The sequence below is a fragment of the Condylura cristata genome, unplaced genomic scaffold (genome assembly GCF_000260355.1).
Source record: "Condylura cristata isolate star-nosed mole 26May11 unplaced genomic scaffold, ConCri1.0 scaffold00022, whole genome shotgun sequence".
In the NCBI taxonomy this organism is placed as follows: domain Eukaryota; kingdom Metazoa; phylum Chordata; class Mammalia; order Eulipotyphla; family Talpidae; genus Condylura; species Condylura cristata.
This window is the reverse complement of record NW_004567123.1, coordinates 18,485,908-18,615,281: the sequence shown is the minus strand read 5'-3', so window position 1 is coordinate 18,615,281 and position 129,374 is coordinate 18,485,908. Positions and strand designations below refer to the sequence as shown.

The window sequence follows — 129,374 nt, the reverse complement described above, 5'->3', positions numbered from 1 at the left end:
GAGAGAGAGAGAGAGAGAGAGAGAGAGAGAGAGAGAGAGAGAGAGAGAGAGAGAGAGAGAGAGAGAAGAGAGAAGAGAGAGAGTCTATATATTACCGTGAGAATAGGTTTTGGGGGTAAGGAACAAACAAGCAAACTAGTAAGGCAGCACTGACAATAGTCATGAAAATTGGTCAAATTTTGAAATATATTGAAGATTGAGTCAATAGATTTTGCTAATGAACTTGATGTGGAATATATGGAATCAAAGTGTTTTTCTTTTTGTCTGAGCAACTGGAAAAGTAGAATTTCAATTAGTTGACATGATGAAGCAGAGTAGAAGCTTTGGGGAAGGATCAGGAATTTGTGTTTCGTACACAGAGTTATAAAATTGTTACTATGACCAGTTTTAGGGAATCAATGAAAAGTTGCAATAAAGATATAACATATCAGAGTTACATTCTGAAAAGGTCACCTTCTTGATTATGTACATATGAAGATAAACAAAAAACCTAGCCAGAAACTCTCCTGGCAGAAGTTCTAACTATTGCTTTGTAAATTTTGGCAAATGATAACACCTTTTTGAGCCTCAGTTTCCTAACTCAAATGGGACTAGCAAGTTTTGTCCTGCCTATCTCAAAAGATTGCACAAGGATTGGCTGAGATGAAAGATGAAAACACACAAAAAAGATCTGTTGCTATGAGGTTGTGCTAATACCCATATGCATCATAAATGTCCACAGACATTGTTAAGCAGACTGGTAGTCTCATGTGACTTTTCTGTCATTCCAAAACATTCTTCTTTCCTTTGATAAACACTAAACCTCTTTTCAAACTTGGCTCAAAGGCCCCCATTCCTAAGAAGTGTCTCATGATTGACGATATTTAATGTTATTTCTTTTTTCGTTCTTCTGGTGATTTTCTACTCATGCATTTTCTTATTCTCCTTGTTCACTATTTCCCAGGATCAGTGTTAGGTAGTGGATAGTTTAGTTTACTCTAATGAAATATTTTCAGTTTATGAAAGTAAGAACTAGCCTTTTGCTCACTTTTGTGATTTGTAAGCAGTTGGCACCAATTGTCAGGTGGTAACTCTGGTAAAGATTGTACATTTCCATAACTCCATAGTTGAGAATTTAGTATACAAGAAGTTTTGAACTGAACTTAGTTTAGGAGCTCTCTTGCCATTTTTTAATCAACAGAGTAAAATTTAAGCACTTGGGACTGTAGTTATGAGTCCTCCCTGGTCTGTGTTATTGTTAAATTTAAAGTCTTAAAACACTCTTAAGTTTATAGAAAAGCTTCAAGTTCAGCTCTTTATCAGTTATTAGGACCTGCTTTTAGGGGCAGACCAGCAAGAGTAGCCAACATGTTTGTGGCTTGGAATTTTAAAAATTGTCATAAAATGTATGTGACCCTGGGAAGACCCCTTAAGAAATTCTACCTCAAAAGCTGAAGGTCAAATATGGACTTGGAAAAAACAAGAGGTCTGGTGGGCAAATTTACTCTCACCAAGATTCTTAAGTATCTTCGTAGATACTGTGATGCATACCTCTGTTTCAAGGCCACATATTGCTGCAGTAACACATCTGCATGCAGGTGTTGATAAGGGCAAGATAAAACTGGATTACATCACGGGCCTGAAGATCGAAGGTTTTTGGAGAAATCATCAAGCTTGGTTTGATCTAGGCCAACAAGCGCCTGAGTGCTAAACTCCAGGTTTCATACCAGGTCTACAAGAGGACAATGGACCTCTCACCCTTTATTGTCTACCAGGACTCTGAGAAGTACATTTAACATCTCCCTCTGCTCTCCATACAAAGAAGCCTGGTGAAGATAAAGCACAAGGACAGCCAGGGTGGGATTAAAACTGGCAATGAAAGGAGGATTAAGCCTACTCAGCCCCTCTTGAACTGGTGAATGGTCTAATTTTCCAGTCAGATAATACAATTGTATTAAACCTTAAAAAAAGACGGAAAAAAAAGGCAAGTTGCAAATACCATTTTTCCCTCTGAACCATTTAATGACGGTTCAGCTACTATGTGACAGACTCCTGAATAGTGTGGTGTGCATTTTCAATAAATAAGCACTTTCTCCTAGATAACCACAAGTATCAAAATTAGTTAATCGGTATTGATCACCATTACCATCTAATCTTCAAACTTCATAGTTTTGCTAATTGTCCCAATAGTGTCCAGTTCAAAATCATGTGACATGTAGTTGTCATGTCTTTTTAGTCTCCTTCAGTGTAGAATAGCACCCCAGTTCTTATTTGACTTTCATGTCCTTGACATTATCCCTTTTCTTAAAACCAATACAATTCATCTTAAAGTATACACTGACTTGGTTGTTATTTTATTCTATACCATCATTGAGATTTTTAAAAATTTTATGTACAGCAGGAGCCTTCAAATAGTTGCTAGTGAAAATTTTCATAAAGTAAGGATATTTTTAAAACTGTGGATATCAATTTATATCATTGACACTCAATTGGAAAAAAAAAGATAAGAATGGGAGAGACATAGCAATACAAAGTATAGTCTTTTATATCAAATAACCTTTGCTTTATGGAAAACATCACTGAGAGATGAACATGTTATTCAGGATTGGCATTGGGCTGTTGACTAGTCTGTGTTTTTCTGCTTCTACATTTAAGTTAACATTTCTTTTTCTCTCTGAATTGGTCTATTCTTTTTCCTTATCTTGGCCAATCTTAAATTCTGCTCCTTCTTTAAGAAGCAGAAATGCCATCTTCTTTGTGAAACTTATCTTGATTCTCACTTAGCAATCTTTTTCCTTGATTCATCCAGAATGAAAAATGAAAGACCTAGAAAGCACACTTAATGATATATTCCCTTCATTTAGAGTTAATGCAATTGAAGTACAGAGAAGTGAAATTATTTATAAAAGGTCAAATTGTGAGAATTAGAAAGGTTTGACCTAAAATTTCGTTTTCCTGATTTCCAATCCAGAGTTCTTTTTATGTCCATTCTTTTCCCTGTTACCACAGCATTCCTGCCCGTGGACTGAAAGAGCTTTAGCTGGAAGTGAAGGTGGGCCTGGAAGAACAGCATAGCTGAGGCTGATCAGTTAAGGTGGGACCAGACCCTGGAAGAAACCAGCACACAGGGCCAATAGTATTGACTTTAGGCACTAGGCATTTTGAAACAGAGACAGGACAAGAGAATTTGTACAGAACCTTAGACATAGGCCAGCTTCATTATTATCTTTTTGTGATGTAGCTTTCATCTAGGGTTCTAAGATCTGGTTTGTTTATTAAAAGCCTTGTGGTTTTACTAGCTGGGATATCATTGTTTTATTTAAATAAAAGAAATAAGACCCTGAAGCTGTTCACCCAAGAACACATAATCTAGGGTTGTCCTTGTAGGAAACATTTCTATAAACATATCAACATCTGCATTTCTGTGGGGTTTTGACTAGAGGCCCATTTTGGAAACCAGTAGTTGTTCTTTTGACCATGCTATTTAAATATATGAAAATCTACCAAAATGAACCATCATACAAGCCTCTCTTATTGAATTTTAGTTTCTGATACTCTTGAGAATGACCTTCTCCCTTATTTTAGGTATTCTAAACTACCATATATACACATATTTTAAAATGTATTTTTATTTATTTACACATAGAAGAACTAGAGTGTTGATCAGAGGTGCAGAGATGGTGGTGGTGGTGAAAGGATTCACCAGAGACAGAGTTGTGAGCAGAACAGGTGGATCTTCTGAAATACACTGCTGAGGGGAGCAATGGGTGAGACAGGAGAGGTCTGCTATGCCATGTGGGTCAGCTCCCTGTCCAGGGATTGAACTCATGCCACAGTGGCTGGCCATTGCTGGATAGTGCTGAGACTGTGCCACCAGGAAGTCCCCTAAACCTCCATATATTTAAGTTAGAGAATCCTAAGTGTGGCATCTCAAACTGACAGAAACTTTATTTTATTTGTGTGGCGTGCCAAGTTCTTGAGACAATCTACCAGCTTCTAGCAGCAGCCTATAAAAAATTTTTTAAGGATATTTATATTTACCAGTCTTCTAAGACAGTCTTCTAAGATGTAACAATATATAAGATATAAAAATATTAAATAAAATATAACAATAAACAAGAGAAATCTGATCCTTTCCTCATAGAGTTCACAATCTAATGGGGGGCAAGGTTTTTGCTTGTGACCCGGAATTTTATTTAGGAAGGAAATGTTGGGGACAATATATTTTTGTTATTTCTGGGGAGGGGGGAATTGAGAAGATGGAGGGAGAGGGAGCAGGACCCATGTCTGTAGGAACAAATAGATCTAAAGTTGTTCCTGTGATACTTGAGCACTGCCAAGTACTTTAAAGGTAGATGTGTGGGTTTCTCTTGCCTGAGGCTTTGGATCTTTCAAGAAGTCTGAGGATAGTGAAGAGATCCTGGTAGGAATGACCGTGACACAGTTTAAAGCTCTAAGTGGAAGGGAACTTTCTCCTCTGCTTCTCACTGTGTTCCTGGAGATTCTTGGGAAAGAGGCTTTTTCATGTTCATGTAGGTTTACTCCAAAGTGGTGGTGGAACAAACCCTAGCCTGAAAGTCAGAAGCCTGAGACCTAGCTACAGATTTGTTTGAATTATGTTTTCAGTTCTCATGGAGGACTACACATATTCTAAAATCAATCCTTCGTGAATTTCAACTCCAGAGTTCTCAGGGCTCCTGCTCTTCACCTGGATTTTCTTCCTTTTGCTAATTTTGGCTTTGGAAACAATAGCCCCTCTTTTGTTGGAGGCTGTGTCATTAGAAGAAGAGAACCCTGAACTAGAGACGTCTAAATTCTAGCACTGACTATATGAGACTGTCAATATTTAAAATTTAATAAAATTCAAAGTTTAGTTCCTCAGCCACATTTCAGGTGTTCAATAGCTTTATGTGGCTAACAGCTACCATACAGGACAACACTACTTTGGAATAATATGCTGTGGAACCTCAAGGGTGTAGTGTTCCATCTCTGTGCATTAGGGTGGTAATAAGGGTGGTAAACACCAAAAGCCCTATCCTTTGCTGACACTGTAGGTGATTTGTGATTCAGTCTTCGGGGTGTGCCTCCTTCCAACTCCTTCAGCCCTTCTCATTGTTACCAGGGTAGGAGTACCCAAAGGTAACATTAGGCTGCTAATTGGTCAAGTTATTTGTTTTGGTCAAGTTAATTGCTCCCACTCCCTGCTCCCTAGTGAAAGGGAAAGTGACTTGAGGGTATATTTACATCTCAGTGCCTCAGATTTGTGCAGTGCTTTATGGATCATAAAACTCTTTGACATTGTTTTTTTCATTTTACAGAGTCAAAGTAACTTGAAGTTGTGAGGGCCTTCAAGGCCACCTCAAACTTCAGTCAATATGAATCACATGGTGTGATATTGATTTATAATAAGATATGTGTATGTGTATCAGTTTTTCAATGATTTGACTTAAGTATTTATTGTGCCATCCATGCTTGGAGGAGATAGAGAAGATATGATCCCAGCCCTGTGAGAGACTTGGGTATGCCAGGAAAGTGAGCTAAAAGCTTGGGCATGGGGAGAGCAGAGCAGTAAGGAAGGGCAGAGCAGTAAGGAAAGAACTTTCAGCTTTAGGTTGGGGATTGAGAAAGAGAAGGTAAGAAACTTTGGGAATGTGTTAATTTTGAGTTCAGCACAGTTGGGGTTCACAAGGAGTAGGCTCTAATAGTGGATAGTCAAGGCTGACCTGAGAACCAGGAATTTTAGCGGGAATTCAGAGCAAGATAAAAAGTGATGCAGGTATTTGGAGGAAAAATACTCCAAGTTGAGGTCAAAAGTTCTGAAGTGCACTTGATGTTTTTATCAAACAGGAATACATGTAACCGAAGCTGAGTGAGGAAGAGAGAACAGGTGTATGTTGAGGAAAGAATGGAAATGAGGGACTAAATCATACAGTAGGCCATTGTAAGGACATTGGCATTCACTCAAAATGGTAAGGGAAAATCTGAGAGCATTTTGAGGAGTGATATAATCTGATGGGAATTTTGGATTAAGAGAGTAGAAGTAGATGTAAAGAGAAGTAGTCTACTTTTAATTATATTTTCAGTCAGTAATGAGTTACAGTGAACTTGGGGGATGTAAGATGTGGTAGTTTGAGAAGGCTCTGGAGGAAGAAATGAGATCAGACCTAGTCACTAATTACCTTGTGTTGTCACATAATCAATCATGCAGCCTTTCGGGTGAAAGGGAAGAAGTTTGGTCTTTAGCAAAGATTCCTAATTGGTATTTCACCAGCCAACTCTCTCAATAGTTTTGTTTGACTGCAGCATTTAAAACATTTTTTATTCTTTTTCTTAACTTTGCAGCAGGTTTTTATTTTTGCTTCATTATTATTGTGCAAATTTTTAAGAACGATACTTTCTTTTTAAATTTGGATAGCATATTAAAAAATCATTTGTCTGGACTCAACACACTTAATCCCATGGTTTCTTGGCCCATGTCTGTTCTGAATCATCAAACTTTGTCTAACCAGGCGTCCTGAGAATGTGAAAAATAGTCAAAGTTTAGAGTTTTGGGGAAAATAAAAGCAAATGAATTTGAAAAGAAATACCAGTCAGGAAAAATATTCAATTCACTTTCCTAGGGTCTATTTTGGCTTCTTTAGTAGTTCAATTAAAGGCAGTTCCTATAAAAGCAATACCTAACTCCAGGGCCACAGGGTTCTCATAGAGGCCAATTCCTTCAGGACATTCTTTGAGTTAGAGGTTTCCAGCCAGTTTTAGTCTCTAAGTTTTGACTTCCTTCACTGACCCTACCCCTAGCAGGGCAAGGTAGAGTTTTATCTCCCTAAGCTGAGGGGCTAAAAATCTAATTTACACAGGGGAGCAGGGCTAGTATTTAGCAGAGGTGATCAGATATATGCTAATGTGGACATCAGCAGTCAGTTTAAGAGAACCCCGGAAGTATCAAGTTAGGCTCAAGCCGACAGAAGATTTGTATAGTACGGTTATACAACGTTCTTGGGGCAAAACTTGACACTTCCTCTTCTAACTCTCACAGAGTTTTGGTTCTACACACAGCACAGCCCTGATACAGAATGCCCTCACAAAGGAAAAATAACAGCTTTAATTCAGACTTGGTTGGTATTGACCTCAAATTCTTCCTTTGCTCCAGTCTTGGGGGTGGAGCTTGACACTGGAACAATCATTTATGAAGGCCTTAGTCAAACAGCAGCTAGTGTTTATCACATGGATGCCCACAGGGCCAAATTCTTAACTTGCTGCTTAACAATAGAACCCAAAAGATAAAACACAGAAAAAATACAGGACAAGATTGATCTGGAATGTGCAATCTTAAAAGACTGTGGAAGAGGCCCTCCCTGGTGGCGCAGTGGGTTAAAGCACAGCACTGAGAATCTAAAGCCACTTCCGCATGAGTTCGATTCCTGCCTGCCCCGGAGGTGACCACATGGCGTGGCAGACCTCTCCTGACCCGCCTGCTGCTCCCCTCAGCGGTGTACTTCGTTGATCTGCCTGTTCTGCCCCACCCACCCCCACACCCCCCACCACACGCTCATGGTGAAGCCTCTCACCGCCCCTGAGCCTCTGGCCTGTACCCCAGTTCTATATGCACAAATCTTTAAAAAAAAAAAAAAAAAAAAAAAGACTGTGGAAGAAACCTATTCTGAGCAATTTCTCAGTCTGTTGAGCTTGGCTATGAGCATTTTTTATAAATAAATAAAACCTTAAAACAATTACTTGTCAACACTTAAAAATTCACAAACTTTGACAAAAGCAGACTCCTGTCTTCTTTTAAAGAACTGAAAAAATTGTATATATTGAACCCTTATTTTCAGAGGGCAAAGTTGACAAGGAGTTAAGTTTAAATGCTACCTGCCTCCTTATGTCTGAGCATGATTTCTCCTGTTTTCTAGTCCTTTCACTTTCCTATTCCCCTCCCCCCCAACTAAGCCTGCCATTGAACTTGTGCTACAGTTTTCTTATAGAAATGTTAGGAGGGAAGTGAACTATTTCTTGTCTCTATATAATTTTTCTTTCATATGGTTTGCTTTACTCATTGACATCACCTGCATGGACCCTATTGATTTTTGAGGTATAACATCAAATGTAGAGAAGAGAAGCCTAGACCCAGCGTTGTGGTTCTTTTTCTGCCACAACCTACATGTGACCTTGAGCTCAGCAGATGCCCTTTTTGGATCTCTTTGGAGTTAGGGGACTAAATTAGTTGTTCTTTGAAAAATTCTAACATCCTAGAGGGTTTGGGATTGTGCCTTAGGCTGGCATTCTGTCCTTCTCTCCCAACCAGTCAGGGGCTCCAATCTGGTATGTATGTCAGAGAAAGATGACACTGAAAGAAGTAAGTGCCTGCATAAATAGTGTATGATGTAAGCCTAGAGGGAGGGAGAGGAATGTACACTCTGGGGTGTGTGTGTGTTTTGGGTATAACTGCAAGTGACTCAGGCTGTTCTTGTATAGTTTGTATTTATCTGTTCCTGTGCATTTTCTATGTCCACAAAAAGGCTCCATTCTAGTTGTTAGGGATGTTAACAATAGACAAGACAGATAAGGTCTCTGATAATATGGAACAGTGAGACACCATAATATACAAATAAATAAAATACATGAGATAATTTAAACTAATGGGAGGTTCCAAAAAGAATAGGGTGATTTGAGTGAGTGCAGAGGCAAGCGGTGCACACAGGCGGCTACATCAATACAGTGCATGCGTTTGCAAATGGGCCGTGTTTGAGTCCTGTTCCATATAAGTGATGCTTATTTGTGCCTATGTGTGCAAATAAGCAGCTTGTATGCTTATAGTGTTTGTAAATCCATATATGTGCAGCTGAGGGCATACAGGTGAGCTGGTATGTGATACACAGTGGGGACATAGGTGCATGGTATATGTCAGCATTTAGCCTTTACTGGAGATGTTTTGAAGTTTCTGTGGCTCTCACGAGCCAGTTACAGAAATGGCTTTTCTGTCTCTATTTGCTAACTTCTTCTCTTTTGTTTCCTTTTCACTTTAGAGAGCTCTCTGTGCTTGGCTCGTCTCAACCCTAAGAAAGCTAAGCCAAGGCCAGGATAGTAACTGACACACTGAGCCAGGAAATGGAAAGAGGTTGATAATCTTTTGTGTAACCTCCCTGCTAGTCCCTGTCCTTCACATTAGGAGGGGAAGGAGTCCCGACTTGAAATCAGAAGACCTGAGGATTTGTTCTTGGCTTCGCCACTCATTATTATGTGATCTTGGCCGAACTACATCATTCTGAGTTTCAGTTTCCTCCTTCTCTAAGTGATCTGGGTAGTCAGGAAGGAGAAGAAACACAGCAACCATTAGTACTTAGGGAAGGTTCCACGGTGCTGGTGCCTGGAGGAGGAGAGAAGGCATTCTTAGCTGGGGCAATAGCATGATCAAAAGTTTGGAGGAGGATCTGAGCTTTATGTGTAGGGGAAGCAAGAACCCACTTAGAATAAAATTCAGACTTCTTACCATTTCCTAGCGGGTCCTGCGTGCTCTGGCTGCTGTGTACCCTCACTCTAGCCCTCCTTCTTGCTCACTATGCTCCAGTTCTTTAAATAGGTCAAACTCTCTACTGCCCAGTGCTTTCCAAATTTCAGTATTCTTTCTGACCAAGATATTCTACACAAGAATTAATATAGTTGCCTACTTCTTACTACTCAGGTCTTAGCTGTCCCCAGGGAGAGGCCTCTGACATTTAAAGAGTTGTTCTCTAGCATTTATTAATATTTAAAATGTACACATCCTTTGACCCAACAATGTCACTTCTAATAATTCATTCTATAGATATACTTGCAAGTAAATAAAATGACACAAATAGAGATGTTCATTGAAGCATTTATTTATGAAATAAATTATGGCACAATAGAGGGACATTATAGAGATGATCAAGAAAATGAAACAGCACTATAGGTCCTGGTGAAGAATATCAAGGTATATTGTTAAATTTTTTAAAAAGCAAGATGACTGAGTTCTATACTTAAGATTTGTACAGATTATTGAATATTGTTATACTCAGTAAAAAAAAACATAAAATATAGACTTAAATCTAATATACTGAGTACATGTGTTGTTTTAATGAAGCATACTTGAAACTAATGAAATGTTACAATGCAATATTACTTCAACAAAAAAGCAATTTTCAGTGGAATTAAGAAATATATATATATCTGTGTATATGGGTATCTAATAGGCCTGTCTTGTGGTTAAATCAGTTCTTTCCCACCTCTGCCACCCTGTGCTTTGTTAGAGACTGGTAAGGTGCTTATCTCTCTCTGAACAGAATTAAAATTCAATACATTTAATTCAGGGCCTCCTGGTGGTGCAGGGGTTAAAGTCTCAGTGCTAGCAAGTTATTGGCTTGAGTTCTATCTGCCAGGGAGCTAACCCACATGGTGTAGCAGACCTCCTCTCCTGTCTCACCTGCTGCTCCCCTCAGCAGTGCATTTCAGTGAGTCTGCCTGTTCTGCTCCCTGCTCTGTCTCTGGTGAATCCTCTCACTCCACACTCACACCTCTGGACTGTATCCCAGTTCTACACACACACAAAATCAGGTATCTTGCTTATCTTGTTCATTAGTGTCTTAATTCTATATATGTATACAACACATAGTAGTTGTTGAATAAGTAAATAAACAAAAAGGAATGACTGAAGGAAATTTGGTTGAAGTCTAAGGAAGAGTGGGAGATAAGGCTGAAGAGGCAGACAGAAATCAGCAGAGAAAGGATTGTGATTTTCAAATTTTAAACAGATGTGAGAGTCACCTATTGATTATTCACACAAGCTTGTAGTAAAGAAGCATATTTTTGGACCCTGTAGTTATGATTTACTAAGTCTGAGCTAGGTCCAGATATCTACTTTTTTTTTTTTTAAGATTTATTTATTTGCGCATACAGAACTGGGTTACAGGCCAGAGGCTCAGGGGTGGTGAGAGGCTTCACCAGAGAGAGAGCGTGGAGCAGAACAGGCAGATCTACGAAGTGCACTGCTGAGGGGAGCAGCGGGCAGGTCAGGAGAGGTCTGCCACGCCATGTGGTCACCTCCGGGGCAGGCGGGAATCGAACTCATGCGGGAAGTGGCTTTAGTTTCTCAGTGATGTGCTTTAATCCGCTGCGCCACCAGGGAGGGCCCCCAGATATCTACTTTTTAATAAGTTTCTAAGGTGACTTGGGTGCAAGTGATGTGGAGATCCCACCAAAGCTATCTTGACATTATGTTCAGGAAGAATCACCTTTGTGATATAATTTTTCCTTACTATATCCCTGGCATGGAAGAAAGGAACCATCATTCCATTTTATCATTTATCATGAATGAGGATCAGAGATGGACAGTATATTTTCCAATGGCACATGGCTTGTGATTAAAGTATACTTGAGAGGTCAAAGATCTAACAGCTCAAGGTGTAATAGCAGATGGCTCATCCTTACAGGACATTCCCAGGCTCTGATGTTACTAAATGGATTTTATGACTGTTCCTATTTTTTGTTTTTGCTTGCTTCTTTCTGATGTATGGCAGGGAAGGCAATGAACCAGAGGAGACTGCCAAGATCACATACCAGGAGCTTCTGACCCAAGTCTGTCGGTTCAGCAATGTTCTCCGAAAACAGGGTGAGTGTGAGAGAACAGGAAGAGGACTGGGGGTTCCAGCCTGGGGGTATCTGAGAGCTGGTTTGAATTAGACAATGAATAAAGGGAACAGAAAAATTCAATTGGATGGGAGGTAGCTGAATAGGAGGGAGCAAGTGGCAGCAGGAAAGGTCCATGAACCATGGTCTGTGTTCTTTACTTGCAGGAATTCGGAAGGGTGACCGAGTTGCCATCTACATGCCCATGATCCCAGAGCTTGTGGTGGCCATGCTGGCATGTGCCCGCATTGGGGCACTGCACTCCATCGTGGTAGGAATTTGGGTTTAATAAAAGGGGTGAGGGTATGGCTCTAGAGAAGTAGGTTGAGTCTGGATGATGGAGAATCTTAAGACTCAGACTAAGGAGTTTGAAATGTTTGTGTCATAGATACATATCACATATCTAGTTTCTTCTAGATTCCTGGTTTAGAGACCCTGAAAGTTTTATGAGTGATGCCTTTCCTTGTTCACTCAATCCCTAGGTGTCCTCTTTCTGTCTTAGTATTTCTTCCCTTCCATAGTTTGCAGGCTTCTCTGCAGAGTCTCTGTGTGAACGGATCCTGGATTCCAGCTGCAGCCTTCTTATTACTACAGGTGACTAATTCTCTTATCCTTTCTCCAGAAACCCCACACCTCAAGACTTGGTCTCCAATCAATTATTTGGTATTTAGGGCTATTCAGCATAGAGGGTAGGAATGCCTTCCCTTAATCTCTTAGTTCCACCTTAGCTGATTCTCTGTTAGTTCAAATCAGCTAGAAGAATCCGAATTAAGAATCCCACTCAGGAAGGACTCTGAACATTTTGCTCATTAGGGATTAAGTGACTAGGAATGTCTTGCCTTTCTAATGCCTGAAATGTCTGTTGTTCTCCAAAGATGCCTTCTACAGGGGTGAAAAGCTTGTGAACCTGAAGGAGCTGGTCGATGAGGCCCTGGAAAAGTGTCAGGAAAAGTAAGTATGTTTGGCCAGTGGGTTTTGCTCTGAGAGCCAGGCTCTCTTTGTTTTTCCTAAATGAGATGGGTGAGTATGTTCTGCTACATTCTTTGGAGCCATTCAGTCCAACACTGCATGCTTTTCTTTCCTCCAGGAATTTCCCAGTGAGACGGTGCATTGTGGTTAAGCACCTTGGGCGTGCTGAGCTGGGCACAGGTGACCCTCCCAGTCAGTCCCCCCCAGTTAAGAGGCCATGCCCAGATGTGCAGGTTAGTGTATTACTATTATGCCCTCTTTGGGCTTAAAATCTCTCTCTTCCTGCCCCTGAACCTCCTGATGTCTTTGTTTCTTATCATAATGCTGACATTCTGGGAACAATCCTAGGACTCTCTCCTTTGGCAGGGCTGTTGGGAGTTGGGGGACTTTGACCTTGAATACAAGTAGGGAGTTCCTTGTGCTTTGAGAATTTAGTATGACAGATTGTGAGGGGGACTGTCGTCCTGATGGGCACAAAGGACCCACAAGACTTGGGTAGCTTGGAAATGGGCTGACTTGGGTGACTTTTTGTAGACATCTTGATTACTAACCTGTGGCTTACTTGTGTGGACTACTTGTGTCGTCCCATCATGGAAGGACCAGGTTCTGGCCCTCAATCCATGGCCATTGTTAACTCTGCACTCCTTGTACCTTGTGGAAAAGCCCATTGGTGGCCTCTGGGTCTACAGGGCATGAAGGATGAAAGCTCTAGGGTTGATGAGAAAGTATATTCCTAAGATTCCATGACTTGAGGGGCCCTGAGTGCTCTTAGGGCTACAGTGGTTGTAGACTAGTGCATTTGGGGTTCTGAGTGTATAGGGACTGGCTGAAATGGGATTAAGACAATGGAGGTTGGGAGGACCAGTGAGAGGGGAACCTGAGGGAAAGGCGGCAACCAAAGGTTTGGGGGATACTGACCTTTCCTTCCCACTTCCCTACTTGGACCATGCTTACCACCCTTTTCATGGGCTCTTAACAGGGTAAGCCGAAAGAGAAATCCAAGTACATCCGACCCCAGGTATTCACCTCTGCACTGCCTTGGGCACTGCTTCCCTGTGCGCTTGTCTGTATGTCCTGCTCTTTGCCTGTTTCACACATAGAGGCGGCTGGCAGACCTAATCCCTTTCCCCTTTACATTCTAAGTCACTATAAGACCAAATGCCTACTGCTACCTCTCTGAACTATATAGAGTATGGCTCTCAGAGAGGCTGCAACAGACATCCCATATCTCCCCTGATGCTCAGGACCTTCGTGCAAAAGGCAACCAAGCCATCTCTCAGAAAATCTCTACTATACACATAGCTGAGGCAGAGCCAGGAAAGGTAGGAGGAAGGGTAGACAGAGATGGTACAGATCTTGACTTTGGAAGTTCACCATCAAGTCTGGGAGTTAGATGTGTATTATAAATGAAAACCTAGGCTTTAGTAGACAGGAGAGAAGCTTCCTAAATACATTTCTAGACAACTTTAGGATTTACAATCTGCACATAAACTCTAACATAATTAAGCGCTACACAGAACAAAAATCACATTGTAGATGGTTCTGAGACTGGAGATACCTAAGTGGGACTAAAAACAGATTAGCATAGAGGGGAGATAGAGCCTGGAGTCCAGGGATCAATTGTTAGTTGTATGATTTTGAATAAGTCACCTTTCCTCTCTGAGCTTTAGTTTTTTATCAGTAATGGAGAGGTGATAACATGTTTTAAAAGGAAACTACTTCCTTTACTAAAATAACATAAAATCTACTACTCTGAGATTTACCATCTTCATAGAGGTATGCTATAATATAGTCTGCTACAAGTCACCTCTTAGGCTAATGGTAAATTAAATCTCCTTTTTCTCATTCTCACTACACAGCAGAGACAGATCTGATTCCCAGGGGACACTGCTTTCTTTTTAAAACTGAGGCAGGGACCTAAACCTCTTCTCATCAAAGAAATAACAGACTACTTTGAGTTCAGATCCTGTCTGTGTAACCAGCTACTATGTGAGCTTGGGCAAGTAACTTATTAAGTTACAAATGTATTGCTTCCATTTCCCCCATCTGTAAAATAAGGATAATAACTTATCTACCTGATAGGTTTTGTCAATATATTTAAGGTGTTTGGCATATAGTAACTACTACATAAATATTAGCTTTTATTGCTTTTAACAGTAAACAGGTTGTTACTTCTACAGGGAGACAAGGAGAGAAATAAACTATTATAATTTTTTTTTGTAAAGACACACTTATTTGGCATCATGGTCAGACTACTACATTTAGCAATGAACAGCATGGCTATAAAAATAACATCTACATTAAAACTTTTGTAGAATGCTTTACATTTTCCACAGAAGGAAGTGAAATAACCTGTTACACAATTAGTCACACATACAGCCCTTGAATTTTTGCCCATACACTTGAGTATCATCTAAAACATGTCTTCTTCATAGAAGCAAGACCTGCCACTACTGTACTTAGCTGAGTTCACAAATCTTTTGTAACCTGTAGCTTCCCTATCATTTCTTTGGCTCTCCTCTCCTGCTAAGCTTTATATCCTGGCAGTTAATTAAAACCTGACACTCTCATGGCCACTACTGCTGTTGGAACCAACACAGCTGGGTTTCCTGGTTTGGCAAAGTGTTGGCCTCTACCACCGTAAGGAAAAGAGCTTCTGCCTCAAGATTTCTTTCTTTTATGGCTTCGAAATTTGATTGATTGATTGATTATTGTAATTGCCAAAATCATTGTAGCTTCCACCTCTAGAATTGTTTCCATCATTACCAAATCCACTATAGCCATCCCTACTGCCACCATATCACCACCACAACAGTTGCCCCCAAAGCCACCTTTACCTCCACAACTCAAGTTGTTATTCCCACCAAAACCACCCCCACAACTACCATCAAAGTTTCCGGAACCACCTTGACCTCTTTGGCTGGATGAAGCACTGGCCATAGGGCTTTCCTTACCTCACAGTTGTGACTATTCACAGTGTGGTATTTCTGAATGACAGTCCTGTCTACTGAATCATGATCATCAGAGGTCACAAAAGCAAATCCTCTCTTCTTGCCCTTGCCTCAAGCAGTCATGATTTCAGTCACTTCAATTTTCTCATACAGTTCAAAATAACCTCTTAGGTGATGTTCTTCAGTGTCTTCTTTAATGCCATCAACAAAAAACTTTTTCACAGTTAAACAGGCACCAGGTCTTTGAGAATTTTTCTCTCTGGTTCCACAACTCTTCCACCTACCTTATGTAGCCTTGCGTCTATGGCTGCATCTACCTCCTCCACTGTGGCATGACAAACCCAAAGCCTCTGATCGCTGGGTGTTTGAGTCTGTCATCACCACAGTCTGTGAGTGTTCTCATTACTCAAAATGATTTTACAGACTCTTGACAGTTATTTCCGAGTTTAAACCTTCAAGGAAGAGCTTCAGTAGCAGTTCCTGCTCCTTGGGAGCCTCTGACTCAGATATGATGGCAGAGGAAAGGGAGACTTTTATGATGCTTATTCAGTGGCATCCACATGCAGAAAGTAACTATTTTAATTCTTAATACCTGAGACCCTTAGGTTATAGACTCCTGTTTTTTGTTTCTTGGAGATAAAAGCAATTTGTTACCAAAAAAGCAAACAGCAGAAAAATGATTTATGAAGTCCATGTATATTGTTTTGAAAGTGGCAGTCAAAGCAACAGAAATTTGGCAGGGTTTCAAACCCCATCAGCAGTCTTCAAAGCAAAGCTGGGCAGTTTGCAGGTGCCCTCCTCAACTATATGGCCTAGGTGCTTCCTCATGTTCCTCTCTCAAAACTGGCAGCCTCCCTTCCTGAGACTGTCCTGGCTTGAGATCAAAAGCCAATTCCTGCATTTTTGTTTCAGAAAATTCAAACATTTTCCTTGTTCACAGCTCTGGATCCTCATAGGTACACACCTAATTCACAATCAATGTTTGCACTTCTAAGTGAGCTCACCCTATTTCCTGGTGCTGGTTATAAGCTCCACACCTATAGTCTTCCCTCCCCCAACCTCCTTCTTACCACATACCCACAAAGGAAACAGTTTTATAAGATTAGAGCCCCTCACTGCAGGGCCTCAGGGTCTTTGCCTTTACAAGTACCTAATAATCCCTTTTCTATGACCATTCACACCAGTAGAGTAGACCAGCAACATTTACTCAAAGCAGTATTGACACAGTTCTGCTTAAATTCATTAGTGCCTGTACCTTAAAATAATCATTCAGCAAGAAAAAAAAATCCATGTGATATTGCATTTATAGACCTTTATGGTTATACACAAAAGCAAAAATTAAGTGTTTTTGTATTTTCTATCTTGTGGTACCTTTTCTCTCTTTTTTCTTCTTTTTATTTTTAATGGCACCACCCTTGGCCTGGGCTTGTCATTCTTTTGATGCTTGCATGCCAGAAACCTCAAATTCTCCAGAGTAAAAAAGAATAAAGTGGCTATAGGTAATTTTATAATTTATCAAAGTATGTATCTAATATACTGGGATTTTATAACCAAATATACATCAATAAATTAGTATACAGTCGTATAATGGAAGTAGGGTGTTCTCTTACACTAGCGTGTCTACCTGCTAGCCAGGGCCATTGAACACACAAGAATGAATATGAAAGGGCTTTCTCAGCTAAAGCAAAGCCCAAACAGTTCCTATTGTTATAACCTTAAATTAATCTCCAGGACATTCACCAGTCTTCTCCACAACCTCCCCTGCTCCCCCAAAGACAATTCAATTAGGAGGTAATACCTTTCTCCAAGGCCTGGAGACCATTAGTGCAATGGTTATTATCCTTATTTTTAAAAAGGGTGATGAGGTAAAATGACTTGCTCAAGGTCACATTTAGCTAGGAAGTGACAGAACTGGTATTAAAATCCAGTGTAATTTTTGGGCAATTTCAGGGACTCTAACTTTACTTAGCAAAAAAAAAAAAAAAAGACTTGGAAAACTGGTTGTTTACATAGGTGATACAGACAGATTAAAGAAACTTCAGGGTGAAAGATCCAGAAGTACTAATTGAAAGTACTTTAATATAGGGGACATCCCTTTGCTGGGAGAATTTGTTTACTTGAACTTTCTCCATCAACTTAAAGCAGTTTCTTGATGAGAGGGACCTCAAGCAACTGTCTTTGGGAAATGTCTGTAATACCAGTGGTATAAAGGCAGGTAAGTTAGGATAGGAAGGGTCTGGACATGCAAGAAAATGTGCTTGGACCAAGAGCTGTTGATTTCTTTTGCTACTAACAGGGTCAGGTGCTTTCCTCAACTACAGGCTCTGACTACTAATTTTGCATTTCTGAATTGTGTGGTGTTTGTGTCCCTGCTAAGGAGCTACAAGTTCCATAAGTACGCATGTGTGTGTGCAGGCCTGTGTGTGCATATTTATCCGACAAAAACTTACTGAGTGCATTTTGAGTGCTAGGTTTTTGATAGGGGTTGGGGATAGAAGGTACAGAATGACAGACATAGCACTGCCCTCATAGTAGCCACTAGCTAGTTGGGGAGGCGGTAATCAAACAACTAAATAAAATTGCTGGAAGTATGTGGTGTGTGGGGAAAAAATATGCTGTGATCACAAATAATAGCAGGGGTGTGTGTGGGGGTGGGGGTGGGAATCTACCAAATACTGTTCAGGGAAGGCCTTTCTAGGAAGGTGACATTTAAGATAAGAACTGAAGTATGAGAAAGGGCTAATCTGATCAGATTACAATATGTTCAAATATTGCATCACTATTTTGCACACCTGAAACTGTATGTGACAATATAATATTATTTGTCAATTATATCTCAACTAAGAAAAAAAAAAAGGGACCAACTAAGGGACCTTCCTCAGCTTGAGACAAGGTGAGGTGTCAGGTCTCTGGGGTAGAGCTGGGGGAGGATGGCAGAGTGCTGGGAGAACCCAGGAGGTCTGCTGTTTTGTTTTTGTTTGCTCTGCCCATTTCATTCTTGCAGGACCCCTCTTTCCTCCCAGCATCCCCAGATACTGATAGGGAAAACTGCTCCTAGTTTTCCCTCACCTATTGCTATTTTCTCCTCCCCGCAGATCTCCTGGAACAAGGGGGTTGACCTGTGGTGGCATGAACTCATGCGAGAGGCAGGGGCTGAGTGTGAGCCCGAGTGGTGTGATGCTGAGGACCCACTCTTCATTCTGTACACTAGTGGCTCTACAGGGAAACCCAAGGCAAGTTGTGTGTGTGTTGTGTGTGTGTGTTTGCACATACGCTTGTATGCTATGAAGGGATGGGAAGTGGTTTCTGAGGAAACATTTAGTAACATGAATTTTCATCCACAATTCTGAGTTTTGGAAATGTCATAATAACTTTTGGTAAGTCACATGAATACATAGATCCTCAATCACTAGGTAGTGAGGAACAGGGTGAAATAATTCATATAGGGACTTTCATGGTGTTCCCCAAAAGAAGAAAAGAATCAGTCTTGTGGCTGACATTGATGTTCCTTCCAATGTTCATATGATCTAGTTGAAGAGCTGTCCTGTCAACTTAAGGCCTAGGGTAGGCACCAAGGTTCCTTTTAGGCTCTTTGATTTATATGTGACACTATTAACATCTAGAATCTCCCAGGGCAGTGTGGGAGCCAGGATACTTAAGAAAACTCTGATTCTTTGATTTACTTGAAAGATATGTCACTACCTTCCACTCACTCTGTCCCTAAATTCTCTTCACATGCTTTGGAATATCCCTTACTTGGCCTTTGGAAACAGTTTGGCCTCTCTTTTCCTAGGGATGGGGTATTGAGGGAGTCAGCAAAGAAGATTATCTTTTTCCCCACTCTCACTCTTTCAACATGTAGTCATGCGTGCATAAAGGCACTGTTAGATATGAGCCTACTAGAAGTGCTAACATATGTGAAGGCAATATGGGTGACTCAGAAATACCATCCGAAGGCGTGGGTATGAGTGATGGACTGACTAATATACATGTGCGGTATAAGGTGGGGATGTGGGGAAAAGGGGATGAAACAGAGATGGATGTTATGAAAAAGGTGCCAGCAGGGCCACACTCCCTGAAGAGCATCTTCCTCCAACTCCACCCAGTACAAGATCCCAGTCTGAGGCCCCATTTCTCTTCTAGGGTGTGGTACACACAGTTGGGGGCTACATGCTCTATGTGGCCACAACCTTTAAGTATGTGTTTGATTTCCATGCGGAGGATGTGTTCTGGTGCACAGCAGATATTGGATGGATCACTGGGCATTCCTACGTCACCTATGGACCAATGGCCAATGGTGCCACAAGTGTTTTGGTAAGAAAGGAACTGGGACCCATGGCCAACTGGCCTACCTAAGAGAGGGACAATATGACCCTGAGTGGCCTCTCAAGGCCACTTGGTCTAGAAGCAAGGGGACTTACATAATGTTCTGTTTCCTGGAGAAAGAGTTCTAAGGGGGCTGTATATTCTGACTGCAAAGGCTTCTTGACTTTTCTGGTAATGGAGTAGAGAAACTGCTTGGTCAGAGAGGGCAAAATAGGGGGTTACAGTAGGGGGTTGGAGGGACTATTGGGAAGACCAGAAATGACTGGTTACACTGGAATCAGTTTGAGGGTATCCCCACATACCCAGACGTGAGTCGCCTGTGGAACATCGTGGACAAGTACAAGGTGACCAAGTTCTACACGGCACCCACAGCTATCCGCATGCTCATGAAGTTTGGAGACGAGCCTGTCACCAAGTAAGGCCCCTAGGTGCTGCCCAATGGGTGTCCCTCAGCTGGGTGCTGCCTTTGTGCACAGTCTTTTCCAGTCCATTGTTCTACCTCTCTGACTTGGGACAGGGTAGGGGATAGAAGAGCTTGAGCATGTCTTCCTGCTCTCAGCAGTGCTCAGTCTTCCTTTCCCTCCATTTCCCTGCTCAAGGCATAGCCGGGCATCCTTACAGGTGCTAGGCACGGTGGGTGAACCCATCAACCCTGAGGCTTGGCTGTGGTACCACCGGGTGGTAGGGGCCCAGCGCTGCCCCATCGTGGACACCTTCTGGCAGACAGAAACAGTAAGTCAGGGGCTCAGAAGGTTGGGGCTCAGGGACAATTTGGGAACACTGACTCAAGTCCCTGCTCTCTGATTTCCACAGGGTGGCCATATGCTAACTCCTCTCCCGGGTGCCATTCCCATGAAGCCTGGTTCTGCTGTGAGTAAGACTCCTTGCCTGGGCCTGGGCTAGGTCAGAGTAAGGTCTTGGGGAATTTGCCCTAACTAGTAGGTGAGAGACTGAATTGATGTGAGGAATTTGGGGCTCCAGGGCATCTGGATAGAAGTAGAGTTGGGTCAGAGTTGCCTCACTCCTCTCCTTGGCTCTCATTTGTTTCTAGACCTTCCCATTCTTTGGTGTAGCTCCTGCAATCCTGAATGAATCTGGGGAAGAGCTGGAAGGTGAAGCTGAAGGTTATCTGGTAAGGCCCTGGCTTTAGGGTCTTTGAGGAGGGGGAGAAGAGGAGCCACTAAGGAGTACTTATTTTGCTTCAGAGATTAGAACCTGGTCTCCTGATAGCTGCTTGTGGCTAAAGCTCCATGGTTGAGAGTTTATCCTCTGCTGAGAAACCTTGGGCGTGTCCTTCTGTATATGTGGCCTGCATCACTAACTTTTGCCCCACAAAGATCCTAAGAGCCCTTTAGATTCTGCTCAAAGATTTTTGATGGTACTTTTTTGGGTCTAGACTTTGTCCCAACTCTTCCTTTAACAAACATTCTAGTGAGAAAGGAGGCTTCTTAACAGTAAAATTTCATGTAGGCACTGTAGTCAGCTTACCAGGGTTCAAATCCTACCTCTTCTGTGACCTCTGATTAAGTGACCTAAACCCTTTGAACCTAAACAGGCTTTTATTAGTATCTTTATCTCCTATGGTTGCTGGATTGATTAAATAATATATGTGAAGAGTTTAATGTAGAACTTAACAGTGTATGATAAATGTCAGCTATTGTAGCGATTGTTTTATTAGTTACTGTTGGGAGACCACCAACCCCTCCTCTCCACCCAACTTCACAGTTTTACTAACAAGTTGGACAAAAGGGCAGGGCAGGACTTGAGTCGGGGGCGGGGGACCCTTTTGACTCTTAGCCTAGAGTTCTGTCCATTCTATCATTCTGCTGCTACAGTATGTTATTAATTGGTTCAATAATTATTTGTGTGGATCCCACTTTTTTTATATAACTGTTTTCATTTTATCAAACTGGGCCTGCTTTTTTGAGGGATTACCAAAAAGGAGACTCAAATTTACCAAGTGATTATCACTGTGCTAGACTATGTCTACACACCACTAATACAATATTCACAGTAACTTTCAGAGGTAGAAGACTTCTTTTTATATATAGTTGAGGATCCTGAAGCTCAGAGGGGTAAAGTTCTATACCCAAGATCACACAGCTAGTAAACGGCAGAGTCGGGATTCTGCATTGTGCTATTCTCAGGAATGGCATTCAGATATTTTCTCCTCAGAGAAAAAAGCTGTGACAATCTTTAAGTAAGACTGCAAAACAGATAACACCACTGTGCCTTCCCTTCTCTCTAGGTGTTCAAGCAACCCTGGCCAGGAATCATGCGCACAGTCTATAGGAACCATGAACGCTTTGAAACCACTTACTTTAAGAAGTTCCCCGGGTACTATGTGACAGGAGATGGTGAGCCTTGTCTAGTCTCATCCCACACCTCCCTCCAAGCTTCCTCTTCTATTTTCTGGAAGAGATGGTTAAGGAAGAAGAAAAACAGAAGTGAATGTATTCTACATGTCAATGTCTAGTGTCTTGGCAGAAGTACAGAGAAAGTCTATATATAAGAGCAGCAATGAGTATTATAGGAAGGGTCGTAGTATGTATGGTGCCAGCTGACATATCTGATATATGAAATGAAACTGATCCCACTGTTCCTGTGCTAAAGACATGTGGCAGTGTGTATTACATGGGTCGTGTGTACTCTACTAGGTACTGGGTACCCTACTAGGTACTAGGTACTAGGTAGTTTGAATGAAGCCTGTCCATCAGCCAATTCATTCATCCATAAATATTTGTTGAGCACCTACTATGTCTATGTACTGATCTAAGCACAGAGGATATTTCCATGTGTAAGGTAAGCAAGTTTTGCTAACTATTGTATACTGACAATGAGGACTACACAAGGGTAACCAGGAGGTGTGGCTACCTTTGAGCCCGGCAGCCCTGAGAGCAAGAGTAGAAGACTTGTTACAAGGCGTAGTGGGTGTGGCAGTTGGTAGTGTGGGTCATGATCTTGCCGTGGGGGGTTACGTTGTAATGTCTTCTCTTCCCAGGCTGCCGGCGGGACCAGGATGGCTACTACTGGATCACTGGCAGGATTGATGACATGCTGAATGTATCTGGTGAGGACCAAAGTCACTTTCTCTTCATTTAGTCCCACTGTCTAGCACCTCCCAACCCCAGCCTTCCAAGAGACCAGACTGCCTTTGTTTAGACCATGCTTGCAGTGCAACCTTCAGCTCTGGGCCCAGGATTTATAGCAATAACACTGGAATGTACCTAGCAGAGGGATCTGGGTCGTGACACTGCTGGAAGCATGTTACGTGAGGAAAGAATGGCCTGCCCCATTTGACCAGATCAGGACTGTGTGGACAAAGAAGGAGCAGGGGCTGGGCAGAGGCTGCAACCTTGCTTATGGCACTTCTTTTCACTTCTCAGGGCACCTGCTGAGCACAGCCGAAGTGGAGTCAGCTCTTGTGGAACATGAGGCTGTTGCTGAAGCAGCCGTGGTCGGCCACCCTCATCCTGTAAAGGGAGAATGTCTCTACTGCTTTGTCACCCTGTGTGATGGTCACATCTTCAACACCACTCTCACTGAGGAGCTAAGGAAGCAGAGTGAGGAGCTGCCCTAGGCAGGGACGGCAGGGTCTGTCCTGATAGCCTAGCTACCATAGTAGTTGTTAGGAAGGAGCTAGAGTGAGCTTGCTCCCCAAACCACAAACAGATTCTAGGGGGTATTAGGGGCCCTACTGCCCTCTTCCCACAGTCTCCACTAATCTCTCCTCTAGGATAATAATAGCTGACATTTATAGAATTCTTTCTCTGTGACACCACTGAGCTCAATACTTTAAATGAATTAATCCATTTAATCCCTATAATCACCCTCATGAAATAGATCCTATTGTTACCCTTATTCTAAAATGAAGAAAGTTAAAGCACCTGTCAAAGCTACACTGCTAGTAAAGTAGTATTTCAATGCTAGCAGGTTATTTCTGGAACTTGAGTTTCCTAAAGATAGATTAAGGTAAAATGAGATGGTAAAGGAACAGACAGGCAGTAAGCCTAAGAATGACAATGGGCAAGACCTTGAATTGAAAATAGATTGGGAATAAAAGCATCCCTACCTCGTTTTTGGGGAATCTGACTAAAAGTACTGAATAAATGTTTAATGATTTTTCTGTTATAGTTAGAGAAAAGATTGGCCCCATCGCCACACCAGATTATATCCAGAATGCACCTGGCTTGCCTAAAACACGCTCAGGTATGTTCAGGGGTCTCAAGGGATTGGGACCAGGATGGTCTAAGGACCAGTGGTGTTGGGGTGGGTTTGAATAGATGCCTTGGGCACCCAGAGTGGGCCAGTGCTGTTACTTGGTAACCAGAGGCCTGTGGTTTCTCAGGGAAAATCATGAGGAGGGTGCTTCGGAAGATCGCGCAGAATGACCACAACCTGGGGGACACGTCTACTGTGGCTGACCCATCTGTCATCAGCCAGCTTTTCAGCCACCGTTGCCTGACCATCCAGTGAACAAGACCCTGCCTTCTACCCACTATTCCCCCACATGGCTCCAAATTTAACCCACTCTCCCTGCCCCCACCCCAGAGTGCTGACGGCCATTGCTGACCTATATCACCTCCCTGGACCAGATGACTAAGACCTAGGACCAGCTTTGCCCCTGGTGGAGACAGATGGGACAGGGCTCCAGTCAGGTTAGGTTGCTGTGCCCCCAGATGCAAGGAGCCCTCGGAGTTCAGAACAGGGACCTGAAGGTCACATCCCCAGCCTCAGATGAAGGTTCAGCGGGCAAGTGAGGGCCGAGCTTTGAAGACGGAAGTAGTTCTAATCCTACATCAGCTTTCTCAGGAAGCACTAGTACTTATCTTGGGCATGCACTTTCTCTTAGAAATGCCTGTTTATGAGTCCTGGAATAATAATTTTTTTAAACACTTTGCTGCTTTTGTTCTGCGTCTGGATTCTCCTTTGTGCCAGATGGCAGTGCTGTCTGCCCATTTGCTCTAGGGGCGGTGTGGGCAGGCTCATTTTCCAGAGGGTTTTCAGATCATCTGCTTCTTTGCAGTAGACGTGTTTTGTTGCTAAGACCAGAGGAGCTTATTTTCCTTGTCCTCCAAACCCAGCCTCCCTTTAATGGAGCCCTGCCCATGAGAGACTCTCTCAGATGATACTCTCTTTTCTTGTCCTGGTCATGTTCAAAGCCTGTGTTGTAGGAATAAAGTCTGTTACTCCAAAAAGGTGATGACTTATTCTTGCTAACTGCTTTCATTTGTGTGTGAGGTGGGAAGGGGAGTGGTTTGCTTCAGAAGTACCCCAAAATCTTACTTTCAAAACTTTTGGTTTAGGGAGAGCTGGGCAGGGCTTTCCTAGGGGCCCTTTGACAAGCCCTGGAGCAATAGTGAAGCCAGCTCACAAATGTCATGTCCCGTTATGTTGGTTCCCTCTTTGGGCTCTTGTTGGGCCTCTGTCCTCCCTATGATCCTATGAGAGAATCTGAGTACCTAGGGTCCTAGCTACATACAGTCTGGGGCAAGGAAGACCCTAATTACAGTGCAGTCAGCTCTCTGCTTCACAATACAACTTACATGGTGCACCCATATGATAGTTCTTCCTTCCCCTAAATCATAAACCAAGGACTCACATCAGCAATGTAGTTTTATTTAAGGAAGAGGTGGGGGAAGGCTATGTACCTCTTCTTAGTCCTATCGTAAGTCAGACATGGGAAGCTGTTTAAAAGGCTGACACAGGGCTGAGAGGAGGATGACAGGGCAATGGACCCTAACCTCAGAGTGTTTCCCTTTACTGTACCTACACCCTGAGGACTTAGGAGGCTTTAGATCTCTCTGAAGGGAAACAGCTTTTCTGGTCATCAGATGGGAGAGCTGATGGCACCCAGCATTTACATGTCTGTGAAGACCCTGAAGTATCAAGAAGAGATCAGCCCCCCAAGGTGGAAGGGCTAGAAGAGGAATAGAAGGTCTCTTGAATGAAGGTGGGCCAGCCTGACCGCTCTCACATGGGGTACGGGTTGTCCAGTACTGCCACGCCGGCCGCCACACCTCCGTCCGCGTGCTCAATGGCTTTAGTGCGCAGCAAGTGCCCCACATGCTTGTTCATCACATGTGTCTTTCCCTGCCTAGAGAAGCAGGAGGACACACAGTCTGTCAGATGGCTTCAGCCCTCAAACCCCAGCTGAGCAGTATTTGGGTAACTTACTACACCTGAGAAAGCACTGGGATTTTAAAGTCAGATTTGGATCCTAGCTCAGAGATTACTACCTCTGTATCTTTAAGCAAGTTACTTAGCCTTTCTAAATATCAGTTTCCTCAATTTAAAAAAGGGATAATCCCTCTCATTTTGCAAGATGGCCATAAGGATTAAACAAAGCAGGAAAAGCTCTTAGCACATGCCAGGCTCACATTTCATGTTTTGTAGCTGTAAATTTCCATCTCTATGTCTCTTTCAAGAAGGTTGTGGTGGGAAGTTGGGTGGAGATGCTGTGAGTGGTTAGAGGAGATTATAGAGAGAGCAGGCTTTGATGGGAGCAGAGTAGAACCTGGTATCTCTTCCTTGCTCTAACCTTGGAATGAGTAATTGCCGGAAGTGGTATGATGGACCAGGAACTATTCCTTGCAAATTCCCAAGTTTTCCTCTCCTTTTTTTCATTCTCAAGTGCTCAAATCCAAATTCAGGGGCCACTCAGCTTTTCAAAGTCACCAAATATCCTCTAGCTGGCCCACTGCACCTTTCCTCAGGCTCCCCACAGCTTCAGAGATGGGCATTTCTTCCTCCCTGTGGTCTCCTGATCCAATGCTGTCATACCTTATTTCTCCTCCATATTGATACTACTTGGAATTTCTTTAATAGATGCAAAACACTTCTCATCTGGGTTTCCCTGCGAGGTAGGCAGGTCTGGGCCCTGGGTCTCATTTCCTAGCTAAGGAAGCAGATAGCCCAGCCACGGACTGGTGAGAGTTGCAACTGAAGCCCAGGGTTCCTGTTCCTGTCCAGTTTCCCTTAGGCTTGCTTGGTTGGCTCTCTGACAGAAGGAGCCCCTTCTACCTGGCTTACCTGACATAGACCCCGAAGATACCCAGTTCTGAGATGCACTGGACCACCCGAGCAGGGCTGCCAGGCCGCAGCAGGCAATTCCTAAAAGGCTCAGGTTGTATCTTCTCCATGAGGATGTAGGAGGCCCTCTCCTCGTTGTCCTTCAGCTGCTCCAGGGCTTGCACCATCTCTTCCCCATAAAGATTGTTACCTAAAATTTCATTGGTCAGTCACCTTGGCACCTTGCCCACTGCACTACTTATTGCCCCCACTTCTGTGACCATGTAGACAAGTCAGCAGCCTCAGTTCTTGATGCCAGGACAGAGCTGACTCCTGGGGAGGGAACATCACCTCAACAGGGGAGCCCTACTCCCAAGCGAACACCCCATCCACACCATCCTGCCCTGGCTCTCCACGTATCTGTCTATGGCTGTCCTTCTCAGGCTCCCTGAGGGACTCCTGCCCCTCTCAAGTGTGGGATCCCCCAGGAATTGGACCTCACTTTGTTGGCGCCTCCAGATACACACATTTTCCCCAGGGAGATCTCTTCTAAGGCTCCATCTCTATCTTATAAATTGTTAACTTCTAAATCTTTAACTCAATTCCTTGCTCTAGACACCACATGTATATCCCATGGATCTCATGTCCAAGCAGAATATATCAACTTGTCAAAACAGAGCTCATTTCTTCTGCCTGAACATCAACTGGATCTTCCCACTCACAATCAGATGAAAGGCATTCCTGAGTCTTAACTCCTCAGGTAACTCTGTCACCAACTTTGACCTAATCTGCATTCCACACTGTGATAGTCTGAGTCCAACTTTCTTCACTGCTCTTCTGGAAACTGCCTCCTCTACGGCCTCTCTGCCATCCATGTTTCCCCTTATTCTGGAACATGCTCTACCATGGATCCAGGATCAATCATGTGTCCTTTCCCTCTCTAAAACTCACAAATGGCTTCCTACCACCTTGTGTTAAGACCATATTTCTGACATATATGCAAGAACACCCTTCATCGTCAGGTCCCAAACCATCTTTTCCAGCCCAAATCCTTGCCATTTCTCATTTCCCACATTGCATTCCGATCTCACCAGTTACTCATTAACTCCAGATATACCGTCCTTTCATGGACTGGTATTTTTGCTTGAAGTTGTTCCTTCTGTAAGGGATGTTCTTCCTCCCCTTTTCACTCCTATCTATCCTTAAGACCAAATCAAAAATCACGTTCTCTGTCTGTGAGGCAGATATGCTCCCTGCCCTCAAGAAGTTCAAACTAGGCAGGAAGACATTCAAACTCCAGATATATCAGCACCCCAGGCACCTCTGTCCAACACTCCAATGCTGTTTAGTGAAATCCCCCTGCACCCCATAGAACTTGGTCACAGGGTCTCCTGGGACACCTATGGGACCCTGGGACTTGGTCACAGGGTCTCCCAGGCCAGGCCTATGTCAGTTCCTCTTGTATCTCCCAAAGCCTAGGATGGTGTCCATAGTGAATGTTGCTTAGCACTGGTGATAGCCTGCTAATCCCACTTCAAGAGCAGCCCTGCAAATGGGGAGCCAGGGGGCCACTTACCTCCACCCTCTCTCTGGGGCTTTAGCACAAAGCGGCTAGGGGCAGCAAGGGCCTCAGTGATGGCTTGGTCACCTTCTTCACCCTGAAAGAGGCAAGAAAGCAGTTATCGGCAGGCTTAGGCCAAAGAGGCAAAAGCTGAGTTCCTGGTTGTACAAAACAGCCTCAGAGGGAGAACAGGGGAGGGAAAAGCCATAAACGCTGACAAACCCCTTGCGGCCACAGCACAATGAGAACAAGCTTTCTCTGGCCAAGTGCAGGGATATGCAGCAGGTGGCCTGGAAAGCAGATACATTCCCAATTTTTACTATCTGCCTCAATCCCTTCCCATTGTTTCCATCCCCATCTCCACCTTTGCCGAGAAAGCTTACAATGGATTCCAGCTCCTACCCCACCTCCCCAGGTTCTTGGGGTTCTAACCCCACCTCCCCAGGTTCTTGGGGTTCTAACAGACCCCAACAGTGCCCACTCCAGCTTCCCCAACACACTGGGTTCCGGGTCCCTGCTACCAAGGGCGGTGATAGGAGAAATGGGCTGCCCACGCACCATGTCCAGGGAGTAGAGGCCAGCAAAGGTGGCACGAAGGCGGGCCACAGCCTCAGGCTGGTCAGGGAGCAACGCCTCCAGCATGCCCCCCCTGCTCAGCTCCTGCTGCACCTTCTTGGTCCCAGCCAGCTGGGTGGCAATATCGGGGCACTTGACAGCACATGACCTTTCGAGCAGGAGGCGTGCTTGCCAGTTCTGCGGAGTGGAGGAAACAAAGAATCCTGCTTTACTTCATTTTGGCTGACCTTCAGTCTTGGCTCAAAGTTTCGTTCTCTGAGCACCATCAGGTGTCTCGTATTTCATTTTCTAGCCTCACATCATTATCTCCGTGAAGCAGGTGTGGCCCTTTTCAATCTGCAGGGTTATCTCCATCAGGGAGTTCACCTTCTAGCACCATACCTGACTATCATTATGCCAAAATATGCAAGGGTGTGTGTGTGGGGGGGAATACTTGTTTATGAGCCTAGCTTCCCATTGTACTCCAAATAAAATCCAAACTCCTGTCCACAGCCCACATTCCCACAGGATCAGGCTCCTGGCTCCTTTCAACCTCATTCTGCTATCCTCTCCCTTACCCCCACATTCCCACCATACAGGCCTGCCAATCCTCAAAACACAGACATCATTCTCACCTCAGGACTTTGCGCTTGCTGCTCTTCCCTCTGCCTATAGTTCTTTCCCTTTCGGCTTTCCCAGTGAATGGTTAGATGCTTCTTATTCTTGTTTCTGTTCAAAGAAACCTTCCCTGACCACTTTTCAATTACGAGGTTTCCTCATAATTTTACTCATTTTTATCACTTTTTTTTTTTACTGGCACAGCCTTCTGTTTATTCATATTATTAAAATTGCAGTAGTAGAAATGAAAGCAAATTTAATGAAACTCAGGGGTGAGGTCATTAAATAGAGCTAAATGCATCTTAAATATAAATATCGTGTGTTTCCTGACTAGTATAAAGTACCTAATCCACCCAGAATTCTATGTCAGAGAAAAAGATCAGAGACATCGCCAAGTAGGTGCTTCATGTTACGGGGTCCGTTTCATAGCAGTGTGATCCTTTGGGAACACCAACAGATTTCTGCTTGTCCTTTAGTTGGTAATCCATTTATGTCTGCACTCATATAGTCTCCTGACCTGTTATCATCATCAGATTCCTGTAAGATTTTTGGGGCCACATACAACCAAAAAATGGGGATACCAGAGGGTAGGTATACAGCTCCATGTGTAGAGCCAGAGCAGAACTGGGCTGATATGCAGGGACCATGCACCACTGTCCCAGTCTTGAGCTCCTCAACCTGACACCATGTCCAAGTGGAAATGTCGCCCTTCCAGAGCAAGGGGTATGCAGCCTAATTCCCTATTTTCCCACACTGTTATTTCAAAGAATTTTCCCCAACTGAGAAAAAAAAGGCTTCTTTTGTTTCCTTTCTGATAGTGATCTCCCCGAACACACTGTGAACTATGTAAGTACCAGACCCTGGCTGTCCTGGCTTTTTGTTGTATCTCCAGTGTCTAACACAGTGAATGGCTCTCTGTAGATGGTCAGTAATTGTTGTTTAATGAGGTGAAATCTGAGCTGCAGTCGTAAGACAGGAAGTCTGACATGTGACTCAACACAGAAAAGGTACTTGTGTTAACAAAACATATGAACAAAGGCCTGCAGTATAAAGTACCTAATGAATGAATGGTCTGGAATGCCAGGTGTGTAGGTTGTAAGAGTGGGAGAAATACCAAAAAGTTCTGTCCCCCAGCTCTAGTCCTCCCTCTCAGGAACTGAAAGGACAGGCTGTCCTTGACTCCAGACCAATGCAAATTGCCCAAGTAGAATCAAGCCTATGTACCCTTTCTCCACTCTTCCACCCTCATTGTGCTGTCCTTTAATGATATGATCAGCACCTTTGGTCTTCAACAATAATTCCACTCATTTAATTACTAGGTTGGTGTTCCAGGCAGTTACACTGTTTTATGCCTTGATATGACAGAGAAACCTAAAGATGTGTCATTATGTTAGAAGCAGGGAAAGCAAAACTCAGAAATGCGCAGGGGTTTTCCCAGGGTCATCAAGCAAATCACAAAACCTTGCAGATTTATCTCCATGTTCTAAACCTGGTTTGAGCTTTTCAGTTCCCTAAAACTGTCCTCTTTATGCATGAATTTCCTTCCTAGTTAGTTCAAACTCTTCTCTTTTTAAAAAGTTTTCTCTGGTCCTTTCTTTCAGATCCCTTGTCCTACACCATGCATCCATTTTCCCAATGTACAGTTTTTCTCTGTTCCAGTCAGCAAGTTCCCATCACACTAACACTGTCTAGAAAAAAAGGATCTTCTACAGAGCTGTTATCTCTGTGGACTTGCTCCCTATACAGCTGGGCTTTAGGAATATTCCTATGCTCAACGGATTATTAATCTGGAAGAAGTGCCCTAAATTTTCCAGTGCAGTCTCCTCAATTTACAGAAACCAGGCCCAGAAGAGGGCAGGAATAGTCTCATGGTTATACAGGTAGAACCAAAGGATGATGAACCCTAACCTACCACTCATGGTATTTCCTAACTTTACTTTCATCCAGCTGAAACCATGGCTTCTTAGCCTCTCCATGCTGTCCATTTAGGGCCAAGGGAAAAGAATTACATACCGCAAATACCACTGGACTGAAAGCCAGAAAGCCTAGAAATTCATTATGGGATTCAGACAAGCGCCTGCAGCCCTCCAAGCCCTGTTTCTCCATCTGTATAATGGGGATAATAATATGCCTCATAAAGTGGTTTTAAGGATTAAATGAAATAATGGACATGGAAAATAATTTTGAAACTACAAGGTAGAAGAGCAAGATCAAGTGATAGCATCATTTCTGTGATTAACATGAATGGACAGGTGATAAAAACCTCTGACACAGATAAGAGAGGTAAGACTTGGAAGGCACCATTGTCAGTAGTGTGCCAGCACTGATTTGCATCAGCTCTCAAGAGCTGACAGGGGCCCATCTCTTCCCAACTCTGGGTTCAAAGATGTCAAATCAAGGTCTCCATGGTGGCCTAGGTTTGAGGCTCAGCGCTATCACCTCTACAACCTGAGTCCAGGCAGAAAGCTGACCCACATGGCACAGCAGACCTCTCCTGTCTTGCCTGCTGTTCCTCTTAAACAGTATATTTCAGTAAATCTGCCAGTTCTGTTCCCCACTCTATCTCTGGTGAATTCTCTCACTCCTCACCTCCCTGCTCTTCTGGCTGACACCCCAGTTCCTCTATACAAAAATTAAAAAAAAAAGTAAAATTGGTAGCCTAAAATTGGCCATGATGGGCTATTTACACCATAGAAATCCACAAACGGGGCTCTCCCTGGGGTGCAATGGGTTAAAGCACCACATTATGAAGCTCTACGAAGCCACTGCAGCATGAGTTCAATCCCAGGTCAGGGAGCTGACTCACATGGCACAGCCGACCTCTTCTGACCTGCCCACTGCTACCCTCAGCAGTGTATTTAGCATTCTGCCTGTTTTGTTCTCCCCTCTGTCTCAGTAAATCCTCTCACCCATCACACCTCTGGCCTGTACCCCAGTTCTGTAAACTTAAATAAATTACTTTTTTTTAAAAAAAGTAATCCACAAATGACACAAATGGGCCACGCCCACCCCAGAAAGATATTTGTTAAACATTTATCAGGACAAGTCTAGAAACAGTGTGAATGGCTGAATCATCATGACTGAAGACATTGTGCTTGTTTGTAAAGAATGAGAAGCATGGAGTTCCCTGAGGAAGAACTAAAGCCAGGCTCAGGGGCAAACCCAGGTTGTTGTGATGTCTGAAGTTGGTCTCTAAGGAGTGATGGTGGGTCCCAGGAGGCAATCAATGATTGAATAGAAAATACAAACCTGTAGACTGTACTGAGTGGGCATGTAGCCATCCCGGAAGTAAACCACAGCAATTTCCTGGCCATCCCTGGAACACAGGATGGAGAAGCTGCTGTGTTAATTTAAAACTGGTGTGTTCAGTGGTTCAATCCATTTCAAAGTGTATCAAAATGAATTTGGCTTCTGTGAAATTCAATCCACAGGGGCAGTCTAAAGAGAGGGTTCATGGGAACCAATAAAGGAGATACCCACATTGCCACTGCCTCTACTAAAAACACAGGGGTTACAATAAAAAGTGTTTTACAATATTCCAGATCTAGAATCATGGGAAGCAACCAGAATGAAATCATGTAAATTTTTTAAAATGGGGGCTCAAGCAGCAGAATCACATTGCCAAATTTAGCAAAACACACTTTAGCAAAAGCTGAAACCAGAAATTTTTTTATTTAAACTATGGGAGGTCTGAGGTGGGAATATGCAAAATTATGAGTCCAATTATGACACAGATTGTCTTTTGAACTTCTCTCCTTTTTCTTTGATTTATTTGATACTGTCTGGTTTATTTAGAAAGTAAGTTAACAACTTAGTTTTCTTGTGATAAAAACATTTTTGAAAATACTTTAGTGGTACTGAGAAATTTCATGAAGTTTCTTAATTTTAAGCATCACAAGAACCAGATCTAAGGTGTGAGTGCCACAAGGAATGCCACCCAAAAATGAGGTACTGAAGCCACCTGGTGGTGGCCCCTGGAAAGAAGCACAAAACCTACAACTCTAGGCCCTTTTATCTTGCCCAGAGGGCAGAGCCCAGATCAATCATGGAATGAGCCAGCTGCTCCCTTCCAACCCCTTGGTGGTGCAATGGGTTAAAATGCAGCACTATGAAGCTAGCCACAGCCACTTCAACACAAGTTCTATCCCTGGCCAGGGAGCTGACCCACATGGTGCAGCAGACCGCTCCTTTCTCACCTGCTGCTCCCCTCAGCAGTGTATTTCAGTCGACCTGCCTATTCTGCTCTCCACTCTCCTTCTGGTGACTCCTCTAACATCCCTGCACCTCTGGCCAGTTCTACCCCAGTTCTGTATGCATAAATAAATCTTTAAAAAAAATTTTTTAAAATTTGCTAGGATGATGGGATAATTCAGAATTCTCTCCTAAAATTCAGACAGGAGGGAGCAAACCATCACATCTCCCAGAAGAAATGATTAAGGGGAGTGCGTGGCAGAATTTCCCTAAGCCAGTCTTCTGTTGACTCCTTGGGAAAGGCACCCTGAAACTTACATAAACAGCTTCCGGTCTTGGTCTAGAGACGCTTTTACAGAGACATCTTCAAACCTTCGCCGGATTACATGGATGTTTCTGGAAAAGAGGGATAAGGATCAGAGGGAATGAATCCCTGTTCTGAGTGACTCTTCCCAATCCTGGAGCCACTTCTGGAGGTCTTCCCTCCTTTACTTACCTGGCCAGCAGTTCATTCTCTATGGCACGCTGGTCAAATATGTTCCTTTCCTTTTCTTGAGCAATCAGGAGCACCAGAGCACTGTGGAAAGAGCACAGATGCCCACGGTAGCTGCATAGCTTGTCCTAACTCCAGCCTATCTCTTTAGGGAGTGAGGACACTGATTCCTAGAAAGCCCTATGTTCTCTCAACTCAGGACTGCCTCAAGCACAGACATCTGAAACTATATAATACATTATTTTCTTAACAGAGGAAACTTGGAAAAAGGGGAGATATCTCTGCTTTTCAGAGGGAGGTGACAGTCATGTTAGTTTTCTGTATAAATTAAAATTTAGATTTAAGGTCATCTCAAAAACCCAAGAGGGCTTTATCTTTCAACTTAACATAAGGGGGCCCTCCCTTGTGGCTTGGTGGATTTGAGCACAGCAATGCGAAGCTGGCCAAGAACTTAGTATAAGGATTCAAAAATCTTTCTGTAAGAATAAATAGATGAGAATAGTGAATATTTTATTTAAAAAACAAGGCTGAGGCCTGGAGGCTAGTGACCCTATGATTAGACTGCACAGACTCTTGCATGAAACATTTAAATAACTCAGTGGAACCCTACAGAAACCCTATAGAGTCAGTTATAAATAAGGCATCATCTCTCACCATTTGTGATGGACACAGGGCCCCCTTTAGTCCTATAGTATTTTTTTTATAAGTTCTTTAAAAAATTTTTTTTTGACCTATTCATATAGAACTGGGGTACAGGCCAGTGGTGTACAGGCAGTGAGAGAATTCACCAGAGATGGAGTGGGCAGCAGTGCAGGCATAATGACTGAAATATACCACTGAGGGGAACAGCAGGAGAGACAGGAGAGGTCTGCCACATGGGTCACCTCCCTGACTGGGGCTCGAACTTGTGCTGAAGCAGCTGCTTCTAGCTTTGTGTGCTGTGCTTTAACCCATTGCACCACCAGGGAGGGCCCGCTCATTGAATTTTTTAAAGCACTTTTTTTACAGCCATGACTTCATTTACTTTTCACCACCACCTTTTAGGTATTATTCTGACCTCCATTTAACAAATGTCAGGAAAGTGTCACTCAGAGAAAAGAAGGTCATGTGCGGGGCCAGGCTTAGCTCAGGCACCCAGAGCGCCCAGCCCCTGGAGCCTGTCTGCATATCTGAGCCTCCTCGCCATGTTACTCACCCCCTGGCGGAAGTCTGTCTGCAGCACCTGTCCATCAGCAGCTCCCCAGCTGCCCTATCACTTGGCTTGACGCTCTTAAAATACAGCCTAGCCAAGAGTTCTACTTGACAGAATATTTCACCAATGAGGATGCAGTGAGTCTAAGGATTTTTGAGTCTTAATAAGGCTTAGCAGCTTCAGAGAGGCTCTTTTAGAGGCAGTAAAGGGACTAAAAATGCAGGTTCTGGAGGGAGTGGACCCTGGGCTCTACCAACTCACCACTTGCCCTACAGTAATTCACTTTATTTCTCTGAACCTTAGTTTCCACACCCATAAAATGTTTGTGGGACAGTATCTCCCTAACAAGATTTAATATGAGGAAGCAATGAGGCCCTGTATATAAAGCACTTAGCACAAAATGGGGCACTTGAAGTGCTCATTAAGGTTAACTATGAGTAGTCTGTTAACAATGCAATAACTGTTAGTGTAGGACCTCTTTTTTATCCAGAAATCACTAACCCAGTATCTTCACACATATAGAACACAGCTGAGAAATAGGAAGAAAGCAAAAAGTGCCTCTAAGCAATTAAAATAGACCCCATAAATTCCCTAGATCAAAGTTTATGCATTCACTCATCAAAGAGGCCCTCATAGTCTTTGGACAGAATCATAACAAGCCAGATCATTTGCGTTCCCAAAACACAGCACATTGGAAAGGAGGCATGGGGACAGGGGTGGCGAATTCCGAATTCAAGTACACTGACATCAGTAAGAAGAGAACAGCGAACAGGGGAACAGGGAAACTGACAAGAACTGTGAGGAAAAGGGCAACAACTTAAAGCCCAACATTTTGGGCCATTAGTACAGGCAAACAGCTGCCCATGCCTCTCTAGTAACTTCTCTGCATTACATCAAAATGCATCACTGACAATCGAAACACTATCTCCAGCCAATAAAAAGGTTATAGTCATATCATATTAAGAAATAAGTCCAGGGTCCTCCCTGGTGGCACAGCGGGTTAGGACCCAGCACAGCAAGCTGGCCACAACCACTTCAGCATGAGTTTGATCCCCGCCCCGGAAGTGACCCATATGGCATGGCAGACGTCTCTTGACCTGCCCACTACTCCCCTCAGCAGTGTACTTCGTCGATCTGCCTGTTCTGCTCCACACTCTCTCTGGTGAATCCTCTCACTGCCCTTGCACCTCTGGCCTGTACCTCAGTTCTGTATGCATAAATAAATAAATCTTAAAAAAAAAAAGAAGAAGAAGAAAGAAGTCCAAAGCTTCATTAATAATTTTGGCACTTAAAGCTTCTATTCTAGAAAAATTCCCTCAATTCCTAATGATGTTAGGCAGTGATCAGGTAAAGAAATTGCTGCACCCCAGAATGCTGAATCTAAAGCAGGGTTCTGCTGCCACTTTGTCACCCACTTACTTGGCTGAGCCGTAGAGCTCCCAGGCTTTGGCAATCCCCAGGGCCAGTCCCTTGCTGGGATTATTGGGAAGGATTTTGGCAGCTTCCTTGGTCTTATTCAGGACACCAAGAACATGTCTGTTGGAAGAGAGATGTTTGTAACTGGACAGACTTAGAAGAACCCTCTGACCGTGACCTCACAAACATACAGCAACATCATTTTGAGATTCAGCTGAGCATCGAAATGCATCTTAGCATTATGTTCCTGAAGAATCCACTTTAGGCTGTAATATGCTGGGGTGCCCTAACCCTGCCCCTGGTGAACACACCCAGAGGAACCCTGAGGTCTGTGTGTCCTTGCAAGCCTCCCAGTGAGCTGAAACCCTTTCCCTAAGGCCAGATGCTGCTGGGATGCTGCTATAGGCCATCTGCAACCACAGCAACCTGCAGTGTCGCAGGAAGCCCTGCAGCCATCTCTGCTTGAATTCTGACCTCTTTCAGACCTTCCAGCATGTCAAATTCCTTCTCTCCTCAGGACCCTTGTAAATACTGTCCCCTTTGCCCAGGGACTCAATTTATAAAATGACGGAGAAGGACCAGATGAACTGTCATCCCTCCTGTCTCTGACATGCCAAGACCTACTTACAAGTTGAAACTACTCTGTGGTGTGCGGGGTTAGGCATGCAAGACCCAGGGCCTAGAAGGGCACGGTCAGAATTGAAGGTCCCCACCCCTCCCTTACCACCGTGACTATAGATTCATTAGGGTGTCACTTCACTGGTATGCCCAGGGCTGCCCAAGAGACCCACCGATGTACAGCTGGGGTCCGGGAGGCCAGGCCCCCAAAGCTGGCAGAGATAGTGTTGATTTCAATCTGTTTCAGGGCTGGGGTACCATCAGCGTTGCACTGGAACATGTAGTCTGAGCGATTCAGACCCAGGAACACAGTCTGTGGAGAAAAATGAAGGCTGAGGACACTTGCCCAGAAGCTGGCTCTGCGGGCCTAGCCACGGAGCAAGACAGAGTGGAATCATCCTTTCGGTAACCTCCGGGTGGGCTGCTGACATGCACACTCGGAGGGGAGCAATGAGAGGCAGATTCCCACACATTCAGGGCTGTTTATCGGAACTTCTGACAAACCACAAACCTGGAAGGGACAGGTCCCAGACTGGGTGGCAGGGGAATGGCTACCTGAGCAATGCCCTCTTTCAGAACTTGCTTGTGGATGTCAAAGAGACGAGCGGTAAAGTCATCCCTTTTGATGGTGCTGGAGGGAAAACAAAACATTTTCTTGGTTAAGTGAGACCTTAAAGGTCAAAGTTTCACTCCTCTCCATTGATGATTGTTAAATCCTTTCTGACCCTACTGGATGGAACTTGAATACACACACCAAGCCGGTAAAAAATGGTGGCTGAGAATGCAAGCTCTGGAGCTAGTGACCTGGCTCACTACTAGGCAACCCCAGTCATTTCACCTCAGTGTGCTTCAGCTTGCTCTTTTTAAACTGAAGAGAAGAGGCCCTCCCTGGTGGTGGTGCAGCAGGTTAAAGCACAGCACTAAGAAGCTTAAACCACTTCCGCATGAGTTTGATTCCCGCCTGCCCGGGCGGTGACCACATGGCGCGGCAGACCTCTCCTGACCCGCCCGCTGCTCCCCTCAGCAGTGTACTTCGTCGCTCTGCCTGTTCTGCTCCCCACTCTGTCTCTGGTGAATCCTCTCACCTTCCACATCTCTGGCCTGTACCTAAGTTCTGTATGAATAAATAAATAAATCTTTAAAAAAAAAAATGAAGAGAAGAATAATTATACTAAGTTGCGTTGAGAAGTAAACGAAGCAATACATATACGGAACTGAAAATAGTATTGGTCCCAGGAAGAACTCAAAAATGACATGTGATGTAACCCTTCTATATTTGAGTAGTGCTGATGGTGGCAAGGCTTCCCGAGTCCCCAGCATTCACTCCCATAGCTCTCCCACACACTGGGACCTCTTCTCCATATTTTCCATGCCAGCCCTCAGAGGTTAAAAGACAGTAGTTATGCCCTGTGTCTCAGTAAGCCTTTTCTGACTCAGGATAGCTATTTGATTATTTTTTCAACCAGGCCTCAAAGGACATGATTTCCTCAGGGAGACCCTGGATCAGATCCCCTTGCACTGTGATCCTCTGCTTTACAGCAGTGATTGCAGGACCTTTCCTTTCCCCCTACCCATTCCCCATTCCCTTGTGTGATTATCAAGTGTTGGCTCTTGGCTCTTCTATTTGATTATGAACTGCATGATGATGGGGACCATGTCTACGCTGGCTCATCATGATGGCCCAGCATGCTGCTGTGAGAGGTGACATGGCTTCAGGAACCCCAGGAACAGCACCCATGGGTGAGTCAAGCCACACTATTGCCTTTCAAGATTTTAGGGCGGTCTCTGTGTGCCTCTTCATATCTGACTAGTGGGCTCACCTTGTTACAGGACCACTGAGTCCAAGTAGTTCAGACCTGCTCCCAAATTCCTGTTTTCCAGCCAAATGCTCTTGTTGGGTTTCCCAGTCCTTGGCAAAGAAGAAAGTCCCCAGAAGGGGTTCAACCCCCAGGAAAGTTGTGACACATTTCCCTTCTTCTGAAGAGGTACTTCACTGTTATTCTAGCATATGTGCTCATGGGGTGCTTCTCTCCTACCAGAATTTGTGTGTATGTTAGAATAGAAGAGAACAGGGAAGGTTGTAGAAATGACCCAAGAAGGTTTCTCACACAATTGTGTTTTTAAGTTAGGCTGCTCCTATTTCCCATAATCTGAATCCCAGTTACAAAAGCCAGGCACACCCCTGGAAAGATCTGGGAAGAAGGTGGCAGTAGTGCTCGTACATTCATGACTCACTGGGCTTTTAGCTCCATGTCAATGGTTTCCAACTTACTATTATGATCCCTTCTCATATCTACCCTCCACTCATGTGAACTTTAAAAAGAGATTTTGTCCATAAGAGATTGTTTTCTTTTGGGGCAAAAAAAAAAAAAATCAAGCATGCATTTATATATGTCCAATCTCTTTCTCACATACATGTGGACACATGTAATTATTTGACTCTAGTATAAAATTTTTTTTCTAGTTTTCCTCACTTTATTTTTTTTATTACAAAAATTTATTTTTACATCATTTTGCACATTTTTTTTTCCATCTCGATTGTAATCCCTGCGGGTTTCCCATCACCAAATCACCCGTGTGCCACCACCATAATCCCTTGCATTTTTCACCCCCCCCCATTTTTGATCCCATTCCCCACTCCACCCCCACAGAATGTCTCTGGTATATGGTTGTTCATTATTTTTGTTATTTTCTCGCCTGGTCCATTATTCTAGTATAAAATTTTAACTCTAAAATAAAGCAAAAAAATTAAAATTAAAGTAAGAAATAAAGTAAAGAAACTTCCCATGTCCCAGGAGCTTCGGGGAAGAAAGATCAAGGGAGAACAGACAGTGTGGTGGTAGCAGTCATTCAGGGACTCTGTTCTCATGCCATGTGGCCCACCACATCCCACCAGGCCAGGGAGGTCTGAGGTGACAAGAAAGGGTTTTTGCTTAAGAAACAGGAAACCTGATTTTAAATCCAGTTAACTTCCATGCCCTCTATTTTCTCTAAAACTAGTTTGACCTTCCCTAACTCCAGAGGGAAATTTCAGTGTTCAAAGGGAATTACTGATGGAGGAAGCTATTTGCACATACATTCAACAAGTGGTTAATTTCCCAAAGATATGAAGAACCCATACAGCTCATACAAATCAACACAAAAACAACCCACTCAAAAAAAATGGGCAAAAGAACTGAATAGATACTTCTCCAAAGAAGACATATAGATGGTTGACAGGCACATGGCACATGAAAAAAATCACTTACTGTTAGTGAAATGCAAATCAAAATCACAATGAGGTAACACCTCACATCTGTGAGAACAGCTTAGACCAAAAAATACTGGAAAGGACAAGTGAGGGCATGGAGAGGGCATGGAGGAAAAGGAACTCTCAATAACTGTTGGTGGAACTGCAAATTAATGTAGTCTTATAGAAAATGGTATGGAGAGTATTTTAAAAATTGAAAACAGAAATATGCTGAGGATACCACTCTTATGTATTTATCTGAAGAATACAAAAACACTAATTTTAAGATACGTGCACTTCTGTGTCACAGCACCATTATTCACAATAGCCAAGACATGGAATCAGTCTAAACATCTACTGACTGAGGACTAGATAAGGAATTAATGACTGAACAAGAAGCCCAGCTATTAAAAAAAAGATTAAAAAAAGATAAAATCTTGCCTTTGGCTACAACATGAATGGAATTTGAGGTGATCATATTAAGTGAAATAAGTCAGAACGCAAATGTAGCCTGTAAATAAACAAGTAAATTATGAGATATGACAAAAAAAAAACTCTTAGATGGTGAAAAATATGGTGGTTATCAGAAGGAAAGGGGAAAGGAGATGTTACAATGGGCAGAGGGGTCAGTTCGATAGCGGCATGGCCCTAGAACTTCAGTGGTAGATAAGGGAAGCTTATACTTATATTGAAGGTGTGACACTTCACTAGAATGATATAGCTTTGTAAATGAACAGTAAATTAGTAAAATTTGATTTAAAGAACCAAACAAAACAAAGCAGTGGTCACAGATCACAGAATCTGGAGTGCCTGCACTAGAGACATTAGATTTAGGCCAATCTCCCCATTTCACAGATGAAGATATTAAGGCTCAGAAAAAAGAAAAGAAACTTGTATTTGAGGTCATATAAGTAAATGGTAGAGCAAAGATTAGAAGCCAGCTCTCCTAACTTCTATTCTAGTACTTATTTTCCCTGAAGAGCAGTCCCTGTTTCCCCCATCAACTCAAATGCCAGACCAACTACTCATGGTTCTCCATTCTTTTACTCTCTTGGTTCTAACAGCTCCTGGTCCCCTCCCCCACATAGCCCTGTAGCATAGTACCTGGAGAGAGTTTGCTCCAGAAAGGCAGAATTCTGACTGACAGCATCCACTAGCAAGTTGAAATCCATCTGCACAGCATAGGCCTGCTCCAGCAGGGCACTGGGGACCAGTGAGGGGAAGAGCGTGAATGGGGCATAGCTCACCACCTGATGAGGAGAGGGGCAAGGATAAGCACCTGGTATGGGTTGTTTTCCTGCAATGTATTATCATGGGCAATGTGGGCCATATTTACTGAGAACATAGCAACTGGAGCCTCGTGGTTAGCTCTGGAATGGGAGCGAGAACAGGATGAGGAAGGCATAACAAGAAAAGTTCTAGATTCTAAAGTTTTGTCTCCTTCCATTAAAGACAAAAAGATCAAATTGAAAAAAATAATAAAATTTAAAAATTACTTGCTGGTTCAAGTTTTGTTTTTTTTTTTTTAAACTTTTATTTATTTGTGCATACAGAACTGGGATACAGGCCAGAGGCTCAGGGGCGGTGAGAGGCTTCACCATAGACAGAGCGGGGAGCAGAACAGACAGATAGAGGAAGTACATTGTTGAGGGGTTCAGCGGGCGGGTCAGGAGAGGTCTGCCGGGCCATGTGGTCACCTCCGGGGGCAGGCAGGAATCGAACTCATGCAAAAGTGGCTTTAGCTTCTTAGTGCAGTGCTTTAATCCGCTGCGCCACCAGGGAGGGCCCGCTGGTTCAAATTTTTAAAAATTAAAGTTATAAACAGAACCCCCCCAAAACATGGAGCACTTACTATGCACAAGGCATTGCTTTAAATACCTTGCAAGAATTGATTATGCCAAGGAAGAAACTATTATTATTTATAATTAATAACGGAGTCTTCGAGGAGTGAAATAACATGTCTAAAATTATACAAAGCTGTCAAGTGGGATTTGAACCAGATGGTTATTTAACAATACTCACACATATACACAGAGCTGCTAGCCAGTAGGTATCTATGCCTAGATCCCTCCCCATTCCAGGCACTTACACCCCTCAGTATCTCTGCCTTTTTCCTGGGGAAGTGTAAACTCTGGCCCCCAGAGTGGAAGTAAGGAGTATTTTTCCCTCGGGGTTGGAGATGGTGAGCCAGGTTGCCATGCCTGGAGTTCAGCTGTATTCTGATTTCTTTGTATTTGGAGAGAACCTGGAAAACTGTTCCTAGAAAACTGCTTCTAGAATTGTTTATCGATTTTAGATTTTAAGATTCCCAACAAGTGAACTAGAACTTGGGTAAAAGAGGATAAGATCTGGCCCTCCCTGGTGGCACAGTGGGTTAAAGCACAGCACTAAGAAGCTTAAGCCACTTTTGCATGAATTCAATTCCCGCCTGCACTGTAAGAGATCCACATGGCGCGGCAGACCTCTCCTGGCCCGCCCGCTGCTCCCCTTAGCAATGTACTTTATTGATCTGCCTGTTCTGCTGCCCACTCTGTCTCTGGTGAATCCTCTCACCCTCCACATCTCTGGCATGTACCCCAGTTCTATATGAATAAATAAATAAACTTTTAAATTTAAAAAAAAAAAAGAGGATAAGATGATCACTTAACTTGTTTTAGGAAGTGTTCCTGAGTTCAACCTCTGAGTTAATACCAGTTTGTCATTATGGTAGTACAAGTTTGGTGTTAAAAGTTGGCACTTACAGATTTACTTTTAAAAATAAATAAAAATTTGAAAATAAATACAATTTGAACAGATGTACCATAAAAACATGTGATACAAAAGGCAAAAGTGATAGAAGTATACATAGTGAAAAGTATGTCTCATCAACTATCCTTGCCCCAATGACCCAGTTACGCCTACCTAAAGGCAAGTGGTGTACTGGTGCCTCAAATAATCTTTTAGACATCTTTATACTGATGTAAATATGTACATATTTTCTTATACACATAGAATCATACTATGCACACATTGTTCTATCCTTTGCTTTTTAAAAAATATTTCAGAGTTATGTCCATGTGTGTTCAAATTTAGCACCCTTCCTTTTTATGGCTCTATAGTATTCTGCTCTTTGAATATACCAAATTTTTTTAATTGAGGCTTATATTGTGAATATTTAGGGGTTTCTTTCTGTCCCTCAGTTACTGTCAATATACATACCAGGTGTTTGGAATTTGTGAAGTCATAAATTACAAATTTCTAATAGTGAAAGTAAGGTAATTATGGTAAATCCATTTAAATTTTGATAGGTAATTCCCAAATTGCCCTCCTCTGCATCTCTTTTAAGACAGAGCTGAGGAAGGGCATTTGCAGGGGTAAGGATCATCCCCTCACCACCCCATTATCTCCTCCCAGGCTGAAGCCTTTATGAGTTAGCTGGGATTTATTGCAAGATTATGTAAGGAATGTTCTCATATTGAGTTCATGTTTGATGACTACAGGGGCGTTTCCTTGGCTATAAAACTCAGAATGCTGCTTCTTCCAGCAAGTCTTATCTGGTCTGAAAATGCACAAAGAATTTTTCTGTTAAGTCTTCCTACTGCCTCAGTCCTCAGGACATGTAATCCATTTCTATCTGGGATTGATCATACAAGAGGCTCCAGACTGTCCCTACACTACTGGCTGAAATACATAGTCTTCACTTTTGATTAAGACACAGACATAGAGTAATATTCTTCAACTATAAGAAAAATGATAGCATATGCTTCACAATCAGAGAAATGAAAAGCTCATCAGAATGAGGAGGAGAACATAACTCCTGAATACAGAAGAGGCAGAACTGTTCCAGCTGCTGCCACATACAAAACCACTTTCCTAGCTGCTAGTTGATGTGATGGGTACCTATATTTTTTTTAAATTTCATGATTACAAAAAGTTGGTTTTGACTTTTTAAAGACATTCTGGTGAAAAAGCTGTAAAAATGTTTGCCTTAGGGGGTAGAACAGAGAAAGGAGATTTAGTTTATACTGGATACCCTTTTGAATTCTGAATCCTGTTCCTGTATTTTAAAAAATAAATTAACTCCCTAAACACTGCAGAAGCCCTCTCTTCAGTCTGTACAGGCTAGTTTGCAGGCACAACCCACAGGATCAAGTTCATGCTCTTCTTCCGCCCTGTAGCCAAAGCCTCTGCCTGAGTCTTCTCTCCCATTATATGCCCTGAGTTCAGATATGTTCTTTTGAACGGTCCTTGCATTTTCTTACTTTGGGGCTTCTGCTATGCTGGTCCTTTCTGTTATTTGCCTTTTTAAGATTTAATTCAAATACCACTAATGAATTACATCCAGATGTCCTATGCAGCATCCTGGGAGATGCAGTAAAGCACGAAGTCTAGAGCACCACCCAGGAGGCAAACTTGGATTTGAATTCTACCTTTGTCGATTACACCACCATTTACATTATCTCAAGCAAGTTACTTAATGTCTCTCAACTTTGGTTTCCTCCTCTCTGTAGTGGTAAGGCTATTTGTAGTCTAAAAACATCAGAAATCACCAAAATAGCAACTATTTTGTAACAACACCTGGATACTATGCATCAGAATTAAGTTGACCCTAATAAGGGAGCTGAAAAGAGCTCTAAAACAGACGACAGACGGCAAACAAAAAAACCCACAAGTTAACATGTGTGATTCAGTTTGTTTTTTAAACAACTATGTATTTCTTTATAGGCATGTATATAGCATATGTAAATGCACACAGAAAGACCTAGAAGGATACACAACAACCAATTTCAGAAAAGGTAGTGTGATTAGGGAAGTCTTAAAAAGTAACAGCTCACAGCCCTCCCTGGTGGTGCAATGGGTTAGGACGCAGCACTGCAAGCTAGCCACAGCCACTTCCACGCGAGTTCGATCCTTCCACATGGCATGGCAGACCTCTCCTGATCTGCCTGCTGCTCCCCTCAGCAGTGTACTTCATCAGTCGGCCTGTTCTGCTCCCCACTGTCTCTGGTGAATCTTCTCACCGCCCCTCCACCTCTGGCCTGTACCCCAGTTCTGTATGCACAAATAAATCTTATAAAAAAAAAAAAATAACAGTTCACTAGGCAAAGTGCTTCATGTGAATTATCTTCTCATTTTCTTACCAATTCGACGTTAAGTCCTTATCCTTTTATATTTGAAGAAAATGCAGTTGAGAGATGTTAAGTAATTTGCTTAAATCACAATTCAAATCTCAGATTTAAATTTGACTACTCTAATGTGTTCAGTTTTTACATTGTTGAGAAAAAAATAAAGTAAAAGAGAAGAGGTCTCTGATCCAAAAGAACTGCCTCAAGCCTGGCAGGGGCAGGTAATTTCAGCAGGACTCTGAGCAGTGGAGTCACGGTTGTGTGTAGCAGGGACAGGAGCTTACATCTGAGGAGTTGGGCTCCTGGGAGGTTCTCAGCAATACGCCCTCAGCCAAGGCTCGGTCCACGGCCTGCCGTGCCAGCTCCTCCAGCTGTTGTTCATCCTGTAACACGTTCTCCCAGCCAGTGGCCATCCCAACCTGCAAAAGAAGAGGGGAGGACTTGATGACAGATGGCCTGGGGCTCTAACCTGTTTAAGAAGGAACAGTGGGATGCAGGGGGGTGAATGCTAACTAGTACCATCTCTTAACAATTTTCACTTACACAAAACAGCAAGCTTGACAAAGCATTTCCATTGCCACACTCTCTTTTGATTTCTAATTTTTATATTATTCTTATAATAAGGAGGTGGAGGCTCAGGTAAAATGACTCACCCAGGGCCCTCCCTGGTGGCGCAGCGGGTTAAAGCACTGCACTAAGAAGCTAAAGCCACTTCTGCATGAGTTCATTTGGTTTGAAGAATGGAACAAGACTACCCAGCTCAGTTGTCTCCAGGAAGAAATAACCTCCATTACATTCAGCGCCATCCTCCTCTCCCCTAATAGAAGTAATGCAAGAATAATTATGGAAATCTGTGGGCCTCATCACAATGCTTTCAAAGAATGAAGATGTGATGGAAAGAAAGTCCTCACAACATTCCCTGCTGGGTGATAAATAAGGATAGTGATAGTAGAGGACACAGCTCTGGAACCATTCAGACTGGAATTTGAGCCAATTAGATTACTTATTTTACAAGTAATGCAGTGTGAATTAAATGAGAAAAATCTGTGTGAAGTTGCTTAGCCATGTGGAGGTCTACACTTAGGAGCTTCTTTTTTGGCTGTACCCACTTCACAACAGCAGACGTCTTGAGGTCATGGAGCAGCCGGGTGGCAGAACCAGGATTAGAGCCTATGACTCTGGCTAAGCCTCCATCTCCCCACACCCCTGAGATTCCAAACATCTGTTATCGGGCTTATTTATTTATTCAGGTAAACACTGATTGGCACTTAATGCCAGGCCCTTGACAATGTAAGGGGTACAAAAAGACATAAAAATAACCACTATAGGGTCCTCCCTGGTGGCCCAAAGGCTTATAACAAAGCACTGTGAAGTTATCCATAGTCACTGCAGAATGAATTCAATCCCTGGCTAAGGAGGTGATCCACATGGCACAGCAGATCTCTCTTGTCTCACCCACCTGCTTCCCTCAGCAGTATATTTCTCTTCATTTGCCTGTTCTGCTCCCCATGCTATCTCTGGTGAATTCTCTTAGCACCCCCCCGCACCCCCCCCCCACATCTCTGGCCTATACCCCAGTTCTTGTATGCACAAATAAATAATTCTTTTTAAAAAATCACTATGAAAAATGTTAAATACACTTTGTTTCGCTCATTCTACAGCCTCAACCCTTCATAGGGCTTTAGTTCTATTTTGCTGATGACACTCAAATCTAGACCTTCACAATAGTGCATTCCTGACCCTCATTCTAGAATATCCAACTGCTTACTGGGATCTCCACACAATCACTATTTGCTGTTGCCATCCCCACAAATCTGCTCCTTTTCTGATGAACCCCCCACCCCAGGGATCTAAGCTTTGCATGTACTTCTCTACACTCAATTCTCCCCACATCCTGTGGATTCTATCTAAATATACAGTACAGTACCTTGAATTCCTTGATTTTTCTCCATCTCACTGTCAGGAGCCTCACTCTCCCCACCCTCCCTCCCTGGGCACCACACAGGCTCAGAGTGCGGTCTCTTCGGAGACCAAGATACATCAGCCCCTCTTCCTGTTATGGGCTTTGGCACCAGCTCAGAAAATCCCACTACCCCCGACCCGGGCTTTCAGAAACCGTCCCTGTTCTCCACCCGGAGCTTCTACAGCCCATTTTTCTACCCTCCACCAGGATCAGTGCCTGTCTCTATTGCTTCTCTACCTCCAGCTCCTGCTACTAAATGTTAAATGAATGATGAGTGAATGAATGACCCGGGCCAGAGTTTCAAAAGCCTTAAAACGCCCACAAGGAAATCGGTCGGACTTTATCCATGGGCGAGGTCAGTGCAAATGTGGGCCCGGTCTCCTGTGCGCGCTGCCTTAGCGAGCCCGCTCGCTCCCACCCTGGACAAAGTTTGGTCCTAACTGCTCCCCTCTTTTATTTTTTTTAACTGTAGTTTCATTGGCACGGTGTTCCCGACACCGGTCCGATCTTAAGTCAGGGGATCCAGGAAATCTAGCAGCCACGCGTATTCTCCCCAACCCCCCCCCACCCCCCCAACCCCCATTTCCTGGTCTCTGCCGCAGATATAAGCTGCAACATCTCCCAGCCTCCGGGATTCCAAGACTCCGCTAGACCCCCTCCCTTCCTCACACCCTTCCTTCCGAGGAAACGTGACCCTTACCGGCCGCCGTTGCCGCGCCTCAACGTACTGGTTTGTCCTACGGTCGCGCAGTTATACTTAAGCCCCTTGAGGGCGGGGCCTCTATGCGGCGCAGGGCGCTTGCGCGGACCTCCCCTGAGGCACTTAAAGAGCGGGGCGGGGGCGGTAACCAGCGTCTGCGGAGCTGGACGGCGGCCGGGAGGGCGCAGTCGGTGTGAGAGCAACTTTGGCTTTAGGACTGTGCGGGCAGGACTTTGAGAAGGAGGGGAGGAGTCAAACTGGGTTGGCGGGGAGCTATGGAGTTGTTTAGAAAGCGCCAGAGCTGGTGACGTGCAGTGTAAGACGGGGAAACTGATGCCCAGAGTGGGACAGTCGTACCTTGAGGACACACACTTGGTAGGGGTAGGTGTGGTAATAGAGGCTCTGAGAGGGCTGGAGACCACCGCGGGGTCCCATGGCACGTTAAGGGCCGAGCCACTGTTGGAACCCTGGCTTCAGTGTCCCCTCAGCTGGGTCGCAGAAAACTCACCTGATTTCCCTTCACCCGGGACAGCTGCGGGAGAAGCCTTGGCGGCAAAAGGAAAGCGTTTCATTTTTTGAGAAGTTTTAAGTTAGGAACGTTTGGAGGATCCAGGTTTTCCCAAAAATGTCCAATAACACTTGCATGAGGATCTGAGGCAGTTTTTAAAAAATATGTCGGTCTCCCACCTCCTCCCTTGGCGCACCCTCCCCCTTCAGTTCGCAATCTGAAGCACCTGATATTTATTAGTTGAGGCTTTGAGGAGTTAACTAGGGATAAGACACAGCCCCTGCTTTCATTTCTGATTAAGAAGGTAGACAGGTAAACCTTTTCTGGAGAGTTAGGGAAGGTTGGGGGAAATGTAGGTAGTGAAGGAAGTGGGGGTGGAGGTGAGAGGCAGAAATAGGGGTAGCAGGAAAAGAAACAGCAGAGGGACGACAAATAGATTGTGGCTGGAATTGTTTAGAGACAGGAGTTTGGTGTACTACTACTGGGTATGACCTGGGAATTCCAGCAGGCTGTTCAGTCTTGGGGAGGGAACCTTAGGCACCAGGTTAAGCAGTTTGGCATTTGCCCAGTGAGTGGTGGGGAGATGCGATTTAAGCAGTGAAGAGGCCTGGTTTGCTTTTGTGTATTAGGTGGTGGTTACAGTGTTGAAAATTATTTAAAAGTGAGGGAACAGTCCTGAGAAACAAGTTGGAGGGAGTTAAAGTGTGAGATGATTGGGCAGTGACTGGGGAGAATGGGGAGAAAGGAACAGATTAGAGGAGGAGCTGTGACTGGTTATAAACCTAGGGGCCAGGAGAGTTTCAACTTCTTCAACAGTCTGTCTACAGGACAGCCAGGAGGGCTTTCTGTCTTGTCGAGGGAAAGGAATGGATAAAGGCCTGATTATTTATGTAGTATTGTTCCTTTGTCTGGTTTTGTACCTGAGGTGGACTCTGAAGCAACAGTTACTATAATAGATCCCAGGTGGCAGGGGAAATTCCACCATGTTAATCAGGAACAAAGGAAGCTAGTTTTCTGTGCAGGTTCCCCTCTCCAAGATGAGTGCTAAATGATGTCTGTAAGGTGTTCACTGGTGAGATACTGGGAGCATCCCAGACCATAATGGCCCTTTGTTTGAGTTCCCTCACATGTGGCAGGTAAGGTGTCTTTATTCCCATTTTGTACATGTGGCAGCTAAATCTCATAAGTTATGTAATTCATTCAAGGGAACCCCCTTTATGGTGGGACTGGGAGTGAGGGACTCTTGATCAAGGTGGTTTTTTTTTTTTCTTGAGAGACTTTGTCCTTCCTGCTCCCTTTGTCAGGATGCTTTGGTTTTCTTTTTCATTAAAATTTAAAAAAAATTTTTTTAAACCTTTTAAAAGGACAGGCTTATTAGAAGGAGAAAAAGAGAAGCACCTGCTTAGTCATGGTGGCCAGGAGGGCTGCCACTATGCTTTGGTTTTAAATCTTAATATGACTGATTACCCCTTGTCCTTCAGATATTTCCTCCTCACATATTATCCCTACCCTATCAGTCTGTATCACATGTATTCTGAGTATTTTATTCACACCTGAAATTATTAACTTTATTTCCTTCCACTAGCTTCAAGAAAACAATTATTTGCTCCCCAGTTTATCCCCAGCCTCTGGGATGAGTCCTGTCACATAGTAGATGCTCAATATTTGCTGAATGATGGAAATAGGCTGGGAAGGGAAGAGGGTAAACCAGCATTAGGGGAAAGCGTGTTTCAGTACTTCTCATAAATTATCTCATTCACTCCCCTCATGGCCTTTCAGGATAGGTACTACATCTTCGTTGGGTAGGTAAGAAAACATGCTTAGTGAGGTCATGTCAGTGGCTTGTTGCTTTTGAAGCTACAGACTCCTTTGAGACGTCATTGGACACAACTTTTCACATACTGCATAGAGGAATTCAATGACCTCCTTGGATCTAATCAGGGCTCAATTCCTAAACCCAACTTTAGGGAACTTGCCAAAGGTCTGTCTGGCCCCATGCCCTTGTTGGTTCCTCATTCTGGCAAAGATAGAGTATATTTAGTGGAATAAGGGAGACTGCTGAAGATTCTGGAACAGAGAAGTTATGATTCACTGAGTCTTTGATGTCTCTGACTTGGGTTCAAAGCCTGATTCAACAAACTAGCAATAGGACTATGGGTAGATCTTTTGATCTCTTTGAATGCCACCTCTCTTTAAAAATGGAACCTATTTTTTCCACTAACAATAGCTAATCTTTATTGATCTGCCAACTAAGTACCAAAAAGCTAATGCTTTTACAGTTGTTATCTCACTTTACGCCACATTATCTGTGAGCTTAGTACTGTTAGTATCTTTGTTTTACAGCTAGGGACTTGGAAGTTTGAAAAGGTATTCCTGCTTGCCAACGACCATGGCAGCTTTATACTGTTAACTGATGTGCTGCACACATTCACCATGGGATGTGCAATGAGCTCAGACTTCCTGAAGCAGACTTTCGAATCCATTGCAATCTGTTTGTGGGTTTTGTGGGAACATTTTGAGTTTGAATTAGATGAGAAAAGGTAAGAAAGGCTGCATTACAGTGTGAATAGAGGTCAGTCCCTTAATTTTGTGCCTTGCCGGTCACCCTTTGAGGACCTCTGTTAAGCCAGGACTAGGTCTCTTGATTGGACGTATTTTGGTGGTAGGGTCTGCTTACACGGTCTGCATTTATGTACATGGCTGCTGTCTGTTTTTAGTAATGTCATCACTCTGCTTGGTATTCTTATCTACGAGGCTTTCTCCCATCTGGCTTGGGGCCACTGGTTGGCCATTGAGAATGGAATTCCTGTGTCTTCCAGTCCCTGCACTGGACCCTGCATTGGTGTTCCGGAAATGCCTGTGGAATCAGAGTGGGGACTTTCCCATGTGTTGGGGATTTACTGTTTGCCAGGCCTACCCCTGACACTTTATATGTGTTTTCTTATTTACACCCCCAAGATAATCCTGGGAGAAGTTACTATCCCTATTTTACTGAAAATAAATAGACTGTTAGGGTTTACCATAGGCTTTGCTTGTGAGGATAGAGGACACCAGGACTGACTGCAGTGTCTCTGCTCTCATTGCACATCATGGACTCTTGGGCTTTTTGAAGGGACATATTCCTTGGCCCCTAGGATCCTCAAAGGTCTTCCACAAGCAGGCTTCTAGTCCAACTCTCATTTTATGCATGAGCAGACAGAAGCCCAGAAAAGAGAAATGACTTATTTACATGACCACATACTTTTAGGGAGGGTAAGATCTGATTTTACTCACAGTCATACCATTCAGGCTGACATGCAGTACAAACTTTATATTTTATTTGTTATGGAAACATTGAGAATAGTATAAAGATTAGGATAACATACACCCATATATCTACCATTCTGTTATAGATCTTAGGCCTCTCCACCACTGTACTCCCCCAGAGGTAAAGACTCTCGTGAATTTGTAGTTTTCCTATACAGTTTTTGTATTTAGATTATAAGACATATACCATACAATTTAATCTTTTTTAAGTGTATGATTCTGTATTTTTAGTGTAACACAAAAAGGGCCACCACCAGCACAGTCTAATTCCAGAGCATTTCCTCACCCCCAAAAGAATACCCATTAGCAATCAATCATTGCCTCTCTCCAGGCCCCCCCCCCAACTAATCTGTTTTTTGTCACTGTGCATTTGCCTCTTGTAGACTTCATATAAATGGACTCGTGTATTTGGCTTTTTCTTTTACTTAGCACAGTGTTTTTGAGGTCACTCATGTTGTAGTGTGCACCAGTATCCCAATTCTTAGTATTCCATTGTGGGAATATACCACATTTTGTTCACCAATCAGCTGATAGTGAATTGAGTAGTTTCAACCTTTACTATTATGAGTAAATTTATTGCCATGGGCATTCACATGCAAGTGTTTATGTGGACTTGCAGGGTCACATGATATAACCTTATATTTAACTTCTTAGAAACTGCCAGACTATTTTCCAAAGTGGCTGTATTGTTTCACATTATCAATATCAATGTATGTGGCTTCTTGTTTTGTTTTTTTTTTACAACACTATCTGTTGCTTTTTTTTTTTTTTAATTTATGCATACACGAACTGGAGTGTAGGTCAAAAAGTCTCGGGGTGGGGGGTGAGAGGACTCACCAGAGACAGAATGGGGAGCAGAACAGGCAGATATACTGAAATAGACTGCTGAGGGAAGTGGTTGAGACAGGAAAAGTCTGCTGCACCTTGTGGGTTAGCTTCCTTGCTGGGGATCGAACTCATGTCAAATGGCTAGCGATAGCTTGATAACACTGAGAATTTAACCCTTGTGCCATGAGGAAGGCTGAACACTTGTCTTATTATGATCATACTAGTGGGTATGAAGTGATATCACATTGTGGTTTTAATCATTTACCTAATGATATTGAATGCATTTTCATGAATTTACTGGCTATTGGAATATATTTTTTCCCCTAACATTTTAAAAAGACAAGTTTATTAGGAAAAGGAGAAAGAAAAACAGGGGCACCTTCATAGAAGAGAGCTGCCAGCCATTGCAATATCTGCCTTGGAGAAATGCCCCCTCAAATATTTGCCTTTAAGTTGTGTTTTTTATCTTTGTTGTTGTAAGATCCTTCCTGTGTTCTGGATACCAAACTGTTGTCTGTATTTGACTTGCAAATAGTTTCTTCCATTTTGTGGTAGGTCTTTTTGTTTCTTTAAAGCACAAATGTTTTTAATTTTAATGAAGTCCAATTAATCTATTTTTATTTGGTTGTTTGTGCTTTGTTCTCTTTCTAAGAAGTCATGCCTTAATCTAAATCATAAAAACTTATACCTATGCCTTCTAAGAATTTTATGGCTTTTGCTTTTACATTTTAAGCTGATTCTTTTTGAGTGTTTATATAAAGTGTGAAGTAGAGCCTATGTATTTTTCATCCTTTTGCTGTTTTTTTTTCCTAAATAATATCTGATATTATGTTTCCTTTTTTTTAAACTTTATATAAAGGTAAATGTATATATTTTTGTGTAACCAGATATTTTTCATTCAGCCTTATGTTCAGGAGAGTTATCAAGTAGGTAATGGCAACTAGTTCATTTGTTTTCACTGCTTTAAAGGTTTCACTGCATTAAAATAATGCATTTTATTTATCTTTTCTCCTGTGAAAACTCTTTTGAGTTTTCTCTGGTATTTTGCTGTTACAAATGGTTAACTGTCTAAAATGTGCTTCCTTGTGTAGTATATTGAAGTTCATTAACTTATTCCGATTTACTGGACAATACAAAATTTCTCTAAGCAGTTTTAGAATTTTCTGCTCCTGCCAGCAGTATTAGGATTGCTGTTGTTCTGTATCCTCACCGAGATTCAATAGTGTCAGACATTTTTGTTCGCTTCTGTTAACAGTAGTTGTGGAATAATCTCATTGTGATTTCCAAAATTAATAGCATGGTTTTTTAGTAAATATTTGTGTGATTGACTAGGTGGACATGAAAGCAAAACAGATGGATCTCTTTGATGAGACCTGAACCATTTACTCTGCCTGTGGCAGAAGGGTGGCAGAGGTCTGGCCCTAGACTGTGATGGCTATTTGTAGGGAGATGCTGGAACTAGTTATTCATTGTGAGTCTGACAATTCTGTAGGAAGGAGAAAGCAATTATGATTTTGAAAACAGTTGATGGGAACCTTCCCCCAGGGAGAGCTCAGCCCTTCCATCTCCCTGAATTTTTCCCAGGAACGAAGGGGACTGGAGGTAGAGATGCCAGAAGAAATTGTCTAAGGATGAGAAAGGGGGCCCCCATCATTCTAGGGGACCTATGGTCTCTGTATTTTTGGAGTATGTACTTTCTGTGATCTTTTGTTGAGGTATGGTAAAGAAAAGTAATGATTATGTATTGAACACTGTGTGTAAGACACTGTGCTATTTCTTTTTCATGTAACTATTTCACTTAATTCTGTATGAAGTAGTTGTTGTATTCCTGCTTTACAGATGAGGAACAGAGGATCAAAAGACTGAGTGCACTCAAGCAGTTTGACTCCAGACTGCAAGTGTTGTTTTGTTAGCCCAGCTTGTGAACACAGAACGGCAAAGAAAGGAGAGACTTGCTTAGACATGGGTGAGAGAGAAATACAAATCATGATATCCACTGGGCCAGGCATGGGGCGAACAGCAGGGGGCACAAGGAGATGCCCCTTGGGAAGATGGTTCTTGAGAGGCAGGTGCTCAGTGTACATGGCTCACTCAGTAGGCACTCTTGGAAACCTTTTCTGTACCAAGTCTTATGCTGGCTGCTACACCTCCACAGTGGGATCTTTATTCCCAGGTCTCAAGAAAGACCTAGTCTTGTTGGGGAGACAGATGAGAAACTTACCAATAAATGTTATAAGTTTAAAAATCAGGATATGTGATACCAAAGAGAAAGATAACATAAAAAGGATCTAACTACAAGAATAGTTAAAGGAGGCCTCTTTGTAGAGGTAATAGTTGAGCTAAGACTTGAAGGACAAAAAATAGGCAATCATGCCCTACTGTGAGGACAGAGTATCCCAGGTAGAGGCAATAGCAGAGGCAAAGTCCCTGAGGCAAAAGGGAGCTTGGTGGTATATAAACTCTCAGATAAAAGGCCAGGGAGGAATCAGTGAGATGGTGGAGGTGCCTGAGATGAGTCTGGGGAGTGGGAAGGGCCAGGTCTTGGATTAGCGGATGGTTCCATAGGTAGAGGCTCTGTGAAAATAGATAATAAAATGTGTAGAATGTAGCATACATGCACACATGTAAAAAGCTGAGTAAGTGCAGGGTGATTGTCTAGGTGTTAATGTAGGGGATCTCTTTGTTAGAATTGCATTGGAATATATAATTGTCTCAATAAAAATTTCAATTAGAAATGAAATATAAGATTCAGAGCATTAGATAGGACAATAAAGCTATATGTAAGAACAATATTTTCAGCCCACAGGAAAAGTCCTTAGGGCTGTGTTTTAGGAGGCCCCCCTTGCCCTTAAATTCACGAAGCCCAGCTTCACAGAGACTTGGACAGTTAATGCTTGAGACATGCAGGGCAGCATCACCTCACTGTGTTGAATACCTCAGTATATGCAGGGTGGATTCACTGACTGGATTTAACTCTTTGAGTCTTCACTGATCTTTACCTTCTGACCTGACTGTGACCATAAGGGCCAGGGTAGAATCACAAACCACTACCCTCCCACTCCATCTTTAATTGGTCTTTTGGGAAAGACAAACATGCTTCCCTCATTTTCCACTCCACCAGGTTAAGCTAAGTGTCCCTGTCCTGGGAGGCCATGTGTCAACTGTTATTAACTGCTGGTGCCACGTAGCCTGTCTTCTTTGCCAGACAGAGTCCTAAATTAGGAGTAAGCCCCAATTGGGGGCTTTCAGAGAGTGTTTGTTGTACTCAAATGGGAAGCTGACCTGGGCTAGGGCAGCCCCATTCTGATCCCTGAGACCCAGGGAGGTTCTAGGCTTTGGGTATAGAAAGGGTAGCTGTGGTCTTAGAAGATCCTGGGAGCTTTCTCCCATGGTGTGCACATGTAAAGGCTCTTCTAGAACGTTCACTTCCTGGGTACTGCCTCAAAATCCATAGTGGCAGAACCAAGACTTCCTGATCACTCTGTCCTCCAACACATAGCTACAGTTGCACATTCACCTGGTAGCCCTCTGAGTGGGCTATGTATGCATTTGGGTTCATTTGTTTCAGCACCATTATAAGGCAGGTACTCTGCAGAGTAGAAATCCAAGCCTCAGGTACAATAATTAACTTGTTCATATTCACTTAAATTGTAAATGACAGAGCAAGGATTTGAAGAGCAGTCTTAAGTGAGTGTACAACCCAGACCCAATCTAAGTCCCTACAGCTGCAGAGCTGAAAAAGAAACAATGCTTGTTTTAAGAAGCTAATGATAACTCAGCAGATATTTGTAGTGTTTCTGTATGTCAGGCATTGGCTAAATTCTCTAGACTTTATTTATTGACACAGCACAACAATCCAATAGAATAAGATTAAGCCTATTTTATGATACAAATTGAAATTCTACAAGGAAAGGAGTTCAAGGCCAAAAAGGGCTTAGGGAATGGAGCTGGGCAGTCTGACTCGAGAACCTCTTTGGCCATCTTTTCCCCAGACCTTTTATTTTTGACTGTTCCCTCTTCCCTAGCTTAGCCCTCCCAGGTCTCTCTGCTGCTGTTTCTGCCCTCCCCTTACCCCAACTCCCTTGGCTAGCCCATGTCCATTGCTCCCACACCTTTCATTCATATTCTGAACATAGTTTGGAACCTAGGGTTGCACTGTCTAGGTGGTGACCCATAGGGGGACACCTTAGGTTGTTGCTTTCAGCCCTTCCGATCCCATCCTGCTGCCTGGCATGGGTAGGTTTAGAGGGGTCCACTACCCAGTCTGCTTACTTACCTGTGGTGCTGGAATATGTGGAGTGCAGAGCCAGCAGGATGCCCATACCTGGCAGGGAAGCCAGTAGCGATGGGATGGGGGCAGCACTAGGCCTCTCAGTGTTGAGTAGTTTTGGAAGCTAATATGAGCAGCAGCAACTGCTGGCATTATCTGGACTCTAAGAATAGTTTGTGCTGAAGAGTTGAGGGCTGAGCCCAAAGGCAGGAACCTGTTTTCACTCCCTGCCCCTAGCCCTCTGCTGTGTGGCCTGGAAACTGGGAAGCCTCCCTGGCTGACCATTTGCTCTGGACTCATCTTTTCAGCTTTTGGGCCACAGGAAAGGAAGGTGTCCCAGGGACTCAGAGCTGAGTTCCCTCCCACTGGCAGAGTCAGGCTTGCTTTTTCAAGGGTCATGTTGGAAGTGACCCTTATTCAATTTTCAAACGCTTAAGTAGGTGATACAGGCACATTCAAAATACAAAAATTTAAATGGGGATACAAGGGGGAAAAAAATCAGTCTTCCCAAGCCTTTTCTGCAGAGGCAACTACTCTTACCCGCTTCTGGTTACTACCTCCCAAGGGCAGGCTTTCCATGGGTAAGCATATACAAAGCTCTTCTTGCTCCATTTTTGCGTGGGTGAGAACAGACCCTACTTATTCTTCTCTCTGTTTCTGTCTCTTTGTCTCTCTCCACATAATGATGCATCTTGGAAATACAAACATTTATTGTCTCCATTATGGGCCAGAAACCAGTGCATATTTCAATTTATATAAGGCTCGTCACAATCCTGTGTGTTGGGTACTTTTTCTGAATCTCTGTTGTTAAGAAATATTCTAAGATTCACCTGCCACTCCTGGCAGAGCCAGGAGTCAATCTCTGGCAATTTAGCTTTAGATAAGGTGTTCTTTAGGACCACGCTGTACGACCTCTTACACTTGAGTTGTATTGCAATACATGTCCCCACTTTTCCTAAGGGCCAACATAAGAAACGTATCAGCGGCCCCCCCTGGTGGCGCAGCGGGTTAAAGCACAACACTGAGAAGCTAAAGCCACTTCCGCATGAGTTCGATTCCCACCTGCCCCGGAGGTGACCACATGGTGCGGCAGACCTCTCCTGACCCACCCTCTGCTCCCCTCAGCAGTGTACTTCGTCGATCTGCCTGTTCTGCTCCCCGCTCTGTCTCTGGTGAATCCTCTCACCCTCCGCATCTCTGGCCTTTACCCCAGTTCTGTATGTACAAATAAATACATCTTTTAAGAAAAAGAAAGAAAGAAAAGAAACGTATCAGCACTTGCCATAGCCAGGCTTAGGCTAGGACACAGTGGAGAGTAAGAAAAGACCAGGTATCTGACCTCATGGATCTGGCATCCCAGCACCTCTGTCAGCTGAGGCAGGAGAAAGGAAACCCTACTCACATCACCTCCACTCTCATGCTCTTATATAGACCTGCTGTTCCAGCCCACATGTGTTCTATCTGCTGGTGCTTTATTCACACAAACTTCTAGATGGACTGGAAACAGACAAAAATATTTCTTTTAATAATATAATAGTTTATTTTTACATCATTTTGTGCCTTTTTCCATCTCAGTTGTAATCCCCATGGGCTTCCCATCACCACATCACCTGTGTGCCATCACCATAGTCCAGTGCACGCCCTCCCACCACCATTTTTAAAAAAAGATTTATTTATTTATGCATACAGAACTGGGAGTACAGGCCAGAGGTGCAGATGTGAGATTCACCAGAGACAGAGTGGGGAGCAAAACAGGCAGATCAATGAAGTATATTGCTGAGGGGAGCAGCGGATGGGCCAGGAGAGGTCTGCCGCTTCATGTGGATCAACAGTGGGGTGGGGATCGAGTGCATACTGAAGTGGTTTTAGCTGCTTAGTGCTGTGCTTTAACCCACTGCACCACCAGGGAGTTCCCCCCCCCCCATCTTTGATTTCCATTCCACACTCCACCCACAAATGTCTCTGGTATATAGTTGTTCATTATTTCCCCACCCTGGTCCTTTATATTCCTGCTATGAGTGAAATCTGGTATTTTTCTTTTTCTTTCTGGCTTATTTCACTAAGCAGGATCCCTTCCAGCTCCATCCATTTTGCTGCAAAAGACATGAGTTTATCTTTTTTGATAGCTGAATAATATTCCATTGCATACATAAATCTTTAAAATTAAATTATTTGCAAAAGGTTGTATTGTTGGAGTGATAGGGTGCATTTAAGTATTTGAAATTTACATATCTCATGTGTAATCACATTTTGTAACTTTCCAGTTTTATCAATAGCTAAGTTTTGAAGTAGTATCCATACTTAACTTTTCTATTATTACAGAAATGTCTAGCTTTCCCAGCTTGGTTTTCTAAGTGTTTGTAAGGGAAATTGGTGGTGTTCTCTTTAGAAATTGTTAAAGAAATGTAGTTGTTCATGTATTAGTACCTTGACCAGACAGATTTGTGACTTTTTTTTTTTAAAGATTTATTTATTTATTCGTACAGAACTGGGGTACAGGCCAGAGATGCGGAGGGTGAGAGGATTCACCAGAGACAGAGCGGGAAGCAGAACAGGCAGATCGACTAAGCACACTGCTGAGGGGAGCAGCGGGCGGGTCAGGAGAGGTCTGCCACGCCATGTGGTCACCTCCGGGGCAGGCGGGAATCGAACTCATGCGGAAGCGGCTCTTTAGTTTCTTAGTGCAGTGCTTTAACCCGCTGCGCCACCAGGGAGGGCCCCAGATTTGTGACTTTTTATTGAAGTTTTACATAGTATTTTAAAGTGAATCAGAGAATTCAGTTATTATTATGGCAGAAGTTTATGTTTGTTTGTTTGTTGGTTTGTTTTTCTTTATAGCCCCAGAACTATAGGTAGGAACATGGGGATCCAGACAGAAGTAGACATTTGTGAGATTACCACGTGGCCCTCATGAGCCTCTTCTTCTGCTCCCTGGGATCGATTTCAGCAGAGTTGGTGGGGGTGTCTCTAATCCAGGGCCCAACCATTGTTTGAAGTTGGGAACAATTGAAGGGCAAGGGAACTATAGATAGATCCACAGCTGCTGTCACCTGTCCTGGCCCTGGGCACTGGGCCCGAACACTGTCTACATGGGGACACTTTACCAGTGAGGGCCCACTGGGGAGGGAAGGTTAGCCCCTCTAAGCTGAGCGAGACCGAGTCAGAAGCCAAGACAGGGAGGGTAGAGAAGACAGGCTGAATACAGAAAGACCAAGACTCTTGAGGGAGATGAGACTCCCACCAAATGCCAAAAACAGGGTGAATGACCGGAGATTGGGGGACGACACAAAGTTAGTGAGATAATGAGGGTCTACGTCAAAGATTGAACTCAGTGATGTAGCAAATCAGAGACCCTGACCACTTCAAGGCAGCACTGGTCTTTCTGACCCACCCTCTGCTCCAGGAGGGTTACACATGCACAATTCACCCTGGGCAGCCACACCCAGACTCTTTAGGGGCAATGTATTTTGGGAGCATGCTGGGTGCCTGGGGTCTTTGAAAGGGAAAGCTGTATTGTTGGGTCTAGTTGTATCTTTTACTATGTGACCTTGGGAAAGGGCCTGTCTGTCCGCTGTGTGCCTCAGTTTACCTCACTGTCAATGGGACAGTTGCCTTACCTGATCTCTCCAAGGTCTGTTCATTCACCCATGATCCTTGTGTTTCTTACCTCCCTCCTTCTTGCTACAGCTGAGGCCACAGTCCCCTCCTTTATTTGCCCTTTGTAAGGATGGGGGACAGCTGGTCCCTAGTAACCTTTCAGCCATAAATCCATGCTGAGGCGTCTCTCCTCCGGATAAACAGCCTTGATGCCTTTTGGCTGCCCTCATCCTATTTTCTGCTGGAAGCATCAGAGCTGGGGCCCACTCAAGCCCTCTGCAGCTGCCCAGGGCCCCAGAAGGGGGGCAAACCTCGGACAAACAGGGGCCCTACCACCCCCATGGTGCCAGGGTGGAGAGCCCCTCTTTGGGCCTCACCACCTTGAATTTGGACCACTATGGAAGCCTCCTCCTAAGTAAGTCTTCCTGCCACCGGTCTCGCCCCTTCAGTCCATCCTCCACACAGCTGCCACAGGGATCTTATGAACACATAAATCTCACCAGTCTGTCAAATGCCCTTACTCAGAGCTCTTTGATGAAAAAAATAAATAAAAATAAAAATGCCTTTGATGACTCCCCAGCTCCTGCAGGATAAAGCACCAAGTCCTAATCTGGCTTTTGAAGCCCTTCACAGTTCAGTCCCAACTGTTCTGACCAGCCTCCATGGCCTAACCATAGCTTCTTCTGTGTGGCTTCTTCTGCCTTAGAGTTTGGGTTCACGCTCCCCAACCTCTCTGTCTGCAGTGCCTCTCCCTGTCCTGTGCCCTCTTTTTTCACCTGGCTGGACTCAAGCTCCTTATTGCTCTCCCCATGGCATCTCTTGCCCCTTCTAGTCCATTTTCAATATGGCAGCCAGAGTGAGCATAATTCACTTAGACCATGTATTCTCCTGCCCTAAGAGCTTTTACATTGTAGTAAAATCCAGAGTTCCTGTGACATTCTACTTGACTCTCTGTGGTCCGGCCTCTGACTACCTGCCTAACCTCACCTTGTCAAGCTGCCCTTGCATCGTGACAGAGCTGCAAACACATCAAGTTTTTTCTACCTCATGCCTTACTTTTGTTTTTACTATTCCTTATGCTTGGAATATTCTGGATGGGTTTTTTTCATCCTTCCCATCTTACCTTAAAATTCATCCATTCAGGGCCTTCCCTGGTGGCACAGGGGTTCAAGTGCAGCACTATGAAGCTATCCACAGCCACTGCAGCACGAGTTTGGTCCCTGGCCAGGGAGGTGACCCACATGGCAGACTTCTCCTGACCCTCCCACTGCTTCCCTAAGCAGTGTATTTCAGTCATTTTCTTTTTTTTTCCTCTGGTGAATCCTCTCACCCGTGCACCCCAATTCTTGTATGCATAAATAAAACTTTCTTAAAAATTCACCCATTCAGAGAGGCCCTCTCTGATGAACTTGGAGTGCACCCCACTCCCCTCCACAGCAACCATCTGTTAGTTCTTTCATAACATGTGCAATGGCCTTCAGTTGCCTCAAAAACTATATTTGCTTTTTACTTACTGCTGCTCTGTAAGGGAAGGGAACCTGTCATGTCCCTCTCCTTGAGGTATTGCTTTTATCCTTCAGAATCCTCCATTTTAACATCTTTATGTACTTTGCCTTTCCTGGATAGTGAATGTCTTGCTCCCATATTGGACACAGAATAGAAACTGTCAGGTGCATGTGGAGTTGAATGTAAGTGTTTTTTGTAGCTGCCGTAGCATTTTAACAAAGTCCTACAATGGCTTTGGACAAAGGACTTCTGGACACTTGGTGCATTAGTAGCAGATATATTTTGGCCTGGGATGGTTTTCAAATTACATCTTTTCCTCTTATCTCCCCTTGCTTGCTTTCTCCAGTATTCTTCCCTACTGACATCTTGAGAGATGTCAGAGGGACTGTGCCCCTTTGGGCCTTTGCCCTATCAGCTCACTGCTCTTGGAAATTGCTCCAAAATAGTCCTGATTAAGAAGCTGCTTCCCGGTTTGGCTGTGGTGGGTTACAGCACTCATAGCAACTAATGATCTGAGGCCTCTGGTAGAAAGGAGTTGGGGTTACCTAGACCCTTGATATCTAGCTTGACTTCCAGTCCCTATGTTATAAATCTTCTAGTTATGATTTTTGGCCACTTTACCCTCTACCCTGGGCCCTGCTCCCCCCAAATTCTGTTCCTAGCCCAAGGTTCCGTGGCCCAACTATGGAGGATATAGATGGTCATGAGCCGACAGCATTTCAGTCTTTGAGGGAAGTGATAGGCTTGTCTAGAGCCACCTGAATCATTGGGCCTAGGGTTGCTGAGGCCCTAAAAGCACCCCATGATCCAGCCTTTCCAGCCCTGTCAGTACTTTATGTAAGATTATGGTTGCTTCAGTCATTTCTGGACCATGATCCTCTAGCACAGGAGGCTGCAGGCCAGGCTGCAGGTGACCTGGCTGTCACCTCTGGTGTTGATAGTTTACTTTTACCTTCCTTGGTGTTAATGCCTGGGGTAGAAAGCTCACCTGGGGAGTAGGATCCTGGAGTCTGACCTTGGTCTCCCTCTGTCTCCAGCAGAGGCTCAGTGACCTCAGCTAAGGTGAGGCTCTGGACAAGATGACTTCCTCATTACTGATGCCCTAGGGGGACTTTTTTAAATGGAAAAATGTAAAAGATCCAGGAAAATACAGAGAATAAGTAACAAACCATTGAATACATCTTGTCATATTTGCTGAAGTCTCTTGCCCACAGGATTCTAGCCCTTTGGGATTCTGATGCCCCAGAATTGTAACCCCAGTATTCCAAGACAAGCTACACATGTGAGCCTGTACTCATAGTATTGGCAAGAAGAGAGACTTTGGGTTCTCTACACAGGCTACTCAGTGGGTGAGTTTCTTGGGATGAAGGAGTGGTTATCAAAAAAATCTTTTGACATTCTAAAATTCTGGACGATTCATAAAGTTGAAACAGATCTCAGGGTCACCAAGCCCAAAGCCTCAAGCCCCTCGCAACTCCTAGGTGACTCCTCGGCTGTTTGCTGACTTACTTGTGAGGAGCCTCTGCTGTTCCTGACTGCTCTGAGAGTAAAGTGTCCTATTTTGCTTCCTTGTAACTACCCCATTGCTTTGCTCTTGAAGTCACACATACCACATAGGTAGCTCTGCTCCAGAGAAGCCTTTTGGGTCTTTAAAGACGATACCTTTGCTCTCTCAGATACAGCATTTATTGCATCGCTCAGGTACATGTTAACTACCTCATTGCTTTGTTTACCTTGGCAGGAGGGTCGCCTTGACTAGTAGAAGTAAACTTACAAGCAGTGCTAGACCCATTGGAGGTTGGTTTCTAAGCCTTAGGTTTATGTATTGAGCAGGTAGTTCTAGAACTCAGACCCACATTTTATTTGGTACAAGCTAGGTTTGCTAGAGGTTCTGATTCTCCAGGCTGATTCTGTTGCTTGCACCCTCAGCAAGAATCCCTGCTTCCTGAGCACCTTGAACAATGAGCAGATTTCCTCACTCCATGAGGAAATTGCTAAAGGCCATTTCTCTATCTTTTAAGCCCATGCAGAGATCAAAACCCTGTGCCCTAAATTATTTATTAACTTTGTTTCATTTTCTTTTTTCTTTTTAAAGATTTTATTTATTTCTGCATGCAAGAATTAGGGTACAGGCCAAAGGTATGGGAGGGTAAGAGGATTCACCAGAGACAAAATGGGGCACAGAACAGGCAGATCTACTGAAACACACCGCTAAGGGGAGCAGTAGGCAGGTCAGGAGAGGTCTGCCGCGCCATGTGGTCACCTCCCTGGTGGGGGAATCAAACTCATGCTGCAGTGGCTGAGGATAGCTTCATAGTGCTGCACTTCAACCCACTACACCACCAGGAGGGCCTGTTTCATTTTCTAACTCAAAAGACACATGCTCTTTTGACTTTCTCCTGTGTGTATGAGTGCTGTAAGATCTGGAACTTGCACTTCAGTGAGGGAAGGGAGACAAGGGACAACCTATATTCTAGGAAGAGAATTAAAACAGAATGGTGTTTTCACAAAGATAAGGTAGAAAGAATAAAAATACACAATTAGAATTCCAGGGGATACTGGTATTTCTGTTTCTTGAACAAGGTGTGTTTACTTTGTGAAAATTAATTTGACTGTGCAAGAATATTGCCATGGCCCTGACTGCAATGGCCAAAAGATTGTGATCAAATGCCCACCCAAGGGAGACCTGTATCACTTCATGACATGGGGACTGTGGGACTCATTTCTGAGAGGGTGTGGGCATTTGTAATTTTGACCAATATTGCCAGGTTTGGCCAGATAACAGTTTTCATGTAGTACACAAAGTGCATAGATCTTACATGTGGTGCTCAGTTTGGTTCACAGAGTATACCCAGCTCATTAATAGAACTTTTCCTGCATTCCAGAACTTCTCTTGTGCCCTCTCCAGGCACTACCACTCTTCCACTTTTGGCATCCTAAGTTATTTTTACCTCTTTTGAAATATGTACAGAGGAAAATGTATCTTTGAAATTATTTCTGTATATTTTACAGGATATAGCTCCATGTGCATGTTTGAGACCAGTAGCCCATTCGCACAGAGGATTTCTAGGGAGCTTAGCCTGACGTCTAGCTGGAATGTTGGCTCTGGATCTCTGTAGTTCTACGTGTCCAGTGTAAGCTTCCAGGACCCTTTGATTCTCAGGATCTAAAATTCTATGGCATCACCACGGTCCTAATGAGGTGATGGACAGGAGAGCCTGGAAGTGCCCTGACTCATTCCAGAGCCTTCTTAGGCAGACTGAGTGCCAACATCTCCAACCCCTGTTGAGTGTGGGGTGTGGGAGGGGGCTCAGAGTGGAAAGTTGACTTCCTGTGGATCTTGAATGTTAAGGGTATGAAGGGGCTCCTAACTGATCTAAATTTCTTCAGTTTGCTTCCTTTTCAGCCAAATCATTCCTGTGTGCTTGTTGACTCAGGTCAGGTTTTCTTTGTGTGATTTCCCCCAGGGACTCCAGAGAACTGGGCATAGAGGAGAGAATGAGACAGAATCCTCTGCTTCTCTTGGTCTCTGCCACTGCTTAGCTATGAGACTTAACCAGTGCTTTTCTCTCTGAGCCTCAGTTTCCCTGGATGTATAAAGGGAATTGGTAGAACTAGTCCCAGATAACATTTTGGGGTTTCCCTTTCTTGAAATTCTCTGTGGCTGGGAATGTGGGTCTTTTTCTGGGTCCATCAGGAACCTTGTGACTCAGTTTCTTTCTCTTAGATCCTCAGTCTTCCCTCATCTGTCAGTGCCTTGTCTCCACTTTCATCAGTCTCTGAGTCCCAGCCTCCCTGTCTCTCCTCCTTTGTGATCCCCTGACAATGGGAGGTAAAAATAGCACAGGGGCTGTGCTGGTGGAGATAAAAGGGAATTTGCCTTTTGTGTCCTGTGGCCGGCTGGGGGGGGCTGTGACACGTGGCGATAGCTGACATAGCTCTCCTCCACTGACCTTGACAGCGGCAATAAAAGGGGTGGCCCGCTCCCAGCCCTCACCGTGGTGCTGAGGTGGGTGATCAGGGCTGAGTTGCAGCTGAAGGGAGGGCAGTTGGGCAGGTGGGTGAGGGTGCCTCTGGGTGGGCACAAGTCTGTATCTGTGGGAGAAGATGCTCTGGTGTTGGAGAGGGTGCATGCCTGTATTAGGGCTCACCAGTGAGGCTGAAGTAGGACCCCCAGGAGATCATCTAGTGTGAGGTCTTGCAGGTTGTTGGATTATGCCCTGGTGTGTGGGGCCCCCATTCCCTCAGTTCCCCCATCACGGCTGTTTTCCAGCGCCTGTTGCCTTGGCCACCTTGGACCTCCAAGCTTTCCAGCCCCTCATCTTTCACCTCTCAGTGCCACCACCATGATGGATGTGAGTGAACTCGGGGAGTCTGCCCCCTACCTCCGTCAGGGCCACCAGGAGCTGATGAAAGTACACACCATTGCATGGGATGGTAAGTGAAGGCAAAGAGGGTACAGACATAGATAAGCCCTAAGGGCACAGACAGGAGTGGGGCAGGGTGGCTAATGGGGCACTCTGGTCTGATCGCTTTAGCCCTGGACCTGCCCCTGGGAGTCTGGGCTCCAGGGCTAAAAACCCAGTGCCTCCTATACATCAGGCTTTTTTTCTTCTGTAAAGTGGGCAATTTCACTTGCCTCCCAGTCTGTGGCTGAAGCCTGAGACCTCTAAGATGAGATATATGTATGCAAACAGCTTCCACATGTCACCAAACCTGTGCTAGTTATTTTTTAGCACTTTATACATAGTCAAAGCCTCTGTTTCTTAGGGCAGAAATAAAGCCTACTATTTATGGTCCGCTTTGCTCATGGGACAGTAATAACAATAGACTGTGTGTCCCAAGCATTTGTTGTGTGCCAGGCTCAGAGCAGATGACTTTCCATGCACCCTCTTACCCTAAAGAGGTGGGGATCAGTGGGCATCTGGGCCAGGGCCGGCTGTACAGACATGCAGTTCCTGCAGGTGCACAAGGTACCACACTCAGTGGCAGTGCAGGCAACAGAATCTGGCTGCCCGAGCCTGTGCCTTTAACCACCAGGAAATATGGGCTCCCTGAAGCCTTTGACTAGCTTGCCAGGGAGGGAGCACAAGGCATAGTCAGGAGGCCTGGGTGTTAGTCTTCAGCAAGACAGGAGAGGTGGGACGCCCCTGAGAAGTATGTGTGCTGTTGAGGCCATCATGTTTTGCCTTTCAGGGAATAGGCCCAGAGATGAAGATTTCCCCCAAGTGACAGGGCAAAGGAGGCAGAAACAGGGACCTGAATCCAAGTGTGTAATCCCCAGCAGCGAGGGGCCATTAACCCTTGTCAGGGTAGCCTTTTATGAACTCTGCCCAAACCAGTCTGGGTTTGGAGGGATCTTTATTGAGCACTTCTGCATCCCGACAGAGGGGTTCCTGGGAAGGGCATAGATCTATGGACAAGGCTTGAGATGCCCAACTGGGCCCCCAAACTCCAGATATGCCTTGGCTGCTTTCAAAGTCAGAACATTCTCTTCCCCCGACCCAGGGAAGAAGCGGGTCTGGGTACCCGATGACCGTGATGCTTACGTAGAGGCAGAGATCAAATCAGAAGCTACGGGAGGCAAAGTCAACGTGGAGACCAAAGACCAGAAGGTTCGGTTCCCCTTTTTCCTAGGATTATCAGGGAAATCCCAGGGTGTGCAGCTCCTGGCCAGCACACTCTATGGAGGGGGTCCGTGAGTGTCCAGGGGTGAAAGGTGGAGGTCAGCTGACTCCCAGCCCACCACTGCCTCCCTGCAGATGCTGACAGTGCGTGAGGCTGAGCTGCAGCCTATGAACCCTCCCCGCTTCGACCTGCTCGAGGACATGTCCATGATGACGCACCTCAACGAGGCAACTGTGCTGCATAATCTCCGCCAGCGTTATGCTCGCTGGATGATATATGTAAGCCGTGGGGCGGGGCACGGCCTTGTCAAGGATGGGGCCTAGGAAGAGCCACTGAGCTGTGGGAATAGCAGTAGGGAAGGGATAGAGCTGAGTGCAGTTGGGGTGGGGGGCAGCTCGCAGTGGGTAGGGTGACATCCTGAAGGCTTGGGTGCAGGGCCACATGCTGGGGCTTATGGTGGGGGCACTGGAGGCCTAGTTGGGTTTTATTAGGGTGGAGCTATAGCAGCGGGCGGAGCAAAGGATTGTGGCGCTGGGTCCACACGCCCAGGGCAAGAGTCAGGGCTGGGGTGGAGCTTGACCCGCCACAGAGGGTTGGCAAGTTAAATGGCTCTTTGGGAAATTTTGCAATGCTCATGGTTTTGTGAGGGCTGGGGTCTGAGGATGGGAACTTGGCCTCCCCTAACCCACCTGTACACTCTCTCAGACATACTCAGGCCTCTTCTGTGTTACCATCAATCCCTACAAATGGCTCCCGGTCTACACTGCCTCCGTGGTGGCTGCCTACAAGGGAAAGCGCCGCTCCGAGGCCCCTCCCCACATATACGCAGTGGCGGATAATGCCTACAATGACATGCTGCGCAGTAAGGACCACCCGGCTCCTCTTCCCTACCCAGCACCCCTGCCCTGGCTCCCGGAGGTCTCTGTGAAAGGCCCCCGCCACCTCCACTTGTGTTCTCCTTATGAAATTGCACAACCTTCCGTCCTTTGTGGCCTCTGCTCCACCTAGTCTTTCCCATTTCGACCCTGGGTGGTGGAGGGACTGCACCCGTGCCCCAGTGTGCCTTCAGTGGCTGGTTCCTCACCTTGGCTAACTTCTCTATCCCCTCCCCTCTCCTCCAGACAGAGAAAACCAGTCCATGCTGATCACGTGAGTGTTGGGTTCTGGGCATGGGGTGGGAAATGCTGGCCATCTGGCAGGAAGAGAGTGGGCTCAGCTCCCAGGGTTGAACATAATGCACTTAGGGTGGAGCTTTTGCCACCTGGAGCCCGTGTCCCAGCTGACACTATGTGAGGCCTGAGCATGTTCTGTGCCCCTCTCTAGGCAGATGCCTCATGGGTGGTGGACAGGGAACGGATACCCACTAGAGTGCTCATCAGCCCAGTGCCCTTTTCCCCAGGACCTGGAATCTTCTCCTACCTTAATCCTTTGGGAATTTTGATTTTAGCTCCATGGAAAGGGGAAAATTCCTCTTCTTGTCTTCCTCCACTTACCATGTCCTTATCTCTCAATCTTATTTCAGACCTTCATTTGCCCTCATGGGAAATTGGTAGAATACTTAACATGCCAAGCTCATGTCTAACCAAGCCAGTATGGACATGGCTGTATCAGTGTGTAGGCATAACACCTTTTAGTTAAGAACAAGGTCTTTGACTCCAGAAAGACCTGGACTCAAGTTTTTATGTTTCCACTGAATGCTGGTGCCCCTAGGCCTGCGTCTCCCACTTACCTTCCATACACAGCTATAAGTTGTCAGTTAGTACATGTGCCTGGCACACACAGAGCAGTTGCGTAACTTGTCTGAGCCCCCATCTCCTTGCCCATAAAATGAAGGTGCTGCTTTACCGGGTTTTTAAGGCTTAAGTGAGGTATTTTAGGTGCAACCCCTGGCACTACATGTTCAGTAAACAGTGGCGTCATCGTACATGTTCTCATCTTTGTAGATGACTCAGCACCTCTGAGGGCTCAGCTATCTTTGGGAGTTTTGAGTTGGGGGTCCTGAGTTGAGAGCTGGGTGGGAGGAAGGAGGGTAGAGGTGCCCTCCTTAAGGAATGGGGTCCTGGGGGCTGGGAGGAATTAGTGTGATCAGGTGGGTATCGGTGACTCATGTTTGTGTTGTCCAAGCGGAGAGTCGGGGGCTGGTAAAACGGTCAACACCAAGCGGGTCATTCAGTACTTTGCCATCGTCGCTGCCCTGGGAGACGGGCCAGGCAAGAAGGCCGTAAGACTCGCCCTCAAGGGTGCTGCTCTCCACTGCTGCTCAGTTTTCCTTTTCTTTCTCCTTTTTTTTTTTTTTTTTTTAAATTTGATTCCCCAGAGCCTCCAGCCCTGCCTGAGGCTCCCACCCTGGTGGGGGCTCTGGCCTGAGCAAGGCTTGACCAGACATGCTGTGGCCACCTCTGAGGTGCTGAGACCCAGTCTGGGCCTGCTTCAACAGTCCCATCTGTAACAGCGGGTTGGGACCACGGCTATTCCTAAATTTCTAATGTGACTTTTCCCTCCATCATGCTCTTCATATTATTATTATTATTTTTTTTTACCAAGTAGGCCACTTTACTAAGTTTATTTCTTGGTTTTTCTGCACCAAAGTTACCTGCTGTCAAACAAGCAAACTTCTACAGAGTTTGCCAGAGCTGAGGGCCCTTGGCTTCCCTGTAAGCAAGGGTAAAATGTGATTTTGTACTTCATGGCTTCTCTATGTTTTTTAAATTTTCTGAAAAAATGGGGGATCAGAGTTTATTTTTGAAATACAAAGCTTCATTCCTAGCCCCTGGGCCAGCAGTTCAGAGCTCTGCGCTGCCCCCACCCACCTCAAGCACCCACATGGGCTGCCTTTTCTTTCTAGAATCCCAGTTTTCTCTCCACACAAATCCCTCTCCTGGTTCTGTTGAGCCTTGCTTCATTCTGGGGCATTTTTTCTATCTTGCTTTTCTTTGTTCTGTCTTAATTCCCCCCCCCTTTTCCTTTTTCTGCATTTGATCTTGGTTTTTGACTTTTTTTTTTCTTTCAGTTTTTTGATGTGGTGATTGTTTTTGTTGCTTTGTTCTTGTTGAATTTTTAGTACTCTTTCCTCCCTCCCTTCCTCACTCCATTTTCCAAACTCCCAAAGTGTCTGAGGATGCTGTAGAAAGTTGGGACTTGGCACAGTAACAGGAATGGAGGGGAGGGGGTAGCCAGACCTGGCAGGGACACAGGAAAGGCAGGGGACTGAGTCACTGAGCAGAGGGGAGCTCTGGATGGTGAGGTCTAGGGGGTGTCAGGCAAAGAAGATGGAGCAGAAAAGGCTGGCCCAAAGGTAGGTGCTGGAACTTAAGTCAGCCTCCTCCCACATTTTATCACACCTGCCAGACACAGCCCTTTTCAAAAGCCCTGCCTGTGAGTGGGCTGAGCCTCCCTCCCCAGCAATTCTCTGGGAGGATTTTTAGTCTGGAACCTATTCTTCTATTCCTTTCTTCCCAGGCTTCTGGAACTAGGGTAGGAAAGAGAGGAGAGAGGGATGGAATGGAGACAGGATAAGGCTTGGGGAAGGAGGATCCCCTCAGTTCAGTTCTAGGTGCTACATGTGATGTTGTCATGGCCACCAGCTTCCTGGACTCAGTGCCTGAGTCTTAGTTTACTCATTGGCCCAATAGAGCCACCCTGCGGGGCTATTTTGAATGATAGCAGCTGTACTACTGAACAGTAAAGAAGTGTCAAGAAGGTCTCTCAGAGGAAGATGAAGGTAAGAAGGATTAACGTGGGAAGAGCTTTCAGCCTCAAAGCATCAAGGAAGCCTTCCTGGAGGAGGGAACATTTGAGCTGGGCTCTGAAGGGAGTTTATCTTAGTCAAGAAACTCTAGAGCTTGGGGTAGGGCCACTTCATGGAGAATGGGACTTGATGTGGAAGAAGTCAGACAGCAGTGTAGGAGGGGAAGGGCTTTAAGAATGTGCCCTATAAGAATGTGCAGCCTCCTGCCTTAAGCTCCTGATTAGGGGCATGCTTGCTCCCACTTTCTAGCATTTCTCTATTAGTCCAGGGAGGATCAGGCATGGGGAGCGGGGGAGGGCAACACATTTGGTGACTAACGTTCACTGTCCTACTAACTGCTACCCTCCTCGACCTGGTGAGATCTCGCCCCCTCTAATGTTGTCTTCCTTCTCTCCCCAGCAAGTTCTGGCCACAAAGACCGGGGTAAGTACAGGGCTAGTGAGTGGAGTGGGCAACAGCTGGAGATTGTCGGGGAAGCGCCACCACCCAGGACTGCAAGCTTTTCTGCTCTCCCAGTCCATCAGCACTGGGGCTGACAGACCTCTCAACCATCCACCAACAGGGCACCCTCGAGGACCAAATCATTGAGGCAAACCCTGCTATGGAGTCTTTTGGCAACGCCAAGACCCTACGGAATGACAACTCCTCTCGTTTTGTAAGTGGCCACAGTGGGAGCATTGAGTGGGGGCAGAGCAGGGTCAGCAGCAGGGGGACGAAGGTGGTAGGGGCATCACTGGCTGGATCCCCAGCTAAGTCTATCCTCTGGTCCACAGGGCAAGTTCATCCGCATTCACTTTGGTCCCTCTGGGAAGCTGGCGTCTGCAGATATCGACAGCTGTGAGTCTGGGAGAGGGTAGGCATGGGGACAGCAGAGGCAGAGGCCTGAGTCTTTCTGCCCTAAACATCCATGGTCCCTAAATATCCTTTGGGCTCCTGCCTATTCCAGGCATTTTTCTCCATCTCCCCAGTTCAGGCTACCTCACTCCTCACCTGGAACGTTCTAGCAGGCACTGCATGTCTCCCAACCTCCACATCTCTCTTGGTCTTTCAGCCAGAGTGATCTCCAAGACACTACTCTGGTCACAACCCTGTCCTACCTGAAAACTTTCTAGATCTCATCACCCTCAGATGGAAACCCAAAGCCTTATTTGGCCAGTCTGATACCTTGTGACTGGGTCCTTAGCCACTCCAGGCTTTTCTGTGGTCTCTGACAGAGCAGGCTTGGCCTATGCTCCCTCATGCCCGGGCCACACGAGCAGAGGCAAGCTCCCACATGGAGATGCAGGACAAGATTCTGACCCATAGCAGGGGCACCTGGTGACAGGGACAGGAAATGGAAACACACCCCGACGCCTGTGTGCAGACACATGGAGGCTCGGCTACACCCTACGAACACACCACCAGCCTGGAGGAGCGTGGTCCACGGTGGAGGGAAGGATGAAAGTGTAAATGAAAGAACAAATGAAAACCCACCACAGACAGTACATTCACCCACCACACACAGAGGCACAGACTGAGATGGACACACACATTCCTACACTGACCTGTGCCCCAAAGGACAGACCCCTTCAGCACAGGCTGGCACATGTCCCCAGGGCCCTCTGCACACACCTCTTCCCTGCCTCCTCACACCCAGTAATAGGGTAGTGACCCACTCAGGGCCTGGGCAGGGGACAGCAGGCCAGTCCCTCCCTCTCCCCCAGATCTCCTGGAGAAGTCGCGGGTGATCTTCCAGCTGCCTGGCGAGCGTGGCTACCATGTGTACTACCAGATCCTCTCGGGAAAGAAGCCAGAGCTGCAGGGTGAGGGCCGGGGGGATGAGTCAGAACCGGTGGGATCAGGGGGTGGAGATGGGGCTGACCAACTTCTCCCTGGCTGCTGTCAGAACTGGGATGTCTTGTCCTTCACTGTTCTGGGGCCTGTGAGATCCCTTCCTTTCTGGAATTTCCATTCCTATTTCCTAGGACTTCTGCTAGCTGCTGAACCTCTCTTAGCTGCTGAACCTCTCTTCTCAGTGCTAGGGAACAGGTCTCTTAGTGCCATTGTCCTTCCTGTTCTGAAACTAGAGGTGCCCCATGGGGCACCAAGGGGAAATCAGTGGCTCCGTCTTGGTGTAGCTGCCCTCTTACAAGTCCCTGAGAGGCAGTCTGGCCTGTCCTGTGCTCCAGCACCCGGCACGGGGTTTGGGCCAGAGGGGTAGCGATGGGTCGTGGTCAAGGGATGAGTAAGATGTGGGACCCGGGGCTCATTCCTCAGAGAACCACAAAGAGAAACCTGGGCACAGGCCAGGTGAGATACAGGCTTGAGACGAGTCCTGGGAGGACCCAGACTTTCCTGCTGGGCGGCCCTGGGAGACCCATCACGAAGGACTGGGGGAGGCTAGTCTAGGCACACAGCCTGACACCCCTTCCCCACCGTGTCCTCAGACATGCTGCTTCTGTCAATGAATCCGTACGACTACCACTTCTGCAGCCAGGGTGTCATTACCGTGGACAACATGGACGACGGGGAGGAGCTCATGGCTACTGATGTATGGCTGTGCCAGGAGGGTGCAGGGCAGGGCGGCAGCAATGTGGGGACACGCGAGTCTGGGTGGAGCTCAGGGAGAGACTCGGGGCCCGTAGCTTAGCCGGACCCCAGGCTTCTCTGACCTCCTGTCCTGCCACAGCATGCCATGGACATCCTGGGCTTCAGTGTGGATGAGAAGTGTGCCTGCTATAAGATCGTGGGCGCCCTCCTGCACTTTGGCAACATGAAGTTCAAGCAGAAGCAGCGCGAGGAGCAGGCTGAAGCTGATGGCACTGAGAGTGAGGCGCCCTTCCCCTGCTCTGGCTGGTCATCTCCACCCTGACCCCAACATCCTGGCAGTGACCAAAACTAACCCTCACCCTTGTCCACAACCTTTGACTACAGTCTCACCTGGTCCTGATTGTAACCCCTGATTTTCCAGCTCCAGAGCTTCACCTTTCTGAGTTACCCAGTTTGTTGGTCCTGAACTTTACCCTTCCCAGCCTCCCTTCCCTAAACGCAGACGACACCACTAGGGCGCCTTTATGCCTGCGTTCCTGGCCTCCTCCCTTCTCCCCACACCCATGTGTCCTGTCAGGTGCTGACAAGGCTGCCTACCTGATGGGGGTCAGCAGTGGGGACCTCCTTAAAGGCCTTCTGCACCCCCGGGTGCGTGTCGGGAATGAGTACGTGACCAAGGGCCAGAGTGTGGAGCAGGTGAGACTCTTGTAGGTCACGTACACTTGGGGATAGTTAGGGCGATGTTTGTCCTGCCAGGTCCCAGCCCAGCCCCTCTACTCAGGTGGTGTTTGCTGTGGGGGCACTGGCCAAGACCACCTACGACCGACTATTCCGGTGGCTGGTGTCAAGGATCAACCAGACGCTGGACACGAAGCTGCCCCGTCAGTTCTTCATTGGGGTCCTGGACATTGCAGGCTTTGAGATCTTTGAGGTGAGCTCTTGCACACCTCCCTGCTTCTCCACGGGGCTCCCCTGCCCATCCACAAGGAGGCCTTCTGAGCCCACGTTTCCCTCTGCAGTTTAATAGTTTTGAGCAGCTGTGCATCAACTTCACCAACGAGAAGCTGCAGCAGTTCTTCAACCAGCACATGTTTGTGCTGGAGCAGGAGGAGTACAAGCGGGAGGGCATCGACTGGGTCTTCATCGACTTTGGCCTGGACCTGCAGCCCTGCATTGACCTCATCGAGAAGGTGCGGCCTGGGCAGGCGGGTGTGGGGAACGCGTGCTTGCTTGGGCGCGCGTGTGGCTGCACGTGCAGGAGGGAGTGTGCCATGTGCATCCTAGCACCGCCGGCAGCCCCTCGAGAGCGCGCGTGATTCCGCAGACCACGAGGCCCTCAGAACTGCCCAGGGAGCGCGCCGGCAAGGGTTTGTTTGACTGTGAAACATGTATTTCCCCATTGTACAAAGAAAGGATGAAAGAAAAAATAAGGGTATAAAAATAATTCCCTTTAATTCTGCCACAGCACTCTGGTATGCCAGCACTCTGGTTCATTTCCTCCAAGTCCGCTCTCCTGGGCATCCACTCTGCTTTACAGGCAGACTCGCGTCTCTTTGCTCTGCAGATGTATCTTGGACACTTCCACGGCGTTGCTGGAGAAAGCACAGTAGTCTCCACACGCTGATGCTCTCATGTCTCCTGCAGCTGGACATTAGAGGACTGATAGCTATAGCAGCACTGGGTCCCCCACTTTTCAGGTTGGGGAATTCAGGCTTAGAGGTCTCAGGGCCCCACAGTGCACAAGTGAAGAAGCCAACATAAACTCAGCTGCTGTGGTTTTTTTTTTTTCGGTTGCATCGTGTGTGTGTGTGTGTGTGTGTGTGTGTGTGTGTGTGTGTGAGAGAGAGAGAGAGAGAGAGAGAGAGAGACCACAGATGTTGGGGGCTGGAGGGGGTAGATGGGGATAGAGATGTCAGTTTGAATTTGCACCTTATCAACAAAGAGGACGATGCTGAGCTGTGAACTGGCAGAGGGTGGGAAGCCAGGTCATAAACTTTTCTTTCTGAGCAAAACAGAAAACAGGCTGTGGGTTCTGGTCTAATCTCTGGTTGTGCCTAGTAGATGGTGGGGTTGGGGTTCTGGGACGGTTCCGTAAGGAAATGGTGGTCCGTCCCAGCCAGGTGTGCTGGCTTGCCAGACCCTTCACACTGCTCTGTCCTCAGCCGCTGGGCATCCTGTCCATCCTGGAGGAGGAATGCATGTTCCCCAAGGCCTCCGATGCCAGCTTCCGGGCCAAGCTCTACGATAATCACTCAGGGAAGTCACCCAACTTCCAGCAGCCTCGGCCTGACAAGAAGCGCAAGTACCAGGCCCACTTTGAGGTGGTCCACTATGCAGGTGTGGTGAGTACCTGTTGGAATTGTAGCTCCTGACTGCTCTTCCTTCTCCGGCTTCTGCCACCTCAGCCAGCACCTTTCCGGTCTATACCAGGTGCCTTACAGCATCGTGGGCTGGCTGGAGAAAAACAAGGATCCTCTGAATGAGACAGTGGTCCCCATCTTCCAAAAGTCACAGAACAAGCTCTTGGCTACCCTCTATGAGAACTACTCTGGCTCCTGCTCCAGTGAGTACCAGGGCACCGGATGTCATTCGAGGATTCAAGAGTAATGTTCCTGGACAGTGACTGGTCCTGTGTTTCTCCTAGCTGAGCCCCCCAAATCTGGAGTGAAAGAAAAGCGTAAGAAGGCAGCATCATTCCAGACGGTGTCCCAGCTGCACAAGGTAAGGCCCTGCCTGGGCCCCCTGCAGGCCAACCCTGCCAGCCTCCAGCCTGTCCCTTGCTCATCCCCTGCACCCTGGGCGGGCGGCAGTTAAGACTTGCAGTGATGTTTAACTCCTCTCATGTGAACATCACAGCAAGTCTGTGCTGCTTCCCGTCCCCACTCTGCCTGGGCAGGGTTTAGGGGACATGAGGTGGGAGCTGCAGAGGACTGTGGGAGGGATGGGAATGGGGTGGGTGAGACAAATGGAAGGCAAAGGGTCACGAGGACCAGAGTGAAGGGACAGCGGGCCTAGCTCCCTAGTCCTTAAGGGGTGGGGCCACTTCTGTTTCAGCTTCTCTGCCCCTCTTGTACCTCCTTTCCTCTCCTCACCCCCAGGAGAACCTCAACAAGCTGATGACCAACCTGCGGGCCACACAGCCCCACTTCGTTCGTTGCATTGTCCCCAATGAGAACAAGACTCCAGGTATCACCCCAGGGCTGGACTGGTGGGGAGGGGTGATGTTGGAAGGAGGGAAAGGGGCAGACAAGCCCAGCCTCCCCCTCCCTGGGGCCTGCACAGCTTCAAAGCCAGTGCACTGTGGAGACAAGACCCTGAGGTCTTGCCCACGATCTCTAACCACCTCCCTGACTCCTACCACGTCCAGGGGTCATGGACGCCTTCTTGGTGCTACACCAGCTTCGCTGCAATGGGGTTCTGGAAGGGATCAGGATCTGCCGCCAAGGATTCCCAAACAGGCTGCTCTACACAGACTTCCGGCAGAGGTGGTGTCTTTCTCCCTGTCCAAACACCAGTTCTTCCCAAATTCCCCTACACAGCCATCTTACCTCCTTGCCTTCCACGGGGGAGAGGGGGACAGACGACGACGACACTCAACTGCCTGATGGGGTGGGGGAAGGATACACACTTGCTGGACAGGCCGGGGCTATGGTTTAGTGTGAGCACTGGAGGTACAGCCAGTAGGTCTTACTGGTGAATTGGATACAGAATAAGAATGAAAGAGAAAAGGGTGGCTCAGGTATTGTGTTCTGGGTTTGTCAGAGTGGCCACATCTCGCGTGGCCCCTCTGTGTCACGTGTGTCCCCTTTAGAGAACGGATGTGTTGAAACGCTTGCTCCTTGCTCTGCTAGACTACATCAGCTCCTTTACATTATTCTGTGTGTCCAAGAGCTGCCGGGGGGCGTCTCCCCAGCACTCCCCTCCTTGCCATCCCTGAGGCAGACCTGTGGCTTTCTCTATGGGAAATGGCTAAAGGACGCCAGAGGCAATTAACAGTTACAGCTATAATTTCTCAAAACAGATACAAAAAGTGCTGTGTAAGTTCTGAAAATATTGTAGCCTCTTAAGTAACTTACCTACCGAATGTGTCTCAGGGCAATCAGGTGTGGCCGTGACTCTGCCAGCTCGTTCAGTGTGTCCTGGAGCCTCTGCTCCAGCCTAAGAGGTCAGCACTATCTTCCCGTACCCCACCCAGTCTCCTTACCAGTCCTTCCTTGCTCACCCAGATACCGCATCCTGAACCCCAGTGCTATTCCCGACGACACCTTTGTGGACAGCAGGAAGGCCACAGAGAAGCTGTTGGGCTCGCTGGACATCGACCACACCCAGTACCAGTTTGGCCACACCAAGGTCAGGGCACACAGGAGCCAGACTGACCCTGGCTGTGGGTGGCCACACTGGACAGGGGACACGCTGACAGTTGAGAGCTACCGCCTGTCTCCCCTCATCCCTAGGTGTTTTTCAAGGCTGGGCTTCTGGGCGTCCTGGAGGAACTCCGAGACCAGCGTCTGGCCAAGGTCCTGACGCTGCTTCAGGCTCGGAGCCGGGGCCATCTCATGCGCCTTGAATACCAGCGCCTGCTTGGAGGCAGGTGCGTGTGGGAAGGGTGGACCTGGGGGTTGGCCAGTGGCCACTGGCTCACAGCACCACCAGGCCTCTAGACCTGGTCAGTAGTGGGTCAGATCATCTCCTTGGCAGGTGGGGGTGTCTCTGAAGGGACATGGTTCTATTTTGTGCCACTCAATCTCCGGCTTCCAAGCCATGGGCACAGTTCCTGTTTGCACCGTCCTGGTTAAAGTGCAGGACAGCTCCAAGGAGTGCTGAAATGATGTCTGATCATTATATGGGTGTCTGAGCCAGAGATCTGGGCACAGCGGGCTAATGGTAGGAGAGGGAGGCTGGGCTCTGAGCCCAGGAAGTCTGACCCCAGAGCCCAAGTGTAGCGATACACACCTGGCATCTTCAAAACACATTCGGGGTTCCTGTGCTTCCCTGGAGGCAGACTCTGACCTGGTGTCTCTCCCTGAAACGCCCTTACAAAGCAGCTGCATCAGAACCTGCTTGGGGCAGATTACATGGCTCAGGCACCGAAGTGCATAGTGTGATGCTGGCCCAGGGTAGGCGGCTGGGGAACATCAGAGCTGGTAGTGTGAAGGGATAGCACCGAGCCGCCTGGCCCCATGTGCCCCCCCCTTCCCAGGGAGGCCCTGTTCACCATCCAGTGGAACATCCGTGCCTTCAATGCTGTCAAGAACTGGTCATGGATGAAGCTCTTTTTCAAGATGAAGCCACTGCTGCGCTCAGCACAGGCCGAGGAGGAGCTGGCAGCCCTGAGGGCAGAGCTGCGGGGCCTGAGAGGTGCCCTGGCCACTGCTGAGGCCAAGCACCGGGAGCTGGAGGAGACACATGTCAGTGTCACCCAGGAGAAGAATGACCTGGCCCTGCAGCTGCAGGCAGTGAGTGCCGAAGGGGCCTGGTGACCCCGACATCCCAGAGAAACCCAACCTGCCCCAGAAATACCACATGTGCCCCAGCCAGGGAGGACTTTGGTGTGGGGGATGCTCAGATGTCACCTGAATCTCCCAGTTCTACAGGTACTGAGATGAGGCCTGAGGCTGGGGTCCATGCTCAGCTTCCCATGTACCCCATCTCCCCACCTGAGTATTTGTGTCCTAATGCCCCCTCTCCCTGTGCCACTTGGTTTCTGTCAGAGCTGCCGGGGGGCCATCCCTGAGGCAGACCTATGCTCCTCTCTATGGGAAAAGGCCAAAGGAAGCCAGAGGCAAGTAACCGTTACAACTAGAGGCAGAGGCCAAAGATTTGGAGTCTCCCCAAGTCCACGGAGTCATTCCTTCCTTCAGCAAACTGAGTGGCCTGCATACTAGAAGACAGAGATGGACCTGCGGTCACAAAACTCACCCTCATGTGTGTAGGCAGCTAGGTAGTGACAAGTGCCCCCAACCCCATGGCGGTGCAAGACTCGCTGCTCCCCACCCCACCTGAGAGGGCCTCAGCCCAGGGCTCCTCTCCTAGTGCCCCAACTTGTCTGATGGGTTCCCTTCTTGCCTCTCCTGTTCCGCCTCACCTGAGCCCTTTAGGGGCCAGAGCAGGTCACAGTATTCTTCACTCCTCAGAGGCCCGATGAGCACGGGAGCCAAACCTTTCTTCCAAAAGCTCACCTGGCTCTGCCTCGATTCTGCCCCTCTAGGAGCAGGATAACTTGGCGGATGCTGAGGAGCGCTGCCACTTGCTGATCAAGTCCAAGGTGCAGCTCGAGGCAAAGGTGAAGGAACTTAGCGAGCGGCTGGAGGACGAAGAGGAGGTGAATGCTGACCTGGCTGCTCGCCGGCGCAAACTGGAGGACGAATGCACGGAGCTCAAGAAGGACATAGATGACCTGGAGCTGACGCTGGCCAAGGCCGAGAAGGAAAAGCAAGCCACTGAGAACAAGGTGCGGGTTGGGCCTGCTGTGGAGAAAAGCCAGCCTGGGGCCAGTTTTGGGCTCTGGGCTCTGGCTCGCCTGCTACTAGGCCTTGGGCAGGTCACTCCCCGAGGGTCTCAACTTCCTCATCTGTGAAATGGAGAATAACAGCACTTTCCTTAGGCGGGTAAGGAGCCTGTGGAACTCGCCCTCGCTAGCACTCACCACAGGGCTCCGCACGCAGTGTGTGCTCAGCAATCCTGGTGACGGTCATCCCTCCTGGCCTCAAGCCCTTTGACAGCAGGAGTCCACAGGATGGGGACGGAGGCTCTAGGGGCATGCTGCTTATGCAGACCTGGAACACCTGTTTATTCCAAAAGTAACCGGCACCAATTACCTGTTCCTCTGGGCCAGACGCTGTGCCAAATGCTTGGTATTTTGTTCATTAATCCCTCAGTACCATTCAAGGCATGGGGCATTATCATCTCTTAGGGATGAAGAACTTGAGGCTCAGAATGAAGTGACTTGCCCATGGTCTCCTAGCGTGAAGGGGTGTTGGCTCAGAACAGTGTGAAAGGGAACCCTATGGTGGCCTTGGCCCTGGCACAGGTGAAGAACTTGACAGAGGAGATGGCGGTGCTGGACGAGTCAGTGGCCCGAGCGACCAAGGAGAAGAAGGCGTTGCAGGAGGCCCACCAGCAAGCCCTGGGTGACCTGCAGGCTGAGGAGGACCGTGTGAATGCACTGGCCAAGGCCAAGATCCGGCTGGAGCAGCAGGTGGAAGATGTGAGTTGAGCCACTCTAGAAGGCTATGGGGTGGGCTCGCACCCTGGCCTGGTGGTTGGCTGGGCCTAGTGATGTACCCCTCCTCCTGCCCCCCACAGCTGGAGTGCTCCCTGGAACAGGAGAAGAAGCTGCGTATAGACACTGAGCGGGCCAAGCGCAAGCTGGAGGGTGACCTCAAGCTGACACAGGAGTCAGTGACAGATGCTACGCAGGACAAGCAGCAGCTGGAGGAGAAGCTCAAGAAGTAGGTGTGGGCTGGCAGGTCTGATCCCCCCTCACCCCAGCTAGCAGGGGGCCTCCAAGCCTGCACTCCAGGCATTTCACTGCCTCTGGACTAGTCAGTTCTGAGTTACTGTATGCAGGCTGAGCTGAGGGTCACTAGATGCAGAGGATAGTGTCCTGCCTTCCCTGGACCAAGGGCTTGGTGAGGCCTCGGGACTGGGGCGAGGCAGCTCGGGCTGCTCTAGGTGCACAGGGCCCCAGAGAGGGCTTGTGCTGGGGGAGGAAGCGCAGTCAAGCCCTGGGCTCCTCACGAACCTGCCCTGTGACCCCTAGGAAGGACTCCGAGTTGAGTCAGTTGACCCTGCGGGTGGAGGACGAGCAGCTCCTCGGGGCCCAGTTGCAGAAGAAGATCAAGGAGCTGCAGGTGTGTGTGGGACGGGGCCTACAGGACCCTGAGCAGAGACCCACAGAGGTGACAGCCGCGGCCTGTCCACCCCCAGGCTCGGGCAGAGGAGCTGGAAGAAGAGCTGGAGGCTGAGCGGGCAGCCCGGGCCCGTGTAGAGAAGCAGCGGGCAGAGGCGGCCCAGGAGCTGGAGGAGCTGAGTGAGCGGCTGGAGGAGGCCGGCGGTGCGTCAGCGGGGCAGCGTGAGGGCTGCCGCAAGCAGGAGGCTGAGCTGGGGCGGCTGCGGCGGGAACTGGAGGAGGCAGCACTGCGGCACGAAGCCACGGTGGCCACCCTGAGGCGCAAGCAGGCGGACAGCACGGCTGAGCTGGGCGAGCAGGTGGACAGTCTGCAGCGGGTGCGGCAGAAGCTGGAAAAGGAGAAGAGCGAGCTCCGCATGGAGGTGGACGATCTGGGCGCCAGTGTTGAGACGCTGGCCCGTGGCAAGGTGACCACCTCCTTCCTGACCCTCCCCACTCCAGCTGCCGTCTGAGTCACCTGTCCTGACCTAAACCCTGGCGCTTAAAACCCCACTCCCCACTGTGACTGCAGGCCCTTCTGACCAGTGCGCAATTCTAACTTTCCAGTCTGACCTCTGCTGATGTTCCTGTTCGCAATTCCAGCACCCAACACTGACCCCTGAAGCTTTGTTCTGTCTCATCCTATCTACCAACTCAACACCATCCCAATCAGACTTGAGGCCCCAGTACCCCAGCCTCAGTGACCTACTGGCCTTGGAACTAGTCCAGCCCTCCCACTGCTCATGAACAACTGTCAGGTCACAGCCCAGCAGTAGAATCTGACCCTGAACTTGGGACTCTGCGCCCTCTTCAATTCCTGACCCCAGGCCCCAGTCTGATTGGCAGCCTTAGTGCCCACCCTTGGATTCACACTTATCCTGACTCCTGACCTTGAATCCCAGGCCAGTGCAGAGAAGCTGTGCCGGGCCTATGAGGATCAGCTCAGTGAGGCCAAGATCAAGGTGGAGGAGCTGCAGCGGCAGTTGGCAGATGCAAGCACCCAGCGCGGGAGGCTGCAGACTGAGAGCGGTGAGGCCAGGGGCTCAGTTGGGCGCACTGGGGCGTCGGTGCGACCCTTTTGCTAGTCTAACCTGCCGACTTCCCTTGGCCGCAGGGGAGCTAAGCCGCCTGCTTGAGGAGAAGGAGTCTCTGATCAGCCAGCTGAGTCGTGGGAAGGCCTCGGCCACGCAGAGCCTGGAAGAACTGCGGAGGCAGTTAGAGGAGGAGAGCAAGGTGGGCGGACTGCTAGTGGCTGTGGAGTGGGCAGGGTGGGCACTGGGGCCACCAACTGGACTGATGCTGAGGTCACCAGGGTTTCTGCAGGCCAAGAGTGCACTGGCCCACGCCGTGCAGGCTCTGCGGCACGACTGCGACCTCCTGCGGGAGCAGCATGAGGAGGAGGCCGAAGCTCAGGCAGAGCTGCAGCGCCTCCTGTCCAAGGCCAACGCTGAGGTGGCCCAGTGGAGGAGCAAGTACGAGGCAGATGCCATCCAGAGAACGGAGGAGCTGGAGGAGGCCAAGTGAGTGCCTCGCCAGCCCGGCCACCATCACACCGGGGAGGCCTGCGCCTCTCAGTGCTGTTGGGCCTGTGCTCCCTTACCCCTCCCACCAGCCTGCCCACTCGGTCCACACCGTCTGCTCCCCCGGCCTAGAAAGAAGCTGGCACTGCGGCTGCAGGAGGCAGAGGAGGGAGTAGAGGCTGCACACGCTAGGTGCTCATCCCTGGAGAAGGCCAAGCTGCGGCTGCAGACAGAGTCAGAGGACGTGACCCTGGAGCTGGAGCGGGCAACCTCAGCGGTTGCCGCTCTGGATAAGAAGCAGCGGCACTTGGAGCGGGCCCTGGAGGAGCGGCGGCGGCAGGAGGAGGAGATGCAGCGAGAACTGGAGGCAGCCCAGAGGGAGGCCCGTGGCCTGGGGACTGAGCTCTTCCGGCTGCGGCACAGCCACGAGGAGGCTCTTGAGGCTCTGGAGACAGTCAAGCGGGAGAACAAGAACCTGCAGGGTACAAACCACCCCTTGGTCAGAGAGCTACTCGGGGCTCATTTGGGAGCAAGTGGGAGTCATACAGGGTACCCTTGTGGGGTCACCCTGGAGTTAGGGGTGAAAAAGTGACCTGGGTTGGAGCATGAGCAATGTGGGTGGACCCTTAGTGCCTTGTCTGCTCTCCAGAGGAGATCAGTGACCTTGCCGACCAGGTCAGCCTCAGCGGGAAGAGCATCCAGGAGCTAGAGAAAGCCAAGAAGGCGCTGGAAGGGGAAAAGAGTGAACTCCAGGCCGCTCTGGAGGAGGCAGAGGTTAGGGGGTGGGGTGGACACAGACCCTTCTGCTCCCCTAGCTCCTCCATCACTTAACACATGATCTTGGCTTCCACCCTACACTGCCTACTCTGCACTCAGGGGGCCCTGGAGCTGGAGGAGACCAAGACTCTGCGGATCCAGCTGGAGCTATCCCAGGTCAAGGCTGAAGTGGACCGGAAACTGGCAGAGAAAGACGAGGAGTGCACTAACCTAAGGTACAGGGCCTGGGGCTAGAGGAAGGCCAGCTCTAGCCTTCCTCTGTGGGGCTTCCGGCTCCTGCTGGCTATCCCAGCTACTCAAAGGACACTTGAAGGAAAGCCATGCTTGCTTAAGCTCCACCGTGCATGGGCTGGCACAGACAGGGAGTTTGCCCATGTGACTTTGTTAGGTCCGGATTATCGTCACGTATAAACCTCAGAGACGCTAAAGAACTTGTCCAGGTTACAAGTGGCGATGAAACCAGTAACAAGTAGAGTTCAACCAATAACTGCTCCAGAGTGTCCCTCTTTCCATGAACCTGTCTAAAGAGCTTGAAACCAGACAAGGATCCATCATGTATGGGTTCAGATCTCCAACATTCCACAAGTGTTTTCAAGGGCAGGTGTGGTGCTTCTGCCTATCTCCTCTCAGACCAAGACCCCCACCTTTCATCCCTCCCTTTCAGGCGCAACCATCAGCGGGCAGTAGAGTCCCTGCAGGCCTCCCTGGATGCAGAGACACGGGCCCGAAATGAGGCACTGCGGCTCAAAAAGAAGATGGAGGGTGACCTCAACGATCTAGAGCTGCAGTTGGGCCATGCCACCCGCCAGGCCATGGAGGCCCAGGCAGCCACGCGGATGCTGCAGGCCCAGCTCAAGGAGGAGCAGGCAGGCCGGGATGAAGAGCAGCGGTTAGCAGCTGAGCTCCGAGAACAGGCCCAGGCCCTGGAGCGTCGGGCTGCGCTTCTGGGCTCGGAGCTGGAAGAGCTGCGGGCTGCCCTGGAGCAGGGTGAGCGTAGCAGGCGGCTGGCAGAACAGGAGCTGCTGGAGGCCACTGAGCGCCTCAACCTCCTGCATTCACAGGTGAGGACTGGGCGAGGGGGTGAGTGCACAGGGAAGCCGTGCCCTGTGCCATCTCTGAGGCTCTGCTTTCTCCCAGAACACAGGCCTCCTGAACCAGAAAAAGAAGCTAGAAGCAGATTTGGCCCAGCTGAGTGGGGAGATGGAGGAGGCTGCCCAGGAGAGGCGAGAGGCCGAAGAGAAGGCCAAAAAGGCCATCACCGATGTGAGGCTGGGCTGGGGTTGGAGGGAACCCAAGGGGTCTTCCACTGGGGCTGGTTACCTTTTGCCCATGCTACTTCCTGTCCTATAGGCAGCCATGATGGCCGAAGAGCTGAAGAAGGAGCAGGACACGAGTGCACACCTGGAGCGGATGAAGAAGACACTGGAGCAGACAGTGCGGGAGTTACAAGCAAGGCTGGAGGAGGCAGAACAAGCTGCCCTCCGTGGTGGGAAGAAGCAGGTGCAAAAGTTGGAGGCTAAGGTATGGGTGGCTCTCCTTGTTGCTTCCCCTGCAGGGTGAACTGGCCCAAAGGCAGGCCAGGGTCCCAGGCCCATCCCTGGCTGTTCACAGGTGCGGGAGCTGGAGGCTGAACTGGATGCAGAGCAGAAGAAGCACGCCGAGGCCCTCAAGGGGGTGCGGAAACATGAGCGCAGAGTCAAGGAGCTTGCATACCAGGTGGGGCACTAGGTTCATTCAAGGGGCGGCCCTAGTAATGCAAATGCTGAGTCTCCTTTGCCTGTCCAGGCCGAGGAGGACAGGAAGAACCTGGCTCGCATGCAGGACCTGGTAGACAAGCTGCAGAGCAAGGTCAAGAGTTACAAACGCCAGCTTGAAGAGGCGGTGAGTCGCAGTGGGTCTAGTTCAGGACAGGATGCGTGTGGTGCTCCCACTCAACTGCTGGCACCTGGCTCTGCTGCCGGGTGAGGTGTCAGCAGCGGCTGATGCCGCACCATCTCTCCTCGTGGTTCCAGCGTGTGGGTTCTGTGTCTAGTTAGGCTGCCAGCACAGTCCCCTGACCCTGTCCCAGCAGCAGGAAAGGTAAGTTTCTATCAGCCCCAGCAAGAAGCAAGGCCTAGTTCTGTCTCCTTGAAGGGAGTGGACCAAGGCAGGCAGCCAGGAGTGACTCCCTCACTTCCTGCCGTGGGTAGCAGTGAGGGGAGCAAAGGTGGGGAACTGAATGACCACCTCAGTTACTAAGGCCTGTGCACCCCCAGGAGCAACAGGCCAACACTAACCTGGCCAAGTATCGCAAAGCCCAGCACGAGTTGGATGATGCAGAGGAGCGAGCTGACATGGCAGAAACCCAGGCCAACAAGCTGCGGGCGCGGACCCGCGATGCCCTGGGCCCCAAGGTGAGGGGCAGCAGATTACCTCCTGCCTCTGCACAGGTTCCAGGTAAGGGGTAGGGGGCGCAGCTCACTCGGCCTCTCCCATTAGCACAGGAGTGATGCCTGAGCCCTGCCCCGGCGTCTGCTGTTTGCCACTCACCTTCCTCCAGTTGAGGATCCTCATCTGCTGAGCCTCAGCACCCCCAAGGCTGCCAGACCCTCAATAAATGCCATGGCTGCAGCTCCATCGGCTTCCTTCTCATTCTTTGTTGAGCTTGGGACAGCTCACAGTCCCATGGACAAAAGTCAGGTCCACATCAATCATTTAAAATAAAGTTCTTTTTAATAGCCTCCATTTAATTGGTTTATTTGTTGTTAATGAACTGGCAACACAAGGAGAGGCCAAGGGTGTGCTCCCAGCCTGGGTATCTGGACTCAGGCAGGAGACGACGCTGACCCGGGACAGGCACAGCCACCCCAAGCCCCAAGGATGGAAGGGAAAGGTTCTGTATTTCTGGGGAACCCCCTGGGGAGACCACAGCAGCCAATGAGCAAACAGAACCAGATGAAATGGGGGGTGGAGGGGCCAATGGGCAGGCTTGGGGGAAGGTAGCATTCTCTGGTATCCCCCACTCCTGCCCAGGGGCTCAGAAGCCTCTCTGGGTCCAAAGGCCAGGGCAAGCTTGGCTCACAAAATGGGGGAGGGGCCCATATACCTCTCCCCAACCCAGGACTGACAACCAAGAGACTGGGCAGGGGCTCATACAGAGCTATTTTTAAAAATCCCCTTACCTCTGGACGGGCCAAGATCCAGGATTCTGAAGGAAGGGTGGGCATAGTGCCCCATCCTCATCTTGAAGGAACTAAGGTTCCCAATGACCTGGGGCCCTCAGATCCAGGGGCCAAGGGATTCTAGATGCTCCCTCCTGCCAAGCCTGTCCTTGAAGACCTAGCACAGGCCGAGAGCAGCAGGGAGGCAGTGGAAGGCGGAGACAGGGCCAGATGTGTGGCAGCATACCCACGCTCACCCGCCCTGGCCCAGCAGCCTCCTGAGGCCATGCCCAAGGTCACTCCTCAGTGAAGTCCCTGTCTATGTCCATGTAGGGCTCCTCAATGTAGCTGACAAGAGCAGAGGGTGACTGGCGGTCTGGGTTCAACAGGATGGACACAGTCTCTTTCCAGTATGAGAAGCTGATGCAGGAGCTCTGGGCAAAGAGAGAGGGGCAGTGGGGTGCCTGGAGATACCAGGTCAAACCCAGCACCCGGCAGGGAGGGCCTGGTATGGGGACAAAAGCCACCCACCACTGAGCCTAGGCAGGGACCACGCATCCTGCTGCCCCTCTAGGGCCCTTGGTCTGCATGCCCACAGCCCACCCACCATCGCCTGGGGTGGGGCACTCACATTCTCCAGGCAGGTGCTATCCTTGTCCTTGTGCAGGTAATGTTGCTGCCAAAAGCGCAGCAGGTTGTGGAAGTTGTTGAGCAGGAAGCCGGGGTACTTCTTGCTGTGCTCCATCCGCTGCAGCAGCCGCAGGTACAGGGGCAGCCGCTCTTTCCGTCGGGCCAGCATCAGGATCACCAGGCTGGTGTTGAGGCAGCTGACATTCTCCTACAAAGCCCCAGGCCAGCTGGCTTAGGTAAAGTGAGCCCCGGCAGGGAGGAGGCTGTACCAGGCCCAGACCCAGGAGGACGGTGGCAGAGTCCACGGTCACATGCTGAGTTGCCACGACACAAACCAGGACGACCAGGAAAAGGACCAAAGCCAGCACCTGGCCCCAGCACCTTCCTGGTCCCCAGCCTACTCCCAAGTCATCCCCACCCTGTGGGAACAACTGGTCTAGCTAAGAGTCTGCTCCGCTTCCAGAATCTGCATTGTTTCTTCTTGGAAGCTTCCATCTCCAGGGCAGGGCTGGGTGCACGCCTCAGAAACAGCTCTTTAACTTTCACTCAGCGTTAGATGTGGAGACTCAAGACAGAGGAGTCTCGGTCTGTTAGTTCACAACCTTCCCAGTCTCCACAATGTGTGATGAAGAACAAAAGAATACTGAGAAGTACCAGTATTACTCTGCTTTAGACAAAAAGGGCTGTTATGCTTGGAGACGGGACAGTTGCAGTTATCTAGAGAGAAGCGGGAGTCAGCTTCAGGTCCAAGCACAGCAGGCCGGGTGAGGAGTGCACTGGACAGCGAGTCAGACCAGCATTTGTCCCTAACCTCAGAGGCTTGCTCCCTCCCCAGGCTCCATCTGTAAAGTGGCAAACATGCTCATAATAGCTTGGAGTGCTTCCTAGTAGGCAAGAAATGGGTGTCAGGAGATACACTTCTAGAATGAGAGTGAGAGGTCAGCTCTGTTGGGCTGACGAGGGAAACCATTTCCAATCTCCCTTTCTTCCTGCACATCTGCCGGGGATACTCACCTGGGTCAGCGTCTGCACGTGGATGATGTTGATGAGGCGGAAGAGGAAGGACATCTGTGTGGGCACCTGGGATATGTAGGCAAGGAGGCGGCACTCGGACAGGACCTCAGCCACTGGGGACAGAGGCAGCTGTGAGCAGCAGGCTCTGAAGCTGCCCCACGGCTTGAGCCCACAAGCCTGCCATCCAAGCCTCTAGTCAAGCCTCCTCTGGCTCCCTCTTGGGAGCCCCCCATTGTCAAACAGCTGGCCGAAGCAGGAACAAACCTCCAGCTGTCCTGCCACCCAGATCAAGTCTGCGTCCTCTTGAGAATCTGCACCAGAGTTCACCACCTCCTCTCTCTGAGGCCCGCCCCAGGCACCACCACCTTAGTCTGTCTCACCCCAATAGTCCTAGTTCAGGAGAGCAAGGGCATTTTGTTTTCTTGGTTTTTGTCCTTTGCTGGCAGCAAAGGTTTTTCACCTTTATTAAAAGTGTACATGTTCATTAAAGGAAACACGGATGGCACAGAAAACTAAAAACAAAGATAATCACCCAGAGTCACCACAGTGACCCCTGTCATGGTGCAGCTACTTCCAGTTATTCTTGCCTCCTTGCTAGAAGCTGGATGTCAGTCCAGGGCAGCGGCACTGGACTGAATCACCTTGGCACTCCGGGTTTTCTTACCTTTCATGTCCACCTGGCTTTCAAACCGGTCCAGGGACAGAGTGACGCAGCGCACCAGCATGTTGGAGTCCACCAGCGAGCTGTTGATCTGTTTCAGGAACACCTGGAACTGGAGTAGAGACCAAGCTCCACCCCTGCTGGACAGTCACAGCACTGACCTCCCCCAGCCTGGGGTTTCTACAGAAAGATGAAGGCTTCCCCTCCTCCTAACAAGCAGGCCCAGCAGGAGCTTACCCCAGAGCTTCTGACACTGTGTCCAGTGCTTTTTGCACAGAAGGGAGCAGGAATCCTCTTGTTTTTACTTCAGCTAAGCTGAGTGGGTTTCTGTCACACACTGGCGCGAGTCTCACGTACCAGGCCCAGTCCCGCTCTCCGAGGGCTCAGCCTGGTCCTTTCACACTGGACCGCAGCTGTTTTCGTATCTCACCTACTCCTGCCCACAACCTGCTCCCGTCTAGATTCTCATCTGAGGATGCTGGTACTTCCAGAGGCAGACCAGCCCCCCCACAGCTCACCAGGTTGAGGGTATACAGCCATGGCCTCTCTCACTGGAACTTAGTGGATGCTGGCCACAGACTACACACTGGCTCCCCACTAAGCTCTGAATTAAAACCAGCACTGGAAGGTGAGCCAGGACCATCTTCCAAAATAACTTTTGGCCAAAGCAGCAGACCCCTGGAGCCTTGGGTTAGCCTTACCTTTGCATCAGTGTTGATATATTTATTAAATCTCTTGAATGCATCCACATTGAATTTCATCAGCTCTCCCAGGAGATCAAAGTAACTCTGGAGCACATCCCTTGACTTGCACTCGCTGTCCACGATGCAGTACAGGATGTGCTGGGGAGTGGGGGAGGACACATGAAGGCAGCAAAATGGCTGAGCCCTGGCAGATACAGCTGCTGCCCCTGGGCTGTGCTCATCTAAATGGTGACCACCTGCCTCCCACCAGGGCTGGCACAAAGCTCAGCACATGTGACATTTGCTTCTAGGTTGACAGAAGCTGCCACCCTGTCTAGATTCTCATCTAAGGACGCTGGTAGTTCCGAGGGCAAGGCCAGCCCCCACAGCTCACCAGGTGGTGGGCAGTTTGAGGGTAGGTAGCCATGGCCTCTCTCACTTGCCCAGGGCTCAGGGCCACGTCTCTGACCCTGCTCTGTGGTCACCAGAGGACCAGGGCTTTCCAGCTTGCAGCAAGGGGAGCTGCTACCAGGTATATGGCTGCTGCCTGAGCACAGGGGCCACAAGTGAAGCACAGAGTTTATGGGCACAGGACACATCTGACCCCATGGTTTGTAGTTGTGTTTACAAATGAAATTATTTAAATAGTTTACACTAATTAAAATCAAGAACCCAAAGCCAATTTAACTCCTTGATAAAGTTTTCTATGACAGTATGACTGTTACATTTTCCGGAAATTATACTGATTTGGATCAGTTCTTTCCCACAAGGATTTTAAAATTCACAGGTCAATTTCTTGTTCATAAATTAAAACAAAACAAAAACCATATAGCTTGGCCATTTTGTCCCCATTCCCTCTCTGGTATATTTTGCTTCTTATATCCCTGAGTATATTTTTGACCCTGAACATATTCTGCCTCTGGGTAATTCTACAGGCGTTCTCATATCCCTCCATGGTGACCTCCCAAATCCCTCAATTCCCACTAAGCACCCATGGGGGCACCCGCAATTGGAAACTTGAGGCAAATACTAGGAAAATATGCTGGCATTTTAAAGTAAAGGCATTGGTAGCCTCCCTCCTGGACAGGAAAGTAGTGCAAAGGGCTGGGGAAGAATGGGGTACCCGACACCCTGGCTCCTTCAGGCCATTACCTCCAGAAGGCCTCGCTTCAGCAGGAACATCTGGTCTGCATAGGAGGTGGTCCCTCGGAGGAAACTCTCCACAGCCCGGGCTTGCCAAAACCTGCAACCAAAATGTTGACCCCTGGCCCAGGTGGCTAAGGCTGCCCTCTTCTGGCCCATGCTCCATTCCCCCAGGGGCTGGGAGATGTGCGCTGCCTCTTCATTTATTGAACAGACATTTACTGATAGTCTACCTAGGCGTCAGTCCTCGTACTAGGCAATGGGATATAGCAAGAGTCCCCAAACTTGTGGAGCTGACAGCCCAGTGGGGAATGGTCTTCTGTTTGGTTCTCTCTGGAAGGAGGAGGTGACATGTAGAATCAAGGGGTTGGACCCAGTGAGTCACATGTAAAAGTGCACACTACGCTTTGCCCCCTCAGAAGATCAAGAGGGCATGAAGAGACGGAATGTGTGAGGCAACCAGACTAACACATGCAGCTGGGCCATGAGCCCACTTCTGACAGCTGCCCTAGAGAGGTGGAGGAGTCGCTGATGGAGGGAGCCGGGAAGGCAGAGCTGGGGCCCATGGCCATGAGTCTGGACAAGACAGGCTGAGGTAACAGGAGCATATCTGAGGATGGAGCCTATTGACTGACTGCTCACAGCCCAGCCCTGATGGAAATCCTCTCACTGGCTGCTCCCACCCACAGCTTTCAAGACTCAGCTAGAAGAGTCTAAGGAATGTTCAGAAGTGGCCTCCCCACGTCCATCCCCATGAACCCAGCAGAGAAACGGGTTTTCCTTTTGCTCCTGGGCAGGTCCTTGCTCCCTTCCCTCCCACACTGCACTGCAAAGGGCTTTCTATGCTTGCTTCCCACAACCCAGGGAACCCCAGGTGGGCAGAAACTGAATCTCCTATTTCTTTTCCACCTGTCCAGTGCCTGCACAGAACAGGGGCTTGGTGAATGCTCGGTCAGTTCTCGAAACACACAGCCAGTCAGCAGAAGCCAATACATGCCTGCAGAGGTGACATGTGGGGAAACTGCAGCTGAGCCCCGCCCCCCGCAGAAACCAGAAGTCCAAGGTGGAAGCTGGCAACTAAAGGAGGTATTTCTGACCACCTGTGAAACACCTGACTCCTGGCTGCCCTGGGAGCATCAGGGATCTGTCTTCAGCCCTACCTGAATGATGACTCGGCTGGCTCCTTCTTCATGACCTGTAGCAGACGAGTTAATAAGCCCCTTTTCCCATCACAGACCAAACTCCTGAAATAAAATAGACAAGGACATTGATGGCAGATCTGACAGGGGCCAACTTCCACCTGGCCAAAGGATCAGTCTTGGGGCAATGGGCGTGGGTCTCTCTGCTGGCTTGGGGGGGGGGAAAGGTTGAGACATTATTAAGCCTGGAGGATGCCCTTCCTGTTCTAGCTGAGTCTAGAGCACCCCGAGGACTCCTTCATTTAGAACTGAGGAGCTGCGTGTGTTCACACCCACCTCTGGCCAGCTTTCCCTTTCCAGACTCACTCACAAATGATTAGAGGCCAGAAACACCTTTGGAATCAGAAAGGACTCAGAACTGCCAGGGGGAAGTCTGTTTACTTCAACAGTGGGTCTGAAACAGTCTGCCAGATGGGGCAAAGCCTGCGCAATAGGGTGAGGCAGAGAGTAGCCTGGGCCCCGGGTTTAGCTCTCGCTGGCCTTGGACAGGGATCCTGGTCTCTGGGCCTGAGCATATTCATCTGGGAAGCAGAAAGGCGATAAGGAAATGACTCAGGCCATATCATGGGGGCAGAGAAGGCTGGCAAGGGTTTGTACCCTAAAACTCTCAAATATAGCAGCTCTACAGATACCAGGGCAAGCTGTGTACAATCTCATCTGAACATGGAATTCTGCTGCCTTAAAAAAAAAAAAGTTGGGCAACTATGACTCCTGTTGCTTGACCCTGAGAACCTGTGGCCTCTATCCCTGCTCTAAAATATGAAGCAAAGCAAAGCCTTGGGAGTAAGACTTGGCAGAGGGCAAGAAGAAATATGCCAGCAAAGGTGAGTGACAAGAGAAGGGAGCAGAGCACATATGACCTTTGGCAGGTGGCCTCCCTGAGCCCCTGCTCCCTCATCTGTAAAGTGGAGGTGATGCTGGCACTCCGCTCTTGGGGCTGCTCTGAGGCTCCCGTGAGATGATAATGCGGCTAATGTGAGGACAGTGCCTGGCACACAGGAGCCCTCAGGACAGTGTAGCTACATGTGAGGAAAAAGGACAATTATGTAGACCTGTGTGTATCCATCAATGAGCACCAGGGCTGTGAGCCAGGAGTTGGGGGACGGTTGTGGGTCAAAGCTGCACCCCACCCACACTCACCTGTCAGTATTAAGGACAGCTTCTACTTCAGGGATATTGGCCTTGAGAGAGATGGCACTGAGCTCATTCAGCTCCTGGTTGTTGAGCAGCAGGTACTTGTTCCTGAAACAAGCCGGGGAGGGGGAATCTGAGCATGACCCAGATACCTCCTAGGAGCCTTATTCTGCAGGCAGACACATGGCTCTCAGGCTGTAGGAGTCCACCTGGCCCCTACCCTGCCTCTCTGCCGGACATCTTCACTAATAAGGAACCTTCCCTCGACATATCCAGGCCTTTTTTTTTGGTCGTGGAACATTTCTATTTGATTCTTCAAAGGAAACTTCCACTCAGTAATATTCAAATCCAACTCATCACCTTACTTCTCAAACCTGCTCTTATCCCAGCATTCCCACAGGAATCAGTTGGCTCTGATACTCCCTTCTTCACCCTTCACATCCAGATGTGTCCGCCTGCATCATGTGGACAGAACCAACTTCCTAAACGGCCTCCCCACAGGAATCAGTCCACACACAGTACTGAGGCTGATCTTCAGAAAATGGAATGAGATCACATCATTCCCCTGTTAAAAATGTCTTGCACTGCTTTGGAATCTATAAGCCCAGCCTGTGAATGTGACCCACCAGGCTCTGTGCCAGCCACCACCTTCACAGCCTCACTCTGAGCCAAGCCTTCCTGCCACATATCAATGTCCACACTTACATCCCTGAATAGGCCACACTCCCTCCTGCGGGGCCACTACAAGCACCCCCGCTCTAGCTAGAAAACTTGCCCTCTCACTCCTCCTTTTTACCTAATTTACTGCAAACGATCTTTCAGGTCCCAGCTGACAAGTACTCTGAAAGGAAGAGTTGCTGACTACTGTGGTCAGGACCCCAGTCAGACATTCCTTCACAGAATCACACTCCTTTCCTCCTGAACATTCTCCATCTGCCACTATGCGGTCACTGAACTTACGTCATGGCTGTTTTCGCTCATCACTGTCTCCCCAGGTTCCAGCACAGTGCCTGGCACATCCAAGTGCTCAGATTTGAGAAATCTCACCAAAACCTACTTGCTAAGGGGAAAGTGCACATTCATAACATACTGGCACTGTTTTTTTAGGTTTGGTTACTTCCTGGAGGCCACTCTAAAGCCTTGGAAAACCTCTCAAAGAAGCCGATGAACATGATCCAACCAAACGCTGCCAAGAAGCACGTAGGTCCACATTTGTCTTCAGGCATGATCTGTTAGCTTATAAAATGTTTCAAAACAAATTTAAAGCAACATGAACAGCAGGATCTTTCACACATATCCTAACCGCTGACGGGCAACATTCAGAAGCCATACAGCATGGGAACCAGCTCCCTGACACGGACAACTGGCAGTGACTAAGCAGCAGCATCAAGTTCACCAGAGTCCCAGCATAGTGTTTCCCCAAAGTTAAGGGCCAGCTGCCATTCACCCCTCTCTGGTCCTGTATTCCTTAGAGCAGAAGATTACTCTCGTGTGCATTTGCCACTGAAGGTGAACAATTAAAAATGAGAGGGCAAAAAAAAAAAAAAAAAAAAAAATGAGAGGGCAGAAAGTATTTCAAAATACTGAGGGAGCACGCTGCCCTGGGCAGATGAAGAACAGTCCATGCGCTCAATAAGCAAAGTCAGCTCCTGCCAGTCCCTACGACTCACCCAGCTTGCCGTTTCTGGTCTTGAGAGGTATGTGACAGGGTAAAGGGTGGGCACATGGCAATTCTCAGGACAGTGGCCAGAAGTGCACCACACTTGACAACATAACAGCAAGTGGCACCAAGGTGACCATGGCTCTCCCACCCTCTCCTCTTGCTGGTGAAGTCAGCACGGGACAGAGAGCAAGGAAAGGAGCACAAGTCCCTTTCCAGGGATCTCGTACTTACTCGTGGTGGTCGCTGAAACTCTGGAGAAGCCTCAAAAACTGAATCTTCAAGGTGATGTCCTAAAATACAGGTACATCATTGATGTTAAAACCAGTCACAATGTTTCAAACAAAAGAAAAACAGTCGCTGAGAGCCTGGGATGTGGCTCTGCTGCTCTGAACCTCTGTCCTGGAGCTCAACAAGGGCTTTCTTCAGTCAGAAAACCACTCGCTGACTTCTACATCTGGCCAACAACAGATTAAGCCAACAGAGACCCTTCCTGTCAAATACACAAACCCAATACTCTGCATAAAAGTCTGCATCAGCAAAATTCTTCTACATATGAGGCTAAGTTCTTAAGAAAGAAAGGAATATCTACAGGAACCATAAATGATGAAGAAAGAATCGCGTTCAGGGCAGTGGGCTAAGGATGAACAGTTCCACGCTGCATGAAGAGAAATCGAGACTTGTGAGAGGTCTAGAATTCAACCTCTGGCAGGGATCTGACAGAGCCTGGGGCTTGTAAGGCTGGGATGTATGCATCTGGTGGAAGACGGGCTAGAATAACCAACTGATCAGCCAGTGGCAATCAGAGGGCGTCCCAGCAGCAGCACGACCGAGTCACACTACCAAAGCGGCAGGGTCAGGACACTCAACATGCAACCTCGCCCAGGAACAGTCACACCCCATGAGGTACCTGGCAGACAGAAGCCAAATGCTCTGTAGAAATACTTTCAGGCCCACGCTACATGGGTACTACCAGGGAAAACAAGCCTATGAAAGGTGAGCTCTCCATGAGCATTACAGAACATGAGGCAACCCCCTACCTACAGTTAAGTCTCAAGACACACAGTATACCCTAACCATCTGAAAGAGACCATAAAAAAAGTATGTTACAAATGATTAGCGAGATAAAGTGCAAGAGAAAAATAAAACATTAGCATAAAGAATAAAATATTAGTATAAAGTCTAAGCAGTTTCTGACAAAGTCAGAAAGAATGTCTAAAAGTGCAGACTGTCGTTACTTAAAATAATGCATGGATGGGTGAGAGGTCAAAGAGAAATATGGTGAAGTGGAAAAAGAGCCCCAGGTAAAGTGCCCAGGTCCTTGGCACTGAGGCTATGGGGCACTTTGAGAACCAGGGCACTGCCTCCCATGCTGCTGGCTGAGCCTCCACTCAGTCTGTGAGGTCAGCAGGCCAGGGAGTGTGAGCTTCCTCGTGCAAAAGCAGAGGTGCAGAGATTTAGTGACTCGCTCAAGCTCTCAACAAACTGAGAGACACAAAAAGCCTCAACTCCCCAGGTCTGTGCTGTAGGGTTGTAGGGCACTAAGAGAGACAAGGTGGAGGTGAGCCCTTGGTTCCTTAAAACAGGAAAGCATTCTAGCCCCTCCCTGGTGGCACAACGGGTTAGGATGCAGCACTGCAAGCTGGCTGCAGCCACTCCAGTGCGAGCTTGATACCCGGTCCTGGAGCTGACCCACATGGCGCTACAGACCTCTCCTGACCTGCCCGCTGCTCCCCTTAACAGTGTATTTCATCCATCTGCCTGTTGTGCTCCCTGCTCTGTCTCTGGTGAAACCTCTCAGCCCCTCTGCACCTCTGGCCTATACTCCAGTTCTGTATGCATAAATAAATAAATCTTTAAAAAAAAAAAAAGGGAAGGAAAGCAAAGCATTCTAAACTCTTTATCGATGCAAACCACTGGCAGTGCAAGTTTCTAAAAGGCGAATGAATGCAAATTGAATGCAATGTGGTAAAGAACAAAATAAAGAAACTTGCTCCTGGCTATCAGTGTGAGCACTTCTGCCTGGAGGGGAGTGAGCTCCACATCTTAGAGGGGTACAGGGTGACACTGCTGGAGGACCTCAAAGGCATTTCTGCATAAGTAGAGGTGTGTAGCCACACCCTACCTCGGGAGCTTTCCCTGGGACAAGCCCTGACTTTCAGGGTCGGCTCTACCCTCCAAGAATGTGATTTCACAAGGCCTACATGGCGGGTCTTGAGAAACTACACCTGGTATTTAAAGCCCTGTTTGTCCCCAGACTTTCTTGCTTACCGGGCTACAGTCACAGTTCTGGTTGTGACCATGGAGGACAAGGGTAGACGCTGAATGCTTCCTCCAAATCAACTTGTCAAACAAATTATTGAGTCCAGGAATCAATTTGAACTCTGCGATCATTCTGTGAACCTGGAAGTGGAGAGGAACACAAAGGCTTTAAGGCAAATGCCCTGCAGAGTGCTTGCTACTTAAGACCTGGCTAAGCACATACAACAATTTTCAGGACAAAGAAAGCAACAGTCAGCAGGGAGTACTGATGTTTAAAGAAAATGCCTGTGCGTTCCCCAGCCCCCCCATACACAGTGTGCTTCTTAACTCTGCTCTTAGTCCTCACAGTATTCCTACGCATCACACTGTATAAAGTCCCATTTTAAGAATGGGAATCTTGTACTCAGATAGCCCATGCTGTATCCTCAGCTCCACTGTGTATAAATTTCATAGTCTTAGCACATTCCTTAACCTTCCTAGCTTGTTTTCTCCATATATCATCAAAATAAAGCTGCCAGTGTCCCTCATGCTTCACACACTATAAATTTCAACTGGAGGCAAGGTAAAAATATTAAAAATAAAATTCTAAAGAAAAATCTATACAAAGACTTTAAAAAGAATGGTCAAAGAATGAGAAAGTCTATCTCAAGTATTACGCTAAACCTAGACACCAAAGAGCAGGCTGCTGAATTCAAACACACAAACCTTTTAAAGTTCTACATGGCAAAACTCACAATAAGATAAATTATAATAAATAAGACAAATGGACAAAATATTGGCAGTCTTATGTCACAGGCAAAGAGCCAATTTCCTTGATAAGGAATCCTAAAAATCTCTTACACAAAAAGATCAACCCTACAGAAAAAAAATGGGTAAAGGATACGGACAGGACAAAGATTAAAAAAAAAAGGTTGGCCCTCCCTGGTGGCGCAGCGGGTTAAAGCGCAGAACTGAGAAGCTAAAGCCACTTCTGCATGAGTTGGATTCCCGCCTGCCCCGGAGGTGACCACATGGCGAGGCAGACCTCTCCTGACCCGCCCGCTGCTCCCCTCAGCAGTGTACTTCGTAGATCTGCCTGTTCTGCTCCCGGCTCTGTCTCTGGTGAAGCCTCTCACCCCTGATGGGCCTCTGGCCTGTACCCCAGTTCTGTATGAATAAATAAATCTTAAAAAAAAAAAGTTAAAATTAAATATATGTAAAGTGGCCCAGCCTCACTTGAAATATTAACAGAAGCTATAGTTACAAACAAATTTTCACTTTTTCAGATAAACAAGAATAAAAAATTTTCTGACATGGATGAGGTGGCGATGGGCACACTGAGACGCTGCTGCTGGGGCCGTATCACGCTGTGTGTCCAGTCTGGCAAGATCTCCTCCTGCAGTTGAGCAGTTCTACTTTAGGAATTCAGCCTAAACAGATCCATATGAATCCCAATACGGTGGATATAAAACTACTCCCCACCGCTACACCCACCAATGGATACCGGGTACTGGCTGCATGGTTACCGTGCATCCATTCACTGTAACTGAAAATGGGAATTATTTCCAACTAAAGACAGGTTACATTTTTACATAACAATACAAACCTATTACCATCTCTTCTGAGGGCTGCTGTGGGAGAAAAGTCCTGAGCATCGCCACTATATAAGGGGAAAGGTCAGCAGAACAAGACTCAGGCAAGGTCAGTGGTGCACTGTCACCCTAGTTCAGTCATTGTGGCCCTAAAGCCCGCCCTTCTCCACCCCACCACTGCATGCATTTGCCTTGGGAGACGAAAACTTAACAAAGTTCTGTGACTCTGGGCAACATTCTTTATACCCAAGTTCCTTCAAGGAAAATGAGGGGTAACAGAGCTGTTGAAAGAACTCAGTGAGAGTTCTGTGGGAGAAATTTGGGCATGCCTTATAGGGAGTACCCTATAAGCACTTACTTACAGGAAGTGATTATATTCATCAGAATCAAAGGGATAGAACTTAGGGCACTTGGGAAATGTTGCAAGTCTAGTGATTCCAATTTAGCCAAGACTGCCCCAACCACACAGGAATAAGACATGTTACCAGGAAGACATCCCAGTCTAGGTGGGTCTGGAAATCCACACAGGCCCAGTGCTTAGACACTGCAGGGTCTCACTAAAAGCTGACTGTGTTAGACTAACGTTGCTTCTCAGTCAAGCAGGATTCTGAAGCCAATTGAGTTCCTCCCAAGAAAGGAAGTGGCTCTGTAATCACAGTTTAAAGACCCCCCAAGACTCACAGAAACTTGGTAAGGAACAAAGGACTGATGTACTGAGGGGCTAGAAAGAGGAGCCAGAAGAAGAGTTTAAATATTGGCTTTACCAGTGCCTAGGGAAGAAAGGGCCTAAGTGTTTTGGACTTTCTGTTTTGCATTTTAAAAGAACAGGTTTATTAAGGAAAGGAAAAAGGGAAAATGGAGGTACCTGCATAGATATATAGGAGCGCAGAGAGCTACTGTTGCTGCTGCTGCTTTTGAAAGGGAATAGTTAGTAAAGAGATGCTGCATAAACACTGGCAGACAGTGTTGGGACAAGAACAGCTGCAGGAACCTTTCTGCGCCTTTCAAGGTGGAGAGGGGAGCACCACCTATAGTTTAACTCATGAAAATTAAAATATGAATAACTATAAAATATGAAAGCAACTCAACCCATGTAAGACATCACAACTACTATTTCTGTAACAAATCCATTCCATGTGGACGGGACTCCAACACTGTGGCTATCAAGATGGGCTCCCACCTACATTAATGAACCGCAAAGTTCTTTCAGCCCTCTCCCCAAACTCCAGGCGTGGGGAATTCAAGTGTCAGTTCTGACACCTTAAACCTAACCTGTTTAAACAGAATTCCTCACTGCCAGTCTTAGTCATGCAGCAAATGGCACACCCATCCTCCCACCTCTTAGGCTAAAACCCTGGAAGGAGTTAAATCATATTAACTATTCTCTCATACCCACATCTAAGCAACCAGCAAATCCTACCTGTTCTTCCTTCAAAACATATCCAGCACACAAGCACATCCCAGCACTCCCACCACGCTGGACGCCTAGCTACTGTCTTCTCTTCCACAGGAGTCAGAGCAGTGACTTCCCATTTCACTCAGAGACAAACACTAAAGCAGGGGCCTCCCTGTAGCCTCGGGTTATGTCTCAGCGCTATCACCACTGCAGACTGAGTCTAATCCCAGGCCAGGGAGCTGACCCACATGACGCAGCAGACCTCTCCTGTCTCGCCTGCTGCTCCCCTCAGCTGTGTATTTCAGAAGATCTGTCTGTTGTGTTTGCCAGTGTCTCTGGTGAATCCTTTCGCGAATCCTCCACCCCTGGACTACACCCCAGTTCTTCTACACACACAAAAATACCCCACTGAAGTACTTAAAATGGTCTACGAAAAGCCTGATGCTATCCACCCCTGGCCCTCAGTCCTCCTCTCCTGATGCTCATTTTAGTCCCCCTCCCGGAGCATGCTTACTGCTCTACCAACCCGCCAGATATGCTCTCACCTCAGAGGCTTGTTCCCTCGACCTAGCAGGCCACCTGGGGATGAGCATGCCCATCTTTTACTCTTTCTTCCAGACCTTCCAGACAATGTCATGCCAAACACCATCTGGTCAGTGAGTCTTTTCCTGGCTATTCTACCTAAAACTGTACCTCACTTATAAATAAAAATAGCTGCAACCATCTCCCACGGGGCTTTGACAGTCCAGTGTCAAACTCAAAGTGGTGCTTGAGGACTACTGAGCACCTCACCCCTTCCACCTAGCTTTATCTCTCAGAGAATTTCAAGGCTATCAGAAGAGGGCTACTTCTCAATCTTGAAGAGAAGTGTTGCATACTTCCTGAATCTTCTTTTGCCCTTTGGAGGTTTTAGGTACTTGCTCCTCCCTCTGGGAACTGCTTCAAAATTCAGGCACCCCAGCACACATGGGAGCTCCCTTGCAGCCTCCTGGTTTTCAGAAGCTAACATTGCTCTCGCCACCCTGAGCCCTCACCAGATGAGCAACTCCTCCAGTGCATCTACAGGAAGTTGTTTTGCCATCACTAATGTTTTATTCTTCACATTAAAAATGTCAGGTAACAAAAAAAAAAAAAAAAAAAAGTCAGGTAACATAGCTAAGCTACCCACTTTCATCCTGGATACTGACATTCTATCTGGAAATACTGCCCATAGCAAGGTATAATAGAAAGACTACAAGCTCTGGAATCTGACTGGTTTTCTTATGTGCAAAACAGGAATAAGGAAAACCACCCCTAAACTTTGTGGGGTCAAATGAGAGCCATTCTAAGTTAGCATACTACAAACATCCAGGCAGCATCTGCTCCTGGTTCCCCATTCTGAGACAACAGGGGAGGCCCACCTGGTTTCGCTGACGCCCCATCAGTAGCACACAGAGAACATACAGCACTTCCAGTTTGTACATGATCTCATGCATAATCTTCATTGACTGGGGCAGCTGAGTCCTAGTTGCAGTGTGAGGCAGGCCATTCTCCTCAGAAGCCCCTGGAGGATGGAACACAATGGAGGCTGAAATAGCCACCAAGATAAAGGAATGAGTCATTTTTTGTGAGGAAACATGTTTCTACCCGTAAACCTACTCTGAATAGACTGAGACTAGCTTGAGCTCAGAACTGTGACAACGATGTTCAACACCATACACCTCCCTTTAAGCTCTTAGGGGCCAAGCTAGCTTAAAACCATAGAAAAAAATGTTTCTGCAGTTCTTTTTGAGCTCATTAACTTTAATAAAAATATTCTGATAGTCAGTACAGTAATATAATCCATACCTTCCTCCCATAGTCCTTTCTCCTATCACTTATCAAGCCCCAAGAAAGACAGGTTTAACTGGAAACTGCACCAAACTCTCTTATGGTTACAAAGGAGTATTTCGTCCCTATCTAGAATTCACAAGGGAAACATTGCTGAAAGAGAGGGGGTGGGTGCTTTTTGAAGATTCCCCCCTTACTTTCCAAAGAACCAGTTAAAGCTTTCTACGTTTTAACTTATTTTTTAAAAAGATTTATTTATTTATACATACAGAACTGGGGTACAGGCCAGAGGTCAGGGGGTGAGAAGATTCACCAGAAAAAAGAATAGGGAGCAGAACATACAGATGTACTGAAGCACACTGCTGAGGGAAGCAGCGGGTGGGTCAGGAGAGGTCTGCCATGCCATGTGGGTCACCCCCCTGGCCAGGAATTGAGCTCATGTTGCAGAGGCTGCGATAGCTTCATAGTGCTGTGCTTTAACCTGCTGTGCCAGTAGGGAGGGCCCTCAAGTTTAACTTTTTAAGAAAGACTGGGTATCATAAATGCTACTTTTGATACAGAAGAACAAACATATTGCATACTAGCAGATTTCATTATGCCCAATGAAACAGTAGCAGCAGCCTATAACAATGTACCAGGCATTGTGATTTTGGCTTTTGGTAGACCATTTTATGTAATCTATTACCCAGTTAACAACAACAAAAAAGGTCTCAGTCAGTTATGCAGGCCATGGTAGAGTGTACACTCGGGCAGATGGCAGAGCGAAATGATGAGACTGAGGGCTCTGGAGTGAAAATTTCTTGGCTATCTGACTCTGGGTAAGCCAGCTCATCTCCTGCCTTAGTGCTGTAAAGTGGGAATAAGTCTTGTTCTTAATTAAGGACCTAACAGGCTCCTTTTCTTTGCTTAACACCAAAATCTACAGTGTTTTTGAGAATATCCTTAGGCTTGACCTTTCCAGCACTTACCACCTATTATCTCTCCCCAGAGCAAAAATCTCAGTGCCACTACTCTGAGCAAGGATGGTAGTTTCTCGTCTGTGCAGTGTGCCTCTTCCTGCGTGGAACTTCTCTCCTCCAAGTGAGGTAGAGCAAGGACAGAAGGGGTCACACAATTCTTGGCCTGCCAGATGTTGGGTAGAGCTGCCATACTATAGTACAGAGGAGGAGAGGTGACCCTGGCATTATGCTAAATGAAATAAGACAGAGAAAGAGAAATACTGTATGCTATCATATGTGGAATCTAACAAAGCCAAAGTCAGAGAAACAGTAGTGTGATGGTCAATCAGGAGTTGGTGGGGTGGGAAGGGAAGAGAGACATTGGTCAAAGGGTATAAACTTCCAGTAATATGTCTTGCAAATCCAATATATAGCATGCTGATCCCAGGTAATAACACTGTATCATATACTTCAATGTTGCCAACAGTAAATTTTAAGTGTTCTCACCACAAAAAAGAAATAGTTAATTAGTGGCAGAATACAGATGTTAGTTAGATAATGCTATGGTAGTAATTACTTTGCAAATGCATCAAGTCAAATTGTTGCATACTTTAAATATAAACAATATTACATGTCAATTATATCTTAATAAAATAAAGTTGGAGGGTGGGGTAGCCCCTGACCTCTTGGCCATACTCATCAAGAATTTAGCCTCTTCAACTCAGAGATGGAAAGGATGAGAAGAGCTGGCAGCCTGTCCTCTCAGTTAGATAGAGTACATCTTGTTTAAGAGGAAAGAGGAAGCCCTATCCTTCTGGCTACCCCTGCCCCAAGTAGAACTTCAATTAAGCAGGACTTCAAGTGTCATAAATTGTTTTTGCAGTGTTTTAGATTTCTTAAAAGAAATGTTTATTCCTGCATGCTTTGAATAATGTCCCTAGACTTGATTGCTTTTCATTAATGTTTACATATTTATTTATAGTTTCACTGGGAAACTGGTCCACAGAGCTCTACAAATTGCTATCCTGGAATAGAATACCTACCCCCCCTTCATTTTCATCTACATGATCACAGAGACTTTCTGGGTTCATACAATGTGACCCATCCCACTCGCCTGAATCAAATGCTTCAGGGTTGAGCACTTGACTTAATATAGACTGGAGTCCTTCATTAGGAATTTTCTCACTCACTAAGCAGGCTAATCATCAGAACACAAAAATAAGGGAGACTAAAAATTTGTAGGTTAAGAAAGACCTCTTTAGGTTCCTGAGAATATGCTGGTTACTTATTCCAGTCTTTTCTAAAGTTCTGCCACAAAGCCCTTCTCTCAGCAATCAGGTTCCCTTCAAGGGAGTTGAAAGAGGTTTCCATCACTACCTAGCAAAAGTTTTAACAGTCATGATTTTGGGCTGTCCTAAAGAAAATTTTGTTTTAAGCAAATTTCACATAAGCCTTGAAAAAGGAAGTTAAAATTATTTCAAAAGTCCAAAGAAAGTTCCCCATGTTTCAGGAAACACACCCAAGTACCTTGATTGTGCTCGGATTCCTCATTAGCCACTCGCATCAGGGCATCTAGCACCAAAGCATTGTCTAGCCATGTGTACCACTCCTCCAGTTCCTGAAGGAAGCTGGCTGTGCCCGTTGACTCTGACACCTTTCGAGTTGCCAGTTTGCAAAGCCTCTCAACAAAGCCAGGGATGCTGAGAAGGGCCGCTGCCAAGGAGAGAAAAGGGGATTTTCAAAACAGAGACCAACTCTAATGCTCAACAAACAACCTGCTCCTCACCTGCATGATTTTTAATCAGACTTCAGCTAATCAGAAGTTCCCTTTAAAATGAAATGTTAAGCTAAGGTAAGACAGTAATTAATTTGTAAGTTCAATTTTCAGCAGGTGCAGGAGAACAGGCATTCTCATATCTAGAAGTGGGAATATAAGTAAGAATCATATTTATAATAATATTTATGTATTACATCTGTGTCTCTGAACAGAAGGTCCATTTCTGGGAATTGGAAACAGGTGCTCGAACAATACATGTAAACACGTGTTTATAGCAATACTATTAACAATAGCCAAAAGGTAGAAACAACCCAAAAGTCCATCAATGGATGAATGGATAAACTGTGGTATATGGATACAATAAATATTCAACTATAAAAAGAAAATACTGACATGCTGATGGACCTCAAACATGTTTGGTGAAAGATGCAAGACACATGATACAAATTTGTATCACTCCATATATAAAAAACATACAGGACAGGTCCACAAAAACAGAAAGCAAGCAGTTGTCAGGGGGTAGGAGAATGGGAAATATCTACTTAAATATGTATTTAATCTACCTGCACAAATGTAGATATAATAAATGCTACTTGCGTTGTTCACTTTAAATGTTAGTTTTGAGACTTTTATCTCAATTAAGAAGCATTACATTGAGAGGGTGCTTTTTTGAGGTATCATTTTTAACTTGTCAGCTTGACAAATCTCAATTAGTTTAAAGGCAGATATCCAGCATATCAAACAAGGTTGTTCTTTGTGAAGGCCTCTGGTGGTGCACAGGGCTGAGTCTCTGCACTATGAAGCTATCTGCAGCCACAGCAGTGCTAGTATGATCCCCAGTCAGGGAGCTGACCACATGACTCAGCAGACCTCTCCTGTCTCACCTGCTGCTTCCCAGCAATGTATTTCAATCAACCTACCTATTCTCCTTCCCACTCTCTGGTGAATCTGCTCATCCCCCCACACGTCCCCCCACACCTCCAGCCTACAACCTAGCTCCTGTATGCATAAATAAATAAAATCTCAAAAAAAAAAAAGATTTCAAATAAACTTCCCTCAATTAAATTAACTATGGTATACCTATATATTGGAATACTACCAAGTAATTGTAAAGAGGAATCCCTTAATTTTGTAGGTACTGGAAGAGACTGCTGTATAAGAAAGAGGAAAGAGCAAGGCAGACTGGTACTTATTTTACATTACCCTCTCTACAAAGAAGGAGAAGTCAATCTCTTCCTCCCCCTCCTTCACTCCAGCGATTGGATAGTTAGAAGTTTTCTCTAAAGGGACATGTGAGAAACTGTAATAGCTTATTATGAGGAGGGAGGGAAACAAATTTTCTACTGTACACCTGCTGTTCTTTGGACTTTCTAAATATTTTTATAGTCTTAGGTATGTATTACTTTTTTCCAAAAATAAATAAGATAGTTTGGATTCTACCTGAAAATCTTCACAAAGCTCTATTTTAATTCTTACAGCTCTTACCTCCAGGGTAAATAGTTTAGTTTCTTGAAGTATGCCTCCCAAAACAGCTCCTACAATCTAATATCTCACTCTGCACACTTAACACAGGCCTTCAGACATGACCGCCCATCATTCATATTCTCAGACTGGACTCCCACCCCAGAGATTCCTGAGCTTTTGTGAGATGCACATCTCCTAACCTCCTGATGAAGGTTATGAGCAACTCCTCACAAAAGACAACTATTCTCCAATTATTCTCATCAATTATTCTTATATACATTTTCAGGAACCTGGCACCCCAGTATTGTACAGTCTTTTAAATTTCCCCAGCCTTGATTACACCAAACTAAAAAGCTTCTGTACAGCAAAAGAGACATTAACCAAAACAAAGAGACACCCTACTGACCAAGGAAAGAATTTTGCACTCCATATAACTAAGGTACCGATCACAAATATATACAAAGAACTCATACAACTCAACAAAATGGAGTACAATGGAATAGTACTCAGCAATCAAAAAAAGATAAACTAATGACATTTGCAGAAATATGGAAGGAGCTAGAAGGAATTATGAAATAAGTCAGAAGGAAAAAGAAAAATATCAGATGATCTCACTTATAGGAGGAATATTAAGTGAACCAAATATAGGTGAACCAAATATTGCATCAGGGGAAAAAGTAAGAAAATACAACACAAAAAAGCCCAGAAATAAACACACAACTATAAACCAGAGACATTCTGCAGAAGCCTGTAAAGGAGAGGGAGCAGCACAAGAAAGGGGAGAACACAGGGGACTGTGGTGAGGGTGCACAGGTGAACTGGTGGTGGGAATTCTATGGGGACTACACCTGAGAAAAGCAAGCTAACATTGTTAAAAAATGAACAATGATGGGGGCTCTCCCTGGAGGCGCAATGGGTTAAGGCACCACATTATGAAGCTCTCTGAAGCCACTGAAGCCATTGTAGCATGAGTTTGATCCCCAGCCAGGAAGCTGACCAACATGGCGCTGCAGACCTCCTATGACCCGCCCGTTGTTTTCCTCAGCAGTGTACTTTGTCAATCTGCCTGTTCTGCTCCCCACTCTGTCTCTGGTGAATCCTCTCACCGCCCCCCCCCCCGCACCTCTGGCCTGTACTCCAGTTCCATAAGCATAAATTAATCTTAAAAAAAAAAAAAAGATGTAAAACATATATAAATAAATAATTGAAAATAAATAAACACATTTCCCCAGCCTTGTGAGTAGCTATCACACACTGCTGATTAATGTTAAACTGGTTCACAGCTAAAACACCCATGACTTCCAAGGATTTTTGGTAAAATCTCTCTCCTTTTATTTGTGAAAACATCAGTGTCTCCCAAATCCTCCTGTGAATTTTCCTTTCACAGTTTATGCTCAGCTTTCCAACTTTCGAGATGATTCTGAATTCCATCCTAACTCACATGCTGCATAAGTCAGTTCCCCTTGGCTTGGTATCACCTATAAAATAATTATCACAACAGCAGCTTCACCTACATCTCTGACTTGAGTGATTTTGTTTCCACCTGAATCAACAGAAGGGACAAGTGTAGTTCTGAGAAACCCAAAAAAGGTCTCTGACACTTTATTAACTGAGCTCTAGGAGGGCAGTATAAATCATTAATTCATTTAAGAAAATTAATCCAGAGTTTATTTAAAACAAAACAAAAACATTTTGGTAATATCATATAGACATCTACTTTCCATATGAACTATATAACCCCCAAATTCATACACTGAAACCCTAACCATGATATGGCTGTACTTGGAGACAGGACCTTTAAGGTCTGTCCTTATACAAGGAAGAAGACATACCAGATCTCTTTCTGCACATAGTGAAAAGGTCACAGTACATAGGTCAAGTCAGGAAAAGGGGCCTCACTAGAAACAATGCTGATGGTACCTTGATCTGATCTGTAGCTTTAAAACGGAGAGGAAATATCTGTTGTTTAAGCCATGATCCTGCACAACATTAATGTGCTAAAATACACTTGATCCCAATAGCTACAAGAAAACATTACCACATATAGATTATCTTACACACGTCTGATAGTTAACCCTAGACATTTTACAAAGATTTCCCTTTTTAAATCTCCCAAATCAAACAGAGCTTAGGTTAACTCTCACTTAAAAATTAAACAAACAAAAAACCAGACTAGAATACCTTGTTCCCCAAGAATAATGGATAATGCTGGTTTTATTTAAACCAGCTTGCAAATAGGCTCAAAAAAGTAATTGATGCTAGTAGTACAAAAACAATCTGCTAAAAAAGATTCCTTCACAGAAAAGTAAGATGAAAATTACTTAGTGCCTCAGCACACATGTACATCTAACACTGAACCTCTAGTGTCATAAGCTAAGTGTCCAGAGTGTGCAATGGAATGCTAACCACTGTTTTACAGGGCTCCTTGGAGGCTTAAACAAAATCAATTCCAGATAAAGTTAATTCAAAATCTGCCACACAGCAGAAGCTTAACAAATATAGGTTTTGTTATTGTGTTAAAACAATTTTGAAGTATAATTTAGTTATAATCAAATTTGCATGTTTTTAAGAATTTTTTCCTTATGATAACTAAAGTGAGAACTACTTAAAAGTTATAAGAAAGGAAGAAAAGACTATACAGACCTTGGATCCATGACCTCAGGAAGAAAAACAAGCCTAGAGGGAGAACCACTAACCCAGAGTCCAGAGAATTTTTACACTTCTGCTTTTACATACAAGTCAAACATCAAAATTCTGTTCTCAACCTACAATGCCATCAAGACTGCTGAGCCCTTGTAATTAAAACTAGAATGTTAACAGAGTTCATAGAAGACCATACTCATATTCAGTATTTAGGAGGAAAGCAGCTGTGTAGTACCTAGCAGTTCTGTAGAACTAATCCTGGGAATATACAGTCAACTCGACTAGGAACAAAGTATTGCTTTTAAAGAAACATCAGGCCTTAGGATGGTCATAGTTTTCTACTCCTTTTTTTTTTTTAAGATCTTTATTTATATACGCACACAAGAACTGGGGTATATGCCAGAGGTGCAGGGGATGAGAGGATTCACCAGAGAAAGAACAAAACAGACAGATCTACTGAAATACACTGCTGAAGGGAGCAGTGGGTGGGTCCGGAGAGGTCTGCCAAGTCATGTGGGTCAGCTCCCTGGCTAGGGACTGAACTCGTGCTGCAGTGGCTGTGGATAGCTTCACAGTGCTATGCTTTAACCCGCTGAGTCACCAGGGAGGGCCCTCCTACTCCTGCTTTCTAAACACAAATTATCTTGACTTCATTTCCTCCCTCTTCTCTTTAATACAAATCAGTAAAGCACAGTTCTGCTTTTTCCTTTTTACCATTAGGATATCTTGGAAATTTCTGTTTATCAGTACATAAAAGTTCCTTCATTCTTTTTTCTTAAAAGCTATACACTTTTCCTTATATAGAATCTTCAAAAATTAAGTGGTCTCTTGTTAATGAACATTTAGATTGTTTTGGTTTTTTGTCATTACAATGTTTGCAATAAATAATGCTGTATATACACATCCTCTTTTTTTTTTTTTTAAGATTTATTTATTCATACAGAACTGGGGTACAGGCCAGAGATGTGGAAGGTCAGAGGATTCACCAGAGACAGAGTGGGGAGCAGAACAGGCAGATGATCAAAGTACACTGCCTAGGGGAGCAGCGGGCGGGTCAGGAGAGGTCTGCTGTGCCATGTGGATCTCCTCCGGGGCAGGCGGGGATCGAACTCATGCGGAAGTGGCTTTAGCTTCTTAGTGCATTGCTTTAACCGGCTGCGCCACCAGGGAGGGCCCTATACACATCCTCTTTTTGTGTGTGTGTGTGTGTACATAAAAAAATACACACACACACACACACACTCCTGATACACATATTTGTCTAAACATCCAGAAACAACTCAGTGGATCAAAAGATACATATTTGTAACTCTTAAAAAAAAAGGGGGGGGGGCTCTTAACTTTTTTGAGGTTCTAGATCCATTACAAAAACCTGATAAAGCTATGGACTTGGCTCCCCAAAATAAAGACCAGATATCCATACACAAATTTTACATACTCTAAGTGGACCTGAGGATCTCTCACATGGATCAGTCTGAGATAATGAAAGATGAGATGATTTAGGAAGGAATCCCAGAGCTATAATTTCAAAATTCTGAGAACCGAGAGGCTTTACCTTGGTTGATTTCAGCTGCAGAAGGTCCCAAGCTCAAGCTCTTCTTCTGCTGAGCATTTTTGGCAAGAAGTGTATGCTTGTCATCATTGCCAGTATCCATCTCTGAAATCGTGACAGCCAGAATCCGGCAGAAATTAGCAAGCTGTTGCTGATCAAAATTGGATACTAAGGAACTCAAATTGGGGACTTCATCTAGACGGATCATTTCCTACAAAAGATACAAATAAAACAATCTAGATGGTCAATTCATTCAAAATTGGATGTGTCCTTTTGCATTCCCCTAAGAATGGGATGTGATAGCTAGACCTCTGAGAGTAAAGCCGCAGCTCTACAATTTGCAGCTGTGCAATCGTAGTAAGTTATGGGACCTCTAACTATGTTCGCTCATCTGTCAAATGGGACTAACCTACTTCGTAAGACTAGGCTGAGGATTAAACCCTTTGAGCAGCACTGTTCTTACTCTCTACCATTGCTCATGTGACTCATTTTATCTATAACAAAAATGTCCACCACTCAAATTTATCAATCATAGCTGCCATTCTTACTATAGATTTTTTTATAACAGTTTTAGATTTTTAAAAAGGATTTATTTATTTATGCATACAGAACTGGGGTACAGGCCAGAGGTACAGGGGCAGTGAGAAGATACACCAGAGATAGGGTAGGGAGTAGAATAGGCAGACTGACGAAGTACACTGCTGAGGGGAGCAGCAGGCATGTCATATGAGGTCTGCCATGCCATGTGGATCACCTCTGGGGCAGGGATCGAACTCATGCTGAAGTGGCTTTAGCTTCTTAGTTCTGTGCTTTAACCTGCTACACCACCAGGGAGGGCCCATCTTGTTACAGACTTTTAAAAGAAATATTTCAAATACAGCTAAGGGCCTTGTATATCCTACCCAGGTGCATTCCCTTCTCTCTCCCCAGAGGTAACCAATATTTTGAACATTACACTTATTATTATTCCCACAAATATTTATACATATTTCCACAAGATATATATGGTACTGTTCTATATGCACAGTGTGAATGACATACCTTACTTTTCAGTTAATATTGAGACACATTCACTTACACAAGTAACTCTAGTTAATTCATTTTTCAATATTTTACTCCACAATTTAACCATTCTTTTTTATACAAAAGCTTAGATGAATTACAGCTTTTCACTATTAAACAATGTTGCAATAAACATTCTTATAGGTCCCTCTTCATGTACATGCACATGACCAATTATCTTGACTTTCACAGAAATAGTTCCAAATTTTCAACATTAAGTTTGATGTCTGCTTTAAGTTGTGATATATGTCCTATATAAGGCCAAGGAACTTTACTTGTATTCCAAGCTTCTTTCATAAATGAGAATAGAATTTTATGAAATACTTCTTGTTATTTGGTTATAGACTTATTTTTTTCCTTCCTTAATCTGCAAATAGTTTATTAAATAGGCTTCACTACTGAAACATCTTTATATTCCTCATGTAATACCTGCTTGACCCTTCATTCCACTAATTTGCTTAACTTCTAGTAGACCAGAGATTTCTCTATCACTGCCCCTATCACATTATCTTGTACTCACCTGTTCCTCATCTATTTCCCAAATAAACTGATAATAACTTGAAGGTTGAAGAGAATGTGTTTTACCTTCTCTCCACACCCTCAATGTAAAAGATCTGGTAGTAAGGGTGAGCAAGTGAATGACTCCCAAAAGCCCTCAAGAATCCCACACTTTTTACAGGGGTTTGTTGTGAAGGCATTTAAAGTGCTACTTCAGTCTTTGCTTCCCCTTCCCCAGTAACAAACATTAGAGGGGAGCAGAACAGGCAGATCTACTGAAATACATGGTGAGGGGAAGACTGCTGTACGCCATGCGGGTCAGCTCCCTGAGCTAGAGTTGAACTCATGCTGCAGTGGCTGCCAAGAGCTTGACAGTGTTGAGACTTAAACCCTTTGAGCCACCAGGGAAGCCCTTTGTGTTACATTTTAATTTAATATCTAACATATACATCATGCCATAAAACGTAAGCCTTTCTTATTTCCCTGTCTCTCTGCCAGAAGAAACCACTAACCTGCCTGAATTTTGTTTCTTAGTGCTTTGCCACTAAAATAGTTTTATCATATGTATGATGTGTGTTTGCTTATTTTTGCCTTTTATAAAACTAATACATGATATTCAGTCTTCTGAAACCACCTTCTGCAATAATTTCTACAATTTAGCTATAGCAAGTTCATTCATTTCCAATACAGTAGAATATTTCATTACATGAATACAGTACATTTATCAACTCTCCTACTGACAGGATGTAGACCTGGTTTTAGGTTTTTGCCTTGAAGTAATGATGCTATAAATGTTCTCATGCTTCTGATATACATGTACTGTGGCTTCTAAAACATTCTCAAATGCCCAACAATAAGAAATATATTTTCTGCTATAGCCCTGTAAGGATACATATGTAAATGTATAAAATACATGTAGAATTAGAACAAGAACTTCTTCAAGTAATATCTTTAACACAACATAATCTGGTCTATCTATTTAGCTGGCAGACTTCACTGAATTCATTTCACAAATCCTCTTAGTTTCAACTCAGTGTTTTCATTTCTAAGAAATTATTGTTCTAGGGTTGAGTTTCCTTATGAATGTGCCTGGGCATGGGTTACTGGTAACCCAGGAATCAGCAGCTCTCAAAGGAGCGCTTCCCTAGGTCTGAGTAACAGGGTATGTGATTGCTCAACAATAAGAAGAAAAGATAAATATATTCTCTTGCTAGAAAAAAATACCAGCAATATGTTATGTCAGTAGTATATAAATGTTTCAATGATACACATCTTCACCAGCTTTTGTCTCTGTATCTCCTGCATCTTTCTCTTATATTTATAGGCCATTTGTTTCACTTCTGTGAATGCTTATTTCTATCCCTGCCCATTTCTCTAGTGGGCTATTTGTCCTTTTCTTGCCAGTTTGTAAAATTCTTGATAAAATTTGAAAAGCCAATCTTTCTTAGCTTTTCCCAGTCGGTGACTTGGGTTTTCACTTCTATTATATAGTTCTAGCTTCCTTTCAAGCTGCACCAATAATGTGTCACAGTACATACCACCTTTTGGCGAAAGGGAAAGGAATGAGAGAGCATCAAAGGGCATGAGGGACAGGCAGGGAAAGTTGAACAGAAACAATGCTAGACTCCTATGCTGAGAATGCCAAGGAGTCTGGCAGCCCCCTTTCACACCCTGGCTTTAGCACACAGTTATTGGAAAAGTAACAAAGCTCTTTTATCAAAAGAACAAAGGGCCTGTGTGAGCACTGCAAACATCTCCGATGTGCTGATACAGACAACAGGCTGCTTGTGCATCCCCTGCCTGGCCAATGGTAAAAAGGGTTGGGGAAAGTGCAGCAGAAAGAAATGTAAACTGGCCACCACACACACGTGGGTGCCTGCCCCTGCAAAACATAAAGACACTTCTCCCATCTTCTTAGCCGTAACAGGAAGATGTGCTAACCTGCAACCAACATGGAGGCATGATGGGACTGGGGAAGTTAAGTTTTAGATCCTAAAAAGCATTACATCAAAAACCTAGTATGATGATTCTCCAACAAAGGCCTAGGGATGTATTTTGGGGGTTGGGGGGGTGGGAGTCTGTGAGACCTTGATGATAAAATTTTTGCTCACTGTTTTCAACTGGAGTGGCTGTTTTTAAAGTATACTCTGAAGAATGCTTTAAAGGCATGACCTGCTTCCTCCATGTTAGTTACAAGTTATATAAACACACAAAGAGCCAATCCAACATATTATAACTTCAAACATTTCTTGTATTTTGTCTGTTCTTTGCAGGCACTGGTGCTTACAACTATGAAAGGACAAGGTTCTCCATCTATTCACAGAAGGAATTAGGCAGATCAAAATACATCTTATAGTAACAGCATTTCAGTGCTCATGTATATGTCTCCTGTGTTGCTGTCAATTAAATTTTAACTTAAAGAGTAACATGAAAAAAGATGTGGATTTATTAAGTAAAAGTCAAGTATCATTCAGGGGAACATATCCTAAAGAATGAAGGTTTAATAATCATTCAAATATAGTAAAATAATAGGAGAATGAAGTTATCAAACATCTTATGGCAATATAAACATATTAAAAACATAATAATTAGTGAGGGGCAATTTGATTTCAACAGAATGACATTAGGCATTACATGAAATTCATGAAGTCAACTAAACTTTTGAGTTTTATAATTAGTGTAATTTCATTTATATATTTATTTAGCTTTTATTAAGACACATTAGTATAAGGTGAGTATAACCTAATTTTATATTTGAATATATTTAAACTGTTCAGGTTTGAGAACTCAGTCTAAAATACCCTTTCACATCTGGTCATAAATCTGCTAGAGAATATAACTCACCTTTTTAACACCCAAAATATCTTCAATAAGGGTTGCTGTTTGTAAGAACGTCTTCTTACTTGTCATCAGTGTAAACAGGAAGATCACAAAGTCATTCTTTTCTGCCAAACGCTTTGTTACTCCTTCAGTCTATCACAAAAGAAAAGGAGGTGTAAAAGGCAGTATAGATTGTAACCACAAAATAAAATATAAGGAGCAAGATATGCCTTCCAGACACTGCAAAAGCAATCCAACTCTATTTAAGACCTCTTGCCTGAGGTCTTAAATCCCTTAACATGTTACATGCAAATATATTTTTCTGTGAAGGATTTTTCCCCCCATGATATTCACCATGGATTCCTGACCTAGTATCTGTTGCATTAAATCAGGAGCTACAAACAGGCATCCAGAGGGCAAGTTTTACTTTCAAATTTTGCATTTAAATTCAATGTGTCTAGGCATGACCTACTTCCTCCATATTAGTTACGATTTACACAAGTGGCCACTCCAACACATTATGACTTCGAACATTTCTTGTGTTCTGTCTGGTCTTTGGAGGCACTAGTGCTTAGACTATGAAAGCTGGAAGTTCTTCATCTAAGAAGTTCTTTATCTAACGTGGAATTAAGGCAGATCAGCACACAAAGGAATCATGTCATCCTGTTTTTTATAATTTAAAAAAAAATCAGAACTGTGTTTTGCTACAATTTTATTAAAATTAGGTGTCACTATTAATGACCAACTTCATAAACCAAATGGCTATTTGGAAGTTGCCAATGACAGAATGATAAAATCATACAAAAGCCTTTTTCCATAAGGACATTTTTTTTTACATTTGAAATGGCTAGGTTTATTAGAAAATAGAGGCACCTGCATAGTCACAGGCAGGCAGGAGCGTTGCCAAAAGACAACTTATTGGCCTTAGTTGCAAAAAGTGTACATTTCCTAAACAATGTTTGTTTTCATCTTAAGATCTAACTACCATGTCACTAGTTACGTAAGCACTTAAAATGTTGCTAGACTGAACTAAGGCGTGCTCTGTATACTAAAATACACAAACTCTTTTTTAAAAACTCTGGATTTTAAAAGCATAGTACAAAAAAATGAAAATATTTTATGTCATTACTTATACTGATTAGTTTGGAAGAATAATCATATTATGTGAAATAAAATAATATTAACTTCACCTATTTCATATTATTTTTCCATACTTTCTAAGTAAAAAACATGGGTATAAGGAAACCTGAAATAACCTCAGTAGTTTGCCTCATATTTCTACTGCTCAGCGCTGTTTAAGATGTTACACTGTTTAAGTGTTGAAACATCTTTGTCTGGACATTTTTAATGTTAATAGTTCAACACTACTCAATCAGCTCTGACTCTAAACAATTACTATGAAATTATGCCTCCCCATAATTTCTACTTGTTGATCCTGGTTCTCAGCATATATAAAGTAAGTTAAATTCACGCATGTCTGAAGATAGTTCTCACCCTATTTGATCTCCCCTTCTCAAGCACTGCAGATATGGCAAGGAAATAAATGGGGCTCTGATGACGGGGTACTTACACAGACACAGGTATTATACAGGATGCTCAAACAGTCCTTGGACATTTCATCACTTACTGAAAGTGAAATGGAAGTAAGTGGATATTTTTCTCATTGAAAAAACATTAAGAATTCAATATTTCTTGAATTAACAGAAATCAATATTTAAACATTTAAGAACTGTGCCTCATCATGTCCAAGATGCTTATTTTCTTTTAGCATACCTAGTCCTTGAGTCCTATTTACCAAGGATTTTCATGGTGCCCATCAGAAGTTGGAAACCAAATTTGTATATAAATTTTTGATTTGACAGAGTAGCCATTTTGTTCTTATGCAATTAATGTACAATCTTCAATCTGTTGTGGTGTCATTAGATAAACCATGTTCCCTTGTAGCTTGCTTAGAATGTATCCAGAGCATTTGTTTTAGTTTAATATTTTAGTATTTAAATACCCTAAATATAAACTGTGTGTTTATTTTTCACTCATTAATCAACATTCACTCATTAATCAACATTTGCTCATTAATCAAAGCCTTTTTATGCTTGTGTTGAATTGGTTTCTCAAGATACATTTCCAAAACAGAACTACCAGAATCCAAAATATAAGTCACTTAACTACTCTTCTGTATTTCCACTGAAAGCTTACTAGCAGCAAAGTAGTACTTTTACTACACTCATCATGTTTTTGTTTTATTTATTTACTAGTTACTTGTGTTAGGGAAATAGTTTTTAATGTGTGGCCTACTAAATCCAACTAAGAATTAGCTTCTCTGTTAACAGGAATATGAGAGTAACAAAAAAGGAAATGAAATTTTTATGACTAATCCTAATGATAAAATTGAATATGAATCACAACATTTTGTTTAGCATTTAGTTTTAAAAGCTGCTTTCACTCTTTTCTATGTTGTCACAAACTCTTAAAATGCTTGGTCTCCTGAGATATCAAGGTCAGCTCTGCCAAGCTAGTTTGGGTCACAACACACAATGCTGTGACAGTGTGTAAGCCCTACTACCTTTCAACCTGCTAGGGGTTTTTTGAGGCTGTCTGGTTTAGTTCATGACTTCACAACAGTTGGAATGCTAGTTCTCAGTATTTTCTAGACCTTTTCATTTTCAAAGGAAATGGAAATTTACTCATTACTCAAACATTTATTTAGAATCTATTCTAACACAGGTATAGAATAGAGTGGTTAGCCCTTCCTTTCCCCACGAAAAAAAAAAAAAAAAGGGCAGTTCCCAAAAAAAAAAAAAAAAGGGCAGTTTCAGCACCCAAGAACTTCTAGAATCAAGTGGGAAGAATAAACACTGCATATCAACAAGTAATTACAAAATGCTACTTTCTCAGCTGTTATGAGAGAACATGAAAAAAACAACTTAAGATTGCAAAGCTGAGACATCACAAATGAATACTGTGAACCAATACTGCACACAAGCCAAGATCTAATATAGTATGACATGCTGATGTTAAGTGGCATTTTAATTTAAAAAAATATATCTGATGTTTTTCATGTCATCAAATGTTAATTGAAGTGATCTCTGGCTTTTAATGCCAAAGTAGAGTGCACTTTTTAGCTTTCTGATATTGAAAACCTAAAAAAAATATGTATAACATATGTAAATTAGTAAGAATAGTAAGAGAAAATACCCATATATTCATCCCCCAGCTTAAGAAAGTTAACATGCTATCAAAACACTTTTGATAGATATACATATACATTCTAATAATGACCTAACTTTGCACAAAGCACATGTAAAGCATGTATCATCTTCACAAGTCTTTATATAGAAAAAAATTAAAATTACACTGTAAGGTTATTCCTTACTCCCTCAATTACAATATAATAAAAATTTCCCAAGAAAACAAAAACTGGACTCCGAACTATGAGCAACACTTAGCCCAGTGGTTTTTATATATTTTTCTTTTCTTTTATATATTTTTCTTTAAAGCACTAGATTTCTGCATAGTACAAAAGAGAACTACTTAGTTGGGGATAGAGAATGCATCTTACAATTGAATGTAAGAAACTCCTAGGAATGTACATCAGCAGAGGGGGAATGAGAATCAGTGGTTGAGATACTTACTTTTCAATTTCTGACCTCGGATAGAGATTGTAGGCCTCATAAGAATTTCTACAAGGAGCTATTAAAAATAAATAAAAACTTCAAAATTAATTCAAAGCACAACTTAATAAAACCATTTTTGTCATATCAACTCAGGACCTAAATATCTATCATCCCCCAGACCTTGCTATTCCCAACAAAGGCAGAAAGCAGTGAGATTGAGATGAAAAAGCACTGCCAAAAGCCAGGAAACATGGGTTCTGGTACTAGGTTAGTCATCTATTCCCTCAGTAAACTTGAGTTCAAGTTATTCTTCCATCATGGCCTCAGCTTTCTACATTTTCAAATACAAGCATGTGAGAACAGGTTTCATCTCTAGAATCCAATGTGGCTCTAATTTTTTATAAGTTGCTAAACATTATTGCTATGACTCCTCTTGCTTTAAGAACATTGTGCTCTGTTACAAATATAAATTTATAAAAAGAATCTCAAAAGATAAATCAAACTGAATACTGATTTTTATACAGGTTGAAGATAATATGAATTTTGCATTTTACACACTTTTATTACAACATATAATTTGCTTAATTTATGTTAAATAAGTGTATATTTAAAAACTAGGTGTGTTCAGGCCAACAACAATTTGTAACAATGAAAGGATCAGTCAGGAAGATATACTGATTATAAACTTACATGTACCAACAACAGAATATGTAAACACATGAAGCGAGCACTGGCAGGCAACTGAAGGAAATAGACAATTAAAAAATAGTTGGGGGCCCTCCCTGGTGGCGCAGCGGGTTAAAGCACAGCACTGAGAATCTAAAGCCGCTTCCTCATGAGTTCGATTCCCGCCTGCCCTGCAGGTGACCACATGGCATGGCAGACCTCTCCTGACCCGCCCGCTGCTCCCCTCTGCAGTGTACTTCGTCGATCTGCCTGTTCTGTTTCCCACTTTGTGTCTGGTGAAACCTCTCACCGCCCCTGAACCTCTGGCCTGTACCCCGTTCTGTATGCACAAATAAATAAATCTTTAAAAAAAAAAAAATAGTTGGATGCTCCAATAACCTGTCTTCAATAATAGGCATCACATAAGAAATAGAAGACTTGAACATTCTTAAATAAAATCTAACCACCAACTGCAGAACACTGCCTAGCAACAGCAGATTATTCTTTTCACTCAAGTACAGACAAAATAATCTCTAGGCATGATCATATGTTAGACCATAAAACAAGCTTCAATATTTAAAAGCTTCAATATTCAAATATATAAAGCATGTTTTATGGTCACAGGTCTGAGAAATAGCTAAGAGAAAGGATTAGAAAGTGTTAGAAATTACTAATGGAAAGGATTTGGGAAACTCACAAGTGTGGATAATTCAGAAATAACTTTCCAAATAACCAATGAATCAAGGAAGAAAGCACAAGAGTGATTAGAAAATACTTCATGATGTTGAATATGCCAAACTTGGGTTATAGCTAAAATAGTGTTTAGAATGAAATTTGTAGTTATAAATGTATTTTTTAAAAAAATGTATCTCGGGGGGAAGGGAGGGAAATGCACGGGACTATGGTGGTGGCACAGGGGTGATTTGGTGATGGGAAACCCGTGGGGATTACAATTGAGATGAAAAAAAAGTGAAAAATGATGTAAAAATAAACTTTTTAATAAAAAAAAATGTATCTCAAACTTATTAGCTAATCTTCCACTTTAAGGCTTTATAAAAAGAGGTGCAAACTACACCTAAGCAAGCAGAAAAAGGAAATAAGGATTGGAGTGGAAACTGATAAAGTGGAAAATAGAAAGTAACAGGGAAAAAAAAAACAACAATAAAACCAAAAATTGGTTCTTAGAAAAGACTGGCAAACCTGAGATAGTGTAACAAAATATATAAAAATTATTATAGTGAGAAAAAAAGGAAACACCATTATTGATCTTAGAGAAAACAAAAATTATAAATAACAGTATGCTACTAATTATATGACTTAGATGAACTATATACTATATAAATTCTTAAAGACAAACTACAAAAACCAACTGAGAAAGAATCTACGAATACCCCTATAACAAGAAATTGAATTAGATATTTTAAAAACTATTTATAAAGAAAATCCCAGTCCTAAATAATTTCCTTGGTAAACTATAAACATTTAAAAAGAATACTAATTCTTCACAAACTCTCCCAAAAGAATAAGAGGAAAGAATATTAAAATGGCCCTCCCTGGTGGCACAGCAGGTTAAAACACTGCACTGAGAAGCTAAAGCCACTTCCACATGAGTTCGATCCCCGCCTGCCCCGGAGGTGACCACAAGGCACGGCAGACCTCTCTTGACCTGCCCGCTGCTCCCCTCAGCAGTGTACTTCGTAGATCTGCCTGTTCTGCTCCCCACTATGTCTCTGGTGAAGCCTCTCACCGCCCCTGAGCCTCTGGCCTGTACCCCAGTTCTGTATGTACAAATAAAATAAAATCTTTAAAAAAAAAAAATCCTGAAAATATCAGCAATATACAAAAAGCATTAAATACCATGATTAAGGGCAATTTATCCTAACTATGCAAGATTGGTTCAACTTTTGAAAATCAATTAATTTAAAAATCATATCAAGAATAATAAATAACAAACCCCCCAGGATCACCTCAATAAGATACAGAAAAAGTATTTGAAAAAAATACAATGTTCTTTCATGATAAAACCAGGAGAAAAAAAAAAAAAAAGAACTTCCTCAAACTGATTAAGGCATTTTAAAAAACCAAAACTAGCATCATACTTAATAGTGAAAAGATTCAACACTTTTTTTTCCATTAAGATCAGAAAAAAGGCAAAACTGTCCATTCTTACAATTATATCCTGAAGGGTCTATATCCTAAGGATGTCCTAAAGGAACTCTGAAGAATCTTATGGACTCCACCCCCTACTCCAGCTTTCTGGACACTGACCCCTACCCCAGTGGTTGGAAACTACAACTCCCAGCAGTACCAGGGAGAGAACTGCGAGGACCCAAGAGCGGAGCTAGCAGGAATGAAATCTGGGACATTTGGGGGATAAATACGGAGTGATTGCAACTCTTGCTCTCTCACTCCGGAAGCAGCTCTCCTGACCACATGACTTGGTGTGTTCAGTCAGCCTAGCCTAAGGTATTCCACTTACTTAGTATCCTGCTTTCTTTCCCTGGGTTGTTTCCTATTCCTTTTCCCTTTTGTAAATAAACCTATTATTGACCCTTTTGTATAACCTGCAGTATAACCTAATTGTGAGCGGGCGGGTGAGGCCTACAGACAGGCGGCCCAGTCCACTCTGGGCTTCCCTGTAACAGGTCTAGTCAGGGCAATTAGACAAGTAGATAGAACAAAAGACATCTAAATTGGAATGGAAGAAGTAAAACTATGTAGAGATGACATAATCTAGTATATAGAAAATATTAAGAAATCCACTAAAAAAACTACTGAAACCAGTAAGAATTCAGCAAAACTGTTGGATATATAATCGATTTACAAAATCAATCATAGCAGTGAATGAACCACAACTGAATTCCCATACAAAAATATCAAAAGAATAAAATATTTAGGAAACAATTATTAAGTGTAAGACCAATACAATGAAAGCTACAATACGTTTAAAAAAGAAATTAGAGCTGTCCCAACCAAAAAAGGAAACACATTGTACATTGTTAAGGTTTATAAGATCAGAAATCTTAATATTGTTAAGATGGTAATACTCCTCAAATTCATTTACAGATTTAATGCAATCCCTAACAAAATTCCCACTGATTTCTTTTCAGAAACTGACAAACTGATTCTGAAATTCACACGGAAATGCAAAGAGTGCATATTAGCTAAAATAATCAAGAACTATGAATACAGAAAAAAAAAGATAAAATTATTTTATCAAAATTAAAAACTCTCATACTTGAAAACACACCATCAGAAGGTGAAGATAGTCACAAAATGGGGGAAAGTATTTGCAAATCAGGGATCAGTATCCAGAATTCATGCAACTTGATAAAAAGACAAAAAAGGGGGGTGGTGGACAACAAAAAGACATACAAAGATGTATAAATAGTCAAGAAGCACAAGAAGTCAATCAGATTAGCCATCAGGGAACTGCAAATCAGAATCACAATGAAATACCACTTCATACCCAATACAGGGCTATAATTAAAACACAAGTAGTAACAAGTGTTGGGGAGGATATGGAAAAATGTGAGTTTCATATAATGCTGGTGGGTATGTAAAATGGTGCAGCTGCTTTGAAAAACTGAAGGTTTCTCAAAGGATTAAATAAAACTTAGCACATGACCCAGCAATCCCACTTTTAGGTATATATCCAAGATTAATGAAAATATGTCTACAAAGAAGTGAATGAACACACACGTTAAGAGCAGCAATAACTCACAAAAAACAAAATGTATAAGCAGCCCAAAATGTCCATAACTGATGAGTGGCTATACCAAATGTGGCATATACAATAGTGTACTATTATCAACTATAAAAAGGAGAGAACGTGTTACATGAATGAACCTTGTAGGCATTAACCTATATGAAAGAAATAACAAAAGACCTTATGTTACATGATCCCAATTCATATAAAATAGCCAGGACAGACCTTATGTTACATGATCCCAATTCATATAAAATGGCCAGAACAGGGATATCTATATAGACAAAGAATAAAGTAATAACTGCCTCTGATGGGTGTAAGTACTAGAGCAGTAGCATATTGGTAACTAAACATATGAAGTTATTTCTCGGGGTGGTAAAAATGTTCTAATGTGGTTACACATACCTATGACTATATCAAAACCACTGATTATAAACTTCAAGTGAGTAAATTATAAAGTTTGTGATATACAGTTCAATATAGCTGTTAAAACTACAAATACCATTCTTCTCATATCTGCTTAGTAAATATTTAAAATATACTGTTTGATCAGAAGGGTACAGGTGCCGATAATGTTCTATTACATGATTTGGACAGCCATGACAGTGTGAACTTATTTTGTGGTTAATTACTGGTATGCTTTTTCTAATATTCAAGTTATACTTCAGTATAAGTAAAACCACACATACACACACAGTGTTGGTGATGGTGAGAGTAAACAGACACTCCTCTATTCTGTTATTCTGGAAGCTGCTAAAATCTCCGAGATGCATAAACTGACAAGTTATAAACAATAAAAGACACATATACTTTGACCCCAAAGGTATAAACTCAAACCCACACACTAGCATGTGCAAAATCTTTACTTTAACCTTGTTTTGTAATAGCAAAGACATGGAACCTATAAATGTCCATCAATTGGGGCCCATAAATAAAGTTTGACTACCCCAGAGAATTACATGGAAAAAGCAAGAAACACAACAGTGTACCTGTATATATGGTATATCATTTCTATGTAGGGGAAAAATCAGCAGTAGCGGTTACTGACACAGACATACAATCACAGGACATGTCTGGAAGGACACAGAAGAAACTAGTAATCACAGCTGCCTCTAAGGAGGAGACAGTGGGGAAGTGGGAGACACATCTTTCACTTTGTGCCTTAAAAAAAGAAAAGTGGATGTTGTTATCAAACCAAACCAATTTTCTAAAGTAAGCAATACAGATGGGTGCCACTGAGCTCCCAAAAAGTAAAATTCTGAAGGGTTTGCTATACATTCTCAAGCCATTAAGTAGCAATAGTAATAATAATCATCATCAACTACTTACGTCAACTCCTCCAAACAAGTCAAAAATATAAGTATTTGGATAAGTGGTTTCTTGGGTAAGCTTCCTCTCTTCAGTAACAAATGCCATAGCCTCCATGGAGAGAAGAGGAGAAATTTCCTAATTTAAAAAAGTATACAGAGATATTCAGTTTAAGTACCCCAGCACAAACCAAGACATCAGTTACATTAGTCACAACTTGAATCCCATGAACACAAAGATTATTCCCAGTAAGCTATACACTGGTATTTATGCCCCTGTAGAATTCTCTTCTACACTGAATCTGGGCCACTGTGACTCTTGCAACCAACAGACTGTAACAGAAGTGACAAAATCCCCTGTATGGCCCAGCTCAAAAAAGTCTGGCAGAGTTGGCTTTTGTCATCTTAGAACTCATTCACCAAACCTAGAGAAGCCATGAGGAAGAGAACTGAGGCCAGGGCTGAATCCTTAGCTGATCTCCAGCTAACTACTTACCAACTATGTGAGTAAAGTTACTTTTGATTTTTCCAATGTCTCAAAACCCAACAACCACATGAAGCAGAATAACCAGTAAACTAACCCAAAGAATTATAAATGGTGGTTGTTACCTCAAGCTACTGAGTTTTGAGAATGGCTGGTTTTGCAGCAGTATATAACCAAAACACATCTCAAATGTCACCTCCTGGTCCCTCCCTGATGGCGCAACGGGTTAAAGCACAGCACTGTGAAGCTACTGCAGCCAGGAAGATGACCCACATGGCACGGCAGACCTCTCCTGACCTGCCTGCTGTTACCCTCAGCTGTGTATTTCATTAATCTGCCTGTTCTGCTCCCCATTCTGTCACTGGTGAATCCTCTCACCACACCTGCACCTCTGGCCTGTCCCCCAGTTCTGTATGCATAAAAAATACAGATTTATTTAAATTAAAGATTTATTTATTTATGCATACAGAACTGGGGGACAGGCCAGAGGTATGGGGGAGCAGAGACAGAGACAGAATGAGGAGCAGAACAGGCTGATGTACTAAAATACACTGGTGAGGAGAGCAGCAGGCGAGACCGAAGAGGTCTGCTGCATCATGTGGATCACCTCTGGGGCCAGGGATTGAACTAGCACTAAAGGGCTTGGCCAGCTTGCAGTGCTGCACTCCAACCTGCTGCGCCACCAGGGAAGGTCCAAATAAATAAGTCTTAAAAAAAAAAATAAAGTCGGTTTCTGGCCATTCATACTCCGCTCGGGTAGTTCTCGCCAGTCCAGTTTTGCGCATTATCAGTTGAAAAGTGTGACGGCACTGCTAGCATGAAGCTCGTGCGATTTTTGATGAAACTGAGTCATGAAACTGTAACCATCAAATTAAAGGATGGAACACAGGTCCATGGAACAGTCACAGGTGCCGATGTCAGCATGAATACACACTTTAAAGCTGTGAAAATGACCCTGAAGAACAGAGAACTTGGACAGCTGGAACCACTAAGTATTCGAGGAAATAACATTCGATTATTTTATTCTGCCAGACAGCTTATCTCTGGATACATTACTTGTGGATGTTGAACCAAAGGTGAAATCTAAAAAAAGGGAAGCTGTTGCAGGAAGAGGCCGAGGAAGAGGACGTGGTCGGGGCAGAGGAAGAGAGGGTCCTAGGCAATATCACTCAAGATCACTGTTTCAAAGTGATACGTGATTTGCAATTATTTTTTGTACAGGTTTTGTTTGTTTATGTCAGTTTTTAATAAACAAATGTAGGGCACAGTTGTCTATTGACTATATCAAATTAAATTTTAATAGTGCATTTTTATATTACTGGTATTAATACAGTAAGAGTTGAGCATTACTATTAGGCAGCCCTAGAATAACTTCATTCATCTATCAGGCTTTAAATTTTTTGGGCTAAAAATTTTTCTGTATTAACATATGTAGAGAATATATACCTTTTTACTAAATGTGTGTTAAATATGTATTTTGTTTAGATTCAATTCTGTGGAACCTGCCTACAAGTGAAGTAGCTATGTTTGATACTTCAGAAACTAAAGTCCTATGGAATGGGGTCTAAATTGATTGTTCTTTCCAGAGTTTTGTGGTGACTTGGATACCTAGTAAAAGGTTATTTTCATCTTTTAATTCAGGAGTCACTGGTTTTGTGGTCATTGTAATGTATTTTTTGTTTTGTTCATTTTTAAAAATAGGTTATCAATAAAACAGTTTTATATTACCCTGAGTTGAAACTGCAGAAATTCACTAGATAATTCACTAGATCATCCCCCATAAGCAATGTTGAAGCCTGTCAGTATGCAAGTACCTCTTAGTGGTTTCTTTATTGAGTACTTTTGTTGTTGTTGTGTAATAGTTTATTTTTACATTATTTTGTGCTTTTTCCCACCTCAGTTGTAATCCTCGTGGGCTTCCCATCACCAAGTCACCCATGTGCCATCACCATAGTCCAGTGTACTTCCCTCCCTATCAGCTTCTTTTACAAGGAGCCCTTTATAAAAGCAAAAGGAGGCCCTCCCTGGTGGCGCAGCGGGTTAAAGCACTGCACTAAGAAGCTTAAGCCACTTCAGCATGAGTTTGATCCCCGCCTGCCCGGGAGGTGACCACATGGCGTGGCAGACCTCTCCTGACCCGCCCGCTGCTCCCCTCAGCAGTGTACTTCGTTGATCTGCCTGTTCTGCTCCCACTCTGTCTCTGGTGGATCCTCTCACCCTCCACATCTCTGGCCGGTACCCCATTTCTGTATGAATCAAATAAATAAATCTTAAAAAAAAAGCAAAAGGAGAAAAAAAACTTCATGTGAAAGCAAATGAAGGATTCATTCCAATTTTTAGTACAGACTTTTAGCTTTCAGGATGGGGGAAAGGCTAAATCTGTATCTTCGTTTCATCATGCAATATGCAGTTTGTTTTTTAAATAAGGAATTTTTCTGCAGATTGTTATATAAAAGATTTAAAACCTATGAGAGCTCCATAAATGGAGGAATAGCAAAAAGAAAGTCACTTCCTATAGATGTCTCCCCTGAAGAAATATGTTATAACACTGAACCCCAAAAGTAATCTGTGGTTAATTTGTGGCACTTAGCACTTTTACTTTGCCCCTTTATACAAACCTATGTTATTTCATCCCCATACTAAATACAGAGTAGTGGTTCTTAAAGGGGGGGATCCACTCATCCAAGTTATTTTTAAATGAGAGATCACAATTATTTCTACCTTAATCAGATTGTAAGAATATAAAAAAAAAGCGTTATCTCTTCTTAAAGATGGTTTATTTGGTGCCTATTATAAAATGACTTATGATATAGTATCAAAACTTCACTTCTGAAAAAAATAATTAAATTTTATCATGACCAAGTAACTTGTATGGATTTTAACTAAGCCACAGGGGACCTACCTGGTGGTGCCAAGGGTTTAAGTTTCAGCACTATCAAGCTATTGGCAGCCACTGCAGCATGATTTTGATCCCACTGTCTCACCTACTACTCCTCTCAGCAGTGTATTTCAATAAAGCTACCTGTTCTGTTCCCCACTCTGTCTCTGGTGAATCCTCTCAACCCCCAATCACACACCTTTGGCTCACATCCCAGTTCTTGTATGTATAAATGAATCTTTTTAAAAAAATAACTAAGCTAGAGCTAATGCTCTAAATTCAAATTTGGAATCAATCTCCCCACTTCCATTCAATGTGTGGAGATAGTTAATACCAGATATACTGAATCAGAAATTCTAGCGGTGGCTGTTGAAACAAAACTTCCAGGTAATTCTGATACACACACGTTTGAGAACAAGTGCTTTACATAATATCTCTGCACTCTTTCCAAGGCTCTATCAAGCCTAGTTCCTTCCATCTTTTTATGTAGTCATAATTATCAACAATCATAAGACCTCTTTTGGGCCTCCTTGTTGGCATAAGGGGTTAAGTCGCAGCACTATCAAGCTATCAACAGCCACTGCAGCATGAATTGGATGCTCAACCAGGGAGCTGACCCACATGGGATAGCAGACCTATCCTGTCTTGCCTGCTGCTCCCCTCAGTAGTGTATTTCAGTCAATCCACCTGTTCTGTCCCCCACCTTTGTCTCGTATGGAGCCTCTCACCTCCACACTTCTGGTCTACTCCCCAGCTCTTATATCCATAATCATGAAAAAAAAAAAAACCCACTTCTATGAAACATCTAAAGGATCTTTTTAAACCCTGTTCAAAACAATTGCCATTCTAATTTCAGGGTACATACAATGTTTACCTCCCAAATTAAGCAAGCACTGACACAAAGTAATTGTGAATAAAGCTCAGAAGGATATACAGAGGACTTAATGGTGATTATTTCTTGAGGGTGGAATTCTAGGTGATTATAATTTTTCTGAATTTCCCAAAATTTCTACAGCTTACACAATAAGAACAGGC

The 129,374-nt window shown here is 45.1% G+C and overlaps 4 protein-coding genes and 2 pseudogenes across 7 annotated transcripts in view; 3 read left to right on the top strand and 3 right to left on the bottom strand.

Annotated features, from left to right (window-relative positions):
* Positions 1-25,063, top strand: part of ACSS2 (acyl-CoA synthetase short-chain family member 2) — a 38,366-nt gene extending 13,303 nt beyond the window's left edge. The window contains exons 3-19 of one of the 2 annotated variants that reach the window (XM_004687259.2): positions 11,511-11,602; positions 11,787-11,890; positions 12,141-12,213; positions 12,495-12,570; positions 12,707-12,821; positions 13,568-13,606; positions 18,635-18,772; positions 19,683-19,853; positions 20,147-20,280; positions 20,465-20,597; positions 20,679-20,735; positions 20,917-20,997; positions 22,114-22,222; positions 22,867-22,935; positions 23,252-23,428; positions 24,000-24,074; positions 24,214-25,057. In XM_004687259.2, coding sequence (XP_004687316.1) covers positions 11,511-11,602; positions 11,787-11,890; positions 12,141-12,213; positions 12,495-12,570; positions 12,707-12,821; positions 13,568-13,606; positions 18,635-18,772; positions 19,683-19,853; positions 20,147-20,280; positions 20,465-20,597; positions 20,679-20,735; positions 20,917-20,997; positions 22,114-22,222; positions 22,867-22,935; positions 23,252-23,428; positions 24,000-24,074; positions 24,214-24,341 — 1,771 coding nt within the window. In that variant the 3' untranslated portion in view covers positions 24,342-25,057. Of the gene's footprint in view, positions 1-11,510; positions 11,603-11,786; positions 11,891-12,140; positions 12,214-12,494; positions 12,571-12,706; positions 12,822-13,567; positions 13,607-18,634; positions 18,773-19,682; positions 19,854-20,146; positions 20,281-20,464; positions 20,598-20,678; positions 20,736-20,916; positions 20,998-22,113; positions 22,223-22,866; positions 22,936-23,251; positions 23,429-23,999; positions 24,075-24,213 lie in introns of both variants that reach the window. The other variant, XM_004687260.2, reaches the window with a different exon arrangement.
* Positions 14,737-16,614, bottom strand: LOC105853936 (annotated as a pseudogene).
* A 410-nt stretch (positions 25,064-25,473) lies between the features above and the next one.
* GSS (glutathione synthetase) lies at positions 25,474-48,595 on the bottom strand. The gene is made up of 13 exons (XM_012728461.1): positions 48,518-48,595; positions 46,139-46,273; positions 41,854-41,999; positions 38,076-38,151; positions 37,694-37,833; positions 36,906-37,022; positions 34,298-34,378; positions 34,120-34,197; positions 32,860-32,926; positions 28,996-29,190; positions 28,453-28,534; positions 26,898-27,087; positions 25,474-25,962 (listed from the first exon to the last, which is right to left on the bottom strand). Exons 2-13 carry the CDS (start codon positions 46,265-46,267, stop codon positions 25,839-25,841), a joined length of 1,425 nt encoding a protein of 474 aa, XP_012583915.1. The 5' UTR covers positions 46,268-46,273; positions 48,518-48,595; the 3' UTR covers positions 25,474-25,838.
* Positions 48,596-68,008: 19,413 nt separating this feature from the next.
* On the top strand, positions 68,009-87,237 carry MYH7B (myosin, heavy chain 7B, cardiac muscle, beta). The gene is made up of 40 exons (XM_012728225.1): positions 68,009-68,147; positions 68,295-68,438; positions 68,866-69,022; positions 69,282-69,309; positions 70,285-70,381; positions 72,308-72,331; positions 72,471-72,563; positions 72,682-72,745; positions 73,612-73,710; positions 74,335-74,438; positions 74,577-74,715; positions 75,015-75,133; positions 75,219-75,368; positions 75,457-75,627; positions 76,600-76,779; positions 76,868-77,000; positions 77,082-77,158; positions 77,536-77,623; positions 77,805-77,922; positions 78,664-78,787; positions 78,892-79,028; positions 79,638-79,893; positions 80,646-80,888; positions 81,468-81,644; positions 81,743-81,888; positions 82,200-82,290; positions 82,367-82,756; positions 83,231-83,357; positions 83,443-83,561; positions 83,652-83,848; positions 83,981-84,330; positions 84,498-84,622; positions 84,725-84,840; positions 85,290-85,686; positions 85,763-85,888; positions 85,976-86,146; positions 86,237-86,341; positions 86,411-86,506; positions 86,881-87,018; positions 87,104-87,237. Exons 2-40 carry the CDS (start codon positions 68,295-68,297, stop codon positions 87,119-87,121), a joined length of 5,634 nt encoding a protein of 1,877 aa, XP_012583679.1. The 5' UTR covers positions 68,009-68,147; the 3' UTR covers positions 87,122-87,237.
* On the bottom strand, positions 75,832-125,119 carry TRPC4AP (transient receptor potential cation channel, subfamily C, member 4 associated protein). Of its 3 annotated transcripts, XR_001145700.1 has the most exons (18): positions 125,000-125,119; positions 119,314-119,371; positions 117,252-117,307; positions 115,706-115,834; positions 111,305-111,512; positions 105,393-105,578; positions 102,519-102,685; positions 98,161-98,292; positions 96,124-96,182; positions 94,236-94,337; positions 93,057-93,140; positions 91,906-91,996; positions 90,772-90,912; positions 90,074-90,182; positions 89,410-89,522; positions 88,397-88,603; positions 76,788-76,891; positions 75,832-76,081 (listed from the first exon to the last, which is right to left on the bottom strand). XR_001145700.1 is itself a non-coding variant. In XM_012728223.1 (17 exons), the coding sequence occupies exons 1-17, from the start codon at positions 125,093-125,095 to the stop codon at positions 88,062-88,064; spliced, it is 2,076 nt and encodes a 691-aa protein (XP_012583677.1). In that variant the 5' UTR covers positions 125,096-125,119; the 3' UTR covers positions 87,319-88,061. The 3 variants fall into 3 exon arrangements, 2 of the variants coding, with proteins under 2 accessions (XP_012583677.1, XP_012583678.1); XM_012728223.1 differs by lacking the exons at positions 75,832-76,081; positions 76,788-76,891 and adding an exon at positions 87,319-88,199; XM_012728224.1 differs by lacking the exons at positions 75,832-76,081; positions 76,788-76,891 and adding an exon at positions 87,319-88,199 and having other exon boundaries at positions 102,519-102,661.
* A 1,159-nt stretch (positions 125,120-126,278) lies between these two features.
* On the top strand, positions 126,279-126,660 carry LOC105853938 (annotated as a pseudogene).
* The last annotated feature ends 2,714 nt before the right edge of the window (positions 126,661-129,374 follow it).

What these genes read in the sequence shown, in the direction of transcription:
- TRPC4AP (XM_012728223.1), bottom strand. Translation starts at nt 125,095, where the DNA reads ATGGAGGCTATGGCATTTGTTACTGAAGAGAGGAAGCTTACCCAAGAA. An exon ending in ACTTGTTTGGAGGAGTTGAC is followed by an intron (nt 119,372 to 124,999) that starts GTAAGTAGTTGA and finishes TATTTTTAATAG; the next exon opens with CTCCTTGTAGAAATTCTTAT. An exon ending in ATAGCACCTGCCTGGAGAAT is followed by an intron (nt 88,200 to 88,396) that starts GTGAGTGCCCCA and finishes CTCTTTGCCCAG; the next exon opens with AGCTCCTGCATCAGCTTCTC.
- MYH7B (XM_012728225.1), top strand. Translation starts at nt 68,295, where the DNA reads ATGCTGACAGTGCGTGAGGCTGAGCTGCAGCCTATGAACCCTCCCCGC. An exon ending in TGAAGCTGATGGCACTGAGA is followed by an intron (nt 74,716 to 75,014) that starts GTGAGGCGCCCT and finishes GTGTCCTGTCAG; the next exon opens with GTGCTGACAAGGCTGCCTAC. An exon ending in AGAAGATCAAGGAGCTGCAG is followed by an intron (nt 82,291 to 82,366) that starts GTGTGTGTGGGA and finishes GTCCACCCCCAG; the next exon opens with GCTCGGGCAGAGGAGCTGGA.
- GSS (XM_012728461.1), bottom strand. Translation starts at nt 46,267, where the DNA reads ATGGCCACTGGCTGGGAGAACGTGTTACAGGATGAACAACAGCTGGAG. An exon ending in TGAAAGAGGGCATTGCTCAG is followed by an intron (nt 37,834 to 38,075) that starts GTAGCCATTCCC and finishes TTTTCTCCACAG; the next exon opens with ACTGTGTTCCTGGGTCTGAA. An exon ending in GAGCTCTACGGCTCAGCCAA is followed by an intron (nt 34,379 to 36,905) that starts GTAAGTGGGTGA and finishes CTCTTTCCACAG; the next exon opens with TGCTCTGGTGCTCCTGATTG.